The sequence below is a fragment of the Thalassophryne amazonica genome, chromosome 16, assembly GCF_902500255.1.
Source record: "Thalassophryne amazonica chromosome 16, fThaAma1.1, whole genome shotgun sequence".
In the NCBI taxonomy this organism is placed as follows: domain Eukaryota; kingdom Metazoa; phylum Chordata; class Actinopteri; order Batrachoidiformes; family Batrachoididae; genus Thalassophryne; species Thalassophryne amazonica.
The window spans coordinates 83524652-83668830 of NC_047118.1; the positions used below are offsets into that span (position 1 = coordinate 83524652).

The following is a 144179-nucleotide window of genomic DNA, read 5'->3' on the forward strand; positions in this document are numbered from 1 at the left end:
ATATAAGATCTCCAGCCTCCTGTGACCTTTAATAAGGAACTGGATATAGAAAATGAATGAATGAATGAATGATCGTATATCTTAATCTTTGTCCAAGTTCAAAGACCAGACGAAAATATAAGAAAAAAGTACACAATTCAAAAATGAATTGAAAACAGCAAGTGATGACATAAAAAAAGCAAACTTTTTTTTTTTTTAATTGTGGTTTATTTATTTGTTTCATATAGTGCCCATTGTGAATTGTGCTCTTGGCAAATGACAGGCCACAGAAACATTTACATATTAAAAACAAACAAATAATTGAGTTATTTAACATTATGTAGAAGAGGACCACTCGTTATCACGAGTGCTCCAAAGAAGTGTTAAATGAACTCAAGCTGATCAGCTCATGGAGTTGACTTACACAGTGGTGGAGATATTAACACTGCAGTGTTAAATTAATGCTGCAAAATTAATTGTGTGCTTGAGTAACAGCGATTATTTTTTAAAATCTCTCCCAACAGGTAACAGGTGAGACTGTGTTGCCATGGAAACACATCAAGCTGTCCCAGAAACCAGACTGCGTCAAAATGGACAAACTAAAGATGGACGCAAAACATGTAAAATCTCATCATCACTTTGTGAGGGAAGAACGGGCAGCAAATAAGGACAGATGGGTTGAAATTTTATTACTATATCTACAATTTGAAATATTTATGAACCTGCAGTGATCACTTGATATCACATGACATGAGTGTTTTTTAAATGTCAGCTGGTATAATAAATGCATTTTTGAACATTAAGTCTTTATTCTGCTGGATGTTTCAGAATCTGTGTTGGACTGGTAAATAATCCGTTAGGAAGACGTCCACCTGTCTTAGCGGTCACCGGCTAAGTGACGGCGTGCACCCTGGACAGGCCGTTAGTCTGTCGCAGGGTTACGAGGATAATCAAGGTGGATTTATTCATGAAGGGAGAGGGTCTCTTGTTTTAAATTTCTGGGCACCTGGATCACTGAGGATCTTAAATGGGAAGTTAACACATCTGCTGTGGTCAAAAAGGCGCATCAGAGGCTTTATTTTCTACAAGCATTGAAGAAGAACAACCTGTCAGCTGAGCTGCTCAAGGCCTTTTATCACTGCTCCATCGAGAGTGTTTTAACCTGTTGCATTACAGCACGGTTTGCAAACTGCTCTGAAAACAAGGAATCCGTCAGTCGAGTTATAAGAACGGCACAAAAAGATCATTGGTCTCCCTCTGCCCTCATTGGATGATGTTTTTAGGACTCGCTTTCTCCGTCGAGCAAGCAGTATTCTGCAGGACGGAACACACTCCTCACACCATGTGCAATACCTGTTTTCAACTATTTTTAATTTTAATTTTAGGTATACGAGGTCTGTCCATAAAGTATCGTACCTTTTTAACATTTTTTAAACTATATGGATTTGATTCATATGTTTTCACGTCAGACAAGCTTGAACCCTCGTGCGCATGCGTGAGTTTTTCCACGCCTGTCGGTGACGTCATTCGCCTGTGAGCACGCCTTGGGAAGGAGTGGTCCCGCCCCCTCGTTGGATTTTCATTGTCTGGAAATGGTGGAACAAAAGGACTTTTTTTCCATCAGAATTTTTTCAGAAGCTGTTAGAGACTGGCACCTGGAAACCATTAAAAAAATTTATCTGGCTTTCAGTGAAAATTTTAGGGGCTTCACAGAGAATAAGGACTTTTACTACAGCTTTAAGGACCCCTTTAAGGACGCTCGACGCGCCGCGCTCCGAGGTGCGATGACGAGGCACAAACCACTGGATCATTTCTAAATGGATGGCTCTGTGGATACGAGACTGTCGTGTGCTCTTTCTCTGGTTATCAGAAGAGCTGGAAATCAGCTATTTTCCGGCAGATTTCACTTTTAACAAGAGATTTTGTCGTGGAAAGCCGCGCGGAGGCTTCGCGCGTCACGACCGATTCGCTTTGGAAGCGAGACAAAGGAACACCTCCATTTCGGCGTGTCAGAGGACAAGTTGGGATATGTCCAGCTCTCCACAAGTTCTCTTATAACTCACTCGACTGGTAAGCATTGAAAGCCGAGATAGGCATGTCCCAACTTGTCCTCTGACACGCCGAAATGGAGGTGTTCCTTTGTCTCGCATCCGTTTAGAAATGGTCCGGTGGCTTGTGCCGCATCGTCGCGGCTCGTCGAGCGTCCTTAAAGCAGTCCTTAAAGCTGTAGTAACAGTCCTTATTCTCTGTGAAGCCCATAAAATTTTCACTGAAAGCCAGATAAATTTTTTGAATGGTTTCCAGGTGCCAGTCTCTAACAGCTTCTGAAAAAATTCTGATGGGAAAAAGTCCTTTTTATTCCGCCATTTCCAGACAATGAAAATCCGACGACAGGGCGGGACCACTCCTTCCCAAGGCGTGCTCACAGGCGAATGACGTCATCGACAGGCATGGAAAAACTCACGCATGCGCACGAGGGTTCAAGTTTGTCTGACGTGAAAACATATGAATCAAATCCATATAGTTTAAAAAAAATAAAATAAAAAGGTACGATACTTTATGGACAGACCTCGTATTTATTACTGCTTTAAGCTATTTAAGGGGTTTTATTAAGTTGGGTATTTTTAATGTTAATTGATGTTTTAGAGGGATATTTTTAATATTATTGAAGTATGTGTATGGGTGAGGGTGTTTGAGGATGGTCATTGTTTCTGAGGATGCACAAGCAAATTTCGTTGTGTTGATTGCTGTGCAATGACAATAAAGGTGATTCTGATTCTGAAAAAGCAAAGAAATGTTCCAGTCACACAAGGTTTAAAAGAGAAGCTTTGAGTGTACTGAGGAGCAACACCTGATGAACAAAATCTGGTGGAACGCTCAACAATTTTTTTTAAGAATCTTTTTGTTGGATTTAATCAACAAATCCATTTTTTTCTAAGTGTAACTGAGTCCTATGTTATTTCAGTGAAATGGGTTTCAGCTGGTGCAGCATGGTGGTTAGTGGTTAGCACTGTTGCCTCACAGCGAGAAGGTCACGGGTTCAAATCCCACCTGTGGCCTTTGTGTGTGGAGTTTGCATGTTCTCCCCGTGTTTGCGTGGGTTTCCTCTGGGTGCTCCGGTTTCCTCCCACCTCCAAAGACATGCGGGTTTGGTGGCTGGAATCTTTAAATTGTCTGTAGGTGTGTGTGTGGGTGTGTCTGTGTTTGTCTGTTTGTGGCACTGCGACAGACTGGCGTCCTGTCCTGGTGTACCCCGCCTCACGCTCTATGACTGCTGGGATGGGCTCCAGCCCTCCGTGACCCTTGATTGGACCAAGCGGTTGAAGATGAGTGTGTGTGTCTGAGTGTGTTTCAGCTTGTTAACGGCTTTTTCAACACAACATTCTTGATTAAAACACAAGAGATTTGTCCCTTTAATATCATGAAAGCTTCTCCGGCTTGCATGATATTATGATTCTGTGCCACAGACTTTGCAATTATGTCCTTAGCACACCGAACGGGATGCACCAGGGTGCTGTGCGGCTCATCCAGTGCACACTGGGGACGTGCCTGACGGTGTGGGAAATAACCATTGCATGTGATCAGACTGTTTCAAATGCTGTTTTGAGGCCGTCAGAACGTTTAGAACACAGTCAGACTGTGATCAGACTGCACTTTGACCACGTTTGTGCTTTTTCCACCTTAAACGCACCTCGACAGTGGAGTGCTCTGCATTCGGTCTGGCTGCTCCAATGTGTTGAAGTGTTTGGACTGCACTCAGATCAGAGGCTTTCAAATCAACCCGACTTTGACATTCATTCAACTCTTCATTCAGGCTTATTCGGCCTCTCGTGTGATGGAGGTACTAACATTATAAGGAACCTTGGACACTGATTTTTACATACTGTAAATAAAATAGCATAAAAAGTAGTGTGTACATTTTTAAGTCTGGTAGATTCATTCATTCATATCTGCATTTCAACTTGAAAAAAAATTCAGACACTGTAAATAAATATAAATATTTATTATAAATGCTGCAGCTGCCATCACCACAGTAACCACAGTGACCACAGTGACCCCAGTAAACACTGTAACCACCATAACCACCATGACCACCGTGACCACGAGGGCTCCTGGTTCATCTCATCACTGTTCATCTCACGTTCTTCCTGCTGATGATTCAACTGCCTTCTGCGGGTCTCAATTTCGTTACGAAGTGTTTCCATCTCCTGACGAGTTCTCCACCGTTCGCAGGCAATGAGCGATTTGACTCCCTTGATCTCTTTTTGCAGCTTTTCCCGGTGCTCCTCAAGATCTTTTTGCCGCTTTTCCTCATCACTTTGTTTGGGGAATTCAGGTTTCTGCCTTAACTCCTGAATCTCTTGTCGCTGTTTGTGGCTCTGCCCCTGATCCATGTTTGTCTCCTTGTTTTGGTGATGAAACCACCGTAACCTCCATAACCACCATGACCATGTGACTATGTGTGACTCACATTAGCTGAGTGACTTCAGACCGAAAAACGCTGCACAGTCACATGTCCACACAACTCCACAGAAAGGATTTTGTATGAATGAATCAGCTTTTTTCATTGGTTTTAAAGTTGCTTGTGCCTTGAAATGAGCTTGTTTGTGGTACCTGTTAATAAATTCTAAGTAAATACCCTTTTACGCCACCAAACATAGATTTCATATTTTTAGTACCAACATTTAGTCATTTAAACGTTATGTAGTGATTTTTTTCCCCTGGAGAAACCACAATAATGGCATTTCTAAGGGTGACGTTTTGGGCCGTCTTGATGACTGCAGCAATGTCCAAACCGATGAGAACCTCTACAACTTCTAAGCCACGTTATTCATTATGGTGTAAGAGTCCTGACTGCACGTTGACATCAAAACTAACAGGCTTGCCTAAAAGACGACAATTCATTCCACGTAGAGTCCAGTGAAGTTGAATTGTCGGAGGAGGCAATGCCTCATTGCCGAATCTGCGCAGTCGGCAACCGAAAGCCCCATTCTGGAACCGGTCCACTCAGAAAGTCCAGGCCTGCCTCCCTCTGTGGAACCAGAACCTTCTCCAGCCACAATCGACACAGATGCTTCAATCCTGCCGACACTCAGCACCCTCAAACCCCGACGGACCACGATCAAGCACACCACCTCCCAAATCAATCAATCAATCAATCAATTTTTTTTATATAGCGCCAAATCACAACAAACAGTTGCCCCAAGGCGCTTTATATTGTAAGGCAAAGCCATACAATAATTATGTAAAACCCCAATGGTCAAAACGACCCCCTGTGAGCAAGCACTTGGCTACAGTGGGAAGGAAAAACTCCCTTTTAACAGGAAGAAACCTCCAGCAGAACCAGGCTCAGGGAGGGGCAGTCTTCTGCTGGGACTGGTTGGGGCTGAGGGAGAGAACCAGGAAAAAGACATGCTGTGGAGGGGAGCAGAGATCGATCACTAATGATTAAATGCAGAGTGGTGCATACAGAGCAAAAAGAGAAAGAAACAGTGCATCATGGGAACCCCCCAGCAGTCTACGTCTATAGCAGCATAACTAAGGGATGGTTCAGGGTCACCTGATCCAGCCGTAACTATAAGCTTTAGCAAAAAGGAAAGTTTTAAGCCTAATCTTAAAAGTAGAGAGGGTGTCTGTCTCCCTGATCTGAATTGGGAGCTGGTTCCACAGGAGAGGAGCCTGAAAGCTGAAGGCTCTGCCTCCCATTCTACTCTTACAAACCCTAGGAACTACAAGTAAGCCTGCAGTCTGAGAGCGAAGCGCTCTATTGGGGTGATATGGTACTACGAGGTCCCTAAGATAAGATGGGACCTGATTATTCAAAACCTTATAAGTAAGAAGAAGAATTTTAAATTCTATTCTAGAATTAACAGGAAGCCAATGAAGAGAGGCCAATATAGGTGAGATATGCTCTCTCCTTCTAGTCCCCGTCAGTACTCTAGCTGCAGCATTTTGAATTAACTGAAGGCTTTTTAGGGAACTTTTAGGACAACCTGATAATAATGAATTACAATAGTCCAGCCTAGAGGAAATAAATGCATGAATTAGTTTTTCAGCATCACTCTGAGACAAGACCTTTCTGATTTTAGAGATATTGCGTAAATGCAAAAAAGCAGTCCTACATATTTGTTTAATATGCGCTTTGAATGACATATCCTGATCAAAAATGACTCCAAGATTTCTCACAGTATTACTAGAGGTCAGGGTAATGCCATCCAGAGTAAGGATCTGGTTAGACACCATGTTTCTAAGATTTGTGGGGCCAAGTACAATAACTTCAGTTTTATCTGAGTTTAAAAGCAGGAAATTAGAGGTCATCCATGTCTTTATGTCTGTAAGACAATCCTGCAGTTTAGCTAATTGGTGTGTGTCCTCTGGCTTCATGGATAGATAAAGCTGGGTATCATCTGCGTAACAATGAAAATTTAAGCAATACCGTCTAATAATACTGCCTAAGGGAAGCATATATAAAGTGAATAAAATTGGTCCTAGCACAGAACCTTGTGGAACTCCATAATTAACTTTAGTCTGTGAAGAAGATTCCCCATTTACATGAACAAATTGTAATCTATTAGACAAATATGATTCAAACCACCGCAGCGCAGTGCCTTTAATACCTATGGCATGCTCTAATCTCTGTAATAAAATTTTATGGTCAACAGTATCAAAAGCAGCACTGAGGTCTAACAGAACAAGCACAGAGATGAGTCCACTGTCCGAGGCCATAAGAAGATCATTTGTAACCTTCACTAATGCTGTTTCTGTACTATGATGAATTCTAAAACCTGACTGAAACTCTTCAAATAGACCATTCCTCTGCAGATGATCAGTTAGCTGTTTTACAACTACCCTTTCAAGAATTTTTGAGAGAAAAGGAAGGTTAGAGATTGGCCTATAATTAGCTAAGATAGCTGGGTCAAGTGATGGCTTTTTAAGTAATGGATTAATTACTGCCACCTTAAAAGCCTGTGGTACATAGCCAACTAACAAAGATAGATTGATCATATTTAAGATCGAAGCATTAAATAATGGTAGGGCTTCCTTGAGCAGCCTGGTAGGAATGGGGTCTAATAAACATGTTGATGGTTTGGATGAAGTAACTAATGAAAATAACTCAGACAGAACAATCGGAGAGAAAGAGTCTAACCAAATACCGGCATCACTGAAAGCAGCCAAAGATAACGATATGTCTTTGGGATGGTTATGAGTAATTTTTTCTCTAATAGTTAAAATTTTGTTAGCAAAGAAAGTCATGAAGTCATTACTAGTTAAAGTTAATGGAATACTCAGCTCAATAGAGCTCTGACTCTTTGTCAGCCTGGCTACAGTGCTGAAAAGAAACCTGGGGTTGTTCTTATTTTCTTCAATTAGTGATGAGTAGAAAGATGTCCTAGCTTTACGGAGGGCTTTTTTATAGAGCAACAGACTCTTTTTCCAGGCTAAGTGAAGATCTTCTAAATTAGTGAGATGCCATTTCCTCTCCAACTTACGGGTTATCTGCTTTAAGCTACGAGTTTGTGAGTTATACCACGGAGTCAGACACTTCTGATTTAAAGCTCTCTTTTTCAGAGGAGCTACAGCATCCAAAGTTGTCTTCAATGAGGATGTAAAACTATTGACGAGATACTCTATCTCCCTTACAGAGTTTAGGTAGCTACTCTGCACTGTGTTGTTATATGCATTAGAGAACATAAAGAAGGAATCATATCCTTAAACCTAGTTACAGCGCTTTCTGAAAGACTTCTAGTGTAATGAAACTTATTCCCTACTGCTGGGTAGTCCATCAGAGTAAATGTAAATGTTATTAAGAAATGATCAGACAGAAGGGAGTTTTCAGGGAATACTGTTAAGTCTTCTATTTCCATACCATAAGTCAGAACAAGATCTAAGATATGATTAAAGTGGTGGGTGGACTCATTTACTTTTTGAGCAAAGCCAATAGAGTCTAATAATAGATTAAATGCAGTGTTGAGGCTGTCATTCTCAGCATCTGTGTGGATGTTAAAATCGCCCACTATAATTATCTTATCTGAGCTAAGCACTAAGTCAGACAAAAGGTCTGAAAATTCACAGAGAAACTCACAGTAACGACCAGGTGGACGATAGATAATAACAAATAAAACTGGTTTTTGGGACTTCCAATTTGGATGGACAAGACTAAGAGACAAGCTTTCAAATGAATTAAAGCTCTGTCTGGGTTTTTGATTAATTAATAAGCTGGAATGGAAGATTGCTGCTAATCCTCCGCCCCGGCCCGTGCTACGAGCATTCTGACAGTTAGTGTGACTCGGGGGTGTTGACTCATTTAAACTAACATATTCATCCTGCTGTAACCAGGTTTCTGTTAGGCAGAATAAATCAATATGTTGATCAATTATTATATCATTTACCAACAGGGACTTAGAAGAGAGAGACCTAATGTTTAATAGACCACATTTAACTGTTTTAGTCTGTGGTGCAGTTGAAGGTGCTATATTATTTTTTCTTTTTGAATTTTTATGATTAAATAGATTTTTGCTGGTTATTGGTAGTCTGGGAGCAGGCACCGTCTCTACGGGGATGGGGTAATGAGGGGATGGCAGGGGGAGAGAAGCTGCAGAGAGGTGTGTAAGACTACAACTCTGCTTCCTGGTCCCAACCCTGGATAGTCACGGTTTGGAGGATTTAAGAAAATTGGCCAGATTTCTAGAAATGAGAGCTGCTCCATCCAAAGTGGGATGGATGCCGTCTCTCCTAACAAGACCAGGTTTTCCCCAGAAGCTTTGCCAATTATCTATGAAGCCCACCTCATTTTTTGGACACCACTCAGACAGCCAGCAATTCACGGAGAACATGCGGCTAAACATGTCACTCCCGGTCTGATTGGGGAGGGGCCCAGAGAAAACTACAGAACTACAAATGAGCCTTAACTAACAGGACTCAGTGTTTCTCAGGATGCGCCCGTGTTTGATCCTGAACAACACCCTGTGAATGCCAACACCGCATCTGTTGAACCACAGGTGGAGCCACAACACTCAGTCCTGTCCTCAGACAACCACTCAGGCACAGGCGGCAAACATGATCAAACCAGCAGCTCCAGCTCCCATCTCCCTGGCCTGCCTCCTGCAGCTGGAAATGCAGAAGTCCTGACCAGAGTCCCAGTTTGTTTCACGGTCCATTTTGGAATGGCTGACCTGGGCCCGCCGCGAGGAGACATCTGATATTCAAAAAAAAAAAAAAAAAAAGAAAAAGATAAGGTGAATTTACTCAGTTATAGGTTTTTTGTTTTGTTTTGTTTTTTTTGGCCTGTTTGGCCTTCCATACACGGGCAGATGAGCTTTAAACAATTATCCATTCTTAACACTGGTCTATTTAGTTTATGTTGAATATTATTTTTACAACTTATAAACTTGTGACAAAAGGTGTTTTTGCACTGTTGGGAAAGTGTAAGTACACGGACCCACAACAGGGGGCGCAAATGAACGGACAATGGAAAAGGTCAAATAACAACACTTTACTGTTGTGAATGTGCACAACAAATACAACAGATTACAATAATGGACAAAAGTCAATTCACAAAGGTGTCGTGTGGGCAGGCTCGAAGATAGGAGACGCCTCTCCAAAGTAGAACCGGAACCACATGGTTTCCTCCGCCACCAGACCCCGGGAATACTGGAGCCGCCAAGTCCCGAACTCCCAGGTGGCCACTGCCTCCGCGTGTCGGACCTGGTACTGCTGGCGAGGAACAAAGAACAATTAAAGGAGGGCGCGTTTGCACCCAGGAATCCGAACGGTAGGAAAGCTACCTCCACCTCTCGTTGGAAAAGTAATGAGAACAACGCACAAAATCCAAAAGGATACAATCCGTCAGCTGAGATACGTTACCTTCAAGATAGAAACGATATCTCGGCAAAGAGGTGGAGACGTCGTCCTGCTGATATACTCCTGCCGATCAGATGATTGGTAACAGCTGTTGCAGGTGATGCGTGACAGCTGTCACCCTGGCTGCTCCTGTGAGGCGGCTGCGCCCTCTGGTGCCTGGAGCCCGCACTCCAGACAGGGCGCCCTCTGGTGGTGGGCCAGCAGTACCTCCTCTTCTGGCGGCCCACACAACAGGACCCCGCCCTCAACGGGCGCCTCCTGGCGCCCGACCAGGTTTGTCCGGGTGGCGGCGGTAGAAATTGGCCAGGAGGGCCGGGTCCAGGATGAAGCTCCTCTTCACCCAGGAGCGTTCTTCAGGTCCGTACCCCTCCCAGTCCACCAAATACTGGAAGCCCCGGCCCATCCTACGGACATCTAAGAGCCGGCGCACAGTCCAAGCCGGCTCGCCATCGATGATCCGGGCAGGAGGTGGTGCCGGACCGGGAGTACAGAGGGGTGAGGTGTGATGGGGCTTGATCCGGGACACGTGGAAAACGGGATGGATCCGCAGTGAGGCCGGAAGCTGAAGCCTCACTGCGGCTGGACTGATGACCTTGATGATCTTGAACGGACCGATATACCGGTCCTGCAGTTTAGGGGAGACCACTTGAAGGGGTATGTCCTTGGTAGACAACCACACTGCCTGCCCTGGCCGGTACGTAGGGGCCGGGGTCCGCCGACGGTCTGCATGGGCCTTCGTCCTCATCCGGGCCCTCAGCAAGGCAGAACGGGCGGCACGCCACACCCGACGGCACTTACGTAGGTGGGCCTGGACCGAGGGAACACCGACCTCTCCCTCAACCACCGGAAACAAAGGAGGTTGGTACCCCAGACATACCTCGAAAGGGGAGAGGCCGGTGGCTGACGACACCTGGCTGTTATGGGCATACTCGATCCAGGCCAGATGGGTACTCCAGGCCGCCGGGTGCGCGGCTGTCACGCAACGCAGGGCCTGCTCCATCTCCTGATTGGCCCGTTCTGCTTGCCCGTTGGTCTGGGGATGATACCCGGATGAGAGACTCACCGTGGCCCCCAGTTCCCGGCAGAAGCTCCTCCAGACGTGCGAGGAGAACTGGGGACCGCGATCGGAGACGATGTCTGTTGGGATCCCATGCAGCCGGACGACGTGGTGAACCAGGAGGTCCACTGTCTCCTGGGCCGTCGGGAGCTTCGGGAGGGCCACGAAGTGGGCCGCCTTGGAGAATCGGTCCACTATCGTGAGGATGGTGGTGTTGCCCTGGGACGGCGGGAGACCCGTGACAAAATCCAGGCCGATGTGGGACCAGGGGCGATGGGGCACGGGCAGCGGCTGGAGCAGTCCCAAAGCCCTGCGATGGTCAGCCTTGCCCCTGGCGCAGGTGGTGCAGGCCTGAATATAATCCCTGTACGTCGGGCTCTAGGGACGCCCACCAGAAGCGCTGCCGGACAACTGCCACGGTTCTTCGCACCCCTGGATGACAGGAGAGCTTAGAGCCGTGACAGAAGTCCAGGACTGCAGCCCTAGCTTCTGGTGGGACGTAGAGTCTGTTCTTCGGCCCAGTTCCGGGGTCCGGGCTTCGTGCCAGGGCCTCCCGGACGGTTCTCTCTACGTCCCAGGTGAGGGTGGCCACGATAGTGGACTCCGGGATGATGGGTTCCGGTGGATCCGACAACTCCGTTTTGACTTCATTTTCATGTACCCGGGACAAGGCATCCGATCTCTGGTTTTTGGTCCCGGGACGGTAGGTGATCCGAAAGTCAAAACGGCCGAAGAACAGTGACCAGCGGGCTTGCCTGGGGTTCAGCCGCTTGGCGGTCCTGATATACTCCAGGTTCCGGTGGTCAGTGAAAACCGTGAATGGCACGGACGTTCCCTCCAACAGATGTCTCCACTCTTCAAGAGCCTCTTTCACCGCAAGGAGTTCTCGATTGCCGACGTCATAATTCCGTTCGGCCGGGGTCAACCTGCGGGAAAAATAGGCACACGGGTGAAGGACCTTATCGGTCTTCCCGCTCTGGGAAAGCACAGCTCCTATCCCTGAGTCCGAGGCGTCCACTTCAACCACTAACTGGCGACTAGGATCGGGCTGCACCAGAACGGGTGCAGACGAGAAGCGCCGTTTCAACTCCTTGAACGCGGCATCGCAACGATCCGACCAGGTGAAGGGGACTTTTGGAGAGGTCAGGGCTGTCAGGGGGCTAACTACCTGACTGTAGCCCTTAATGAACCTCCTGTAGAAATTAGCAAAGCCGAGGAACTGTTGCAGCTTCCTACGGCTAGTGGGTTGGGGCCAGTCTCTCACCGCCGCAACCTTGGCCGGATCAGGAGCGACGGAGTTGGGGGAGATGATAAACCCCAGGAAGGACAAAGATGTGCGGTGGAACTCACACTTCTCGCCCTTCACAAACAGTCGGTTCTCTAACAACCGCTGCAGGACCTGACGTACATGCCGGACATGAGTCTCAGGATCCGGAGAAAAGATGAGTATATCGTCTAGATATACGAAGACGAATCGGTGCAGGAAATCCCGCAAGACATCATTAACCAAAGCTTGGAACGTCGCGGGGGCGTTTGTGAGGCCGAACGGCATGACCAGGTACTCAAAGTGACCTAAGGGGGTGTTAAATGCCGTCTTCCACTCGTCTCCCTTCCGGATCCGAACCAGGTGATACGCATTTCTAAGATCTAGCTTAGTGAATATTCGGGCTCCATGCAGGGGCGTGAACACTGAATCCAACAGGGGCAACGGGTATCGATTACGAACCGTGATTTCGTTCAGTCCCCTATAATCAATGCATGGACGAAGTCCGCCGTCTTTTTTACCCACAAAAAAGAAACCTGCACCCATTGGGGAGGTGGAATTCCGGATCAACCCGGCGGCTAAAGAGTCCCGGATGTAGGTCTCCATTGATTCGCACTCAGGTCGTGAGAGGTTGTACAGCCTGCTGGACGGGAACTCAACGCATGGAACCAAATCAATGGCACAATCGTACGGACGGTGGGGGGGAAGGGTGAGCGCCAGATCCTTACTGAACACATCTACAAGGTCGTGGTACTCCACCGGCACCGTCCCTAGATTGGGCGGGACTCTGACCTCCTCCTTAGCCTGGGAACCGGGAGGAACCGAGGAACCTAAACATACCCGATGGCAGGTCTCGCTCCACTGAACCACTACCCCGGACGGCCAATCGATCCGGGGATTGTGTTTTAACATCCAGGGGAACCCTAAAATCACATGGGAGGTAGCAGGAGTCACAAAAACTCTATCTCCTCCCGGTGATTTCCTGACACCACCAGAGTTACAGGTGGTGTCTTATGCGTGACTGGAGGGAGTAGGGAGCCATCTAGTGCCCGGACCTGCACAGGCGAGGTAAGCGCCACCAGAGGGAGCCCTATCTCCCTGGCCCATCTGCTGTCTAACAGATTCCCTTCAGAGCCCGTGTCCACCAGTGCTGGGGCCTTCAGGGTTGAATCCTCATAAAGGATTGTAACTGGGAGTCATGTGGCAATGTGGGTGTGTCCCACGTGAATGTCTCGGCCCACCCCTAGCCCAGTTTCTAGGGGCGGGCGTTGGTGTTTAACCGCTCGGGGCAGTCTCTTACCTGATGCTCTATCGAGCCACAAACAAAACACGCTCCGCGGGCCAGCCTCCTCTGTCTATCTGGTGCCCTAAATGTGGCCCTGCTCGTGTCCATAGCTTCGTCAGCAGGGGGAGCTGTAACCACACGGAGCGCAGGGGCCATGGAGCGTGGGGAGGGCGGAACGCGGTCGGAACCGGAAGGGAGAGGGACGGCGCGTGCCCGGCCACGCCCTTCGTCTCGTTCCCGACGGCGTTCTTCTAACTGATTGTCTAATCGTATGACGAGATCAATAAGCCCATCTAAATCCCACGGTTCGTCCTTAGCCACCAGGTGCTCCTTTAGAACCAATGACAGTCCGTTTACAAAGGCGGCGCAGAGGGCAGTGCTATTCCAGCCGGACCTCGCAGCCGCGATGCGGAAGTCGACTGCATAGGCAGCTGCGCTCCGGCGCCCCTGTCTCATTGACAGCAGCACGGCTGAAGCGGTCTCTCCTCTATTTGGGTGATCGAACACTGTTCTGAACTCCCTCACAAACCCATCATATGTCTGAAGGAGCCGTGAATTCTGCTCCCAGAGCGCTGTAGCCCAAGCGCGTGCCTCACCGCGAAGCAGGTTTATTACATAAGCTATCTTGCTAGCATCAGTCGCGTACATGACAGGACGTTGTGCGAAGACGAGCGAACACTGCATAAGGAAATCCGCGCACGTCTCCACACAACCTCCGTACGGCTCTGGAGGGCTTATGTATGCTTCCGGGGAAGGTGGGAGGGGTCGTTGAACGACCTGTGGAACGTCACTGTTACGCACAGGGTCGACAGGAGGGAGAGCCGCAGCAGCGCCTCTACCTGCGCGGCGAGAGCCTCCACCCTGCGGTTAAGGAGGACGTTCTGCTCGGTTATTAAATCCAACCGAGCCGTGAAAGCGGTGAGGATCCGCTGCAACTCACCGATCATTCCTCCTGCGGACGCCTGTGCGCCCTGTTCTTCCATTGGCCGTTCAACAGCCGGTTGACGCCCCTCGGGATCCATGACGTTGGCCGAGATATCCTGTTGGGAAAGTGTAAGTACACGGACCCACAACAGGGGGCGCAAATGAACGGACAATGGAAAAGGTCAAATAACAACACTTTACTGTTGTGAATGTGCACAACAAATACAACAGATTACAATAATGGACAAAAGTCAATTCACAAAGGTGTCGTGTGGGCAGGCTCGAAGATAGGAGACGCCTCTCCAAAGTAGAACCGGAACCACACGGTTTCCTCCGCCACCAGACCCCGGGAATACTGGAGCCGCCAAGTCCCGAACTCCCAGGTGGCCACTGCCTCCGCGTGTCGGACCTGGTACTGCTGGCGAGGAACAAAGAACAATTAAAGGAGGGCGCGTTTGCACCCAGGAATCCGAACGGTAGGAAAGCTACCTCCACCTCTCGTTGGAAAAGTAATCAGAACAACGCACAAAATCCAAAAGGATACAATCCGTCAGCTGAGATACGTTACCTTCAAGATAGAAATGATATCTCGGCAAAGAGGTGGAGACGACGTCCTGCTGATATACTCCTGCCGATCAGATGATTGGTAACAGCTGTTGCAGGTGATGCGTGACAGCTGTCACCCTGGCTGCTCCTGTGAGGCGGCTGCGCCCTCTGGTGCCTGGAGCCCGCACTCCAGACAGGGCGCCCTCTGGTGGTGGGCCAGCAGTACCTCCTCTTCTGGCGGCCCACACAACAATGAACGATGGCAATAATTTTGACCAACAGTGCAGATAAATTTCTGTCAACAGAAAGTAGATTTTATTCATTACCTTGTGGTTTCCTCGCAAATCCTTAGCTAAACACAGATTACACTTCTCACAGTGGAAGTATTTCTCCCTGGGCCTGATCCTGTAGGGGTCAAAATATAGTGCAGGGTTCTCACAGCATAGGGCAGAACTTAGTATAAAAAAAAAAATTGAAATTTCTAACCCTCTGGAACACTATGTCCTGCATTTTGAAGGCCAAATTTTGTGAAGTAAAGCCAAAGATTTTTTTCTTTGTTACAGCCTTACTTAAAAGCCAAAAGTTATTTTTTATAAATTTGAAAAAGTTCATGATAAATGGAGTTACAGAGCTACTCAACCTCGACAAATTAATACTCAGAAACACTGTATGTGACAAGAAATAACATTTTTTCAAAAGACTGCCACAAGGTTTCCTCTCAGACACACAAAAATATGTTTTCCAGTCAGCTTTACATTTGTCATACACACTAAACACTATATATAAAAATAATGTAATGCTAAAATACCCTTGGCCGTATGAACATTGATTGTGTTCTTTATAATTTGCAGTTGTTCAGTTAATTAGTCAGCTCTACTGACCTCTACTGGTGGTTGGCTCTCACTACGGTATTGTATCACTTCCTGTTCCGGAGCACAGCGGTGCTTTGCTGTATCTGTTAGCTGTTTAATCTGCGTACTTTGATTGATCTAGATAACGATTTGTTTCACAGTGTAATCTTCACGTTCCTTAACTAAAGCACTCTCTCTGCTGAATCACCTCTAAATTATTCACACATTATTCACTTTGTGTGTTTTTAGGAATCCACTAGCTTAGCACGGCTACTAGCTCTTAGCCGGTTTAGCATGGCGGCTTCTCCTGTCTCTCCCGCACTTTTCTGCTCTGGGTGTGAAATGTTTATTTATTCCTCGGCCTCCTTTAGCAGTAATGGTACTTGTAATAAGTGTAGCTTATTCGTAGCTTTGGAGGCCAGGCTGGGCGAACTGGAGACTCGGCTCCGCATCTTGGAAAATCCTACAGCTAGCTAGGCCCCTGTAGTTGGTGCAGACCAAAGGTAGCTTAGCCGCCATTAGCTGCCCCCCAGCGGATCCTGAGCAGTCGGGAAAGCAGGCCGACTGGGTGACTGTGAGGAGGAAGCGTAGTTCTAAACAGAAGCCCTCTGTACACCACCAACCCGTTCACATTTCTAACCGTTTTTCCCCACTCGGCGACACACCCGCCGAGGAACAAACTCTGGTTATTGGCGACTCTATTTTGAGAAATGTGAAGTTAGCGACACCAGCAACCATAGTCAATTGTCTTCCGGGTCCCAGAGCAGGCGACACTGAAGGAAATTTGAAACTGCTGGCTAAGGCTAAGCGTAAATTTGGTAAGATTGTAATTCACGTCGGCAGTAATGACACCCGGTTACGCCAGTCGGAGGTCACTAAAATTAACATTGAATCGGTGTGTAACTTTGCAAAAACAATGTCGGACTCTGTAGTTTTCTCTGGGCCCCTCCCCAGTCGGACCGGGAGTGACATATTTAGCCGCATGTTCTCCTTGAATTGCTGGCTGTCTGAGTGGTGTCCAAAAAATGAGGTGGGCTTCATAGATAATTGGCAAAGCTTCTGAGGAAAACCTGGTCTTGTTAGGAGAGACGGCATCCATCCCACTTTGGATGGAGCAGCTCTCATTTCTAAAAATCTGGCCAATTTTCTTAAACCCTTCAAACCGTGACTATCCAGGGTTGGGACCAGGAAGCAGAGTTGTAGTCTTACACACCTCTCTGCAGCTTCTCTCCCCCTGCCATCCCCTCATTACCCCATCCCCGTAGAGACGGTGCCTGCTCCCAGACCACCAATAACCAGTAAAAATCTATTTAAGAATAAAAATACCAAAAGAAAAAATAATATAGCACCTTCAACTGCACCGCAGACTAAAACAGTTAAATGTGGTTTATTAAACATTAGGTTTCTCTCCTCTAAGTCCCTGTTAGTAAACAATATAATAATCGATCAACATATTGATTTATTCTGCCTTACAGAAACCTGGTTACAGCAGGATGAATATGTTAGTTTAAATGAGTCAACACCCACGAGTCACACTAACTGTCAGAATGCTCGTAGCACGGGCCGAGGGGGAGGATTAGCAGCAATCTTCCACTCCAGCTTATTAATTAATCAAAAACCCAGACAGAGCTTTAATTCATTTGAAAGCTTGACTCTTAGTCTTGTCCATCCAAATTGGAAGTCCCAAAAAACAGTTTTGTTATTATCTATCGTCCACCTGGTCGTTACTGTGAGTTTCTCTGTGAATTTTCAGACCTTTTGTCTGACTTAGTGCTTAGCTCAGATAAGATAATTATAGTGGGCGATTTTAACATCCACACAGATGCTGAGAATGACAGCCTCAACACTGCATTTAATCTATTGTTAGACTCGACTGGCTTCGCTCAAAATGTAAATGAGTCCACCCACCATTTTAATCATACTTTAGATCTTGTTCTGACTTATGGTATTAAAATTGAAGACTTAACATATTCCCTGAAAAACCCCTTCTGTCTGATCATTTCTTAATAACATTTACATTTACTTTGATGGACTACCCAGCAGTGGGGAATATGTTTCATTACAGTAGAAGTCTTTCAGAAAGCACTGTAACTAGGTTTAAGGATATGATTCCTTCTGATTAAGGATATGATTCTCTCCCTAAAGCTAGGACATCTTACTACTCATCACTAATTGAAGAAAATAAGAACCCCAGGTTTCTTTTCAGCACTGTAGCCAGGCTGACAAAGAGTCAGAGCTCTATTGAGCCGAGTATTCCTTTAACTTTAACTAGTAATGACTTCATGACTTTCTTTGCTAATAAATTTTAACTATTAGAGAAAAAATTACTCATAACCATCCCAAAGACATATCGTTATCTTTGGCTGCTTTCAGTGATGCTGGTATTTGGTTAGACTCTTTCTCTCTGATTGTTCTGTCTGAGTTATTTTCATTAGTTACTTCATCCAAACCATCAACATGTCTATTAGACCCCATTCCTACCAGGCTGCTCAAGGAAGTCCTACCATTATTTAATGCTTCGATCTTAAATATGATCAATCTATCTTTATTAGTTGGCTATGTACCACAGGCTTTTAAGGTGGCAGTAATTAAACCATTACTTAAAAAGCCATCACTTGACCCAGCTATCTTAGCTAATTATAGGCCAATCTTCATCCTTCCTTTTCTCTCAAAAATTCTTGAAAGGGTAGTTGTAACACAGCTAACTGATCATCTGCAGAGGAATGGTCTATTTGAAGAGTTTCAGTCAGGTTTTAGAATTCATCATAGTACAGAAACAGCATTAGTGAAGGTTACAAATGATCTTCTTATGGCCTCAGATAGTGGACTCATCTCTGTGCTTGTCCTGTTAGACCTCAGTGCTGCTTTTGATACTGTTGACCATAAAATTTTATTACAGAGACTAGAGCATGCCATAGATATTAAACGCACTGCACTGCGGTGGTTTGAATCATATTTATCTAATAGATTACAATTTGTTCATGTAAATGGGGAATCTTCTTCACAGACTAAGGTTAATTATGGAGTTCCACAAGGTTCTGTGCTAGGACCAATTTTATTCACGTTATACATGCTTCCCTTAGGCAGTATTATTAAAAGCATTGCTTAAATTTTCATTGTTACGCAGATGATACCCAGCTTTATCTATCCATGAAGCCAGAGGACACACACCAATTAGCTAAACTGCAGGATTGTCTTACAGATATAAAGACATGGATGACCTCTAATTTCCTGCTTTTAAACTCAGATAAAACTGAAGTTATTGTACTTGGCCCCACAAATCTTAGAAACATGGTGTCTAACCAGATTCTTACTCTGGATGGCATTACCCTGACCTCTAGTTAATACTGTAAGAAATCTTGGAGTCATTTTTGATTAGGATATGTCATTCAATGCGCATATTAAACAAATATGTAGGACTGCTTTTTTTGCATTTGCGCAATATCTCTAAAATTAGAAAGGTCTTGTCTCAGAGTGATGCTGAAAAATTAATTCATGCATTTATTTCCTCTAGGCTGGACTATTGTAATTCATTACTATCAGGTTGTCCTAAAAGTTCCCTGAAAAGCCTTCAGTTAATCCAAAATGCTGCAGCTATACTGACAGGGACTAGAAGGAGAGAGCATATCTCACCCATATTGGCCTCTCTTCATTGGCTTCCTGTTAATTCTAGAATAGAATTTAAAATTCTTCTTCTTACTTATAAGGTTTTGAATAATCAGGTCCCATCGTATCTTAGGGACCTCATAGTACCATATCACCCCAATAGAGCGTTTCACTCTCAGACTGCAGGCTTACTTGTAGTTCCTAGGGTTTTTAAGAGTAGAATGGGAGGCAGAGCCTTCAGCTTTCAGGCTCCTCTCCTGTGGAACCAGCTCCCAATTCAGATAAGGGAGACAGACACCCTCTCTACTTTTAAGATTAGGCTTAAAACTTTCCTTTTTGCTAAAGCTTAGAGTTAGGGCTGGATCAGGTGACCCTGAACCATCCCTTAGTTATGCTGCTATAGACTTAGACTGCTGGGAGGTTCCCATGATGCACTGCATTTAATCATTAGTGATTGATTTCTGCTCCCTTCCACAGCATGTCTTTTTCCTGGTTCTGCTGGAGGTTTCTTCCTGTTAAAAGGGAGTTTTTCCTTCCCACTGTCGCCAAGTGCTTGCTCACAGGGGGTCGTTTTGACCGTTGGGGTTTTTCTGTAATTATTGTATAGCTTTGCCTTACAATATAAAGCGCCTTGCGGCAACTGTTTGTTGCGATTTGGCGCTATATAAATAAAATTAATTTGATTTGAATTATTAAGATACTATTGTCTTACATACAATTTGTACATGTTCAATGAAACAACTCAATCAATCAATCAAAAACAATATTTACATTTTATGAGTGGAAGTTGTGCAAATCAATGAATATTGGTAGATCAACCTCTGTGCATTTGCAGGTGCCAATGAGACAAATTTAAATCCATAGAAAGTTAGCTTTGAGTTGGAACAGATGTGTATTGTCATTGTATTTCTGCACTGAAATTCTGGTGGTTCTTTCAAAACAACACATCAGCAACTAAAAACAAACAAAAAATCCACAACGAACAACTTCACAGCAGACATTCTTACAATACCCCCCCCCCCCCCAAAAAAAAGATAGCAGAAATTAGCATGAATGCTAATGTCCGCAAAGTGTCTTGTAAAGCCCCTTTCACACCGGCGCTGCTCCCAGTTGCTCCCTGTGGCGTCATGACGACGCAGGAATTTCTGCGTCAGGTGCGCGCAGCAGGGGGCAGAGAGGAGGTGAGGACGCAGCCTGCAGGTCCTCTGCACAGAGAAGTCAAAGTGCACAGTTTGGCTGCAGACAGACTGTGCACACTTCTATTTGTTGTGCTGAGCTGCAGGGCTGCGCTCTGAGTTCTGTTGGTTTATATTTCCTCCCTTGACCGCGAGATGCGCGTGCACGCGCGCATGAACCGTCCTTTAAGCAAATGTGGAGATGTCTGGAGTTGTACTTGATGTTGACATGTCCTGGACGTATGTCCTTTTTTAACTGTGATAAGAGAGTTTGAGGAGTGAAAGGAACTAACTGCCTGCAGACAATTTTTTTTCTTTTCTTTCCTCTTTTGACCGCGATATGTTCCGTCAAGCAAATGTGGAGATGTCTGGAGTTCTACTTGATGTACTTGATGTCCTGTCTCAGGACTTACTGTGATGTGAGAGTTTGAGCAGAGAACAAGGAACTAATACCTGCAGCCAGACGTTTTTTTTTCTTTTAACTGTTCACATGTGCGCGCGTGAACGAACGTCCATGAGTGGACTAGAGATGTCCAGACTTTTTACTGGATATTTCTGGCAATCATTCTGCATTTTTTTTCTTCAGCATGTAGTTTTCTGCATTAAGTACACGGTATAACAACAATCCTGTGTGATTTATACTGCGGTGTGATCTCGATGGCCTGTGAGCGGCTAAAAACAGTGACGACCAACCGGAAAAACCAGTCTTCTCTTATCTCTTCCTTTTTTTTTAATCCTTTTATTTTTAAATACAAAAAGGAGCCCAGTACCCAAAACCAGTTCCAAGAAGTAGCTCAGCCTCCACCAGCAGCCACCCGAATGAGCCAGCTGGCATCACTTTTGTCCTCTGCTCCTGATTGGACTGAACCACTTCCTCCATTGCAGGTGTTTCTCCCCCTATCATGAATACAAACATTTTAAAAACTACCTTCATTTCACATACACACACACCTAAACAAAACCCTCTCTTTAAACAAATACTAAAACACTTTTCAACTCCTAAACCTCAAACTACCAATTCCTCCCCCACCCCCATCTAATGGCCTCTCCTAAAGCCTTTAAATGGCATCCAGGCTTGTAAAACAAGTTTTGCCCGAACCCCCCTGGAGAGGGCACCAGATAGGTGAGTAAAGAGGCCTTTCCAATCATCTTCATCCCACTCATTTACCCCCATCTGACCCTGAAGTCTCTCAGTATTCTCTTTCACAGGATCTCAAAAACAAAACCACACACATTACTAAATACTCCACTTCCAAATAGAAAATCATTTATGCCAACTTTAAAATACAAAATATGAATCAAAGTGCAAATAAACAATTCCAAGTGCTATACAACTATTTACTTTACACAATTCATGAAGTAGTACTTCATCACATGCGGGAACAACGGAACACAGCAGGAATCATAAATTGGCTTTGAGTCACGCCGGGTAGCTTTGCCTCGAATTACGCCTCTTTGCCCCGACTTGCGCTGGAACCAGGACGCCGAAAAAAATTAAACAGGTTTAATTTTTTGGCGCCCGACTTGCTTCCTCCTTTGCGCCCTCGCGCTGTTGTGGCGCCGAGCTGCATCATCTCAGCACCGAGTTGCTTCCACGCAGCGTCGTCATAATGACGCACGGCGCAACCGGGAGCAACTGGGAGCACCCCCGGTGTGAAAGGGGCTTAAATGACTCCAGAGGTGTCATCAGGTTACAAAAACTGTGTTTTCAGTTTTAGAAGTGTTTATTTCTCGCTAGCTTTTACATAATCTATAACAAAGAGGTTATAATTACACACAAACAAAACAGTTTTGCAGCTAGCTACCAGCCTGTGATGTCATCAGTCTAACGTGCGAGAACTCTGACGTCCTGTGCCGTGTTGTAGGAAATAACTCATAAATAAGTTCAGAGGTGTTATTAGGTTCCAACAAGAGAAAAGACCTCTACACTGGTTGAAACACAGTGTTGGAGATCCAAATCACAGCACAGAGGACACTATCACCACAGCTCTCCACACTGCGCTGAGCCACCTGGAGCACCAGGGGAGCTATGTGAGGATGCTCTTCCTGGACTTCAGCTCAGCATTCAACCACATCATCCCGGAGATCCTGGTCCAGAAACTGATACAGCTGGGCATCTCCACCCCCATCTGCCAGTGGATCAAGGACCTCCTCACAAACTGCCCACAGTCCATGAAACCTGGCCCCCACCTTTTCTCCACCATCACACTCAGCACCGGTTCCCCTCAAGGCTGTGTACTGAGCCCCCTCCTGTTCACCCTTTACAGGCACGACTGCTCTCCGACCCATCCCACAAACACCATCATAAAGTTTGCGGATGATACCACCGTGATTGGGCTCATCACAGGGGGGGGATGAGACCGACTACAGAGACAAGGTCAATCGACTGACAGTGTGGTGTTCAGCTAACAACCTGCCGCTGAACACCACAAAAACAAAAGAAATAATCCTGGACTTCAGGAAGAACAGGACTGACCCAGCCCCGCTCTACATCCAAGGGGACTGTGTGGAAAGGGTCAGCTCCATCAGGTTCCTGGGAGTGCAGCTCTCTGACAGCCTCTCATGGACTGCCAACACCACAGTGGTGGTGAAGAAAGCCCAGCAGCGACTCCACTTCCTGAGGGTGCTCAGGAGAAACTATCGAGAGCATCCTGACGTACTGCATCACAGTGTGGTACGGGGGGTGCTCAGCAGCAGACAGGAGAGCGCTGCAGAGGGTGATCAAAATGGCCCAGGGGATCACTGGCTGCTCTCTGCCTCTCAGCCTGGAAGACATTGCCAGCTCTCGCTACCTCAGCAGAGCTGCCAGCATCAGCAAAGACACATCCCACCCCAGCAACCGCCTGTTTGACCTACTGCCCTCTGGCTGACGGTATAGGTCGATCAAAACTACAAAACTATCAAAAAAAACTATCAAAACTAGGACAAACAGACTCAGGGACAGCTTTCTCCCCAGAGCGATCACTGCTCTGAACAAAAACAAATCACTCTAATCTGCACCTTCAAGTTTCTGTGCAATATCTGTAAACCATATGCAATATAATTCCACAGTCGTATATAATTCTCATTTTACATTTTACTTGGTCCACATTTTATTTTATTTTATCTTATGTTTATATTAGTTGCACATATACTCTGAATAACTTACCATTAAATTTCACTATCTTTTATTTGGCTAAAAATTACTCGCACCACGGAAAGCACCTTTTTGGAGTTGCACTCAAATCTCTTTGCAATGCAAATTACAATGACAATAAAGGCGATTCTGATATATTTTCAGTATTAATATTATTATTTTCTAAGCCGTTAAACATAATACAACAAGAGCAATCTGAGATTTCTGACATCCGTCTATCCGGATCTAGATCACCTCCAAAATTCAGTGGAGTCTTCCATGCCCTAATATCTATCTGTGGTCAAATCTGGCGAGAATCCATGAAGTAGTTTTGATGTAATCCTTAAAAGCGTATATGAAGTGAAACTTGATCCGAATCCATATCACCTCCAAAATTTAATGGAGCCTTCCATGGTCAAATATACTGTATATCTGTGATGCAAATTAGGCGAGAATCCGCAAAGTAGTTTTGACGTAATGTTCAAAGCCTTTATAAAGTGAAACTTGATCCAGAATCTGGATCTGGATCACCTCCAAAACTTAATGGAGTCTTCCTTGCCCTAATGGCTATCTGTGGTAAAAATTTCATCGAAATCTGTGGAGTAATTTTGATATAATCTTGCTAACAGATTTATTACATCCCTGGCGGACGTAGTAATAAAGTGGTTAACACTGTTGCCTCACAGCAAGAAGGTCCTGTGATCGCATCCCGCCTGGTCCTTTTGTTGTGGAGTTTTCATGATCACGTGGGTTCTATCCCAATTCAAAATACATGCAGGTTAGATGAACTGCTGATCCTGAATTGACTGTGAGTGAGCGAGTGTGTCATCGTGTCTGTGCGTCTATAGGTGTTGACCCTGCAACAGACTGGTGGCCTATCCAAGATGTACCCCACCTCTTGCCCAATGACTGCTGGGATGTGGTCAACCCCCGTTACCCTTAACTGGAATAAGTGGGTTTAGAAAAAGGATGGTTAATATTAATAATTTATGTTGGTCAGTTGGCACTGTATGTAAATAAAATGTATGATTCCTCACCTGCAGATTCCACAGGACTGGCAGTGGTACTGTTTCTTATTCTTGTCAAACAAGTGGCATATATCACAGTAACACTCCCCAAACTGCACATGACAATGCTGACAGGTCTGCTGCGTCTACGAGAGCCAGAGCCAACATTTAGTGTTCACCAACAGTGCAGTGGAACATAACAGCTGACGCGGGTTACCTGCTGCACTGTGTGACACTTGGAGCACTGCACCTCTTGGACTTTGAAGCGATCCATCTGGTGGTTCTCCTCTACATTGTGGCACAGCCGACAAACATACAGTTTACCGCAGCAAGGCGCCTGTAGTTAATGAAGGAGATATGGCAGCGGACACACTGAGTCATGTGGCTTGTTTTCAGAATAGATGGCTGACAGGGAAATAACCGTATTATATATACTGATAATGTTTAAAACCAACCAGCCCATTTTTATTCCCACAGATAAACTGTCTACACGAGTCTCCCACTGTCTGATAAGCACAGAACGATGACAGGCTGCCTGAATGTGTGACATCCCTTCTGATATGGCCTTCTTACCAGCAAACTGGCCACAGATTTCCACCAAAAATGAGTAAGTTTGTCCTCGCCATCGTCGTCTGTTTAACTCCTGTTTATTGAGACAGTACAAGTACAAAGCCAGAGAAGCCAGTTGAAAGAGTAAAGGTCCATTTTGAAGACACTTACAAACTTTTTTCATACTACAATTAAAGTACCTTTAAACAAGTAAATGTCATTCAGTCACTATTAATCTGTCGGTTTTACAGTTCTGCACAAAGTGGAACTGAAGAGACATAAAAAACAGTTTTATTTTTTAAAATGATGATAAATTAATTCAAACATAGGCAACACAGTGGCTTAGTGGTTAGCACGGTTGCCTCACAGCAAGAGGGTCACGGGATCATGTCCTGCCTGGGCCTTTCTTTGTGGAGTTTGCATGTTCTCCCCATGTTTGTGTGGGTTCCCTCCAGATGCTCCAGCTTCCTCCCACTTCCAGAGACATGGTAAATGGACTGCATTTATGAGTATATAGCGCTTTTCTATCTGCATCAGACACTCAAAGCACTTTTACAATAATGCCTCACATTCACCCTGATGTCAGGGTGCTGCCATACAAGGCGCTCACTACACACCGGGAGCAATAGAGGATTAAGGACCGTGTCCAAGGGCCCGTAGTGATTTTCCAGTCAGGCGGGGATTTGAACCCAGGATCTTCTCTCAAGCCCAACACCTTAACCACTAGACCATCACCTCTCCTGAAAGACATGCCAGTTAAGTGGATTGGAAACTTTAAATTAATCATAGGTGCGTGTATGAATGTGTCTGTCTGTCTGTCTATATGCTGCCCTGCGATAGACTGGCATTCTGTCCAAGGTAGGTGTACCCCCCCACCCCATGAACTTTAGATAATGACCAAAAGAATGCAGAAATCACATTACACCCATTTTCGCATCTCTTCACTGGCTTCCTGTCAGTGAAGAGATGCGAAAATGGGTGTAACCTTAAATCCCATCAGATTTTAAGGTTCTGCTATTAACCTATAAAATTATTTACAGACTAGCACCTCCCTACTTAGCTGACCTAATCAAACCCTACATACCGACCCGGGCTCTGCATTCTCAGGGCGCAGGACTACTTTGTGGGTTGCGGCTCGAGGGTGAATAAAAAGTCTGCAGGCCATAGAGCCTTCTCTTATCATGCACCTGTTTTGTGGATTGATCTCCCTGCCTCAATAAAACAGTCAGATTATGTAGAGACTTTCAAGTCCAGACTTAAGATGCACTTATTCTCCCTCTCGTATGGCTAACATACTGACATAATATGGAACTATGCTTCCTGTCCTTTTTAAATTCATTGTATTGGCAATGGAATAGGTCTCAACCTAATTCTGGGTTTGTTAGTAAGGCTTAAGGCTACCAGCCGGCGATCACCTTAGTATTTTCTCTGCTTTCCTGTTGATTTAATGCTGATGAATTATATCTTAGGTGTAGTTTTTCTGACCAACTGATTCTGCTCTTTTTCTCTCTGTCTGAGGTACTGATGACGTCGCATGGGACTGAAAACTGCAGACCACAAGGTGCTGGACTGACTGTGACGTGCCATGCCCTGAAGCTGATGCAGCAAACTGCAATCTGCATTTGGAATGGGCTCTGCCATGCTGCCTGTGGAATGAATGTGTGCGTGGACTTATCACTGTTGCATCTTTTGTCATGTTATGTTCTGTTTTGTAAAACTTTGCAAATACCTTGTAACTGTTAGAATGGCCTAAGCAGAGGGTCATCCCGTTGAGTATGGTCTGCTTGAGGTTTCTTCCTCATCATAAGAGGGACTTTTTTCCCTTACCACTGTAGCCTGTGTGCTTTCTCTAGGGGTTGGTAAGAGTAGACCTTACTTATGTGAAGCACCTTGAGGCAGCTTTGTTGTGATTTGGTGCTATATAAACAAAATAAACTATAATTGAAAGAATAAGGTTTCGGATACAAGGGGTGCAAAGCAGATTCCCCCAACAGGAGGGGGAAGCTCCTTGTCCTGGAGTGTAGGCCCTCCAGGACAGGGAGATTTCCCCTCCTGTGAGAAGCTAGATTATCTGGAAGGGACTTGGAGCGGAGTTGCATCGAAAGGAGCCAGCTGAGCATGGTTCAGGCTTCAGTTGAGGATGCCCCTGGTCATCTCCCTAGGGAGGTCCAACTAGGAGGAGAGCCCTGGGAATACTCAGAACACCCTGGAGAGATTGAATTTCCCACTTGTCTTGGGAACACCTCAGGATACCCTGGAAGCCTAAGAGGACTTGGCCGAAGATATAGGGATGTGTGGGATGAGCTGCTTGGCCTATTGCCACTGTGACCCAGACAAGCAGCAGAAAATGAATGAATGAAAAAGTCTAAGACACATTCAGTGACCTGGAAATGTTCATGTATATATCCACTGACTTGTCTAAAGAAAAATGACTGCAAATGATGATTTGCATTAATATTATTACTGATATTTAGCTTGTTAGTTTACGTTTTACCCCTGAAAATTGGATGTCTGTAAATCCTAAATTATATATTTTTGTTAAATCATCTGAATTAAAAATTGTCACTGTCCAAATAGTTACGTAACTGACTATATAGCTAGGAAAAAAAGAACCACGAACACGTGATAACACTATTTTCAGAAGATAACCGCTTTGCACTTTAACGTCTATCGGAGGTATTTTTGAAAGGTTAGCTAGAGTCTTAGCCTCAGCTCAGTCTGCAATGCTAACAGTACCTGTTGCTAACATTCATTAATCAAAACCGCGCATCCACAGTGAATCAACATCAGCGCCTCCATTACAAGCACAAGGCGAGAATTCACGAAACAATTAAAACGAGTCAACTCACTTTTAATAAACAGCTGCGCACATAATGCTTACATCCAGCAAAGATTTGCACAGGGCAGACATTCCTCAAAGCAGTCGCCATGTTGGAAAGTACTTTGGAAATGATCAGAAATGACCGAAGTGTGCCGAATCGTTTCAGTGTTCAGGTTATACGGTTAATCTGTTCTGTCAATCTGTTCTAATTTCTTCGAGTGTTTTTGAACCATCTTCAACAAACTGAAATATATGATTTCCAATATCCACATTTATTCCGTTGTATTAAAAAAGGGCCAGTGTGACAAAAGATTCATCTGGAATTTAACGTTTTGTTTTACCTTTTTGTGCCATTGCATTATAATACAATAAATGCATTTTGTTACTTTTTTTTATATAGTTTTCAAATATTATATTATAAAAGGGCCAGTGCAACAAAAGATTAATCTGGCATTTACGTTTATGTTTTACCTTTTTGTGTCAATGCATGATAATACAATAAATGTATTTTGTTACTTTTTTATATAGTTTTCAATTATTGTATTATAAAAGGGCCAGTACAACAAAAGATTTATCTGGCATTTATGTTTAATGTTTTACCTTTTTGTGCCATTGCATTATAAGATATATTATATATATATATAGTTTTCAATTATTGTATGAAAAAATTGTATCATAAAAGTGTATCAACAATTAACAATAATTCCTACAGTATGCCATGAATACAATTGTTTGCCGATTTATATCTGACCCATTTTCAGGCAGGAAAAAAGCAGTTTAAATTGGTCAAAGGAATTCTCTCCTGCCTCACGTTACTGTATCCTTTTATTTATTAAAATGATGCAAAACACATTGATGCCTACACTTCGATTATTCTTTTAATATTACAAAATGCATGTAGTATTTAAGTATTTGTAATGCAGAAAAATTAATTTAATTTATAAGCTAAACTGTCTACTAATACACAGTGGCAATTATGTACCCATGCTGAAGCTCAGTATGTGGCTCTTGTGATTTTGCACACTGACAAAACGTATTCATTAAAATGTATAAAAATAATAATTTACAATGTCTGTTGAGATAATTCTTAATTTTTTTTTGTAAAGTACCTTTTTAATTGATATTACTTATCAGTGGTACTTTTGAGGTTTAACCTAGCTAAATTCAACCACTGCTGTAAAAACTGTCCAATTTTGGGGGAGTCTGGTAGGGCCAAAGCAGCAGACAATTTGTCTGGCATTGGTCATTTATACTTATTGGAGTGTAACAGTTCATTTAAACTGGTTTCATGTAGTACCTTCAATGTTTAATCCAGCCCATATTTAAGGACCCCTTTGAGAGGGTCTGGCGACCCTTATGCAGAGGACAATCCGTCTGGCAAAGGTCATTCTGAGTTTTGTGTGAACTACCTTTTCAATTGACATTACTTTTTGGTGGTACTTTTAAGGTTTAACCTAGCTAAATTCAACCACTTCTGTAAAAACTGTTAAATTTTGGGGGTGTCTGGCAGGGCCAATGCTGGTGCAATTCTGATGATAAATGGTACAGCTAGAATATAAATTTGACATATCAGATGGAAGGTTGAAAATAAATAAGTGACACACCTACAAATTATAAATTGTGCAACACACTAAGCTGTTGTCTTGGGGTGGTTAACGGTCACTGAATGAGGGTATTTATTTTTTGGGCCTAATTTTAACCACACTATTTTTTTTTAAATGTTCTGGTGATACATACCTGCTGATGTTTCTAGATCAGTGAGGGTAGCGATATGCTCAGAGTTCATCATGGGCTTATCCACAGGACCTACACTTAGTAAGGTTGATTTGCCAAATTTTCATTTGAACATTAAGTAGCAATGTGTATATATATATGCCAGTATTAACCACATAGTTTTCAAATAAAGTATCTCCTTGAAAACTGCATGAACAATTTTAAATCATCCTCTAATTCGTGTCCTCTAATATTGTCTGTTCTAAATCCTCAACCATTCCTTAAACATTTTTGTCTCCTTCACCCTGATCATTAAGCTTAAAATATTGTCTAATATGTGGCTCATGTGGCTGTCACAGTTGGAAATGTTCAAGAGGAAGTGTAGAGCAAAAATATAAAATAAATCCTATATCATATCAAGTGGGCCCATCTTCAATCTTTTATTCATGATGTAGTTCACCTATGTGATACAAGAGGTGTATGCCTTATTGATGGGTATCAGTGTTTCAGTGGGGCATAAATAACCTAGGCCCTTTCCTTCCCACTGTCGCCAAGTGCTTGTTCACAGGGGGTCGTTTTGACCATTGGGGTTTTTACGTAATTATTGTATGGCCTTGCCTTACAATATAAAGCGCCTTGGGGCAACTGTTTGTTGTGATTTGGCGCTATATAAATAAAATTGATGATGATGTTGATATTAATAATATGTTCATTAAAATTGCAGCTTTCAAATTCTAACCTCCTGAAACATAGAAATAACCATATGCAGCCCAGGCCTACTACATGTATTCTGCAACCTATCAGATTTCTTACTGAACAAAGCCAGCAGAGACCACTGCTGTAAAACTGTCCAATTTTGGGGGTGTTTGGCAGGGCCAAAGCAGCAGACAATTTGTCTGGCATTAGTCATTTTATATTTAGTGGAATGTAATTGTTCATTTAAACTTGGTTTCATGTGGTACCTTCAATGTTTAATCCAGCCCATATTTATGGACCCCTTCGAGGGGGTCTGGCGACCCTTATGCAGAGGACAATCCGTCTGGCAACGGTCATTCTGAGTTTTGTGTGAACTACCTTTTCAAGTGACATTACTTTTTGGTAGTATTTTTAAGGTTTAACCTAGCTAAAATCAACCACTGCTGTAAAAACTGTTCAATTTTGGGGGTATTTGGCAGGACCAATGCAGCAGACAATTTGTCTAGCATTGGTCATTTTATACTTAGTGGAGTGTAATTGTTCATTTAAACTTGGTTTTGTGTGGTACCTTCAATGTTTAATCCAGCCCATATTTAGGAACCCCTTCAAGGGGATCTGGCGACCCTTACGCAGAGGACAATATGTCTGGCAAGGCCTATTCAAAAGTCTGTGAAGTATGCGCATTTTGAAAAACTTGGTTTTATGTGGTACCCACAATGTTTGACCCAGCACATTTTTTTGCCCCTTCTTCAGGGTCCCAGAGGCCAAAAGCAGCAGGGGCGTCCCGCCAGACATTAATACCTGTATATGTTTGGTTACACAGTGCATGATCCTGTACTCAGATATTGGTACCTTGTTCGTTTGACCAAAATGCTCTGGGCTGCCTGTCTACTCTGAAAGGACTGGAACAACTCCAATGCCCCAACAAGCAACTTTGTTTTGCTTATGTAATATCCCATAGATATGTCTGGTTTTTGCCTTTCAGGAACATCATCTTTGGAACCTCTGTTGCCATCTGTGTGCTGAGTGCTCAGAATCCAGCTTTGCAATTAGGGTTCTCAACTCAGAACAACATATGTCCAAACAACTTCATAGTGTCTTGTAGTGGTCATGGATGAAGTCAATTGTCTTCAGTTTTACAACCCAAGGTGGAAATAAAACTCTTCTCCAATTGAGAAGGCTGTATCTACATCATGAAAACCCCCACCACGGAGCCTTTTTGGAAAACAAGGTTCCTATGAACATCTTGTTATGATCCAAGTTCTATAAGTTCATCCTATTCATTCACAACTTTTAAGGATAACCTTGAAATAAACCAGATCAGACAAAATAGCGCCCAAGTCTAAAAACTCTACCTTAACATCCAAATGCAACTTACAGTGGATCCAGAAAGTATTCACAGTGCTTCACGTTTCCACATTTCATGTTACAGCTTTATTCCAAAGTGGATGAAATTCATTTTTTTCCTTCAAAATACTACACACAATGTCCCATAATGACAATATGATTTTTTTTTTAGATGTTTTACAAATTTATTAAAAATAATAATAAAAAAAACTAAGAAATCACATGCACATAAGCATTCACAGCCTTTGCTGTGAAGCTCTGAAAAGGAAATAAGGAAGAAATGGAGGCAATAAGGCACCATCTCTACAGTGAAGCACGGTCGTGGCAGCATCATGCTGTGGGGATGTTTTTCAGCAGCAGGAACTGGGAGCCTAGTCAGGATTGAGGGAAAGTAGAATGCAGCAATGTACAGAGACATCCTGGATGAAAACCTGCTCCAGAGCGCTCTGGACCTCAGACTGGGGCGACAGTTCATCTTTCAGCAGGACAATGATCCTAAGCACACAGCCAAGATATCAAAGGAGTGGCTTCAGGACAACTCTGTGATATCCTCTCTGGAGAGATCTGAAAACGTCTGTGCACCAACACTCTCCAATGGGCAAAACTGACGAAAGATAGGTGCAACAAGCTTGTGGCATCATATTCAAGAAGACTTGAGGCTGTAATTGCTGTCAAAGGTGCATCAACAAAGTTTTGAGCAAAGTCTGTGAATACTTAAGTACATGTGATTTCTTAGTTTTTTATGTTTAGCAAATTTGCAAAAAACTTTTCACGTTGTTATTATGGGGTGTTGTGAATCAGAATTTTGAGGGAAAAAAAATTTACTCCATTTTTGAATAAGGCCACTTGTTAATAAAGGACAAAAGAAATAGCATCCATCTTGTCATATTGAGTATTTGACACAAAATCTTTAGTGTATAAAAAAAAACCTGTACAAAAGTGTATTTTGTGCAAAACCTCGAGCACTTGTGACAGTAGAATTTGTAGCTCATAGAAGTAGTCACGCTTGTGTATCAGGACATTTGACCTCCTCAACTGTACATTTCCACAAAGGACTGAGGACTGAAGTCAAAGGTGCGCCCCCACCCCCCCACCCTCCTGATTGGCTAACGGGTTCCCTGACCTCTGAACTGGTCCGGCCCCCTGCCTCTACAGGTACAAATCATTTTTGCTCCACACTCCAAACTTGTCATTTGTGAATAGTAGAGAAGCTTGAATCTTCGACTGGACTGGGTTGCTTGACGTGAGGATGTTTCGCTTCAAATCACAGAAGCTTCCTCAGATAAAATTCTTGCTCTGGTGGTCTGACTTCTGTCTTGACTCTTGTAGAGAAGAATAATCAAGAAGTCACAAAAGCTGGAGTTTTAAACCTAACCAGACCCCTCCTACCGAAAGGCAGACTGCTATAGGCTAGTGACTAAACAATAGTTCTAATTAGCACCTATTGTGCTGTAGTTAGCACCCTCCTAATGACAGGGCAGCTGTCCCTCCTGATGATGGGACGGACCCTCTCCTAATGGCTCCCTTGACGACTCTGCTGATGACGTGAATGACTCATTACCATGAACAAAAGACTGAAACCAGAGCAAGAATTTTAGCTGAGGAAGCTTCTGTGATTTGAAGCGAAACGTCCTCGCTTCAAGCAACCCAGTCCAGTCGAAGATTCAAGCTTCTCTACTATGGAAACGACCTGGACAATTGAGAGCCTACACAGAAACACTGTCATTTGTGAGTGAAACAAAACATTCAAGACTCACAGCAGCAGATTGAAACAGTTTTGTCTTTAATGACTTGGGTTTATACTACAAAAATTTCCAAGAAAAATTTGTACAGGTGTGCAGCTTTCATTGCATGGATTTACATACTGATTTGCAGACGTGCACGTTGTCCATGAGTTCACATTTTTTGATGCGGGTGTGTGAATTTGTTTTCCATTATATTTACTGCAGCCACGGTAGCACAACTGTGAGCGTAACATTTTTTAATTTGTGATGCACAGTGCAGGATTTGTGTACCTGCAGTGAGTAATATGAGGAGGCATAACTATTGTGTTTGTGACAGACAGAAAAAAAAAAGACTTCAAATTAACAGAAAAGTGACTGACAGCTGCAAATTGGCTCACAGGTGCTCAGGTGTTGGGACTGTAAACAGAAGTAGTGAAAAGTGATCCCCTGCACTCCAAGTGGTGTTACTGCAGTACAACTACACTCAGCTGGTGTTTACTGTGGGGACACATGAACTGTGAACCTTGTAGGTCTTTTGTGGAGACACTTTTATGCAGCGCAGTGCTGCAATGTTGGATATGTTGTGTTCAAGGACAGCAAAAAACACAGTCCAGTTAGAGAAAGCCATACAGATAAAATTAACAACCTGCTTTTTATTATTATTAACCATTTGCAACAAGGAAATAAACCATATACGGCACGTTCTAATCATAATAAATGGAAAACTGTTAGGAGATATTAAGTAAAATACAGATAGCTCATATCTACATTTAGAATGGAACAAATGGTTTGAGGACAGATGATGACCAAGGGCTGTTTCACCTTAACAAGTTTCCTCAGTTCTTAAAAAGACATGTACACGATCTGACGTTGGGATCTGACGTTTACAGGTGTGGCTTCACTGTACATGGGCGGTCCACTCTGTGCTGCTGTGTCGGACCAGACAGAGGTGAACAGGTGACAGTAGGTGTTCCGCTGGTGGCTTACTTCCTGCGCCTGCTGCTCGACGAGTTGTTGGATGACTGTCTGCTGCCACTCCTACCACCCCAACCAGAGGAGGACAAACATTAGCTGCTGCTCCTACAGGCTCAAAGGAACCCTCAGCACTAGAGCTGGGTATTGATTCAAATTTAAGAATAGATTCGATTCCGATTCTTAAGATTTAGAATCGATTAGATATCAATTTGGGTGAGTGTAATTAAAACCATTTTTTGAGCTGTTACATGATTATTTAGTTATGCAACATATTAATACTACTTCACAAAATTTGGCCGTAAAAATGTAGGCGAAAGTGTTTTAGAGAAAGGCCACATTATGAGGAACGAAAAAAAAAAAACAATTGTGTAAATTAAACAGGAGACAATTCTCTCTTCTTGTTTGCAACAGTCTTGGTAGTCATGGTTGACATCTTTAAATGGCTCTGAGAGATTGATGAATAAACTGTGGACGCGCTGCTTCTAAATCAGAACCAGCGCATCCACAATCAATTTAGAGAAATGATCTAAATGATTTTTCCGGTACACACCCTTGGAAACAGCGCAACAGCCCAACTACAGTGTAATTTTTTTTCAGGCATGCTGTTATGACGCTGGTGAGAAGCGCATATACAGTGAGGAAAATAAGTATTTGAACACCCTGCGATTTTGCAAGTTCTCCCACTTCGAAATCATGGAAGGGTCTGACATTTTTATCTTAGGTGCATGTCCACTGTGAGAGACATAATCTAAAAAAAACAAAAAAAAAAACAAAAAAAAAACAAAACAAAAAAAACAAATCCGGAAATCACAATGTATGATTTTTTAAATAATTTATTTGCATGTTACTGCTGCAAATAAGTATTTCAACACCTGCCAATCAGCAGAAATTCTGGCGCTCAAAGACCTGTTAGTCCGCCTCTAAAAAGTCCACCTCCACTCCACTTATTATTCCAAATTAGAAGCACCTATTTGAGGTCGTTAGCTGCATAAAGACACCTGTCCACCCCACACAATCAGTAAGACTCCAACTACTAACATGGCTAAGACAAAAGAGCTGTCCAAAGACACCAGTGACAAAATTGTAGACCTCCACAAGGCTGGAAAGTGCTACGGGGCAATTGCCAAGCAGCTTGGTGAAAAACGATCTACTGTTGGAGCAATTATTCGAAAATGGAAGAAGCTAAACATGACTGTCAATCTCCCTCGGACTGGGGCTCCATGCAAGATCCCACCTTGTGGCGTATCAATGATCCTAAGAAAGGTGAGGAATCAGCCCAGAACTGCACGGGAGGAGCTGGTCAATGACCTGAAGAGAGCAGGCACCACTGTTTCCAAGGTTACTGTGGGTAATACACTAAGACGTCATGGGTTAAAATCATGCATGGCACGGAAGGTTCCCCTGCTTAAATCAGCACACGTCCAGGCCCATCTTAAGTTTGCCCGTGACCATTTGGATGATCCAGAGGGAGAAATTTATGTGGTCAGATGAGACCAAAATAGAACTTTCGGGTCTTAATTCCACTCACTGTGTTTGGAGGAAGAAGAATGCTGAGCACCATCCCAAAAACACCATCCCTACTGTGAAGCATGGGGGTGGAAGCATCATGCTTTGGGGGTGTTTTTCTGCACATGGGACAGGACGACTGCACTGTATTAAGGAGAGGATGACCATGTATTGTGAGATTTTGGCAAACAGCCTCCTTCCCTCAGTTAGAGCATTGAAGATGGGTCATGGATGGGTCTTCCAACATGACAATGACCTGAAGCGCACAGCCAGGATAAATCAAATCAAATCAATTTTATTTATATAGCACCAAATCACAACAAACAGTTGCCCCAAGGCACTTTATATTGTAAGGCAAAAGCCATACAATAATTACGGAAAAACCCCAACGGTCAAAACGACCCCCTGTGAGCAAGCACTTGGCGACAGTGGGAAGGAAAAACTCCCTTTTAACAGAAGAAACCTCCAGCAGAACCAGGCTCAGGGAGGGGCAGTCTTCTGCTGGGACTGGTTTGGGCTGAGGGAGAGAACCAGGAAAAAGACATGCTGTGGAGGGGAGCAGAGATCAATCACTAATAATTAAATGCAGAGTGGTGCATACAGAGCAAAAACCATCAATCAATCAATCAATTTTTTTATATAGCGCCAAATCACAACAAACAGTTGCCCCAAGGCACTTTATATTGTAAGGCAAGGCCATACAATAATTATGTAAAACCCCAACGGTCAAAACGACCCCCTGTGAGCAAGCACTTGGCTACAGTGGGAAGGAAAAACTCCCTTTTAACAGGAAGAAACCTCCAGCAGAACCAGGCTCAGGGAGGGGCAGTCTTCTGCTGGGACTGGTTGGGGCTGAGGGAGAGAACCAGGAAAAAGACATGCTGTGGAGGGGAGCAGAGATCGATCACTAATGATTAAATGCAGAGTGGTGCATACAGAGCAAAAAGAGAAAGAAACAGTGCATCATGGGAACCCCCCAGCAGTCTACGTCTATAGCAGCATAACTAAGGGATGGTTCAGGGTCACCTGATCCAGCCCTAACTATAAGCTTTAGCAAAAAGGAAAGTTTTAAGCCTAATCTTAAAAGTAGAGAGGGTGTCTGTCTCCCTGATCTGAATTGGGAGCTGGTTCCACAGGAGAGGAGCCTGAAAGCTGAAGGCTCTGCCTCCCATTCTACTCTTACAAATCCTAGGAACTACAAGTAAGCCTGCAGTCTGAGAGCGAAGCGCTCTATTGGGGTGATATGGTACTACGAGGTCCCTAAGATAAGATGGGACCTGATTATTCAAAACCTTATAAGTAAGAAGAAGAATTTTAAATTCTATTCTAGAATTAACAGGAAGCCAATGAAGAGAGGCAATATGGGTGAGATATGCTCTCTCCTTCTAGTCCCCGTCAGTACTCTAGCTGCAGCATTTTGAATTAACTGAAGGCTTTTTAGGGAACTTTTAGGACAACCTGATAATAATGAATTACAATAGTCCAGCCTAGAGGAAATAAATGCATGAATTAGTTTTTCAGCATCACTCTGAGACAAGACCTTTCTGATTTTAGAGATATTGCGTAAATGCAAAAAAGCAGTCCTACATATTTGTTTAATATGCGCTTTGAATGACATATCCTGATCAAAAATGACTCCAAGATTTCTCACAGTATTACTAGAGGTCAGGGTAATGCCATCCAGAGTAAGGATCTGGTTAGACACCATGTTTCTAAGATTTGTGGGGCCAAGTACAATAACTTCAGTTTTATCTGAGTTTAAAAGCAGGAAATTAGAGGTCATCCATGTCTTTATATCTGTAAGACAATCCTGCAGTTAGCTAATTGGTGTGTGTCCTCTGGCTTCATGGATAGATAAAGCTGGGTATCATCTGCGTAACAATGAAAATTTAAGCAATACCGTCTAATAATACTGCCTAAGGGAAGCATATATAAAGTGAATAAAATTGGTCCTAGCACAGAACCTTGTGGAACTCCATAATTAACTTTAGTCTGTGAAGAAGATTCCCCATTTACATGAACACATTGTAATCTATTAGAAAAATATGATTCAAACCACCGCAGCGCAGTGCCTTTAATACCTATGGCATGCTCTAATCTCTGTAATAAATTTTATGGTCAACAGTATCAAAAGCAGCACTGAGGTCTAACAGAACAAGCACAGAGATGAGTCCACTGTCCGAGGCCATAAGAAGATCATTTGTAACCTTCACTAATGCTGTTTCTGTACTATGATGAATTCTAAAACCTGACTGAAACTCTTCAAATAGACCATTCCTCTGCAGATGATCAGTTAGCTGTTTTACAACTACCCTTTCAAGAATTTTTGAGAGAAAAGGAAGGTTGGAGATTGGCCTATAATTAGCTAAGATAGCTGGGTCAAGTGATGGCTTTTAAGTAATGGTTTAATTACTGCCACCTTAAAAGCCTGTGGTACATAGCCAACTAACAAAGATAGATTGATCATATCCAAGATCGAAGCATTAAACAATGGTAGGGCTTCCTTGAGCAGCCTGGTAGGAATGGGGTCTAATAAACATGTTGATGGTTTGGATGAAGTAACTAATGAAAATAACTCAGACAGAACAATCGGAGAGAAAGAGTCTAACCAATACCGGCATCACTGAAAGCAGCCAAAGATAACGATACGTCTTTGGGATGGTTATGAGTAATTTTTTCTCTAATAGTTAAAATTTTGTTAGCAAAGAAAGTCATGAAGTCATTACTAGTTAAAGTTAATGGAATACTCAGCTCAATAGAGCTCTGACTCTTTGTCAGCCTGGCTACAGTGCTGAAAAGAAACCTGGGGTTGTTCTTATTTTCTTCAATTAGTGATGAGTAGAAAGATGTCCTAGCTTTACGGAGGGCTTTTTATAGAGCAACAGACTCTTTTTCCAGGCTAAGTGAAGATCTTCTAAATTAGTGAGACGCCATTTCCTCTCCAACTTACGGGTTATCTGCTTTAAGCTACGAGTTTGTGAGTTATACCACGGAGTCAGACACTTCTGATTTAAAGCTCTCTTTTTCAGAGGAGCTACAGCATCCAAAGTTGTCTTCAATGAGGATGTAAAAACTACTGACGAGATACTCTATCTCCCTTACAGAGTTTAGGTAGCTACTCTGCACTGTGTTGTTATATGGCATTAGAGAACATAAAGAAGGAATCATATCCTTAACCTAGTTACAGCGCTTTCTGAAAGACTTCTAGTGTAATGAAACTTATTCCCTACTGCTGGGTAGTCCATCAGAGTAAATGTAAATGTTATTAAGAAATGATCAGACAAAAGGGAGTTTTCAGGGAATACTGTTAAGTCTTCTATTTCCATACCATAAGTCAGAACAAGATCTAAGATATGATTAAAGTGGTGGGTGGACTCATTTACTTTTTGAGCAAAGCCAATAGAGTCTAATATAGATTAAATGCAGTGTTGAGGCTGTCATTCTCAGCATCTGTGTGGATGTTAAAATCGCCCACTATAATTATCTTATCTGAGCTAAGCACTAAGTCAGACAAAAGGTCTGAAAATTCACAGAGAAACTCACAGTAACGACCAGGTGGACGATAGATAATAACAAATAAAACTGGGTTTTTGGGACTTCCAATTTGGATGGACAAGACTAAGAGACAAGCTTTCAAATGAATTAAAGCTCTGTCTGGGTTTTTGATTAATTAATAAGCTGGAATGGAAGATTGCTGCTAATCCTCCGCCCCGGCCCGTGCTACGAGCATTCTGACAGTTAGTGTGACTCGGGGGTGTTGACTCATTTAAACTAACATATTCATCCTGCTGTAACCAGGTTTCTGTTAGGCAGAATAAATCAATATGTTGATCAATTATTATATCATTTACCAACAGGGACTTAGAAGAGAGAGACCTAATGTTTAATAGACCACATTTAACTGTTTTAGTCTGTGGTGCAGTTGAAGGTGCTATATTATTTTTTCTTTTTGAATTTTTATGCTTAAATAGATTTTTGCTGGTTATTGGTAGTCTGGGAGCAGGCACCGTCTCTACGGGGATGGGGAATGAGGGGATGGCAGGGGGAGAGAAACTGCAGAGAGGTGTGTAAGACTACAACTCTGCTTCCTGGTCCCAACCCTGGATAGTCACGGTTTGGAGGATTTAAGAAAATTGGCCAGATTTCTAGAAATGAGAGCTGCTCCATCCAAAGTGGGATGGATGCCGTCTCTCCTAACAAGACCAGGTTTTCCCCAGAAGCTTTGCCAATTATCTATGAAGCCCACCTCATTTTTTGGACACCACTCAGACAGCCAGCAATTCAAGGAGAACATGCGGCTAAACATGTCACTCCCGGTCCGATTGGGGAGGGGCCCAGAGAAAACTACAGAGTCCGACATTGTTTTTGCAAAGTTACACACCGATTAATGTTAATTTTAGTGACCTCCGATTGGCGTAACCGGGTGTCATTACTGCCGACGTGAATTACAATCTTACCAAATTTACGCTTAGCCTTAGCCAGCAGTTTCAAATTTCCTTCAATGTCGCCTGCTCTGGCCCCCAGAAGACAATTGACTATGGTTGCTGGTGTCGCTAACTTCACATTTCTCAAAACAGAGTCACCAATAACCAGAGTTTGATCCTCGGCGGGTGTGTCGTCGAGTGGGGAAAAACGGTTAGAAATGTGAACGGGTTGGCGGTGTACACGGGGCTTCTGTTTAGGGCTACGCTTCCTCCTCACAGTCACCCAGTCAGCCTGCTTTCCCGGCTGCTCGGGATCTGCCAGGGGGGAACTAACGGCGGCTAAGCTACCTTGGTCCGCACCGACTACAGGGGCCTGGCTAGCTGTAGAATTTTCCACGGTGCAGAGCCGAGTCTCCAATTCGCCCAGCCTGGCCTCCAAAGCTACGAATAAGCTACACTTATTACAAGTACCGTTACTGCTAAAGGAGGCCGAGGAATAACTAAACATTTCACACCCAGAGCAGAAAAGTGCGGGAGAAGACAGGAGAAGCCGCCATGCTAAATCGGCTAAGAGCTAGTAGCTACGCTAAGCTAGCGGATTCCTAAAAAACACGCAAAGTGAATAATGTGTAAATAATTTAGAGGTGATTCAGCAGAAGGAGTGCTTTAGTTAAGGCACGTAAAGATTACACTGGGAAACAAATCGTAATCTAGATAACTAGATCAATCTAACTGCGCAGATTAAACAGCTAACAGATACAGAAAAACACCGCTGTGCTCCGGAACAGGAAGTGATACAATACCGCAGTGAGAGCCAACCACCAGTAGAGGCAAGCAAAGATGCTCCAAAAAGAGAAAGATAACCAAGAAGTGGCTCCGTAAGAAGCATATCAAGGTTCTGGAGTGGCCGAGCCAGTCTCCAGACCTAAACCAAATAAAAAAAATCTTTGGAGGGAGCTCAAACTCTGTGTTTCTCAGCAACAACCCAGTAACCTGGCTGATCTAGAGAAGATCTGTGTGGAGGAATGGGCCAAAATCCCTGCTGCAGTGTGTACAAACCTGGTGAAAAACTACAGGAAACATTTGACCTCTGTAATTGCAAACAAAGCCTACTGTACCAATATTAACATTGATTTTCACAGGTGTTCAAATACTTATTGCAGCAGTAAAACTGGCAAGGAACTGATTATTTACAGGTATTATACCAAAGCATTCCATTACTTATGCAACTCATCATCTTGGCTTTTATATTTGGAATTACTTTATATCAAGTTGTAAAAATGTGCTCTCAGTTTGAGTTTAAGGAAGGTAATTGTAGAAAATTTTATTCTGTGTATTTTTGTATTATATATGGCACAAATAAATTAGTGTGTGACATAGTACATGTTCAAATACTTTTGAAGGGCTCTGTAAATCCTATGTATTTGGAGTGTCTGGAAAGAAATATGCAAAAAATACAAAAAACATACAAATAAAATGAATCCTGTATATTTATTATTGTATGTGTATATGACACACACTAAGTACATATAGAGCACAGCCTACATTAACTACAATAATGATCACAGATAAATTGTTTAGCCTTTTTTTTTAATGCTGAGTACCTTTACTATAATATATATGCCTACAAAGTTAGAAGTTCTTACACAGATAAAGTAAGTTGCTTGTAAAAATAAGACACCCCAAGTTAAGTAGGAGGTAGGTTTTATATGAATTGTATTCAGTGTATTTACACCTACAGTGAGTGCATTTTCTGTATTTTTTCACTGGGACCATTAAAGTATATGTATATTTTGTCTGTACAAGTAAGCTACTCCCACGTTATATTTATCTTTATTTCATGAGTATGTGTTTTATCCAACTTTAGGAAACTGCATTTATTAAATAATTTTCATATGTCCCGTCAAGATGAGTTCTACTGTGCATGCGCTTTATCACCTCACACGTCCGAATTTAGCAACAAAATGTATTAATTGTTTCAACAAAATGCAGTTTTGAGAAGTGTCACTGTAATTTACCAACATATATAGTAGGCATGGGATGACATACAGCTGTATGCAAAAGTTTGGCAACCCCTGATTATTTCCATGATTTTCCTTTATAAATTATTGGTTGTCTGGATCAGAAATTTCAGTTAAATATATCATACAGCAGACGAACACACTGATATTTGAGAAGTGAAATGAAGTTTCTAGTATTCACAGAAAGTGTGCAATAATTATTTAAACAAAATTAGGCAGGTGCATAAATTTGGGCACCCTTGTCATTTTATTGATCTGAATACATTTAGCACTAATATTGGAACACAAAATTGGTTTGGTAAGCTCACTGACCCTTGACCTCCTTACACAGGTGAATCCAATCATGAGGGTATTTAAGGTGACGATTTGCAAATGTTTCCCCTCTTTGCATCTCTTCTAACGAAGTGGCAACATGGGAGCCTCTAAACAACTCTCAAATGACCTGAAAACAAAGATTGTCCAACATCATGGTTTAGAGCAGATGTGGGCACTGATTAACTGATTCCACCTGCTCAAGTGATATTAATCAGTGAAATCACCTGGTGGAGTCAGTGGCTGCAAAGAAAACCTGAACCCCCTTGGAACAAGTTGCCCACCCCTGGTTTAGGGGAAGGATACAAAAAGCTATCTCAGAGATTTCAGCTGTCAGTTTCCACTGTGAGGAACATAGTGAGGAAATGGAAGACCACAGGCACAGTATTACTTAAGGCCTGAAGTGGCAGGCCAAGAAAAATCTCAGATAAGATGAAGCGAAGGATGATCAGAAACAGTCATAGTCAACCCACAGAGCTGCTCCAAAGACCTACAACATGATTTTGCTGCAGATAGTGTCTCTGTGCATCATTTTGTGAAAATACAGTGCACTTTCCACAAGGAGATGCTGTAATGCAGAGGAAGCCTTTTCTGCATACACACCACAAACAGAGTCAATTGAGGTATGCTAAAGCACATTTGGATAAGCCAGCTTCATTTTGGAATAAGGTGCTGTGAACTGATGAAACTAAAACTGAGTTATTTGGACATAACAAGGAGCGTATGCAGTGGTGAAAAAGAACACAGCATTCCAAGAAAAACGCTTGCTACCTACAGTAAAATTTGGAGGTGGTTCCATCATGTTGTGGGGCTGTGTGGCCAGTGCAGGTACTGGGAATCTCTTTTTTTTATCAAATATTTATTAAATTATATTATCTTTGAGGCAAAAAGAAAAAACATTGTAATAAGTCAAATCTATTACAATAGCCAATGGTAATACTATGTTCATCAATTATCAAAATTCTTGTTAAAATTGAGGATTACATGGATTCCAGTCAATATCAGCAGAGTCTTGAGAACAATGTTCATGAATCAGTGACAAAGGTGAAGTTGTGCCGGGACTGGATCTTTCAACAAGACAACAACCCAAAACATTGCTCAAAATCTACTAAGGCACTTATGCAGAGGAACAAGTACAATGTTCTGGAATGTCCATCTCAGTCCCCAGACCTGAATATTATTGAAAATCTGTGGTGTGATTTTAAGCGGGCTTTCCATGCTTGCAAACCAACAAACCTGAGATGTTTTGTAAAGAAGAATGGTCCAAAATATTTTCAACCAGACGAGCACAGACGAGAGGAAATGTTAATTCTCAGGGCAGGGTGTCATAAACTAAAACATCTTGATACAGAAAACAGTTGTTATATTAACATGTAAAACCTGAGATAATGCTTCTTTACAGCATGAATATGAGTGTGTGTGGTAGATGACATGACACGAAGCATCATCTTAGCGTGGACACTCACCTGCGGCTGGGTGATGAAGCTCCAGCTCTCATGTATCTTGGAGGAGAATAACTGAGTGAGCGAGAATCTCTCAGAGAGTCAGCTGTCACCCTCCGAGGCCCGGGAGTGCTGGAAGAAAAAACTGTTAGTCAGCCTCAAAACTACCAAAGTGATAATGCAATTCATTTTTATACAGCCCTTTCTGGAATAAATAAACAACAGTATAATAGGAATTATTTTTACTCCACTGTAGTTGTTTAAGGGGTTACAGAAAAATAAAAATAAGCTATTCTGTCTGCCAAAGACAACCACTGTGCCCATGGGTAGTGACGAGCAGGGGTGCGGAAAGGGGAGAACAAGGAGAAGGATTCTAGGGGCTCCTGACTGACAGAGGCCAGAGAGGCCCGGAATACAATTATAATACTGACAAAATAATCTATGGGGTGGCCCAGTAAGATTTCTTTTCATGGGGCCCCAAATTCCTGGCGGCACACCTGGTGATGAGACAACAGTAACCATTACAACTACAGCCAGGAAAATCTTAGAAAACGGCATCTGTTTCTCTAACCCAGTTTACATCCACGGTGAACTGGAACTGACCTCATCCTGCATAATTTATTTATTTTTTAAAATTCTGTACCACTAATGAGTGAGCCATTGTAAATGCCGCCCCCCACTTCTGATGGTGGCATGTCTAATTCTAAGATTAAAGGCAGGGATGTCATTCCAATATATACAGTTGTATGTAAAGGTTTGGGCACCCCTGATAATTTGGATGATTTTCCTTTAAAAATTATTGGTTGTCTGGATCAGAAATTTCAGTTACATATAACATAGCAGACAAACACACTGATATCTGAGAAGTGAAATGAAGTTTCTAGTATTTACACAAAGTGTGCAATAATTATTTCAACAAAACTGGGCAGGTGCATGAATTTGGGCACCCTTGTTATTTTATTGATCTGAATACATTTAGCGGTAATTATTGGAACACAAAATTGGTTTGGTAAGCTCATTGACCCTTGACCTCCTTACACAGATGAATCCAATCATGAGAAAGGGTATTTAAGGTGGCAAATGTTTCCCCTCTTTGCATCCCTTCTAATGAGTGGCAACATGGAAGCCTCTAAACAACTCTCAAATGACCTGAAAACAAAGACTGTTCAACAACATGGTTTAGGGGAAGGACACAAGAAGGTATCACAGAGATTTCAGTTGTCAGTTTCCACTGTGAGGAACATAGTGAGGAAATGGAAGACCACAGGCATAGTACTAGTTAAGGCCCAAAGTGGCAGGCCAAGAAAAATCTCAGATAAGCTGAAGCGAAGGATGTGAGAACAGTCATAGTCAACCCACAGACCTGCTCCAAAGTTCTACAACATGAGCTTGCTGCAGACAGTGTCTCTGTGCATCGGTCAACTATACAGAGTACTTTGCACAAGGAGATGCTGTAATGCAGAAGAAGCCTTTTCTGCATCACACCACACAGAGTCGCTTGAGGTATGCTAAAGCACATTTTGGAATAAGGTGCTATCTTATCTTTATATTATCTTTCTATATTATCTTTATTATCTATTTATCTTTACCACTGTATAATATAAACTGTCTATCAAAACCCTGCAAACAGGATTTGTGGAATCAGCTGCAAACACTACAGCACGACATGTCCACATTAACCCCCACCACCACCCACCAGTAAAGGACAATGCACCTTAAAGATCTGACTTTTTCAGATTTTTTACTTACCTCTTTTTCTGAGCTTTCTTTTCATTCTCAGATGATGAAGATGATGAGCTGTGAAGTCTGGCCTTCCTGTAGAAACAACAACAATAAAAACAATAAAAAATGAACTTTTTGATGCATTTTCTCAAAAGGCAAGTAGCCACTGACATTTAAACAAAAAATAAAAAAAAATGAAGGTTCCAACATACATACATACATACATACATACATACATACATACATACTAGTGTTGGGACCCGCGATCCTCGCATGAGCGCTTGGCTGTTTTATCGAGCAAACCTGAGCAATTAACAGCCTTAATGGCTCAGTCACACGGCACACGACGTTTCCTGAACGAAGGGAAAAAGTAAAAAAAGTCAGAATTTGTTGAGAAAAGGTGGACAAAAAAGCTTTATCACCGAACAGCCTGTGAAGCAAGAGCGCAAAAATGACAAAAGAGGAACTTAACAAAACCGAACCTAATGATCTCGACGCTTTAAACGAAACGTGCCTGGAGCCACAACTGGAGCAGTGTGTGTCTGCATCTCTGAGTTCCAGGACTCAGCACTGGGACGGAGCTCATAGCACCTGAGTCCTGGAGAAACTGCAAACAGAAGCTGTGGAGATCTGTGTGCACGTCGGTGGACCACCTGCTCTGGTTCCTCCTCCAGAACAAAAGAGGGATCATCTCCATCATTAGAATCCTCACTGTCTAATGACACGCTGTGCGCTGCGTCTGGCTCCAATTAAAAAAACAAAAACAAAAACTCTGGTGTGCTGTGGTCACTGCTGTATCACTGTATTACATTACTAAGACATATTGATTTATAACAGAAAACTGTCAAAAGGGGGAATAAATATAAGTGTAAAGATGATTGAATATATCAGAGCAGTAAATTGATCAGTGCACGTGAATGCCATGCACTGACTCTCCGTGTGCGGTATTTCCACCAGCTGCAGCTGATCCACAACATGAATTCTTCCTTCCAGAACAGCTCTTTATATAATCATCTTAATCAGCTATCTGTTGTCACATGAACATGAGGGCTGGATTGTCATTCCTACACTCATATTGTTATATTTAATAAAAAATAATAAGCGCATGCAGGAGCTGCTGCTAATGCTGCCTTCAGTACCAGTCGGAAATTACGCAACTTTTTTTGTTTCAAATTCAGCAGTTGCTTGTGGCAAAATATTAATCATATCCACACAAAAGATTAGTTCTGGCCTATATAAGGTGCCTCAGCCCACTAAAGCTGACCCCCCACCCAGATAAAAAAAAAAAATCCACGCAAGCAGGCTGAGTCTGCTCTGTAATTTCCGATGGTACATGAACGCAGCCTCAGCAGCAGCGCTCACAAACCGGCTTCTGCACTGTGTGAAAACATTCAGCTGCTCGAACAAAGTCAAACTAAACAGTAATGTGACAAAAACTAAAACAAAAAAGTCAAGAACGACAGCAAAACAAAATACGGACAAATTGAGGTTTTCCTTGCCCTTTGTTCAAATTTTTCAACAGTTTAAAAATCCTGACAAAGCGCCAGCTGCAGGAATGAATCTGCATGAAGGTTAAATGATGCCAACCAAAGTCAACAAAAGTCCCTATTTCTTGTTAAATTAGGGCTTCGTTGCCCTTCGTTAAGTGCCGTATGACTGGGCCATAAGTCCTTTAAGACAGCATGAATTAACAACATTTAAGAAAAATAATCCTATAAAAAGTCATGTTTCTCCACTCCAGATGGAGTGGAGCAACATCCCAGCTGGATGGAGTCTATTTTCTTAAAATTTCCCATGCAGGTGAATGGGGAGCAGAGGAGCTATGCAGCAACCAGCCTCACAACCGCAGACCACGTGTAACCACACCATCCCAGTACCTCCACATACAGCATGTTTACCTCCAAGATCGTCTGAGACCAGCCACCCTGACAGCTGCTGCAACAATTGGTTTGCAGAACCAAAGAATTTCTGCACAAACTGTCAGAATGTCTGCACAAACGTCTCAGGAAAGCTCATCTGCATGCTTGTCCTCCTCATCAGGGTCAGGGCCTGACTGCAGTTCGTCGACATAACCGACTTAGGTGGACAAATCCTCACATTTGATGACGTCTGGTTGCTGACCAACTCTATGTGAAGGAGATGTGTTGGTAAGTGGTGGTCACACCAGATACTGACTGGTTTTTTGACCCCCCCGAAAAAAACAAAACCGCGCATTTCAGAGTGGCCTTTCATTGTGGCCACCCACACCTGTGCAATAATGATGCCCAATAATCAGCATCTTGATATGCCACACCTGTGAGGTGGGATGGATTATCTCGGCAAAGGACAATTGCTCACGGACACAGATTTTGACAGATTTGTGAACAATATTTGAGAGAAATAGGTTTTTGTTGTGTAGGGTGCAGGACTACTTTATGTCCCTAGGGTGAATAAAAAGTCTGCGGGTCACAGAGCTTTCTCTTATCATGCACCTGTTTTGTGGAATGATCTCACTGCTCCAATAAAACCGTCAGATTCTGTGAAGATTCTGTGAAGACTTTCAAGTCCAGACTTGAGATGCATTTATTCTTCCTTTCATATGGCTAGCATACTGGCATAGTATGTTACTATGCTTCCTACCCGTTTAAATCCATTTTATTAGTAAACAGAGCAGGTCTCAGCCTCAATTCTATCAAAAGTCTGGGTCTGTTAGTGAAGCTTAGGGCTAGTGGCCAGCGACCACCTTAGTATTTCTTCCGCTTTCCTGTTGCTTAATGCTGATGAATTATATCTTAAGTGTAGTTTTTCTGGCTGACTGATACCGTTTCCTTTTTCTTTCTGTCCAAGATATGGCTGGATCCACGTGCTGGATTGGATTTCTGTGGCAGATGCGGGATGGACTCTACCATAGGAACAGATCCAACGAGTGATGCGATGAATTCCTCCTCCCCAACCTCCTCCCCCAACTGGACACCTGCATGGACTCTTGTTGTGTTGTGTTCTGTATTGTAAACGTTTCTGGTAGAATGGACTAAGCAGATGGCTTTGAGATTGGCCTGCTTGAGGTTTCTTCCTTAATATCGGAGGGAGTTTTTCCTTACCACTGTCGCCTGTGTGTTTGCTCTAAGGGTTGTTAAGGTTAGACCTTACTTGAGTGAAGCGCTTTGAGGCAGCTTTGTTGTGATTTGGGACTATATAAATTAAACACATTGAAATTGAAATGATTGTGTATATAGAAAATGTTTTAGAACTTTGAGATCAGCTCATGAAAAATGGCAGCAAAAACAAAAGTGTTGTGTTCGGTGTCAATAATTGTTCTGCAGGCCTTGCAGTACTTCACATCGCTCAGCATTTCCCTCTGTTGCTTACCGTTTCTCTTGCTCCGTCTCAGAATCAGAACTATCTGAAGAAGAGGATGATGATGAGGAAGAAGATGATGAGGAAGAAGAGGAGGAGGAAGAGGACGAGGAGCTAGAGCTGTTGCTTTTCTTGTTTGTATTTGCCTTGTTTCTGTTCACAGAGCCACCTCTGCTCACTGCATGCTGTGATGTTTGACGGGCTGTTGGTGACACCTGCTTTTCAGCTGGACTTGGCAAGGACTGATGGGTTTGTTGCTGGCTGGTAAACAGTGACTTTCCAAACGTTGTATCAGAGCGTGTGCATTCTGACTGGGAGGCTCGACCGCCTGAAGATGAAGAGTCTCTCAATGGGGCCTTTGAAAAAGCGGAATGGCTTTTCTCTTCTCCGTTCACTCCTTTGTCACAGTCTTGCACTAATAAAGGTTTCTTGGGTTTAGTTTCCCGCAGAGGTGAAGGTGAGGATGAAGATGAGCTGGAAGAGGAAGAAGAGGATTGGCAGAGTGCGGGAGCACATTCCTTTTCTTGCACATTTTTCCTTTCAGATGCCTTCTGCTTGCTTGTCACACCATCCTTTTCTTGTGCCTTTTCTGGAGAAAAGGAGCGATTTTTCCTCTTTTGGTACTGTGGTGAAGGAACACGACGTGACCTGTGGAAGAAAAATGGAAAAGTATGTAAAGTGGCTTTACTGTCACATATATACAGTGAAATTTGTTCTCTGCATTTAACCCATTCTAACTGCAAATAGACACAATCCAACCACCAGGAGCAGTGAGCAACCACAGTGTGGTGCCCGAGCACCAATTCCTGGTGTAGAGACTCCGCCTTGGTCAGGGGCAGAGAAAGGAGCAGACCCTAAATAAGCATTTTTTTTTTTTTTTTTTGATTGTGAGAGGAAACAGAGTGCCCGAAGGAAACCCATAGAGACACGGGAAGAACATGCAATAAAGCCCCTTTCACACTGGTGTATTCGTAGAGCTGCATATTGTGGCATATCGTCTATGCTGAGTTGAGCAGCTATCCACCCACTTTTAGCAACTCTAGATCAAGTTTTTTTCTCCCCACACAGCAGTATGTTGAGGGCTACGCGTGTAGGACGGAAGAAATTAAACATGTTTAATTTTCTTCGGCGTAGATGGACACTGTCTTAAGGAGGTCTGCGCAGCACAGCGTTACTGCATGCAAGTCTGTGTAACACGGCGCTCCTGTACACAATGAAAAACTGAGTGCGTGCACCCAGAGGAATCAACTAGATAACATGATCACACAGCCCACAGTGCCCGTGTGTTCAGAACAGGGAATCGAACCTCAACTCAGAAATCCAGAAACAGCTGGTCGGCCGCTTGCTCTCCCTCTCACTCGCTCTCCCTCTCTCTCCTGTCGCGCACGCTCGTGCTCTCTCTCTCTCTGTGTCTGATCAAACCTGTGCCTTAAAAATAAAAGCGCACTCGCTGCATGTCGGTCCGCTCATCAAACGCCCTGATCGATCAGGTCTGATCAAACCTGAAAAGAGCTGCGACTCTTTAAAATAAAAGCGCACTTGCTACATGTCGGTGCGCTTATCAGACGACCTGATCGATGAGGTCTGATCAAATCAGCGGACCTGATCGGAGCAACTGGAGCTTTTTAAAGAGTCACAGCTCTTCATTCACAGCAGCCTTTACCATAGCCAGACTCGGCAGCATTTGTACACAATGAAAAAGATCCACCAGGACAAAATAATAATAAAGAAAAAAAGAAAAGAAAAAAAAGTTAAATGACTGTTAATGAGCGGCACTACACCGTACAGTAGAGAACAGAGCGCACTTCCACAGAGGCAGAAAATAGCAGCTTTGGCTACATACATGGCAGTAATTCAACTGTAAAACCTCATGATACAGTCCAGTTTTCCAAGCGCAACGATGTGTTCTGCACAGCCGGCAGAAGTGAACTGGTTTTAAATAATGGCAAGGTACACACAACTGTGTGCGCACATTAAAAAGCGGACACACGCAACACACGGAACTGATCAGGTCCGCTGTTCAGGAAGCAGCCACTCTGCATTTTCAACATTAAAGAGACAGTACTCCATTCATTCAGAGTAGTGTTTCCCACAGCCAGTCCACTCATCAGCATTCTGTACACAATGAAAATGGCCCACCAAGAAAACCAATGAAAATAAAAAGGTAAAATAATGTTAAATTACTCTGTTTCTGACAGGCACCACATCATGCAGTACCGACCCGATCCACTGGGTGGAAACTGGGCTGTCGGCAAATGCTGGTTAATCATCAAGGTGTGATAGCTGCATTAATTTATTAGACATATGCCAGTGTGCACTAGAGTTTTTAATATGGTTGGCATACGCAGGCTAAATCATCAAGGTGTGACAGGGCCTTAAGTTGGTGTTCATCAGGGATATGTTCTAGCTCCTACTCTGTTCAATGCTTGCACGGCCTGGGTGTTTGATACGATTGTGGAAACCAGTACCTCAGGTGTTTTTGTTGGCGACCTTGTGACTGAAGCTGGAATATATGTGGAATTAATGAATACCTGACTGCAGCATTTGTGAGGTTGTCAGTCATCTGAACATGTGGTTTTACAATTGCCCTGGATCAAAATCAAGATTCACGCTTTTTGTGACTTCTTCAGAATTTTATCTATATGTGATGAAAATGCTGAACTTGTATAGACATTCACTTATCTCAGCAGTGACATTCAGGTCTTTTGCAACAGCGATGGCCAGGAAGAGTTTATGAATGGCGGGGGATCTCTCCTAGGAAGCTTTGAAAATCTACATGCTCTGAATTGCAAACCAGATACCAAAACAGAGGAAGTTATTTCAGCTTCTGAAACATGATTAGATTGGTATTATTAGAATGGTATCTGCTTTGCAAAGTGTCAATGAACACAAAGTGAAAAATGCCATAACATCTTAGGACTTCAAGGATAATAAGGTGAAATTTAATCTACTAATATATATTACTCAGAAATGGGCCATTCTACACGAGTACTTTAAGTACATTTTGATACCATAACTTTTGTTGTTTCATGAAAATAACTTTTTCAATTTATGACTGTTGCTTTGTGAGTCTGTTGCTCCACTCTCCTATCCAGCTGGTGCCAGTAATACACAAACGCTTGCAGTTGCGTGTGTTCGCTTTTTAATGTGTGCACACAGTTGGCTGTACCTTGCCACTAGTTAAAACCAGTTCACTTCTGCCGGCTGTGCAGAACACATCGTTGCGCTTGGAAAACAGTGGACTGTATCATGAGGGATTTACAGTTGAATTACTGCCATGTATGTAGCCAAAGCTGCTATTTTCTGCCTCTGTGGAAGTGCGCTCTGTTCTCTACTGCACGGTGTGGTGTGGCTCATTAACAGAGTCATTTAACATTATGCGCTCTGTTCTCTACTGCATGGTGTGGTGCACATCAGAAACAGAGTCATTTAACATTATTTTTTTTTGTTTTGTTTTGGTGGATCATTTTCATTGTGTACAGATGCTTCTGAGTCTGGCTGTGGTAAAGGCTGCTGTGAATGAAGCGCTGTGCCTCAAAACTTTTAAAGCTCCAGTTGCTCCGATAAGGTTCGCTGATTTGATCAGACCTGATCGATCAGGCTGTGTGATGAGTGCACCAACATGCAGCGATGGCGCTTTTATTTTAAAGTCAGCAAACTTAAAGTCAGGAAAAGCTTGGGACTCTGACAAGGGCGGGCGCATCTCCTCCACTCTCCCTTATCTCTGCTTTCTGCTTTAACCTTCAAGTCCCTACTTCATCAGACTGTGAATTCCTTAAATTATATTGAATACTGGATCTATTGGACTACTACTGGATTAACCATGGAATTGATCAGCTGGTCTCTGAACGCTACTGACAACATTTTTCTACAATAAGGTCAGGACCGGGGGATCCTACCTGCCCAGATGGAACGTATCCTGCGGGCTATGTTCTCGACTCCTGGGGGTCTTGGCATATTGCATGCTTGGCGCCTTTCTCCGTTGAGGACGTCGAGGATTTATTCATTTTTGGTCTTATGGTAGCAAGGCTGGTACTTTTTGGCTTATGTGCTGCCCTACCGGAAAATTGGCAAGACAGCGGCATCAAGAACCACGGTCCCTCGCTTGTCCGTCATAATTAACAAGGTTGGCAAGGCAGTGTATTCTCAGACTGCAATGACTCTTGAACTCAGATGCAAACTGGATGACATCTTGGAGCAGATACATGCCTTGCAGTTGAAGTTGAAGGTTTCGGAGGCCGGTGAATATTCTTAATTCATAATTGGGATTTGGTTGTTCAAGTGGAACTGTTAAAAGTGTTTTTCACTGCTCAACCACAACACTCCAGGCTTATCAAGCCTGAAGGACAAACTGCCCGACTGTTTTCCTCCAGAGGAATGTCTTCAGGCCTTGGTGAGATTATTCGGCTCCTTTATCTCAACCCACAAAGACAATAAACTGACAGACTTAGACATGGACAAAGACATTTATTCCCTTTACCTCCCTTCCTGCCCCTCCATCACACACCCCATCCTGGCCACCGCTCACGCTACCCCTTTCCCCTCAGGGGGCTATGCGGTTTTTAGCTGCGGCAGGTCCCCGTTCCCGCAAGCTAGCGGTGGCGCGACTCCAGTTGCAGCAGCCTTCACCCACTTTGCCTCAATTCGGATGCTTAAAATTTAGTACACATAAACAATGGCAAATGTATATGTGTTGTCTTTCATTTTGATGAGTGCCATTATTACGGTAAACAAGTAATAATTGTGGATTAATTGCTGTATCTTGTCTGAGGTAATTGGAGTGTAAACGTAATTGCCCTTTTTTGGGATCCATAAGGTTGTCTGAAATTACAGCGCTTATTCGGGTTTGATCAGACACACACACACACAGAGAAAGAGAGAGAGACTTGCTGTTTCTGTTGTGTTTCTGGATTTCTGAGTTGAGGTTCGATTCCCTGTTCTGAGCACACACACGTTTATCAGTTACATCAGCTGTTCTGAGCACAGAGAGGCGCTGTGGGCTGTGTGATCCTGTTCTCCAGCTGAATCATTCTGGATGCACACACTCAGTTTTAGGATGTGTACAGGAGTGCCGTGTTGCACAGAGTTGCATGCAGTAACGCTGTGATGCACAAACCTGCTTAAAACTGCGTATTTTCTGTGTCCAGTGCTCTACGCTGAAGAAAATTAAACAGGTTTAATTTCTTCCTTCCTTCCTACGTGCATAGCCCTCAACATACTGCTGTGCAGGGAGCAAAAACTCGACGTAGAGCTGCTAAAAGTGGGCGTAGAGCTGCTCAACTCGGCGTAGACCATAGGTGTCAAACTGGTTCCAGAAAGGGCCAAGAGGGTGCAGGTTTTCTTTGTAACCACCAGCTCCACCAGGTGATTTCAGTGATTAGCATCAGTTTGAGGAGACTGGATGAGTTCATCATTGAAATCATCAATGAACAGTTGCATTACTGCCACAATCAGGGCATTTGATGAGCGCACCGACTTGCAGCGAGTGTGCTTTTATTTAAAAGCCAGAGGTTTGATCAGCGAGACAGAGAGAGAGAGAGACAGAGAGAGAGAGAGAGACCTGTTGTTTCTGTTGCGTTTCTGGATTTCTGAGCTGAGCCAAAGAAAATTAAACATGTTTAATTTCTTCCTTCCTACCTGCGTAGCCATCAACATACTGCTGTGTAGGGAGAAAAAACTCGATGTAGAGCTGCTAAAAGTGGGTGTAGAACTGCTCAACTCGGCGTAGACGATACGCCACAATGAGCAGCTCTACGAATACGCCAATGTGTAAGGGGCTTTAGCAAGGATATCTTCTGTTGTAACGGTATTGGCTTGCTGTCTTACCCTGACAATGAGTCAGGATAAGGACTCATTGTCGTTACCCTGACATCCACCGACATGTGGGCTGGTGGATGTCAGAAAATATTTTTTACATTTGTGAGTGGTACTGTTCTAAGTGCTGTGATGTTGAATACAGCAGGTTCAAGACTTGGTGACATAACAGGCCTCTTGGTTTTTTAAGATGCCCAAAATTCCACTATGTAATACAAACACCATGATATCAGGTCAAGGGGACTTTTATTCTTCAGACACATACCAAACTGTGCAGTCCCAACCAGATTTCCTATCAACTTGGGTGAATTTCAAACAACCCAAACAAAACTATAAAAATGGTTGCAGCCAAAACATCGTTCATTCTTCGGCTGCTCCCGTTAGGGGTAAACACAGCAGGTCAGCTCCACAACAAATGCACCACCTTAACTAAGATGGCAAAATCTGAAATTTATTCATCCAAAAATCACAAAATTTAAAAGATCCCAAGAACTTCTGGAAGGTTGGGAGATCTGCTTCTGGTGCTGCATTTCCTAGCGAGTGGTCCCATTTCCTGGTCAAAGATTCTACAAATCTGACTGATAAACATGTTATGTTAGATTACTTTAATGAACATTTCATCAAGTTTTTTTCTATTTTGCAGATTATTCTTCTTCAAAATCATAAAATTATTCAATTATTCAGGTAACTTTTGATATTATAAATATCTGAAACCAAAGAGTGTTTTTGTGTTCACCCTGTACTTGAAAAGTTGGTCTGTGATCAGCTGAAGGACTTTCTTGAATCAACCAATATTTTAAATACTTTTCAGTCTGGTTTAGGGCAGCAACATGGTACTGTTACTGCTATTCTAAAAGATGTAAATGATGTATTTGAGGCATTGAATTCTAAAAGGTTTTGTGTTGCACTGTTTCTTGATCTTTCAAAGGCATTTGATACTGTGGATCACAGTCTCTTGTTAGAAATTCTTTACAAACACGGTGTCTCTACACATGCAGGCTATTGGTTTGCAGACTCTTTGGCAAGTAGGACTCTGTGCTCAGATAACTGGTGTTAAATCCACCTTCCTTGAGGTCACAAAAGGTGTTCCTCAAAGCTCAGTTTTAGGACCGATTTTGTTCACAATTAATAGTACTGACCTGTGTGCAAACCTATCAAATGCCTTCTATCATCTTTATGCTGATGACACTGTAATCTATTGTTGTTCAAACTCAGGGACACAGGTATTTGAATTTTTGTAGTCTGTTTTTGATGTGCCATCTGGAGAAATTCAAACTAGTCTTGAATGAAGAAAAATCCAAAATAATGTTTTTGTTAAAGTCACGTGTTCCGTTGGAGAATCTACCATCAATTAAAAGTGCTCAAGATAATATTCTCGAACTGGTCAGCAGTTACAAGTATTTGAGATTAACTACTGACACACAGCTTTCTTTTAAAGTTCATCTTAAACACTTGCTATCCAATTTAAGGGTGAAGCTAGGTTTCCTTTATACAAATAAGTCATGTTTTTCCTTAAGTGCTCAGAAGGTCCTGATAACTGCTACTTTCCTGTCCTTATTTGGACTACGGTGATGTTGTGTATGTGTGTGCTTCAAGCAGTTGTCTACAGTCCCTGACCGTGCTGTATCATTGTGCCTTGAGATTCATCCCTGGTTGTACCTGCCTCACCCACCACTGTGAGTTGTATGCCAAATCTGGCATGCCCTCTTTGACTGTAAGGCGATATACACATTGCATGACTCTGGTTTTCAAGACTCTTATTGGACTGGTTCCGACCTATTTATCCAGTTTACTTCAGGGATCTGAAAGCCGTTTTGCTCTGCACTCGAACGATAGCATCATGGTGGAATGGAACAGAGAAGGATCTGCTACAGTTTGCCATAGTTTTTCTTCTTCCTAAGAAAAACCTCCTCACTCTAGCACACAGAGATACAGACTGATACCAATCGACCATACTGATAGATCAATAGATAGACACCCATGTATCTTTTAACCCAAACACTCATTTTACCTATTGAGTGGGCTGTGCCTCCTCAAGCTTCTGGATCTGGACCGGTTGTGCCTCTTTGGACTCCTGGATCTGGAACAACTGCGCCTCCGCGGGCTCCAATATCTGGACCGGTTGAGTCTCTTTGGGCTCCTGGATCTGGACCGGCTGTGCCTTCTCAGGTTCCTGGATCTAGACCGGATGCGCCTCTCTGGGCTCCAAAATCTGGACCTGCTGTGCCTTCTCGGGCTCATGGATCTTGGAGGGCTGTGTCTCTTTGGGCTCCGTGATCTGGACCGGCTGTGCCTCCTGAAGTTCCTGGATCTGGACCGGCTGCTTCTTCTCAGGGCCCTGGATCGGGACCGGCTTTGCCTCCTCAGACTTTTGACTCTGGATTGGCCCTGCTTCCTCAGACTCTTAGATCTCGACCTGCTGCTCTTTCTCAGGCTACTGTACCCGGACTGGCTGTATTTCTTTGTGCCCTGGTCATACCCTCTTGCACTTACTGTCCGTCTCTCCTTCTCTCTCTCCCGGTCTGACCAGGCTTGAGGAGGAGTATCTCTCTTTGACCGAAACAAGGGTTCCTGGTACTGCCTTGGTGGAGTGCGACGAGCCAAGTTGGTGTCAGATGTTTTCTGTGGGGGAGTTCCTGACCTCCTGGCTGAGGGACTACAACTTGAAACCCTCTGGGATGCCTCCCTCTCACCCACTTTGGCCTCCATTTTCACATTCTCGACATTAGCTCCTTGAGGAGAGTACCTACTACCATCTCTCTTCCCATCCACTCTGCTGTACGAGAGAGACGGTGGGCTGGGGCTGTCAATTTGTGTCGGGCTATATCGCTCCTGTCCTCTCATTGGCAGGTAACTTTCAGTAATCTGGTTGGGAGGTCGTTCGCTTTCTGATGAAGATGTATCTCCATCACCTCCTTCCCTCAAAAGTCCTCTATGTGCATCATTATCTGTGACAGAGGTAAGACTTTCCTTTCTGCCACTGGTTAAATACTTCTGAACTGCAGCTCCAATGTCAGACCCAGATTTCTTCACTTCTCTCTCATCTTCAGATGAAGAGGATGATGAAGATGACTCTGATGAGGACGAAGAAGATGATGAGGATGAAGAGCTATCACTGTCACTTTCACTGCTACTGCTGTCAATTCTTTTCTCTGCCTTTTTCATACTTTCATCACATTTTTCATTTCTTGGAGAACTTGGCTTTTCCTGTCTCATCTCTTGTCTTTCATTCCTTCCTTTCTCTGCACATCTTAACCCATCTTGTCGAATTTCAGCTGAGGTCTGGACAGGATCATCTCTCCTTCTGTCATGTGTCTGTTGATGAGGAGAAACGACTCTCTCCTGTACAGTCTGTTCTGTGTTCCGGCTGTCATTCTGTAACCTTGGGTGTTGACCTTGCTCTCCTCTGTACATTCTGTCTTCACTTCCATCTCTTTTTGTCATCTCCTTTTGAGGAGGAGGTGAGGGCGATGAGGCGTAATGTCTAATTTCTTCGTCCCATTTTGCCCTATCATTCACCTGCACAGTGCTGGTAAAACGTCTGTTCTCCTGTCTAAGTGGAGAAGGAGAAAGGGATGACAAGGAACCACATCTTATTTGAGGGGCATGGTCCTTGCCTTTGTCTTTTTCCATCTTTTCTCCACTCCTTAAAGAGCTTCCTTTCTGCACCTCCTTGCTTACAGAATGCCTCCCCTTCTCTCTCTCCACCTCTCTGCTTCTGGACCGCCTCCCCTTCTGTCTCTCCACCTCTCTGCTCCTGGACTGCCTCCCCTTGTCCCTGTCCACCTCTCTGCTTACGGAACGCCTCCCCTTCTCCCTGTCCACCTCCCTGCTTACGGAACGCCTCCTCTTCTCTCTCTCCACCTCCCTGCTTACGGAACGCCTCCCCTTCTCTCTCTCCACCTCCCTGCTTACGGAACGCCTCCCCTTCTCTCTCTCCACCTCCCTGCTTACGGAACGCCTCCCCTTCTCTCTCTCCACCTCCCTGCTTACGGAACGCCTCCCCTTCTCTCTCTCCACCTCCCTGCTTACGGAACGCCTCCCCTTCTCCCTGTCCACCTCTCTGCTCCTGGAGCGCCTCCCCTTCTCCCTGTCCACCTCTCTGCTCCTGGAGCGCCTCCCCTTCTCCCTGTCCACCTCTCTGCTCCTGGAGCGCCTCCCCTTCTCCCGGTCCACCTCTCTGCTCCTGGACCGCCTCCCCCTCTCCACCTCTCTGCTCCTGGACCGCCTCCCCCTCTCCACCTCTCTGCTCCTGGACCGTCCTCCCCCTCTCCACCTCTCTGCTCCTGGACCGCCTCCCCCTCTCCACCTCTCTGCTCCTGGACCGCCTCCCCCTCTCCACCTCTCTGCTTCTGGACCGCCTCCCCCTCTCCACCTCTCTGCTTCTGGACCGCCTCCCCCTCTCCACCTCTCTGCTTCTGGACCGCCTCCCCCTCTCCACCTCTCTGCTTCTGGACCGCCTCCCCCTCTCCCTTTCCACCTCTCTGCTTCTGGACCGCCTCCCCCTGTCCCTTTCCACCTCTCTGCTTCTGGACCGCCTCCCCCTCTTCCTGTCCACCTCTCTGCTTCTGGACCGCCTCCCCTTCTCCCTGTCCACCTCTCTGCTACTGGACTGCCTCCCCTTCTCCCTGTCCACCTCTCTGCTTCTGGACCGCCTCCCCTTCTCCCTGTCCACCTCTCTGCTTCTGGACCGCCTCCCCTTCTCCCTGTCCACCTCTCTGCTTCTGGAACATCTCCCCTTCTCCCTATCCATATCCCTACTTCTTGAACGTCTCCCCTTCTCCTGAGTAATCTCTTTGCTTCCTGAACGCCTCCCCTTTTCCCTCTCCTCTTTGCTTCTAGAATCCCTACCCCTATCTTTTTGACTTTCCGTCCTCTGTGAAAACCTCTCCTCCCTCTCAATTCCCTTGCTGGTCCAATGTCGCCCCTTGTTGCTTTCCATCTCCTTGTTTCTTGAATCGCTGTCTCGCTCACGTGTCACTTCATTGCTTCGGGAGATGCTTTCCTTTTCAATCTCTCTGCTCCTTTTCCCTGTCTGTGGCGTTGGAGAAGGAGATGAAGAGTCATGCCTTCTCTTAGAGGTTTTGTCTGTCTCAATGTTGATCTTGGGACTTTGAGGCCGCACAGACTGTTGGATCAAAGGCACAGTGCATTAAGAAAAGAAATCAGGAAATTGCTGAGCTGTTTGTATATTACCATGTTGTTAGATTCAATGATACTGAGATTTCCAACAAGTTGTTGTAGTTTTGGCTACATACCCTTCCATATTTCTGCTGATGTGGGCTATGTTCACTGTACATTTGCGTCCTATCAGGTGATCTCCCCTTTCTTCCTTCTTCACCTGCCTTTGTCGTTTGGAGCTGTTCTCCTGACCTCAATGGTGCTGGAGACTCACTGGTAAAATATACAATTTTGAAAGCGTAAGAGAATGGATTGTTGGATATAAAAGGATTATTTATCTGTTAAGACATTTTTGGTTGGGGTCATTTTTGTAGGGCACACTTCTCAGACGTTTTCAGTCCAAGGGCCACTTAACAATGAAAACTACAATAATGACAACAAAATCTCATGGACCCCCTAACTCCCCAAACATCCAAAAACAATCAATTTAAGTATGAGTTAGTAATGAAACTGCATAGATGCTGCTATCAGGCTTTTGAGGTTGTTTTTACACCTATCTGAGAATCACTTTTCAGTTAGACTATTACAATTTAAAATTTGATTCATCCATCCATCCATTTTCTTCCGCTTTATCCGGAGTCGGGTCGCGGGAGCAGCAGCTCAAGCAAAGCCGCCCAGACCTCCCGATCCACACACACCTCCTCCAGCTCCTCCGGGGGAACCCCAAGGTGTTCCCAAGCCAGCCGAGAGATGTAGTCGCTCCAGCGTGTCCTGGGTCTTCCCCGGGGCCTCCTCCCAATGGGACGTGCCCGGAACACCTCTCCAGCGAGGCGTCCAGGGGGCATCCGGAAAAGATGCCCGAGCCACCTCAACTGACTCCTTTCGACGTGGAGGAGCAGCGGCTCGACTCCGAGCTCCTCACCCTATCTCTAAGGGAGTGCCCAGCCACCCTGCGGAGGAAACTCATCTCGGCCGCTTGTACTCGTGATTTCGTTCTTTCATCCAAATCTCATGACCATAGGTGAAGATCGGAACGTAGATCGATCAGTAAATCGAGAGCTTTGCCCCCCTACTCAGCTCTCTCTTCACCACGACGGTCCGATACAGTGACCGCTCACAGACCACTAGGGGTCGGTCACAGACCTCTGTTTGAGAAAGGCTGCTGTAGGGTAATCCATGCCTTTGGTTTTAAATGTCAAAACTGTAATCAAATTTTCTGAATAAAACTGTCAGTTTTGACATGCTGAGTCTTTGCATTATTCCAAAGTGTAAATAGTCTGGACAGGACTGTGAATCACTGTTTATGGACATAAATGTATTATCAAAATGCAATCCAGCATGCATCATCAAGCATCATGGTTTTAAAAAAGTGCTATTAAACCTGCAAGAGATGGAAGGGAAACATCAAAGAGGAGCACCAAGTGACCTCCGGGACTACGTGACTTGCAGAATCGGATGCTGGGTGCAACCATCAACTTTGCAAAACTTTGTTTGCCTGTTCTATGTCATATAATAAAAAAGTTTTAGTGAAACCTTGTAGAAAAAAAATGTATGATGAGATGGCAATTATGTTGCTGATGTGGCACTGCAATCAGTGAACTTCAGGTTTGCAAAAAGCTGACAAAAATTCACTTCTTTTTATAGCCATTACTGGCATTTCTAAACCTACAACCCCAATTCCAATGAAGTTGGGACGTTGTGTAAAATGTAAATAAAAACAGAATAGAATGATTTTCGAATCCTCTTCAACCTATTCAATTGAATACACCACAAAGACAAGATATTTAATGTTCAAACTGATAAACTTTATTGTTTTTGTGCAAATATTTGCTCATTTTGAAATGGATGTCTGCAACACGTTTCAGAAAAACTGGGACAGTGGTATTTTTACCACTGTGTTACATCACCTTTTCTTCTAACATTCAATAAGCGTTTGGGAAATGAGGACACTAATTGTGAGTGTCATGATTGTGTATAAAAGCAGCATCCCCAAAAGTTTCAGCCGTTCACAAGCAAAGATGGAGCGAGGATCACCACTTTGTGAACAACTGCGTGAAAAAAATAGTCCAACAGTTTAAGAACAATGTTTCTCAATGTTCAATTGCAAGGAATTTAGGGATTCCATCATCTACCGTCCATAATATAATCAGAAGATTCACAGAATCTGGAGAACTTTCTACACGTAAGTGGAAAGGCCAAAAACCAACAATGAATGCCTGTGACCTTCGATCCCACAGGCGCAATTGTATTAAAAACCAACATCATGCGTGGGCTCAGGAACACTTCAGAAAACCAATGTCAGTTAACACAGTTCGTCGCTACATCTACAAGCACAAGTTAAAACTCTGCCAACATCCAGAAACACCGCCGCCTTCTCTGGGCCCAAGCTCATTTGAAATGGACAGACGCAAAGTGAAAAAGTGTGCTGTGGTCTGATGAGTCCACATTTCAAATTGGTTTTGGAAATCATGGACGTCGTGTCCTCCGGACAAAAGAAGAAAAAGACCATCCAGATTGTTACCAGCGCAAAGTTCAAAAGCCATCATCTCTGATGGTAGAGGGGTGTGTTAGTGCCCATGGCATGGGCAACTTATACATCTGTGATGGCACCATCAATGCTGAAAGGTACATCCAGGTTTTGGAGCAACACATGCTGCTATCCAAGCAACGTCTTTTTCAGGGACGTCCCTGCTTATTTCAGCAAGACAATGCCAAGCCACATTCTGCACGTGTTACAACAGCATGGCTTCGTAGTAAGTGTAGAAGCGCAAAATACAACAACGGAGACCCCGGACTGTTGAACAACTATAGTCATACATCAAGCAAGAATTGGAAAGAATTCCACCTTCAAAGCTTCAACAATTAGTGTCCTCAGTTCCCAAATGCTTATTGAGTGTTGTTAGAAGGAAAGGTGATGTAACACAGCGGTAAACATACCACTGTCCCAGCTTTTTTGAAACGTGTTGCGGGCATCCATTTCAAAATGAGCAAATATTTGCACAAAAACAATAAAGTTTATCGGTTTGAACATTAAATATCTTGTCTTTCTGGTGTATTTAATTGAATATAGGTTGAAGAGGATTTGCAAATCATTGTATTCTGTTTTTATTTACATTTCACATAACATCCCAACTTCACTGGAATTGGGGTTGTATAAAAATGGTAACTGATAAACTGGACCAATATGGGGACCCGGTATCCTGAAGTGAGCTCAATTCTGTATATAGCTGTTTTGTGACACAGTTTTGTTCTCACGGGCAAACCCTGGAGACTGCAGGGTCTACAGAAAAGCCTAGAGTGGGCATTGTGATATATCTCTTTCTATCTCAGACTGCAATCTGCTCAGAGTCCAATATTAAATTTGACCGCTTTATTAAATATTAAACCGCTTAGCCCTGTTGGGGGTGGGGGGTGAGCTTGAGGGACACAACAGTGCTACATGAAGCCACTGTGCTACCCTTTAACTCAATTCAATTTATTTAAACAGCACAAAATGATGGCGCAAGTCGACCTAAGACAGTTTACACAAGTAAAGTTCAACCTTACCCACACCCTGACCAAATGCATTTGCTGCAGGGCTCATGGAAAACAAGCCAATTCAAGTGTGGGAGCATGCACTGGAACTGCGCTTAACTGCATCCACAACACCACGGAATGGCCGCGGGTCGCACATGACAACCACCCAGACAGACAACTGATCCATTCTTAAATCTCTAAAATACCCATCTATCTGATGCAGCCAGGTGAAACGTGGGCCTCTAGGTGCCTAGGGCGGATACGCCTAGGTGTTTTTTAAAATTATCATTATTATTTTTAATTGTGATTATAGGAAGATACATTAAACAGACCAGACCATTTGCTTTGGCCATACTAGCAACAACAAAATACCAAAACAAAGCACAACAAAGAATTCTCACACATAACAGAAATGTTGCAGCAAAGCAGACAAATGTAGGTGGTCCATGTGCCGGTAGCCAATTTTGACCTAATCAGTACCACTTAAGGGGAATTAATAACATTTACAATCCAGCCTCAGCGTACCATGACCTACACAAAAATATATGCTGGCAACTATGGCGCAGGGTCAATGAATAAGGGTCAATAATGAAAAATGTGCCAATCATACTGAAAAACATACATTATTTGATCACAGGGTTTCCAAAAATGAATAGACTGGACTACCTTTGATTAAATGCTCTGGAGCTGTGTGGTTAAAAACAGAAATATGGTGACATATGGATTAATAAATGGAATAGTTTTGAGTATGTTGGAGGCTTAGACTACAAGGCAAAAATTAAACAAGGTCAACATTCATTGGATTCAATGACATATGACAGGTTACCTCGAAATATGAGAACTAAGCAACTAAGCATGACAGATGGCACAAACTATTCCTTTTTTAAACGAACAGTGTGTAAAAATACCATTTTTTGAAGTTACTTTGAATGTGGCATGGTTGATGGTGCCAGATGGGCAGAATATTGCAGAAACTGCTCATCAACTGGGATTGTCACACACCATGTCTAAGTTTTACAGAGAATGGTCCAATAAAGAAAAGACAGAGTGAGTGGCAGTTGTGTGGATGAAAATGCCTTGTTGATGTCAGAGGAGAATATGGAGACTGGTTGAATGGGTGACTGCATGATGCCATCATGTCAATATGCACAAACATTTCTGACGAATGTTTCCAAAACTATGACTCTATTCCATGAAGAATTAAGGCATTTCTGAAGGCAAAAGGGGTCCAACCCGGTAGTAGTGAGGTATCCCTAATAACATGACTGTGACTGCACAAGTCAGTCACTTAAATTGATAATGCCGTATGATCAGTTAAATTATTTTCCACATTTTGTGATTTTACAGCTTTATTCCAAAATGGATTGTATTCATTTTTGTTCCTAAAAATTCTAAGCATAATACCCTATTAATAACAATGTGAAATAAGGTTTTTGTTGTTGTTCTTTTTAGATTTTTGCAAATAAAAAAAAATGTACATAAATATTCATCACATGTACATAAATATTCACAGGAAAGGCACACACCCGTCTATATATAAGGTCCCACAGTTGACAGTGCATGTCAGAGCACAAACCAAGCATGAAGTCAAAGGAATTGTCTGTTGACCTCTGAGGCAGGATTGTCTCAAGGGACAAGTCTGGTGAAGGGTACAGAAACATTTCTGCTGCTTTGAAGGACCCAATGTGCACAGTGGGCTCCATCATCTGTAAATAGAAGAAGTTTGGATCCACCATGACTCTTCCTAGGGCTGGCCGCCCGTCTAAACCGAATGATCAGGGGAGAAGGACCTCAGTCAGGGAGGTGACCAAGAAGCCGATGGTCACTGTGTCCAGAGCTTCAGCATTCCTCTGTGGAGAGTGGAGAACTTTCCAGAAGAACAACCATCTCTGCAGGAATCCACCAATCAGGCCTGTATAGTAGAGTGGCCAGACAGAAGCCACTCCTTAGTAAAACGCACATGGTAGCCCTCCTGGAGTTTGCCAAAAGACACCTGAAGGACTCTCAGACCATGAGAAACAAAGTTCTCAGGTCTGATAAGACAAAGATTGAGCTCTTTGGTGTGAATGCCAGGTGTCATGTTTGGAGAAAACCAGGCACCATCCCTATAGTAAAGCATGGTGGTGGCAGCATCATGCTGTGTGGATGTTTTTCAGCAGCAGGAACTGGGAGACTAGTCAGGATTGAGGGAAAGATGAATGCAGCAATATACAGAGACATCCTGGATGAAAACCTGCTGCAGAGCACTCTGCAACTCAGACTGGGGCGACGGTTCATCTTTCAGCAGGACAATGGCCCTAAGCACACTGCCAAGATATCAAAGGAGTGGCTTCAAGAAAACAGCCCAAACCTGAATCTGACTGAACATCTCTGGAGAGATCTGAAAATGTCTGTGCACCGACGCTCCCCATCCAACCTGATGGAGCTTGAGAGGTGCTGCAAAGAGGAATGGACCAAACTGCCCAAAGATAGGTGCACCAACCTTGTGGCATTATATTCAAGAAGACTTGAGGCTGTAATGGCTGCCAAAGGTGCATAACAAAGTATTGAGCAATGCATGAAAATACTAATGTACATGGGATTTTAGTTTTTTTTTATATTTAATAAATTTGCAAAAATTTCACTCTGTAGCCTGATCAGATGAGGACAGTGGTTCAATACAAATGTGGATCAGTACTTCTCTGGGTTAATATTTCAGAAGAAAACTAAGTTATTGTGACAGGCTTGACAGTTTTGCTAGTTTTGCTTTCAAGGATGCACTTGGGAGCTTTTCAGTGTCCATCCATCCATCCATTTTCTTCCGCTTATCCTAGGTCAGGTCGGGGGGCAGCAGCTCAAGCAAAGCCGCCCAGACCTCCCGATCCACACACACCTCCCCCAGCTCCTCCGGGGGAACCCTGAGGCGTTCCCAAGCCAGCTGAGAGATGTAGTCCCTCCAGCATGAGCTGGGTATTCCCCGGGGCCTCCTCCCGATGAGACGTGCCTGGAACACCTCTCGAGCAAGGTGTCCAGGGGGCATCTGGAAAAGATGCCCGAGCCACCTCAGCTGGCTCCTTTCGACGTGGAGGAGCAGCGGCTCGACTCTGAGCTCCTCCCGAGTGACAGAGCTCCTCACCCTATCTCTAAGGGAGCGTCCAGCCACCCTGCGGAGGAAACTCATCTCGGCTGCTTGTACTGGCGATCTTGTTCTTTCGGTCATGAGCCAAATCTCATGACCACAGGTGAGGGTCGGAACGTAGATCGATCGGTAAATCGAGAGCTTTGCCCCCCTACTCAGCTCTCTCTTCACCACGACGGTCCGATATAGCGACCGCATCACTGCAGACGCTGCACTGATCCATCTTTCGATCTCACATTCCATCCATCCCTCACTCGTGACCAAGACCCCGAGATACTTAAACTCCTCCACCTGAGGAAAGGACACTCCACCGACCTGAAGAGGGCAAGGCACCTTTTTCCGGTCAAGAACCATGGCCTCGGATTTGGAAGTGCTGATCTTCATCCCGGACGCTTCACACTTGGCTGCAAATTGCCCCAGTGCATGCTGAAAGTCCTGGTTTGACGAAGCCAACAGGACCACATCACCCGCAAACAGCAGAGATGAGATTCTGTGACCCTGACTGGGGATGTTGTTGGGCAGTGGAAGGAATACTTCAAGGATCTCCTCAATCCCATTGTCACGTCTTACGAAGAGGAAGCAGAGACTGGGGACTCAGAGGCGGACTCGTCCATCACCCAGGCCGAAGTTACCGAGGTGGTCAGAAAGCTCCTTGGTGGCAAGGTTCCTGGGGTGGACAAAATCCGTCCTGAGTACCTTCAGTCTATGGATGTTGTGGGACTGTCTTGGTTGACACGTCTCTGCAACATCGCGTGACAGTCGGGGACAGTACCCCTGGACTGGCAGACCGGGGTGGTGGTCCCTTTGTTTAAGAAGGGGGACCGGAGGGTGTGTTCCAACTACAGGGGGGATCACGCTCCTCAGCCTCCCCGGTAAGGTCTATTCCAGGGTGCTGGAAAGGAGAATTCGACCGATAGTCGAACCTTGGATTTAGGAGGAGCAGTGTGGTTTTCGTACTGGTCGCGGCACACTGGACCAGCTCTACACCCTCCATCGGGTGCTCGAGGGTTCATGGGAGTTTGCCCAACCAGTCCACATGTGCTTTGTGGATCTGGAGAAGGCATGCTCCGGGAGTACGGGGTCTGGGGTCCTTTGCTAAGGGCTATCCGGTCCCTGTACGACCGCAGCAGGAGCTTGGTTAGCATTGCCGGTAGTAAGTAAGTTTTTCAACGTGTTCTTTTATAAAGAAATGCATCAATGACACGGGCCTGATTGAAATGTGAATCATTGGTTATTAAGTAATCATGTTTGTGATTTCAATTATGAAATTATTATTATTGTTATTATTATTATGACTTTTGGTATAACTGAACAGCCCTAATTTGAGGCAATATTAACTAATATTATGATCTACTACTCCTACAAAAAAACTATATTTTTGGTTTATCACGTTATAACATCAGATCTTGCTAGCTTCTTTAGGATTCTTCCTTTTTACCACAGCAGATTAGATATGGATCTGCATTTTGATTTGGGACAAGTTTTATGCCGGATGCCCTTCCTGACCCAACTCACCATTACATTAGAACTGGCAGGGATTGTGTTGAACTGGGAACCTTCTGCTTCCAAAATAAGTGCCCTAACCACTTGGCCACCAGACTAGCTAATGGTGGCAAACTGTCTAACAGATATTACCAGTAGCTGTTTTTCCTTAAAATTAAATGTCCACATTAAGGGTGCAAAGTTTTGCAATAGGTATGTAGGGAAAACTGACAAAATCCCGTCTTGTACCTACTTTTGCCTGCAAGCTTAAAAAGTAGAGCGGTTAAGGCCAACTTTTCACAAGAATTGTTCAGTTTTTGAAGAAAGCATGAAACTTTGCACAGGGATACTATGGGACCTAAGGACCATGAAAAAAAATAGATCCCAAAAAATTGCGCCCCCTGGTGGCTGCCATATTGAATTTTAAAATGGCCACTGAAATTGACCAATTTTTTATATTATTTCAATTTTTGATATGCAAAGGACAGTAATTACAGCATCTATCACTGTTTTCAATATCAGGGTGTATTTCAATGAAGTTCTGAATCTAGTCATATGGCAGCCATATTGGATTTCAAGATGGCTTCCTTGTTTTTTCCTTTTCCTTGCTTTTCTTAAAAATGACAGTAATGCAGGGAAAGAAGTTGATCAAAGTTTAGTATTTTTGGTTCTAAAATCAGTAAATATCAATGAAAGTCAACCTCAAAGGGTCTTGAGGTTCTTATACCAGTGTTATGTAATAATAAAAACACCTATATGGATGCTATGGCACTATTTTATGCTGCCAAGCTGCCCAATACATCAGAGATTACAGTTAAGACAGTGTTAAATTTCCAAAGCAAAAGTGCAACTTAAAATCCTATTTAAATTCTTTATCTCTTGTTTGCTTAATAATGCTTATCTTTAATGCATTTCACAATGTTTGGCAAGCTGCTTCATGGTATATGGGGTTCCATATGAGCATAGTAAATGGGGTGCCATATGAGGCAAATTGAGCCAGTATGGTGTTTGTCATCTATCACATGTGATGTTATAATTTTGAGTGTTTTTGTGGCTTTTTGAAAGAATTAGTACAATTTTCTGGGTATTCATGTTTTCTCTATGTGGTGCATGGACATGTTTGAACTAGATTTCTGCCTCCAGGATTTAAACATAGATCTTTATTACCAGTTACTTAATTTGAAAGGTAATTCTCTGATGTATACTCAACATATATGGCACTGTATGCTAAGTAGGATGCATGGAAAAATAGAAGAAAAATATTTTGACAATAGAGTGAAATATGACAGCCATCTTGAAATCCAGTATGACAAACATCTAGTAGATGAATTGTGAATCAAATCAAATCAATTTCATTTATATTTTCATTTCATTTATTTTAATTTTGTTCATTTACATGAACAAATTGTAGTCTATTAGATAAATATAATTCAAACCACAGCAGCGCAGTGCCTTTAATACCTATGGCATGCTCTAATCTCTGTAATAAAATTTTATGGTCAACAGTATCAAAAGCAGCACTGAAGTCTAACAGAACAAGCACAGAGAAGAGTCCACTGTCTAAGGCCATAAGAAGATCATTTGTAACCTTCACTAATGCTGTTTCTGTACTATGATGAATTCTAAACCCTGACTGAAACTCTTCAAATAGACCATTCCTCTGCAGATGATCAGTTAGCTGTTTTACAACTACCCTTTCAACAATTTTTGAGAGAAAAGGAAGGTTGGAGATTGGCCTATAATTAGCTAAGATAGCTGGATCAAGTGATGGCTTTTTTAAGTAATGGTTTAATTACTGCCACCTTAAAAGCCTGTGGTACATAGCCAACTAATAAAGATAGATTGATCATATTTAAGATCGAAGCATTAATTAATGGTAGGGCTTCCTTGAGCAGCCTGGTAGGAATGGGGTCTAATAGACATGTTGATGGTTTGGAGGAAGAACTAATGAAAATAACTCAGACAGAACAATCGGAGAGAAAGAGTCTAACCAAATACCAGCATCACTGAAAGCAGCCAAAGAGAACGATATGTCTTTGGGATGGTTATGAGTAATTTTTTCTCTAATAGTTAAAATTTTGTTAGCAAAGAAAGTCATGAAGTCATTACTAGTTAAAGTTAAAGGAATACTCGGCTCAACAGAGCTCTGACTCTGTCAGCCTGGCTACAGTGCTGAAAAGAAACCTGGGGTTGTTCTTATTTTCTTCAATTAGTGATGAGTAGTAAGATGTCCTAGCTTTACGGAGTGCTTTTTTATAGAGCAACAGACTCTTTTTCCAGGCTAAGTGAAGATCTTCTAAATTAGTGAGACGTCATTTCCTCTCCAACTTACGGGTTATCTGCTTTAAGCTGCGAGTTTGTGAGTTATACCACGGAGTCAGGCACTTCTGATTTAAGGCTCTCTTTTTCAGAGGAGCTACAGCATCCAAAGTTGTCCTCAATGAGGATATAAAACTACTGATGGGATAATCTATCTCACTCTCAGAGTTTAGGTAGCTACTCTGCCCTGTGTTGGTATATGGCATTGGAGAACATAAAGAAGGAATCATATCCTTAAATCCTTGAATGAAACTATTGCAATCACTTCATAAATAAAAAGGCCTGAAACTTGAATTTGTCACTAAAATAGCAGAGATAATTAATACTTAATTTTATTTGCAGCCATTTTGGAATCCAATATGGCCGGCATCAGGCAATTAATGTAATAGGTTAATTGGACTCCTCATTACTTATGGGTAACTTTTACAATTACGCTTCCATCTTTACAGAGGACTGATATTTTTCATAATCTTCATTTTAATGGTGGCCATCTTGGAATCCAATATAGCCTCCATCTCACAAAGTTGAAAATGAGTCCATTGGATTCCCTGACCCCAAAAACATGGATAAATATTTTGGAATTGTGCTTTTATCTGCCTTAATTTGAAAGTAAATGGCAAAAATATGTTGAAAATAATGGCCATTTTTTAATCCAATATTGCAGCCACCAGTGGGCGTTATTTTTTGGGGTCTATTTTTTTTTTTCATAATCCCTAGGTCCTATAGTATCACTGTGCCAAGTTTCATGCTTTCTTCAAAAACTGAACGATTTCTGCCTTAACCGCTCCACTAAAATGTTTCTACTACAACGCTATACAGGTCAATGATGATAAGCCCTCCTTATTCAATTCAATTCAATTTTATTTATATAGCGCCAAATCACAACAAACAGTTGCCCCAAGGCGCTTTATATTGTAAGGCAAAGCCATACAATAATTACGGAAAAACCCCAACGGTCAAAACGACCCCCTGTGAGCAAGGACTTGGCGACAGTGGGAAGGAAAAACTCCCTTTTAACAGGAAGCAAACCTCCAGCAGAACCAGGCTCAGGGAGGGGCAGTCTTCTGCTGGGACTGGTTGGTGCTGAGGGAGAGAACCAGGAAAAAGACATGCTGTGGAGGGGAGCAGAGATCAATCACTAATGATTAAATGCAGAGTGGTGCATACAGAGCAAAAAGAGAAAGAAACACTCAGTGCATCATGGGAACCCCCCAGCAGTCTAAGTCTATAGCAGCATAACTAAGGGATGGTTCAGGGTCACCTGATCCAGCCCTAACTATAACCTTTAGTAAAAAGGAAAGTTTTAAGCCTAATCTTAAAAGTAGAGAGGGTGTCTGTCTCCCTGATCCGAATTGGGAGCTGGTTCCACAGGAGAGGAGCCTGAAAGCTGAAGGCTCTGCCCCCCATTCTACTCTTAAAAACCCTAGGAACTACAAGTAAGCCTGCAGTCTGAGAGCGAAGCGCTCTATTGGGGTGATATGGTACTATGAGGTCCCTAAGATAAGATGGGACCTGATTATTCAAAACCTTATAAGTAAGAAGAAGAATTTTAAATTCTATTCTAGAATTAACAGGAAGCCAATGAAGAGAGGCCAATATGGGTGAAATATGCTCGCTCCTTCTACTCCCCGTCAGTACTCTAGCGGCAGTATTTTGAATTAACTGATACAACCTGATAATAATGAATTACAATAGTCCAGCCTAGAGGAAATAAATGCATGAATTAGTTTTTCAGCATCACTCTGAGACAAGACCTTTCTAATTTTAGAAATATTGCGCAAATGCAAAAAAGCAGTCCTACATATTTGCTTAATATGCGCACTGAATGACATATCCTGATCAAAAATGACTCCAAGATTTCTCACAGTATTACTAGAGGTCAGGGTAATGCCATCCAGAGTAAGGATCTGGTTAGACACCATGTTTCTAAGATTTGTGGGGCCAAGTACAATAACTTCAGTTTCATCTGAGTTTAAAAGCAGGAAATTAGAGGTCATCCATGTCTTTATGTCTGTAAGACAATCCTGCAGTTTAGCTAATTGGTGTGTCTCCTCTGGCTTCATGGATAGATAAAGCTGGGTATCATCTGCGTAACAATGAAAATTTAAGCAATGCTGTCTAATAATATTGCCTAAGGGAAGCATGTATAAAGTGAATAAAATTGGTCCGAGCACAGAACCTTGTGGAACTCCATAATTAACCTTAGTCTGTGAAGAAGATTCCCCATTTACATGAACAAATTGTAATCTATTAGATAAATATGATTCAAACCACCGCAGCGCAATGCCTTTAATACCTATGGCATGCTCTAATCTCTGTAATAAAAGTTTATGGTCAACAGTATCAAAAGCAGCACTGAGGTGTAACAGGACAAGCACAGAGATGAGTCATTTGTAACCTTCACTAATGCTGTTTCTGTACTATGATGAATTCTAAAACCTGACTCTTCAAATAGACCATTTCTCTGCAGATGATCAGTTAGCTGTTTTACAACTACCCTTTCAAGAATTTTTGAGAGAAAAGGACGGTTGGAGATTGGCCTATAATTAGCTAAGATAGCTGGGTCAAGTGATGGCTTTTTAAGTAATGGTTTAATTACTGCCACTTTAAAAGCCTGTGGTACATAGCCAACTAATAAAGATAGATTGAACATATTTAAGATCGAAGCATTAATTAATGGTAGGGCTTCCTTGAGCAGCCTGGTAGGAATGGGGTCTAATAGACATGTTGATGGTTTGGAGGAAGTAACTAATGAAAATAACTCAGACAGAACAATCGGAGAGAAAGAGTCTAACCAAATACCGGCATCACTTAAAGCAGCCAAAGAGAATGATATGTGTTTGGGATGGTTGTGAGTAATTGTTTCTCAAAAATTTTATTAGCAAAGAAAGTCATAAGTATGAGTATACTGTTTCCATAAAATTAAAAATTAAACTAGGTCAACACAGGCATCCTGTTTTTCTTAATTTATAACCGTTTTCACACTAGTGGTGACCATTATAGGCTCAAAATTATGCCACAATTTTTCAAGAAAATTTGCAATAATGATATATATGATGGCAATATTGGTGGTGGGGCAAACGGAGGCTGCTGCTGTCAGTGTGTGCCTGAACAGTCATGCAAAATTTCACATGAGAGAGAGAGAGAGAGAGAGAGAGAGATACCTGTCCTCATCTTCACTTTCCGATGTTTGCCTGAAAGAGAAAATTTACGGTCAACAATTACTTATGAGAGCTGTAAAACCAGATACAACACAAAAATCAAAACTGTATAATACCTTTTCCTTTTCTTCTTCTTGGATTTCTTCTTCTCTCTGCGAGGAGATGGAGACACTGACTCTGAGCTGCTAATGAAAAGAATAAAGACTCAGATCAACTCCTTACTGATAATGGCTCTGCATTTGCTGCCTTTATTTCTCACCTGTCTCTATTCTTGGTTTTCTTTTTCTTCTTCCTACTCCGCTTCCTGGGAGGAGAATCAGAACTGTCTGAATCCTCCACCAACCTGAGACAGTAAAAACAACAAACTACATGTCAGGCACAACTATAAAAGTGCATTATGAAGGACGAGCATTCATCAGTATCTGAATGAATTTATTTTGAACACAGAAAACGCGCGCGCACGCACACAAGTAAAAAAACCTACAAGAAAAATGTCAGCCAAGAACCAAAACCCCTCACAATTCATACATTAAAACTGATGACAAAATTACATCACCACATAAATCCCCCGATATTTACAGTCCAATCTAAAACAATCTATAAACAATCAAGAAAATATATATACTGTATATGAAAAAAGAAAAAAAAAAAACTCTCCTTGTGAGCCCTGCTCTGCTGTATACATTCTTAAAAGTGTTCCTTCTGTAGAAGTGTTCTATAATGGTGCAATTCTTCATCCAACCCATGCTAAAAATCCACCCCAAAAACTGAAATACAGTAAAACTCCCATATAATGAATTCAGGTGGATTAAAATTCTGTCTGTTATAACTGGAATCCGCTATATGTATAAAACGGACAACATACATGAAATGTATGTAACAGATTAGTTACAGTCAGGAGACGCTGAATGAATGATGTGTGTGTGTGTATATATTCTTCAACCGCTTAGTACAATCAAGGGTCACGGGGGGCTGGAGCCTATCCCAGCAATCATAGAGCGCGAGGCGGGGTACACCCAGGACAGGACGCCAGTCTGTTGCAGGGCACAAATAGACAAACAAACACATACAGACCCACGGACAATTTAAAGATTCCAATCCACCTAACCCACGTCTTTGGATGTGGAAGGAAACCGGAGCACCCGGACGAAACCCACGCAAACACGGGGAGAACATGCAAATTTCACACACAAAGGCCACAGGCGGGAATTGAACCCATAACCATCTAGCTGTGAGGCAACAGTGCTAACCAGTAAGCCACCGTGTTTCTCTCTCTCATTTAGGTCCTGTGTCTCAGCACGGTTTGGGGCAAAAAAAAAAAAAAAAATACACGGCAAGGAAATACGGTATCCAGTACCCACATTCCTCTAATTTGCAATTGTCAGTACTGAACTTCATTTCGTACCTCTGTTACTGTGCACGTCCATACTGCTCTGTCCGGTACATGAAAGGTCTTTTTAATAGAAATGCATTGCGATCAAACAGGAGATTTTGCGCAATGTCAGCGAAAATCTGTTATACAAAATCCATTCTATACGGTGTTTATTACATGGAAAACCACACAAAAGCATTGGGACTTTTGCTTATGTCCAGTGAATCTGAATACCCGGTTTATACAATGACACTTTTGGCGATTTTTACTGTACATACTCTTCATAGTTTTGCAAACACAGTGCTTTTTAAGTTTAACGCTCTTCTTAAATCATAACCTTCCTCTTGTTTACAAAACATTTTTTGAATATTACCTGGAAGAAAATCATTTTTGTTTTATGCATAATCTGTACCATTTTAAATTTAGTAACTATATCCCCAAATTTGCATGCATGTGACCTCAAAAACAGTGTGTTGGTGTGCTCCCTGTACCCCACATTATGCAGAATACTCATTGCCCTTTTTTGTAGTATGTATAATGGTGGCAAGTTGCTTTTATTGGTGTTACCACAGACCTTCAAACAGTAGTTTAGATACGGTAAAATAAGCCAACAGTAGATCATATACAGTGATTTAAATTCCAATACCTGTAAAGCTTTCCCCAAAACTGCCACACTCCTTGCCATCTTTGATGGAATGTAGCTTATGTGGGATTTCCAGTTGATTTTGTGGTCCAATATCACACTCAGAAATTAATTTTCATACACTCTCTCAACAAGATTTTCGATTTTGTTTTGCCCCTCTGCATCTATACCACAATTTACAAATAACATAAATTTTGTTTTATTTACACTGCATCCAGAAAGTATGCACAGCGCTTCACTTTTTCCACATTCTATGTTACAGACTCATTTCCCTCAAAATTCTGATCACAACACCCCATAATAACATGAAGTTTTTTTTTATTTGCAAATTTATTAAAAAAAAAAAAAAAAAGAAATTTTGTGGTTTTGTCCATTCCTCTTTGCAGCACCTCTCAAGCTCCATCAGGTTGGATGGGGAGCGTCGGTGAACAGATATTTTCAGATCTCTCCAGAGATGTTCATTCGGATTCAAGTCTGTGCTGGAATTGAAACGTTGGTGCACAATGATCCATAAATATGAAGAGTGATGAATGTGGTGAACAAGAATGCAGTGTTCTGTTCAGGCCAGGAGTCTGAGGACACATTTATTCTGTTCACAGTTGGAGGAGACACACATCTGTTGCACACAGACGTTAGGTGGCTCAGCAGAGGTAAATTTGTGGAACGCTCAAACCATGTTGAATATGCACAGCTTTTGGATTTGAAAGCAAGTTTAAAAGCAAATGACACAACAGTGTGACCTGCAGAACTTTCCACACATGGACACAGAACTTAAGCACCAGGACATATGATGATCACATGCAGAGCATCTTGTCAGAATTTGACAGGCGCTTTACTGACTTCGCATCCAAAGAGCCTGTTGTCAGTTTTCTCCATTTTCCATTTGAAAATACAGATGTGGACTGTATATCGTCCAAAGTGGCATCACTCTTCAACCTGGATCCTCACACTGAAAAATGATGTTGAGCTCAAATCTAGAGCAACACCTGACATGAATGTCCAAATCTGGAATCTAATGCAGACAGAGAGTGCATGAGTGCCTGCTTACGGCTGCACTCATCTCCTACTGTCCGGACTATGAGCGACCAGCTTCCTCCTCTCTGTGCCAGAAGTCCCACTAAAGTAGGGAACAACTTTTCCAATGTGTGGCCAGTCCTAGGCCTACTTGTGCTTATTCTTTTCCACCGTGCATTTACTTCAGTGATGCATTATTATTGTTAAAACATGCCAGAAAATTGTGTTATTATATTGGTGCACAATATATTGTGGCTATGCTATGAGATTCGATATGGCTTGGTAGATCTCGCTACACTGTCAACTTTAAAAGTAGATCTCAGTTCAAAAAAGGTTGGGCACACCTGCTCTAGACCATCAAGGCTCTTGATTTCGGTGGCTAATCCTACATATTCAAGGATGATGAATGCAGTAGTGCTATTTACAACATGCTAGCATCTATGTAAGAACATATGGTTAGCATTCAGTTAATTAATTGTAAAACCATTAAAATATGTAATATTAGTGATATTATACATTTCTGAACTGTGACTAATGAGTACAACACAGTACCCTACTTCTCAATGTTTCATTAATTGTTATTTACAAGAATTATCCAATAGAGAGAGCTCTAAAAATAGTGTTGAAGCTTTGTGCCAACCACTATTCTCTGCAGCAAGACTTGTTGGTGCAGATTTGATTGTTGCAAGAAATGTATATGTGCAGTTTTTCTCAATACTCAACAATGAACATGTGAAAGTTTTTAATTAAATGCATTTATATGAGAACTATGTTTATTAATCCTCATTATTAAGCAAGCAAGCTAGTTAACATATTTCGCTAACATCAGCAATCTAGCTGAGTAGCAAGTATTTATGAAGGGGCTGTGAGTACATATGCACCATATTTCAAACTGATTTGAACATGTTATTTCATTGGTCAAAACATCGGTATTCAGTTGGTTTGGGTCCGATGCTGATCTCAATTTTTGGGACTAATCTCTATGTACATTTGTATGCTTTCAGCTGACCTTGACTGGCCTGATGTAGCTAACTGTACTCTTCCATATGACTGTGCTGGCAGCTGACAAACCTTCCTGGTGGTTTCAGCTGATGCTGGATTGGTGGTGCTAGAGCTAGTACATACTGTTCTTTACAGAGATGAGATACTGAAATATCCAGCTAATTCAACATGTGGAAGAGATTGGACAGGATACAAGACCATAGCTGAACTTCCTGTATCACCAGAAGCAACCAGGGCCTGTCGTGAACTCCTCTGATGGGTCACCAAAATAAATACACTTCATCTTCAGGAGGCTATGAATGTTTCTAATTTGAGAAGAATCAGATGAAAGCTCTTGGAGTTAATATGCTAATGTAAAAACTCTGCAGTGGCGGACACGGATGGTAGCGGTCCACGAAATGGTGGCAGTCCACGAAAAACCATAATATCCTTCCCTGACTCATCATTTGGGGATATAAATAATACCACTGCATTAATCATCCTTAAAAATGTAGGATTAGACCCTAAGTGCATGGAGTTAATATGCTAATGTGAAAACTGCAGTGGCGGAGTATTATGGGTAATCTCAGTCCAGTCACGACAGGAGAAATGCATTTGAGACACTCTGATCAGGCTCTACACGGACAACAGCATTAAACTCTTTGTATATTGTGCCTAAAACTCTCATGAATATATTCTCTGGGATTACAGACGTTATTGTGTTTGTTTTATGTAAAAATGCCAGAAGAAGCTCAGGCTGCTTCTCCATTATTTTCAATTGGAATCACTGAGTTGCAATCGATTACTGTTTCCTATAACGTCCTGCTTATTATCCTACAACACTGTTTGTCATCTTTGTTCCAGAGTAATATATATATATATATATATATATATATATATATAAGATCTCTGAAATTCGGTTTGCGTTTAAGTAAAATGTAGCACAGGGAAAATTTGGAATATTTGTTTTGGCACGTTTTCAGGGTCTCTACTGCCATCTACTGGCCAGTAGTGTTCATGGCAGTATTCAAATTAAGTATTGCGATACCCCATAATGCTTTGCACACCCGAGAGTTGTTGCAGCCCCTTGCAGCGGCGAAAGAAATAAAAAGGTACATTTTGATTGTATAATGTTCATTTAGAATTGTTGTTGTGGATTCTGTTGTTTAAACCACAGCAATTATCTGGGATGCAAAACAAAAAAACACAACAACAACAACAAAAAAACCTGGTACGCAAAGGATAATGGGTAAGAGTCTGAGCGTCTGGGTGCCAGTAGACAGCAGTGTTCTATGGATTTTGACTTTTGGCTTTTGCAAATGACTTTTCTTAACATATGAATAAAATGAGATATTTTACAAAAGCACATTTATATGTAAATACCAACACACACGTCACATCACATTAATGTGTTGATTTTTACATAGAATGAATGAGTCAACCAATCAGTGTTAGCGGAGACTCATTTACCCATAATCCCTTTTGCATCTGTCTGTATTTGTTACAAAACTTCAGAATTAGTACATTATTTAAAATTAAAAGATATGTGTTATATTTTACCTTTGTACAAATGACAGAATTGACATTAATGGAGTTATTCTATCTGGATTAATTCTTTAAAATCAAAACTGCTTTATTTTCCAAGACCTCTGCCTCACAGCGACACTGTTATATTTTGTTAAAGACTAATGATGTATTTTTTGTGTGAGTGCGCAGAGTTGAGCTTTGCTGCTCCTCTAAGCTGCTTCACTGCTGCAAGCTATGTAGTAAACAGGAGCTTCCAGCAGGGGGCAGGGTGCACAAAGACAGAAGTGCTGACTCATTGTTTGGGTCTATGGTCACCTTTGATGCTACCACAAGCGATCATGGTGTTAAAACTCAAAATCAGCTTGTTAGTAGTTGCAAGTGTACTGGAGACAATACTGAAAGTTATCGGTTAGCTGTAGCTTCCGATCTATTTTTGGGTGGTTTAACGGTTTAGCTTTATAAAAGATAAGTTTTCAGTTAGCCGACTAGCTGTTATCAAAGCTAACTTTTTGGTTAGCTGTGCCCACTACTGATTATTTCATAGTGGATTAATCATTTTCTCTTCGAGTTGGCTGTTGAAAACGGCTCTAATTGCTTCCTGAATCACAGAGGACTGCTCCAGCCGCAACTTTTATCGGGCTTGCTTAACGAAGAGAAGAACACATTTGGAGCAGTCTAAAAAGGTCATTATTTGTCATGTTTATTTTGTAATGGCTTGGTAAAACAGCTGCATGAAAATTCAGTGAGGTATTATACATTCCAAATCTAAGGTGGAACTATACTCGTGTATACTAAGGTACTCCCCTCCAAAAAAAGAGAAACAAAGAAGAATGGACAAAGCCACCTCGGTGCCTGGTCTTGAGAACCAGTGATGGTAGGTTTAAAAGCTTTTTTTATCCCATGGGAACTCTCCCTACTCACCCAAGCGGCTCAAGAATATGGACAGCATGTATATACAAACAGGGCAGTAAACAACATATACAAGAAATATAATAACTACATAATATTATAAGAGTTAGTTCCTGAAACCTAAGTGTTCATACAGAAAAAGATTGAAATATACATCTACCTAGTATGTAGACTTGTTGTGAAACAAAGTTATAGCTAGTAGGCTAAGATATAAATCTGGTTATGTTATTATAGAAACAAAAGCTATGATATATGTGTTCGGTAACCCCAAACTTGGCAGGGGTCAAAATACATTTTTTAACCTACTTGCACTGGTGCTAGTAACAAAAAAATTACTTGCACAAAAAAAAGTTACTTGCACAACCAAAGGTCAGTCTTATATCAACCTTAAAACTCCTCTGATGTGTCAGACTCTTCCTCACTGGGGAGAGTTTGAGGGGAGAGCAGCAGCAGTGGCAGACAGGTTTTTTTTTTTCATGTGTGCGCACGAACAAATCATCTGTGAAGATTATTTTATCTATTAACTACACAGATGTATAATAACACAAATGGTGACTGGTTTATAACACAATTATGACAGAGTTTAAGGGGAGAGAGAGCAAGGAACCGCAGCGGCAGCCAGTTTTTTTTTCATGTGTGCGCGCAAATTAATCGTCCGTGAAGATAATTTTATTAACTACACAGATGTACAAGGTCTGTTAGAAAAGTAACAGACCTTTTTATTCTTTGCAAAAACTATATGGATTTGAATCGTGTGATTGCATCAGCCAAGCTTGAACCTTCGTGCGCATGCGTGAGTTTTTTCACTCCTGTCGGCTGCGTCATTCGCCTGTGAGCACGCCTTGTGGGAGGAGTGGTCCAGCCCCCCCAATGTTAGCTTAACAAACAGAACGGGCTATGTTGCTAGCTATGACGAACGGTGCTGCAGCCAGCTAGGTTAGCTAATTGTACCCCACTTCTCCCTGTTATTAAAAAACAATTTGTATATATAGTCACAACCATAAAGCATACAAGATATAAGTACCGCAGTGAAAGGATACTGAGGTAGAATAGCTCCCGACTAAGAAGAGCTCAGGGCTAACGGACGCAGCGACACGTAGGCCAGAGTAGTCCTTAACTGGCTCGATGGAGAGGGATCAATTAACACTGTTAGCTAGGGGTGTCGGAAAAAAATCGATTCACGTCTGAATCGCGATTCTTATTTATTACGATTCTGAATCGATCCAAAATGTCCAAGAATCGATTTTTAAAAAGCATTTTATTAAACATTTCCTTGCTTACTCACTGCGTGTACTGTCTGTCAGGCAACGGCTTCCGTACTACAGCGTTTCCGCGAGGGGCGGGGGGGTCTGGCGTATTTCAAACATTTGTGAGCTGAAGCGTAGTATGGCGGATGAAGAGCTAATTCAGCCAGCACCGTCTTTGCTGAAGGCAAATGTTTGGGCGCATTCTGGATATTATTATTTGCTGCGTAAGAAGGAGCTTGACATGACTTATGCAGTGCGCAAAATCTGCAAAATGAAAGTTAAGTACTTCGGAAACAAATCCGCAAGCCCACATACTACGTCATCACCCGGAGCTAAAAGGAGCGGAGCAGCGGTCTCTGCCGACTACTGACCAGCGCTTCACTAAACTGCCAGTTAGCTCCGAACGAGCAAAGCAGATAAGTAAATTTACATCTTTAGAATCACTTGATTAACCTTGTAAAGCTGCATTTTCTTAAACATAAACATTTTTTAAGTAATAACTATTTCTCAGAGCTCTTTTGAATCAAAAATCGATTCTGAATCGCATCGTTACCCCAAGAATCGGAATCGAATTGAATCGTGAGTTGTTGTACGATTCACATCCCTACTTTTAGCGTTAATTGATCCCTCTCTCCTGCAGCATCATACGAAAAGTGTTCACGTTCTCCTCAATTTCCTCAGCTGAATAAAACATTGATTCCACCTGCTCAAAGTGATGTTAATCAGTGAAATCACCTGGTGGAGTGGATGGTTGCAAAGAAAACCTGCATCCCTCTCAGTCCTTTCTGGAACGAGTTTGAGACCTCTGCATTAGACGATTATTGTGCCCCAACAAATTATTAATTAAATCAGTTCTCATCAGTTTACTCAATTCATCGCAGTGTGTGCCACAACTCTTGGACTGCAAACTTTCAAACTGATGTCACTGTCTTCATGTGACTACTACCAGTGCACACTGATGACACTGCCACAGGTAAGACATGGAAAAGAATGAATATAGTGAAAACTTTTTTTTTTTTTTTTTTTGCTTTTTACACTGTATCAGGGTCATACAATTAATTTATTTTAGGGTAGCATTTAATAAATTTCACAAAAAAGGGGGTGGGCTGATGCTCGGCCAGGGGTGGTCTAGTGTGTGGATACAGTGTGTGCACATACATACATATACACACACATTAAATCAGCTGTCTATTAATTTGTCCAAATCGAGGCCGAGGGGGATCATGATTGCAACAGTCAGTAGTGTTATACATTTTACTTAATGCCTGCAGACACAAAACACAGTTGTGTGCAGCAGCTCTCATCTTGGTCATGTTTCTGTAGTGTGATTCACTTTCTGAAATTCACAGACAGTAGTCTCTAGCTTTATCCCACTAGACAGATTCAACTGTGGTTGTGCGACTCACACATATTTTTGTTGCTGTCTCTCCCTTTCCAGGCGCTCTTGTTCCCTCTTCTCTTTCTCCTTCTCCTTCCGATCAGCATGGAAGGATGATCCATCCACATAGTCACTGGAGATACCAAACGCAGCTCTGAGACGGTCGTTCTTCTGCTGATTGGCTGCAGCCAGGGCATGACTCTCTGTCACCCTGAAAGGACATACCATTAACTTTTGGCTCTGCAATCCAACAAAATCTCTGACTTCCACTATGGCGTCCAGCATTTCCCCTACAGTACTGCAGGCCAGGTCAGAAATATTTTTTAATTATGCCAAAGAACAATAATAACGCTGACAAAAGAATGAAAAATAACACCAAATATTCATTAATTTGGATGTTCAGTGATGAAAGTGGGCCATGGAAAAAAAGAAAACAAAGTTTTTGGCAAGGCCTGAAGCCCCTGGTGGGTGGTGTAGGGGGTTCTCCCACAGAAAAAAAAATTTAAATCTCAGACGCATTTTCACATTTATTTACCCACCCCCCCAAAAATAAAATAAAAAATATAAATAAATAAATCATTTTTGATGGGTCAGGTCAATTTTTCCACCCCAGAGAAGAGTCTCTTCACACAACGTGTATCGTCGCGATACAAGAAAAGACTATAGTGTCTTAAAATAAAATCTGTCAGAAGAAAAGCTGCATCTACTGTTCATTAAGTCACCAATATAACTTTTAGTTCTCAGGAACACTGATTTGGGTTTAAATGATATTCCTTTTTACGTCTAAAAATGGGAAACAATAAAACTGATTTTTTCCATCCAGTGCTGACGTCAGCATTTTTGGGATACTAACAAACCCAAAATGACACAAACATTTTACACATCAACATTTGACTTCCACAAGCATGTTAAATGTTTATCATATTTTCCTCCACATTAATATTTCACGCCCACAGAAGAAATCAGAAAATGCAGATTTAGCAGTGGCAACTGAACTTTAGCAACTGAAGTGCCAGCTGTTCTTTAGTTTAAAAAAAAAAATACACTTGAGGAAATGATTCCACCACAGTAAAGGGCCTTTCACACCCGAACCATCAGCAGCAGTTAACGTGTCCGGTTGTGTCAGGCGCTTTGGGGGTGTTAACATGTTCAATGCGGCAAGGGGGCAGGGGTTGTTGCCACTCTGGGTTTTTCCACAACTCAAAAAGCTGAGCGATCGCCATCTTGGATTTGTGTCTGTAGAACCACAAAAAAGCTTTAAAAAACAGCAGTAGAACAAGTCTCCCATCATCCTGCTGAGAGAAGCTTCTTTCAGCTACTTTTTGAAGTGGCACCGAGCTGAGGGAGGACCGATGACTTGGTGGGGTATCAATCGAACCATGACAGCGTGCAGAGCCACACGGACCAGCCGGAGCTCAGGCCTCATTCCGGGGCAGAGCGAGGCAGGCAGCCGGGATGATGGAGCAGACCGACTCAATGCGAAATTCCTCACTTTTGGATGTATACAAACACCCAGTTTGACCAACGGAGCTTAGTTCTGCAGCTTACTCGAGGTGAAACTCATTTAAAAATAAAACGTGATGTTTACTGCACGGCTGAAGGTTTAATGCTTGGCTAACGTTAGCTTAGCAATTTAGCACAGTTGAGCTGAGGGAACGCTTTAATTTGAAAATGGTTCAGTCTATTTTTATTTTTACCAAATAAATCTACAGCTTTTTTGTTACTTCTGAGACCAAAGTTTTTCTGTTTTTTTTTTTTTAACATTTAGTGTTTATATATATACACACACGTGTGTGTGTGTGTGTAATTTATTTATTTAATTTGTCCCACTATCAGGTACATTTGCTGTGCAAGCAACCTAAATTCAGACGTACTTCAAAAACCTTGAGTGAGGACCTGAACACCATGAAGTCCAGTCTGAAGAAAACATCTCTGCTCTTCAAAATGGTACCAAAGTGTCTTAAAAAACTCCACCAGAGGTCAAAGCTGCAGAACAGACCTTTATCTGGTTAAATGTGTCAAGAGTCCAGCAAACCAACACCTGCTTCTACACTTCTAAATAAAACAAAGGCTCTTTAAAACAGCAACTATTTTATATATATATATTTTTAAAGCTGTTTCATTCTATATTTTAACATTAAAGGAAAAGAAAACCCACTGGTAAAATACAGCTGGGAAGATGTACTGGGCTATAAACAGGGATGAGAATGGGCAAAGGAAAAAAAAAAATCTGAAAATCAGCTGGGGCTCGGGGGTCGCCATAGGCCCCCAGCGGGGTGCAGGGGCAGCTCTCCCAGTGGAGGCCCACAGATTTTGAACATTTTAGAGGCATTTCGGGGCCACTAGAGAGACCAAATTCATGAATTTCCATTTTATGTTTTTTTGTATGTTGGGGTATGTGGAAGACTGTAATAAAAGAATCTGTCTGTGTTGACCTTCTTTCAGTGATATCCGCCAAGTGCTACAGCATATGTACTTACTATGAATGCCATAGCATTGGACAGATTATCACTGAACTTGCCAAAACTATTCTTCAAGTGTCTTTCCTTAACCTGCAATGAGCTCTGAAATATACTGGAACTTCATGCAAGTATGTGTAAATTATTTACAGAGATTAAAACAACATTTGTGAATAAAACAGTGACTTTATTAATAATTACATGTAAAATGTATGCTTACAAATTATTGTTCCATAATAAATTCCTAAATCACACCCTGTGAGTTTGCACTCTAACTACTTTTGTCAGTCACCAGCAAAACCACACAGGCACATACAGCATAGTATCATGAAAAAGCACACATCCTTTGCACCAGCTGTACCGCAGTCTATAAAATTCATCAAAATAAGAAATAAAAATAAAATTGATGCAGGCTGATTTCAGCATGCAGGCAAAAGATATCTAGTCATTTTTGAATGGTTTCTCTATTTAAGAGTAAAAACTGAAGGAAATTGATTGTAATGCACTTTTCACTTCAGTGCGTGCACAGTATAAATAACTGCACCACATTTAAACATTTCAGTGATTTTAAACATATTTTAATTGCATGAATAGAATTATTGGACACGCACCTGAGCACTGGATGTTCGGTCGCTGACCGGTGTCAGGAACCCATGACTCGGTATGGGTGCTGTGGGCTTTGGGGCTCGTTGTGCCTCTTCCGCGCTTTTCTGGAGCCGGGCAGATTAGTCCATTTAATATTAACTTTGATAAAATGTTTCTTCGTCTTGCAGTGTTCTTCCAATGTTTTGCTGATGAAATCCAAACATAATGTGCAGAGAGCTCTTTACCGGGGAGCCCAACCGTGCGGACAAATTCACCAAGTCTTGCCTTTGTCCACGTCCACCTCCTGGTCCAAACAGGTCCACTTAAACCTATTTTTTACACCACTAACGATGTCTTTAATGCGGCCTTCATCCTCTCTCTCTGTAATTTTGTCTACATTACAGATGCAGCTCCACGGACCAAAACTTGCAGAAAATCAAGATGTCCACATCCAGGTATTTTCAGTGACTTTAGATTTGCAGAGATTCTGATTGGTTGAAAGTGTGTTGTTGTAGAAAAAATAACTAATGTCATCTTTTGTTTTAGCAATGCAGTTCCATGCATATGAGGAAAGGTTTAAACACAAGGATGACTGGCCCCACTGCACCCCCACCCCTCCCCCCCCAATTTTTCTCAACAGATTTACAATGATTTCAGAAATGGCCCAGAGATCCAGAAAGTCTGAAATTTGCAGATCCGCGGAAGAGTCTCATCTATGAACAGTTATTACCAGTAGTCTGAGTTTTCTTGATGCCTTACAAAATTAAATGTCCAAATTCAGGGTACAATGTATTATAGCAGGGATGTAAGATGGACTGATACATGTACCATGCTGTCTACCCATTTTTGCCTACAAGTGTAAACGTTTGTACAACAATGATGTAAAGCAATGATGTGCCCTCCTCATCCCGTATCTTTTATTTTGTAAAACAATAAGACAATTCAACACAGGTACCCACTGCTGCTTCCTTTCTGTCAGGGTTCAAATCTCTATCATAGGCCTGGATCTCAGTAGGTTTGTTTACACTCAGAGTTTTTCCTTCCCATTGTCGCCAAGTGCTTGCTCACAGGGGGTCGTTTTGACCGTTGGGGTTTTTCTGTAATTACTGTATGGCTTTTGCCTTACAATTTAAAGCACCTTGGGGCAAATGTTTGTTGTGATTTGGCGCTATATAAATAAAATTGATTTGATTTTAATGCTGCATATTTTTAGCGTAGCAAAACAACTCCTTGACTTAAAAGTGTTTTTTTTTTTGGTTAGCAGAGCCATGGTAATGAATGTTTCTACATTGTACTTACACTGGTCTCTCCGTCGCGGCAGGAGGCTGCTCCTGCTTCTCCTGCAGCATCAAACGAAAAGTGTTCACCTTCTCCTCGATTTCCTCAGCTGAATACCTGCCCATGAAGAACACAATTATCCAACAACAGTTTACAAGAGAATGTTCAAAAAAAATAAAAATGCATAATACCTGGGAACATGACCACATATTTAAGGACTACATCATATTTAAAAAGGCTTAAGCAGTGAAAACAATTTCTACATTTTAAGTGCTTATTTCTATGTATTTTACTGTGCAATTCAGCTGTCACAGCAAGTACAAAATGTACTGATGTCTCCATCAATTTTTGCATTCTTGAATAGTAAGTGGTAATATTTCCAATTTTTCGTGATAATTTGCAGAGGAGTAGTTCCATGCATTTGACATTTACAGCTTTAAATAAAAGACAGGATTTAGTTTTTTTTCTCTATTTTATACAACTTAACAGCCTGGAGTTAGACACTATTTTTAAGCAAAAATAAATAAATAAATACGTTTTAAGTCAATGTCAGATTGGACTGTGAAAATGTGGTAAAAATACATCTCCGATGCATTTAGTTGCTAATCTAGCCTTCAGTTATGTTCCTACCATCTGGACCCTGATTCTTCTGGGAGCATGTTCCAAACCAAGCACTTCTCTTACCCTTGTTCCTCCATCATATCCTGCAGTTCAGCACACTTGACTTCCAGCTGCCTCTTTCGTTGGTGCTCCAAGATTTCAGCATTGGGCTGCCTGTTGAGCTGGCTCTCAAGTCTCTCCCTGTCTTTCTCATCCCGCTCTCCACCACGCTCATCTCGTGGACGTTTGACCCGCAGGCTTGACAGGTTGCGCTGTACATACCCATTGGTGCCACTGCCCCGCGGAGTTGTCAGGCCAATCCCATTGTACATGGCTCTGAAAATTAACACAGGTGATAACAAATGACTAAACTACAGTATAGCACGCTACATGCACGATGATGAAACCCTTAAACTGTGTATGACTAGTAAATAAAATGTCAAATGAGAAGAATTATGAAAATACTGATGTATTTTGTTTTATTTTTGGTGCCATATGCCCACAAAAATTAAGTCATAAGCATGGGGAAATTAGCATGATCCTTTCACCTGCCTCTGAAAAACACTCAGAAACCTCAAGCTGTGAGGAATATGAATTTTGCTGACATCATCTCAGGTCATAGCTGAGGGATGGGTGATATGTCCATATCCGTATTGCGATATACACTGCAGCCTCTTGCAATAATGATACATATCACGATATATATTCAGAACAGGTTACATAGACCCCAAAAGCCAAACTGCTGTTTATCCAACTCTTTACAAGCTGGAGAAAATCTATCTTCATATGCCAGCAACGTCTGTGCCATGTGAGAGGGTCTTCTCCAAAACTTATCTTCTTTTTCTTCTAAAGAGTTTAACGGCAGCTGGCATCCTTATTGTTGGATTGCTGCCACCTTCAGTCCATTAACATGCATTATTGCGACAGTGCAATAGAATTAAAATCTCTATCGTAGGCCAACTTTGTATTGTTTGTATTTCATATCATTTCTATCACTCATTACTTTATAGTAATGAGCGACAGATCATGTGGCGCTAATCATTAGTATAATAACACTCCTAAAACAAATGGGGAAAATGTCATTTTTTACAGTGTGAAATCAGTGATTTTGTGGACTTTGACAGTGAACATGTTAAAATAGTTAAAATGTGTATTTTGCAAGGATATAGTCACATGACTAGTGTTGCCAATTAGGTGGACAGATTTTCCAAAGATAATATTTTGAGGAGAGTGAGTTTTGTTTTTTTTATAGTGCATCTTGTACAAACAGCAGAACTGAAGCCCAGCACAGCGTAAGAATGGTCTGCAAAATTTACACTGTGCACAATTTCTCCAATCACGGCCATATAAGCTTATAACTTCAAACTGTCTGGGTGTCTCTGTGTCTTTCCTCACTCTTCTCCTTCTTGCACATTCACTTAGTTTTTAAGAACTGTCTGCTCCATGCAGATTTACCATAGAGTGCCATACTGTTTGTATTTCTTCGTAATTGATGTAAATAAACTCCAAGATATATTCAGTGGCAGCTTTACCATCGGAAAGCCTCGTCCACAATGACCACAGAAGACTCCAAGCTGTCAGCGATGTTAAAGGGGCCAATATACGGTATTAAGTATAGAGGTATGTCAACTTTTGATCAGAAATCAGAAACCAAATTAATTTTGTATTTAAGGATACATTTTCAGCATCTCCTGGAAGAAAAAAAAAAAATCTCAAAAGAAGTGCATATTTATATCCTTTTATATTTATATTAAAGATTCAACCTTTTATTTGCCACCTTCGGTCCATACAGTCCTTCAGTCTGTGTGGAGCGGGTGCCGGTGTTCAGGTTTCTCGGGATTGAGCTGGAGAACGACCTGACATGGCGCGCCAACACCAAGGAGCTGTTGAAGAAGGCGCAGCAGAGACTGTACTTTCTGAGAATCCTTGGGAGGAACAGTCTTCCTCAGAATCTGCTTCTCGCCTTCTATCACTGCTCCATAGAGAGTGTGCTCACATATGGACTGTGTGTTTGGTACGGCAGCTGCACATCCTCAGAGAAGGCGGCGCTACATAGGGTCGTTAGGGCAGGAGAGAAGACCATAGGCTGCCCTCCCCCCACACTGGAAGACATTTCTACGTCCAGATGCCGCAAGAAGGCAATAGATATTTCAAAGGACGTCTCACACCCTGGACATTGTCAGTTTCAGCTCATGCCATCAGGCAGGCGATACAGAACATTACAAACCAGAACAAATCGTCTAATAGTTTCTATCCAAAGGCAATCATGGCGCACAACTCTTCAAGGTGAAATAGTATGTTCAGTATGCAATACATCTGGTGGCAGTCTTTTTCACCCAGTGCAATCTGTGATCGTACTATTCCTGTCCATAAACAGTGTAATATATGTTTTATTCTTTTAGATGTTTTTTTCCTGTTCATAGCCAGTGTAATATGTTTTATTCTTTTATATGTTTTTAAACTATTTATTGCTCTTAACTCACGAGCCGAAGCACTTTTAATTTCGTTGTGACTTTGTAAAAAGTAACAATGACAATAAAGACTACTACTACTACTACGACTTATTTGAATTGTCAATGATAATGTTGAAATTACAGAATATGATATGGAAGTAGGACCTGGAATGATTATCCTTTTAACTGTAAACCAAATTATGCATTAACTCAGAACACATGGATGCAGGAGAAAAAAAAAGACAGCAATGTGATTCATCTATAATGTTCAAGACAGCAAAGTTACCCGTAGGTGTTTGGAAAACTAAGGGAGGTCTGGGGGGAAATTCTAAATTTTAATATAAGTGCCCTGTGGTGCATTCTTTGGACTAAATTTGGACCTGAAACAGCTGTTAAATTTCTCTTGTGATCTCCTACAGTATGGCACAACATGTGGCTTTTGAATGCATGTTGTGCCATCATGTAGGAGCATGTACAGAATATAACAATAGTTTACAAAAATAGCTCAATCTTCATGAAAACTTCAATTTGTTTTTGATTGGGCTCAAAGACTAGGCAATTAAAAATCATAAATCTCAACTAACATATAAATAACTTCATAACTGCTGTCAGGCTAGGTAAAGCGATATCATATAATATCATACCATAATACTGAAGCCACTCGATTACTATTATTCATTCAATAATGCACAACAATAAAATGTTACATTTGTTTCAACTATCCATCTCAGTCTGAGCCCAAACACCTCTAAGAATCTGAACCTGATTTTTTTTTATTTTTTAGATTTTATACAATATTTATAGATTTTCTTTTTCAACAGGGGTTTACCCCCCCACTGTGTGTAATTTGTTTCACGTTTTTCCATACAAGACGTATTTCTCATGGAAAGAGGCTACATAGGAACTATTTAAGCTTGTATCGAAGATTCCATCGATTCAGCAGGTGAGGTAACAGTTTAACAACCAAAAAAAAAAAAAAAAAAAAAAAAAAAAAAAGAGACATGGCCACTAGTAATGGGATGATGATACCTCAAGGAGTGTATTGACACACTACACAAACTGTCGGCACTGTATTGACTGTGTTGGTCGCTCAATAGTGACCCCTGCAGTAGTTATAACATCATTGCAGGTAAATAAAATGAAAAGATGGAAAAGCTAACGTGCTGCAAACGCAACATCAGCCTGTAAAATATTTAATCGCCAGTCCTCGATTTAAAATATGATCTCATCATTGCATAATTTCATGTGCTCAATTTGTGTGTCGAGTTAAGCTGTTCATGAGAAGAGTTTAAAATTTGCTTAAAACCTTGTTTGTGTAAATGTTAAACTGAGTTGGTTTGTACAATATAGCAAATTTGTCTAATAAAATTCAGAGTTAAAATTTGTAACTTATGTATGGAAATTTGTTAACTGTTAAAGCATACAAAATAAAAGACTAAAAATAAATTCATTTATGCATTTTTAATTGAGGAACAAAGGTTTCTGAAGTGTCTTTGCTCCAAGGCGATTTCTCCTCTTACACAGCAGTTCCCCTGCCTTAGAAAAAACTCTTTCACAGGGTACAGATGAAGATGGTGAGCATAAAAATTTCAGTGCGAGTTGATAAAGGTGTGGATATGTTTTCTGGTTATTCTTCCAGTATTGTAAAGGAGTACAAACGTATCTAATTGGAAAAATAACAGTAAACAATGCCTAAAGGAGAAAAAGACTCCAGACTTCCAGACTGGGGAAACGGCTTTGAACGATCCATAAAGTCAGTGGAACAAGGTGAGGGAAAGCAAAAATCCAACAGCAAAACTCCATCCAACAAATCCGCAACATGTCGATACAGTTTGTTTCCTTATAAACACAATTTGGGGCAGCCCAACGACAGTTCCTGTATCGGTCACATGATTTTTTCTTAAAGCGATACACGCACAGGGTTTCACTCTTGTGTGCTCGGCACAGTGTTGACGCACCAGTGTTGTTCATCCCATCACTAATGGCCACATACTAAAACGCGTGGTGGATGGTGCCATTGGTGGTAACAAACTTCAATGATTGCCGTGTTTTACTCCCTAAGCATTACATTTATCATACAACAATACCAAAATATCACAGAATTTACTTGTTTAAATAATATCAATGTTAAATTATTGCCATAATATTGGATGTAAACGATGAGAAACTGACGAGGTAGAAAATTTGTTGAACAATGCTATGAGATTTGGCGCGGGAAGCAGGCAGGAAATTGTCTGAAACACTGAAACATTGTTGCGCATTTACTATCTTCACAAGAGCGTATGGCAAAAAGCAATTCTGCGTGGAGAGTCGTCACCCCTTGCTCATACTGCCTCTGGTGTTACCGTTGCGGGCCCCGCAGAGAATTCAAGTCATTAAAAAGATACAAACCTCTCTCAGTGGCCACGGAGCTCTGCGGCTGCAGTTACCGAGACCCTGCAGTGCTGCAGATTTTTCCACAAGAAGTCTATCCTTGTGGGCTGCCACAGTGCTCTGCAGCAAAACAGAAGTGTTTCCATGCCCGTTCGTGTAGAAATGTTCGAGCAGTCTCTGGATTTGTTGCCGGAGTTGGCCGCAGCTCTGCACAACAGATGGGGGCGGTGTGAATGGTCCGCTGCGGCGCTTACTGAGCCCACAGACTCGGTAAGCACATCGGAGGCAGTGAGAGCAAGGCCTCATTTTTCGACCAATGAGAATGCGCGTTGAACTGCTGTCCGTATACCAAAATGGTGGCTTCCTTCTTCGGTAAACAAACCACTTAATGATGATCGATTTCAAAGGAATTTGGGCATTTTACGGCAAAATATTAGTTTGTTGATTTGAAGAAATAAAAAATAATGTTCCACCATTTCCAGGGCTGTGAAATGAAAACTGTGAAATCCGAGGAAAATTTGCAGGGAGTCTGGGGGGCATAGGCCCTGAGGAGCCGGGGTCTCGGGCCCCGTGGGATCCCAGAAACCAAATTAATTTTTTATCTAATGATACATTTTCAGCATCTCCTGGAACAAAAAGTCTCAAAATGAGTGCATATATAAATAACCTTGTATTCAACCTTTCATTTGGACCGCCAATGATCATGTTGAAATAACAGACTATGACGTAGAAGCAGGACCTGGAATGATTTTCCTTTTAATTGTAAACCAAATTATGCATTAACTCAGAACAATTAAACTACATGAAATTCATGAAGACTGAAAAGACTGTTACAGCATTTCAAAAACCACAGCTACAACCCCTGGCAAAAATTATGGAATCACCAGCCTCGGAAGATGTTCATTCAATTGTTTAATTTTGTAGAAAAAAAGCAGATCACAGACATGACACAAAACTAAAGTCATTTCAAATGGCAACTTTCTGGCTTTAAGAAACACTATAAGAAATCAGGAAAAAAAATTGTGGCAGTCAGTAACGGTTACTTTTTTAGACCAAGCAGAGGGAAAAAAATATGGAATCACTCAATTCTGAGGAAAAAAATCATGGAATCATGAAAAACAAAAGAACGCTCCAACACATCACTAGTATTTTGTTGCACCACCTTTGGCTTTTATAACAGCTTGCAGTCTCTGAGGCATGGACTTAATGAGTGACAAACAGTACTCTTCATCAGTCTGGATCCAGCTTTCTCTGATTGCTGTTGCCAGATCAGCTTTGCAGGTTGGAGCCTTGTCATGGACCATTTTCTTCAACTTCCACCAAAGATTTTCAATTGGATTAAGATCCGGACTATTTGCAGGCCATGACATTGACCCTATGTGTCTTTTTGCAAGGAATGTTTTCACAGTTTTTGCTCTATGGCAAGATTCATTATCATCTTGAAAAATGATTTCATCATCCCCAAACATCCTTTCAATTGATGGTATAAGAAAAGTGTCCAAAATATCAACGTAGACTTGTGCATTTATTGATGATGTAATGACAGCCATCTCCCCAGTGCCTTTACCTGACATGCAGCCCCATATCATCAATGACTGTGGAAATTTACATGTTCTCTTCAGGCAGTCATCTTTATAAATCTCATTGGAATGGCACCAAACAAAAGTTCCAGCATCATCACCTTGCCCAATGCAGATTCGAGATGCATCACTGAATATGACTTTCATCCAGTCATCCACAGTCCACGATTGCTTTTCCTTAGCCCATTGCAACCTTGTTTTTTTCTGTTTAGGTGTTAATGATGGCTTTCGTATGTAAATCCCATTTCCTTTAGGTGGTTTCTTACAGTTCGGTCACAGACGTTGACTCCAGTTTCCTCCCATTCCTTCCTCATTTGAGTTGTTGTGCATTTTCGATTTTTGAGACATATTGCTTTAAGTTTGTCTCGACGCTTTGACGTCTTCCTTGGTCTACCAGTATGTTTGCCTTTAACAACCTTCCCATGTTGTTTGTATTTGGTTCAGAGTTTAGACACAGCTGACTGTGAACAACCACCATCTTTTGCAACATTGCGTGATGATTTACCCTCTTAAGAGTTTGATAATCCTCTCCTTTGTTTCAATTGACATCTCTCGTTTTGGAGCCATGATTCATGTCAGTCCACTTGGTGCAACAGCTCTCCAAGGTGTGATCACTCCTTTTTAGATGCAGACTAACGAGCAGATCTGGTTTGATGCAAGTGTTAGTTTTGGGGATGAAAATTTACAGGGTGAGTCCATAATTTATTCCTCAGAATTGAGTGAGTCCATATTTTTTTCCCTCTGCTTGGTCTAAAAAAGTAACCGTTACTGCCACAATTTTTTTTCTTGATTTCTTATAGTGTTTCTTAAAGCCAGAAAGTTGCCATTTGAAATGACTTTAGTTTTGTGTCATGTCTGTGATCTGCTTTTTTTCTACAAAATTAAACAACTGAATGAACATCCTCCGAGGCCGGTGATTCCATAATTTTTGCCAGGGGTTGTACTAAAGCTTGGAGAATATTTTGAAAATCGTGGTAAAATATCAATAGCATACCTTACAGTAAAAAAGTCACATATTCTTGTGTAAATTCCTGTAAATCCACTCAAAGCCACAGTGTCTTTTTCCCATGAAAAACGTCTCCATTAATAAAAACTCATTTACGTTCTTGAGTAAATTCATGTAAATCAATTAAAAGCCACAGTCTTTTTTTCCCCCAATGAAAGAAAGTCTAGATTAATGAAAAACGTCACATAGTCTTGTCTAAAATCCTGTTTGAACAGCATAGTGTTTATTTTCCAGAGAGAGAAAAATTCTTACCGTGTTTTCTGAGGGCACAGTTCTTTTATCCCGTTTCTTTTATCTTTCAGGTGTGTTGATGAAGCCAGCGATAATTCCACGGATTCTTGTACTTATCAGACTTTTTCAAACAGTTTTTCTCGCCATCTTCCCTCTCTCCGATGTCGGTCCGTGACAGAGACATGCTGTACAAGTCTTCTTTTAAAAACTGAGCTCTAAAGGTTTGCGATGTCCACATGCTACATTTAGCTCAAGCTTTGTGCAGGAGACACACAGCATCGCCGCAGCAACCAACCAGTCTCACTTCACGACAACTGTCGCAACAGCCAGGCTTTTTTTCCTCCTCTAAACTCCGCGGATCCGAGGACACTGATTTGTATCTGTAACACACAGATCAGTGTCCGCAGACTGCCGCGGTCTTATAAGACTTGCACGATGTCGTAAAAAAAAAAAAAAAAGAACACTTTGCGATAGACCTTTTAAAAACTCAGTGATGATCACGATTACAGAGTAAACACTAGCACCCCCCCACTCCTCCCCATGATGAATTTCATGGACCTGCGGAGTTTTCACAGTCCTGCAAGTCTTTCAGATGGCAAGAATTTACAAAACGACGGAAAACCGTCCAAAGACGGCGAATAAGCATCCCTGCTCTATCTCTCTCTCTCGACATAAGCGATCATTGAGGAAATATAATGTCATGCTTTCACGGTCAACTCTGCTCCAAAGCTTCCCCCAACAGTAGGAATGCAGGCCTCCGTCTGTTTTTCACACTTCTTTATCTTGCAGCTCTGCTATTCCAAGAAAGTCTAACTGAGGTTGATCTGTTTGTCCTCTTGCTCTGTCGTGCCGTTTTTCTCTTCTAAGCCTTATCCCACAGTGTTTTTTTTGTTTGTTTTTTTTTTTTTTTTTGCATTTTTCCCCACTGGCTCCATCACAATTATGAACATGTAAGAACTAAAGTCCTTGGCTTGTTCTGATAGCAGCTAGCACACTGGCGCCTCATCACGGGAGCATATATGTGTTGTTGTTGTAGTTCCGTGAAGCAGTTTGTGTTTCTTGTGAGAACTGATGGACCCTGGGTCGGTGTCTCTGAAGTTGCAAGGGTGGTTTTCTGCCATGAGACTCCTGCTGGGGGCGAGAGAGCCCCCATTCTCTCCAAAACAATACATTTAACCATTACAGTTACTCCCAAACTGTAAAATTAAGGTAAAAAATGTAGCTACTTCACCTTTAACCACAACCACTAATCCTAACAATAACAAGTCTGCGCGACACTCTCCCTATTGAGGTTTAAAATCCCGCAAAATCTCAGACCTCGTCGCTCTGTGAGATATCAATAACATTGAGAAATGCACTGAGACACTCACATAACGATGCAATTTAATCTCTGCACATGGACAACAGCATTAACACTGCAAGGTAAAACTCTTTGTATAGTGTACCTAAAACTCTCATGATTATATTACCTAGGTTTTTAGATGTTGTTACTGTGTTATGTAAACGTGAGAATCTCAGGTTGTTTGTCCATTATTTTCAATGGGAATTGCTGTGAGCCGCGATCACTTCCTGTTCATGTCATTCTGGGCGAACGTGAAGTTTGTGCTTTACCACCCTGCTTATAGTCCTTTACAACACTGTTTGTGCTGTTTGCTCCAGAGTAATATATATAAAATGTCTGAAATTTGGTTTGCGTTTATGAAGTTCGACGCAGGTTGAACGTAGCACACACGGAATATTTGTTTAGCAAATTTTCAGGGTGGCAAGTGAAGCCACCCCACTGCCAACTCGCTCCAGGTGAAGTCACACCAGTCCAGGTGAAGTCACCCCCCCCCACTCCTGCTATCCATGCTTATTTTCCTAAATAATTAAGAATGAGTAATTTACAGTTAGGGAACAGCCAGTGTGAGCTATACAACTGGGCAGTGCACCCTGCTTCTCCCTTCAATGGACTTTTTACCCGACAATTACATTCCCCTACCTTAAAACATTGTCTCACTTACAAAACTTGAGTAAGAACAGTGTATTATGCCATTGGTGTGTATAAATAATTTATTACATGAACATATCAGATTTGAAATATTGTGTTACTTGAGTGGGGTGACTTCACCTGGACTGGGGTGGCTTAACCTGGGGTGAGTTCACAGTGGGGTGACTTCACTATGAACCTTACTCAGGCGTTTCTCCTACCGTGCCCCAGCTCTGTGGAACGACCTCCCGGCACACATACAGCAGTCGGATACTGTGGAGACTTTTATCACGTTTAAAGTCTCATTTGTTTTCCTCGTTTTATCATTAGTGTTATGATGTTTTTTAATTCTTGTATTCTTTTATGGTTTTGTCTTTTTATTGTGTTTATAAACTTTTAATTCAGTTTTTTTTTCTGTTTTTATTATGTTGTGTGAAGTGCCTTGAGACGATCTCAGCGTGAATTGGTGCTATATAAATTAATATATTTGAAATTTTGATCTGATGCAGTCTCTTATGAAAGGCATAACATTTTACATTTTGGTTGTGGTTTATCCATGTTATTTTGACTGCAGCGCCTCTAATGGCACGCAAGGGATTATGGGATATCTCAATGGGGCGAATATGAATAGAATTTGTAATTATTGCTTTGGCTAAGTACAAATACCCACTTCCAACAAAGTATCAGTCTCTGAAACATATGTTACTACAACTAAAGTGACCTTTATTTATTATTATTATCAATCAATCAAATTAATTAATTAATTGACAACTATACAAAAACAGCAGCGTGATTTCTCGTAACGTATGACGTGTTACGATGAATCGTGGAACAAATAGGTCTCACGGTTTCGGTTCTGACCGAAATACATAGTTTCTTTTGAGTAATTAGCACGTGCGCCAGAACAGGCCTGAAAGTAAGCTACCTGTCGAAAAACTGCCACTCATTTACACGGTACAGCTCCTAAAAGCAACTGTTTCAGGCTGTATTGTTTGACATCTGTAACAGGTAGCCCGGCGGCCGCATTTCTACAGGCCCAATTTAAACAGGACAAAACGAAAATATCAAATCTGTGCGAGCTAGCTAGCCAGCTAGCTAACGTATTCATTACGTACCGTCTTTTCTCCGACAAGCAAAGGAGAAACACCGTCAGATGGAACTTGACGCTAAAAAACACCCAGTATTGACCCGAACGTCAAAAGCCACCTTCCGTGATCAACTAACAAATCCTTGTTTTGAACGCTGATAAATCCTGAATATGGCTACCTCTACGGCTCCACTAGTAAACCAAAGCAGAAATAAAAGAGAGTGACGTAATGCGAACGTAATAACGGCGATGCGTTCAAATGTCGAGGGAAAAATCGGAAGTACTGCTTTCAAACTCTCCAACTCTCCAAGAGAATGTAAAACCTCTGGATCGCTCACTGCAACACACCAAAGAGGACCGCAGCACACGCCGTTGGCCGTCATCTTATGTAGGTCAAAATGTGCGTGGCTGCACCTAAACCATGGATTTCTATTGAATCCACTCGATGCAGCCTGTGAGCTGTTGCCAGCAGCCGCCATCTTGCTTAGCGTTATTCTGCGTCTTCAGACATTAGATTAAATAGAAATCTATGATGCACTGACTTGAGACAGTTTTTGCTTCATCCGATGTTAATGTCATGGCTTTGTTTCTCAAAGCTGCTATTGGCGGGCTGGGTTTGATGTGCAGAGTTCATGGCCACCAACAAGGTCATTGTCACAAGGTCATTGTCACAAGGTCATTGTCACAATCACTTGAAAGTCTTAATCGCTGGGATAAAGACCCTTGAAGTCTCTCCAGACTTCAGCAATGTGGTGCTGCCAGGGAAATCAAAGCAGAGGTTTGTGGAGAGGTCCCCCAACTTAGTAAAAACCCAAGAGAGATGAAAAATCTGCAGGAGGAGTGGATACAGAAGCAAATTTCTTCACCACAGGGAAGTTTGCCATTATTGCCATGGAAGGGGGTTACCTTCACTGGGGTCACTTTGAGATGATGTGACTAACCATCAACCGCAAAATAGATACTTGGATTAGATTTGCCCAGTGGCGCGTCAATGCTCCTTATAAACCTATCACAAAAGCTTGGGACAGCACATGGGTGGAGGCAAAGGAGAACTTTAGCACTATGTGATGCCTGTCCGCTATGATCGTTTTATTGTGGAACTGGGAGGAAAGGTGGAATTGGAGGAGATTAAACATGTCTTAAAACAAGTGGCAAAGAAGCTACCATTCCATGCCAAAGAGTCTTTGGCAGCCATGCACCAGGAACAGGCTGAAATGGAACAAAACAATCAGAATTCTTGGACTTGCAAAGAGATAGCACATAGCAACATGCTGGGCATCAGGAAGATAATCAGCCCCTTTGACTTGTTCCATCATGGAGGCTTTACTGGGAAATTCCACAATCCAGGGAGGGTGTGATGGACATGAAGTTCAGTGGTCAAGACATTGTTATAGTGTGATGTCTGCACCATCCAGTGAATACCAACAATGGTCAAATTCTTAAGTAACAGTGGGAGTGTTTGTCCATTATTTTCAGGTAAACTTTGCTTGGAAAAAGGCCCATTTTGATTTTCTGTTTGGAGAAAAATATACCACAGTGTTGAACTGAAGGATGTGTTCAGCAGTGACAGATGTGACATTGCTGAATTTGAAAGTCTTTGGTGTTTTTTTTAACAGCTATGCCACAAATCACCGCAAATTGATGGGGCATATTGACATGGACAGCTGGCACACAGAGTGCCTTTATGCCTTTTTAATAAACCCTCATTTTATGGGGTTTATTAAAAAATGTTTGTTTTACATCATCAGTTTACATGTTGATTATCATGAAAACATCATCCTGGAAAATATGCACATTTCCTTAAATAAATGCATTTATAAACAAAACAACTGAATGCATGTGAAAAAAAGATCTGCTGACTTAAACTTGGGTTAAAGTGATCTGAAAATGCTGTTTTTTTGCAGCGTTTGGGTGCAGTAACAAGCTGATGTACACTGAAAAAAACATTTGGAGTGATATTTACTTGAAAAACCTAGGCAAGTTTTTTCACTCAGAAATTCCAAGTAAATTTTACAAGGAGAATTCTTAAGTAAATTTTACTTGCATATATTAGTTTATCTAAAAGAATAACTCAAGTAACATTTATTAGCAATTATCAACTGAATATTTTCATTGAATTTTACTCTGTCTTTATTCATAAAAAGTAAAACTTTTCAGCTGTTTCCCTCAATTTCACAGCAGATCCAATTTGCATCTGCATATTGATTTGGCACAAATTCTACACTGGATGCCCTTCCTGATGGACCTTCACATTACATGGAGAAATGCAGCAGGGGTGGGGTTTGAACCAGAAACCTTTTGCACTGAAACCAAGTTCACTAACCACTTGTACACACCTCCGCCTTCTATGGATTATAATACTTAAATTTGTCAGACAGTGAAACAAAATAAATTCTGTTGTGAAAGTGTAGTGACACGGACCCACAACAGGGGGCGCAAATGAACGGTCAATAGATGAGCCAAAAGGTAACAATTTAATGTTGTGAAACGTGCACAACGAACATACAGACAATCTCAGAATATAATTACAGTCAAATTACAAAGGTGACGTGTGGGCAGGCTCGAGGATAGAAGACGTCTGTCCTGAGAAGAGCCGGAACCACACGATTTCCGCCGCCACCGAACCTGGTGAATACTGGAGCCGCCAAGTCCCGAATTTCCAGGTGATCACCGTCCCCGACTGTCGGATCTGGTACTGCTGGCGAAGAACAAAGACAGTCAAGTGTGGGTGTGTGTACACCCCGTAACAACAGAGGTGGGAATGCCACCTCCACCTCTCACTCAATATGTTGCAGCGGTCTCAGATGAAAAGGAGCGCCGTCTTGCACAGCCTCCGCAAAAACGACCGGTTCTCCTGCAAACACTCACAATAAACAGATTTATAAATCTCACAAAAAGGCTGAGAGTATTACCTCCAATGAAGTATGATATTTCAGCGATGAGGTGGAGATGACGTCTGGTCTTTATGGAGTGCGATGATGAAGAATGTGTGACAGCTGTCAGGAATTAATGAGTGACAGCTGTCACTCCCGGCTGTGTCCGTGGCGGCAGCGCCCTCTCGTGCCTGAAGCCCGCACGTCAGGCAGGGCGCCCTTTGGTGGTGGGCCAGCAGTACCTCCTCTTCTGGCGGCCCACACAACATTCTGTTTAGAAAAAAGATGCATCAATGGTCGTTTTATAATGAACACATTCATGAACTAATGATCCAAGATCTGCTGTGGCAACTCACATTGAAAACAAGGGCAGCCAAAGGAACTTAAAACTCAGTGCAGGGGACGTGGTCAAGCAGTTAGTGCACTTGGTTTCAGTGCAGATGGTTCCTGGTTCAAACCCTGCCCCTGCCACATTTCTCCATGTAATGTGGAGGTTTGTCAGGAAGGGTATCCAGTGTTATTTATTTATTTATTTTTTAATCAAAATGGCATTGTTTTGTCCAAGGAGATGATTATAGGTTTTGACTGAAAAAAATTGGGGCGCAACTGTAAATCGGGCTGTAATTGCAAATATCTGTCTGAATATCTGTCCAGACACCTATTCAGTTACCAGCTCTGCCCCTACATCTCTCACCTGTGATTTATGGAAGGGGAAGCAAGAGTCATGAGAACAAATGAGGTCCCAGAACAGAAACTTGGGGTACGCTACTGGACAGAATAACAGACTTAAATGTACCAGCAGCAATGGGAAAGGGACAAGATGGAACTTTTTAAAAAGTGTCTGAACAACATATTTCAAACAAGGTGTTATAAATGGACAATTCCCTCCACCACCTTTTGATACAGTTCTGAACTAGATGACCTCATGATGACATAAAAGGTCATCTGGTGTCAAGTGGATGCCTTGGAGTCAGTTGCAGGCTGTGACAAAATTTTGGCTCCCAAGCTCAAGTAACATACAGTCTCAATCATGATTTTGCATCCACTGACTCCAGAACCTAATTAACATGCAAAGCAGATCAGTGCTGCCGTGGTAATCACACTCCCTGCTGGGGCTACTCATCTTGCTTAGTTTGGGCACAAGAAGTTTGAGATATAATTGCAAATATTCAGACAGATGGATGGACAGTGCTTTTTTCCCCCCTGCCAATATTTTGTTCTGGTGCCCAGGGACAATAAACTGGATTACAGCCAGAAACAAAAGTGCTGTTTTTAAAGGTGAATGCATAATTTTTTATTTTATTCTTTTATTCTTATATTTGCTTGTTTTGTGTCACACTTGCTTTGGTAATGTAAACATATATTTCCCATGCCAATAGGCCATTTTTTAAATTGAACTGAATGAGAATTGTAATGATTTGATTTTTTTCAAGTGACCGCATCATTTTTGTTTTATTCTTTTATTCCCATATTTGCTAGTTTTTTGTCACACTTGCTTTGGCAATGTAAACGTATATGTCCCATGCCAATAGGTAATTTTTCAGTTGAACTGAATAAGAATCGTATCGATTTGATGTTGTTTTAAGTGAACGCATAATTTTTATTTTATTCTTTTATTCCCATATTTTCTTGTTTTGTGTCACGCTTTGGTAATGTAAACGTATATTTCCCATGCCAATAGACCAGTTTTCAGTTGAACTGAATGAGAATCGTATTGATTTGAGGATGTCGCTGTTGCTGGAGCTGTCCACGGTGCTGACCTGCTGTTCCTGCCCCGTGCATAGAGGTTCTGTCTCACGGTTGGATTCACTAACATAGTGAGATATATATACAAGAGTGCAAAAGTGAGTTGTGCTTTGGGGTGGAGACCTGTTTGCGACCGACGTGAAGTTAGACAGTAGACAGCAGTTCATTATTCAGACAGTAATTTACAATGAAGCAGTTCTGGTTGTATGGGCAAAAAATGTTTTAAAATGGAAATAAATGTGCCCCGTTGAATTCTACCTTTAAAAAAATCCAAAATAAAACAATAATTTGGTTTTGATGCTTAAACCAAAAATACAACAACAGAATATGGAAAGCGTAAACAGACATATACTCATTTATTAGGCTTGTGCTTTGAATTAAATCTGTCAACTCCTTACACCTCACTCTAGTCAGAACTTTACTTTAAAAAAGTGCTGGAAAAACAATTATGAAAATAACAGTTACACATAAAAAAAAACAACTAGAAATACAAGAATGACAAAAACAATTAAAAAAATAGTCAAGATGACAAGTGACTACTGCACAAATAATATTTTGAAAATTTGGATTTTAACTCATCTATGTTTAGATACGTCTACATATTTTCAAAATGGCACGAGCTGTCAACCAAACAAATCATCCAGGCCTGGGCCTAATCAACTGTAAATTTAGTAGATTTCATAACACAAAATCAGGTAAGCTTGCTGTCTGGCTAGTCCTAGTGTATGGTTGTAGACTGGTGGTATTGTGGTTAGGCCTAAGATTACAGAATGGTCATTGCCCCCCGCCCCCAGAACCCCAGGCTTGGCTCCGTCTAAGCAAATCCATCATCAATTGCAAGACAAGTAGATCTAACCAAGTAAGACTTATCTAGGCCTACTGTAGGCCTCTAGATCCCCTACCACGAAAAATACACCTGCCCAGATCAGATGATCTGACTCCATAATGTTGAGTAAGCTTATCTATCCCTTGCTTGCCCCAAGCAACCCTCATTTGACCTCCCCCCACCCATCAATAAGTCAATTTCAGGACTTTCAACAATAAGATGAGGCTAGACTAGGCCTACTGTCTGGAACCTGAATATAACTGTCCAGAATGCGCTGAATAACTGTCCACACTTAAGCAGTTATAGCTTTTACATGGGCAAGTAAATTTTGGCACCACCTGCCAAGGTTTGTCAAGTGACTTTGCCCCAACCTCCCCAACCCTCCTTTCACCCCCTCCCACCCCTCCATATGACCCCTTTCCGAGGTACTGTCTGGAAAATGAATCACTGTCCAGATACTGAATAACTGTCCACACTTAAGCAGTTATAACTTTTACATGGGCAAGTGAATTTTGGCGCTGCCTGCCCAGATTTGTCAAGTGCCCTTGCCCCATGCCCACCAACCTCCATTTCACCCCCTCCCACCCCTCCATATGACCCCTTTCAAGGATAAGCCAAACTACTGTCTGGAATTTGAATCACTGTCCAGATACTGTCAGGATTGGGGTATTGTTTTCTGGCTTTGGTTTGGTTTTGTTGAGTCTCTTGCTGGGGTTTTTCTGGTTGGGGTTTGTCTGTCCCTTTTCTCTTGTCTTTCCCTGCTGACTCTGGGTGGTGGGTGTTTCCCTCTCTCTCCGGTCACACCCTCATTCTGGTTCATTCCATGCACACACCTGTTTCTTATCAGCACCTCATCACCTGAGTGTATTTAAGCTCCTCATTTCTCCTTGTTCTTCACCAGATTGTTGTGCCCTGTGCCTACTTTCCAGCTCTGTTTTTGTATTCTCGACCTGCTAGCCTCAAGTGTGTTACGACTACCTGCCTGTATCCTCGACCACGCCTTCTGCCTTCTGTTTTTGTTACTCTTGTCGGACTGCTTCACTGTGTACCGGACCCAGTTTACTGATTTAGTAAACTGCTTTTACCTACAGAGCCAGTTGTCTGAGTCCTGCAATTGCATCCAGCCATATCCGACCTCTAGACCTAATAGATACTGAATAACTGTCCACATTTAAGCAGTAATAGCTTTTACATGGACAAGTGAATTTTGGCGCCACCCGCCCAGATTTGTCAAGTGCCCTTGCCCCATGCCCACAACCTCCATTTCACCCCATGCCCACCCCTCCATATGACTCCTTTTAATGACAAGCCAAACGACTGTCTAGAATGTGAATCACTGTCCAGATACTGAATATCTGTCCACATTTAAGCAGTAATAGCTTTTACATGGGCAAGTGAATTTTAGCGGCACCCACCCAGATTTGTCAAGTGCCCTTGCCCCATGCCCACCAACCTGCATTTCACCCCCTCCCACCCCTCCATATGACCCCTTTTAAGGATAAGCCAAACTACTGTCTGGAATTTGAATCACTGTCCAGATACTGAATAACTGTCCACAATAACGCCGCCTGCCCAGATTTGTCAAATGCCCTTGCCCAATGCCCACCAACCTCCATTTCACCCGCTCTCACCTCTCCATATGACCTGTTTCAAGGATAAGCCGAACTACTGTCTGGAATTTGTATCACTGTCCAGATACTGAATAACTGTCTACATTTAAGCAGTAATAGCTTTTACATGGGCAGGTAAATTTTGGTGCTACCTGCCCAGATCTGTTAGGCAGGTGATGCCAAAATTCACTTGCCCAGGTAAAAGTTATAACTGCATGAGTGTGGACAGTTAATCAATGCATTCTGGACAGTTATTCAGATTCTGAACAGTTATTCAATTTCTAGATAGCAGTTCGTCATATCATTAAATACAGTGAAATTGAGGGATGGGAGGGGGTGAAATGGAGGTTGGTGGGCATGTGGCAAGGGCACTTGACAAATCTGGGTGGGTGGCGCCAAAATGCACTTGCCCATGTAAAAGTTATAACTGCTGAAGTGGGGACGGTTATTCAGCGCATTCTGGACAGTTATTTGGATTTTGGCTAGCCATTTATAGGCCATTTATAGGCCTTTGTGACAAATTTGGGCAAGTAAGCCTAATGAAATTCACTTCCCCATGTTTAGGAGGCATAGATACATTACTGGGTTACAATTTTTTATGTTGTTTTTCGCTTTCTGTCATACTCGCAAATTACTGTCTGAATAATAAATTACTTTCTACTGTCCAACTTCACGCCGGTCAGATTTGCGGGTAATTTACTGAGAATAAATGTGCAGCTCATGGCGGGCTGTAATGTGGCGTAGAAAGTAGCATGTGAATTAGGATTTTGTATGATCTCAAGTGCACAATGCAATGAAATAAGTACATATGTTAAGTTACTGCACACAGGTGCAAAGCACCTCTTCATCCACATGTAATATATATGGAATACAACTCAGTTCTTGAACAACAGTATAGTTTATGCGGACTACGTTCACGCAAGGGGTGTGCTCCAAACCAAATGCGTTTGGTTTTAGTGCGCCCTGCCACACAAAAATAAAGGAGCTGTTAGCATCGTGGATTACTGGTTAGCACTGTTTCCTCATGGAAAGAAGGTCATGGGTTCGATTCCTACCTGTGGCCTTTCTGTGTGGTGTTTGCATGTTCTCCCAGTGTTTTGCATGGGTTTCCTCCCACATTTAAAGACATGCAGGTTAGGTGAACTGGAAACTTTATAATTGTCCAGGTCTCCCTTGCAAAAGAGATCTCAATCTTAATGGGAATAACCTGATTAAGTAAATATTAAATTATTTGTCTGATGTTTGATGTACTCGTATTTTAAAAACTGATTACACTTACAGTTACAGTTTCCTGTAATCCGGACAAAACCTTCTTTCAAATAATTTCTTGGAACAGGAGTTGACTTGCAGTATGCGTCATGTGCTTCATTACGTACGACCTGTGAGACAAAACTGTGCTCACACGCTGGCAAAGAAAGAAAGTCAGACAAAGAGACAGAAAATCAGCTGCTGATGGCATCTCTCGTTTGCAAGGTTAAAACTTTGGTATTGACTGATTGCCCTTGACCCCAGCCCGGCTAAAATGGGGCGAAATGGGGGTAAATAATCATGAAATGGAGACAATACACGTTCATTTCATTAAATGCATACCTCAAAATAGTGCACCCGAACACACGTAAGGCCATAAAAATCTATTATGCTATAATCAGGGGTGCACATCACTGGTACTCATTATGCTCATGTGTGCTAAAAATGATTGATGCACAGCAGACAGCACACAGAGGGAAACACTTTTCCTACAATCTGTCATTGCTTTCCTCCTATGAAGTGCTTCCCTTGTGTTTTCTGCTGCACATAATTTATTTTTCGCATGCACAAGCACCACAAGTACCAGTTATGTGCATGTCTGGCTATAATAAGCCTTTAAGTACACAAGAAAGTGCTGCCACGTAAATAACAGCTAACCTATGACATAGATCAAATCAAATCAATTTTATTTATATAGCACCAAATCACAACAAACAGTTGCCCCAAGGCGCTTCATATTGTAAGGCAAAAGCCATACAATAATTACAGAAAAACCCCAACAGTCAAAACAACCCCCTGTGAGCAAGCACTTGGCAACAGTGGGAAGGAAAAACTCCCTTTTAACAGGCAGAAACCTCCAGCAGAACCAGGCTCAGGGAGGGGCAGTCTTCTGCTGGGACTGGCTGGGGCTGAGGGGAGAGAATCAGGGAAAAGACATGCTGTGGAAGAGAGCAGAGATCAATCACTAATGATTAAATGCAGAGTGGTGCATACAGAGCAAAAAGAGAAAGAAACACTCAGTGCATCATGGGAACCCCCCAGCAGTCTAAGTCTATAGCAGCATAACTAAGAGATGGTTCAGGGTCACCTTGTTGTGTGGGCCGCTGAAGAGGAGGTACTGCTGGCCCACCACCACCAGAGGGCGCCCTGCTTGAAGTGTGGGCTTCAAGCACGTGAGGGCATCGGAGCAACAGAGAGTGACAGCTGTCACTCGTCAACAGCACCAGCTGTCACTCATTCTACCATCACCATAAAAGCCGGACTGCAACTTCACCTCCCCGCCGAGAAATCAGCTACCACTCAGGTAACCTTCTCTGCTGTGACTTACTGAGACTGAATATTGTTCTGTGTGCAGCCATTTGTCCTGTGGATACAGTCTTCTGGTGGATTGGCGTATAGTGTGGTTTTGCGACATCTTCGCCTCTCACTCCTTCCAGAGAAGCGACTGACAGGAGCTGCACGGGTGTTTCTGTTTCTGGAGGTGGAGGTTCTCCCTCCCGGAGGAACTGAGTACGGAGAGATTACTGGGTGTGTATCCACACACCCACCATTAACTGTTTCTGTTTCTGCCAGCAGTACCAGGTCTGACAGCTGGAGACGGTGGCCACCTGGGACCCAGGACTTGGCGGCTCCGGTGTTCTTCAGATCCGTTGGCGGTGGAAGCCGTGTGGGCTCTTTTCTGGACAGACGTCTTCTATCCTCGAGCCTGCCCACACGTGACCTTGTGTATGATTGACTGTACTCCTCAACTGCAATTATCTGTATTCCGTTGTGCAATTCACAACATTAAATTGTTACTTTTTGGCTTAATCCATTGTCCGTTCATTACCGCCCCCTGTTGTGGGTCCGTGTCACTACACTTTCACAACAGGATTTCTCAGCCAGCGTCATGGATCCCGAGGGGCGTCAACCATCGCTTGAACAGCCAATGGAAGAGCGAGGTGCACAGGCGCCAGCAGGAGGCGTGTTAGGTGAGCTGCAGCACATCATAACCGCTTTCACTGCTCGGTTGGATATGGTAACCGAGCAGAACGTTATTCTCAATCGGAGGATGGAGGCTGTCACTGCCCAGGTGGAAGCGCGTGCACAGGGCGCCGCTGCAGCACCTCCTCCTGCTGACCGAATGCCAGACACAGACATTCCAGTGGTCGTTGAAGCATACATAAGCCCTCCGGAGCCGTACGGAGGTTGTGTCGAGACGTGCGCAGACTTCTTAATGCAGTGTTCGCTCGTCTTTTCACAGCGTCCCGTCATGTACATGTCAGACGCTAGCCGGGTGGCTTACGTTATAAATCTGCTTCGAGGAGAGGCACGCGCCTGGGCTACGGCACTCTGGGAGCAGAATTCATGGCTCCTAACGACATATACTGGGTTTGTGAGGGAGTTCAGACAGGTGTTCGACCACCCTCAGAGGCGAGACCCGCTTCAAGCGTGCTGCTGTCGATAAGACAGGGGTGCCAGAGCGCAGCTAAGTATGCAGTCGACTTCCGCATCGCGGCAGTGCGAGCCAGCTGGAATGCTGTTGCGCTCCAGGCCGCCTTCATAAACGGACTGTCTCTGGTCTTTCAGGAGCACCTGGTGGCGAAGGACGAGCCGCGGGACTTACACGGGCTTATCGACCTGGTAATACGGTTAGACAACCGATTAACAGAACACCGACGGGAGCGAGACGAAGGGCGTGGTCAGGCACAAGCCGTCCCTCTTCCTCCTGGGTCCGAAAGGGAGCCGTCTTCCCCACGCTCCACAGCCAGGGTACTCCACGTGACGACAGCTCCCCCTGCTGCCGTTGTTAGGGAAACGAGCAGGGCCAAAATGAGATCAGATCAGAGACAAAGGAGGTTGGTCCGTGGGGAGTGTTTTCTCTGCAGCTCAAACGAGCACACGCAGAAAAACTGCCCCAAACGGTCAAAACAGCAGCACTCGTCCTTACAGACTGGGCTAAGGGTGGGTCATAATACTCACGCGGGGAAACCCCGACGATCTGCACGCATCCCAGTTACGATCCTGAGTGGGGATTTAACCCTTCACGCCCCAGCACTGGTGGACACGGGTCAGAGGGGAATCTGCTGGATAGCAGATGGGCAAAGGAGGCTGGGCTCCCTCTAGTGGCCTTACTGTCACCATTGTCGGTACGGGCACTAGATGGCACCCTTCTTCCACTAATCACACATCAGACACAGCCAGTGACATTGGTTGTGTCTGGAAATCACAGGGAGGAGATTGTGTTTTATGTAACACCTTCTACCTCCGAGTGATTTTGGGTTTCCATGGGTGTTAAAACACAATCCCCGGATTGATTGGCCTTCTGGGGTTGTGACTCAGTGGAGCAAAACCTGCCACCGGGAGTGTTTAGGATCCTCGGTTCCACCCGGTGTGACAGCTAAGGAGGAGGTTTTAGTCCCCCCAATCTGGTGGCGGTGCCAGACGAGTACCATGACCTTGCTGACGTCTTCAGCAAAGATCTGGCACTCACGCTGCCCCCCGCTCCATCCGTATGATTGTGCCATTGATTTGATACCGGGCGCTGAGCACCCATCCAGCAGGCTGTACCACCTCTCACGTCCGGAACGCGAATCAATGGAGACCTACATCCGGGACTCATTAGCTGCCGGGTTGATCCGGAACGCCACCTCCCTGATGGATGCTGGTTTCTTTTTTGTGGGCAAAAAAGACGGCGGACTCCGTCCATGCATTGACTACAGATGGTTGAACAAGATCACGGTTCACAACCGATACCCGTTACCCTCTGTTGGATTCAGTGTTCACGCCTTGCATGGAGCCCAAATTTTCACTAAACTGGATCTTAGGAATGCTTATCACCTGGTTCGGATTCCGGGAGGGAGACGAGTGGAAGAAGGCATTTAACACCCCGTTAGGTCACTTTGAGTACCTGGTCATGCCGTTCAGCCTCACCAATGTGCCCGCGACGTTCCAAGCATTGGTTAATGACGTCTTGCGGGACTTCCTGCATCGCTTTGTCTTCGTATATCTGGACAATATACTCATCTTTTCTCCGGATCCTGAGACCCATGTCAAGCATGTACGTCAGGTCCTGCAGTGGTTGTTGGAGAACCGGCTGTTTGTGAAGGGCGAGAAGTGCGAGTTCCACCGCTCTTCTTTGTCCTTCCTGGGGTTCATAATCTCCTCAACTCCGTCGCCCCTGATCCGGCCAAGGTTGCGATGGTGAGAGATTGGCCCCAACCAACAAGCCGTAGGAAACTGCAACAGTTCCTCGGCTTTGCAAATTTCTATTGGAGGTTCATTAAGGGCTACAGTCAGGTAGTTAGCCCCCTGACAGCCCTGACCTCCACTAAAGTTCCCTTCACCTGGTCAGATCGGTGCGAAGCCGCGTTTAGGGAGTTGAAACACCGGTTCTCGACTGCACCAGTCCTGGTGCAGCCTGATCCAAATCGCCAGTTCATAGTTGAAGTGGATGCCTCTGACTCAGGGATAGGAGCCGTGCTGTCCCAGAGCAGGAGTCCGATAAGGTTCTCCCCCTCTTGTTCCTATTTTTTTTTCCGCAGGTTGACCCCAGCTGAAAGGACTATGACGTCGGCAATCGGGAACGTCTGGCGGTGAAAGAGGCTCTGGAGGAGTGGAGACACCTTGGAGGGATGATGGTACCATCGCGGTTTTCACGGACCATCGGAACCTGAGTACATCCGGACCACCAAGCGTCTGAACCCCAGGCAAGCCCGCTGGTCACTGTTGTTTCGGGCGCTTTGACTTCCAGATCACATACCCCCCGGGACGAAGAATCAATGATCCGACGCCCTGTCCCGGTGCATGAAGAGAAGCCAAGGCCGAGTTGTCAACCCAACGGAAACCATCATCCCCGAGTCCACTGTCGTGGCCACCACCTGGACGTGGAAGACCGTCCGGGAGGCCCTGACACGGAACCCGACCCGGGACCGGCCCAAAAGACAGATTTACATCCCACCGAGGCCAGACTGCGGTTTTGGACTTCTGTCATGGTTCCACTCTCTCCCCACCTGGGGGTGCGAAGAACCGTGGCAGTGGTCCGGCAGCGCTTCTGGTGGGCGTCTATGGAAGCCGATGTCCGGATTACGTCCAGCCTGTACCACCTGCGCCAGGGGCAAGGCGGCCATCATATACCCAAGGTCTCCTCCAGCCTTTACCGGTGCCTCATCGCCCCTGGTCCCACATCGGCCTGGACTTCATCACGGGCCTCCCGCCGTCCCAGGCATGACCACCATCCTCACGATAGTGGACTGGTTCTCCAAGGCGGCCCACTTCGTGCCCTCCCGAAGCTCCCAACGGCCCAGGAGAATGCAGACCTCCTGGTCCACTATGTTGTGTGTCTGCATGGGATCCCGAACGACATCGTCTCTGATCGTGGTCCTCAGTTCTCCTCTCAAGTCTGGAGGAGTTTCTGGGGGAACTGGGGCCACCGTGAGTCTCTCTCCGGGTACCATCCTCAGATGAACGGACAGGTAGAGCGGCGAACCATGGACTTGGAGCAGCCCTCCTTTACGTGACCTCCGTGCACCCGACAGCCTGGCCACCATCTGACCTGGATCGAGTACGCCCACAATAGCCAAGTCTCATCTGCCTCTCCCTGTTTGTGGTTTTGGGGTACCAGCCCCCATGTTCCCGCTTGTGGGGGAGAGTCGGGGTACCCTCGGTCCAGGCCCACCTCAGAAGGTGCTGTCGGTTGTGTGTACCGCCCGTTCTGCCCTGCTCAAAGCCCGGATGAGGGCCAAGGCCCATGCAGACTGCCGGCGTTCCCCGGCCCCTGCATACCAGCCCGGCAGGAGCTTTGGCTGTCGACCAGGACATCCCTCTTCAGGTTGAGTCCCAGAAACTCAAGGACAGGTTTATTGGACCATTTCCTATCCTGAAAGTCCTCAGTCCGGCCGCAGTGAAGCTGAAGCTGCAAGCTTCACTGCAGATTCATCCTGTTTTCCATGTGTCACGCCTCAAGCCCTACCACACTTCACCACTCTGCAACCCCGGACTGTGCCGCCTCCTGCCCGATCATCGATGAGGAGCTGGCATGGACAGTGCGTCGGCTCCTGGACGTCCGTCGGAAGGGTTGGGGTTCCAGTACCTGGTGGACTGGGAGGGGTACAGAACTGAGGAACGCTCCTGGGTGAAGAGGAGCTTCATCCTGGACCCGGCCCTCCTGGCCGATTTCTACACACGACACCCTGACAAGCCTGGTCGGGCGCCAGGAGCGCCCGTTTAGGGGGGGGTCCTGTTGTGGGCCGCTGAAGAGGAGGTACTGCTGGCCCACCACCACCAGAGGGCGCCCTGCTTGAAGTGCGGGCTTCAAGCACGCGAGGGCGTCGGTAGCAACAGAGAGTGACAGCTGTCACTTGTCACAGCACCAGCTGTCACTCATTCTACCATCACCATAAAAGCCGGACTGCAACTTCACCTCCCCGCCTAGAAATCAGCTACCACTCAGGTAACCTTCTCTCTGCTGACTTACTGAGACTGAATATTGTTCTGTGTGCAGCCGTTTGTCCTGTGGATACAGTCTTCTGCTGGATTGGCGTATAGTGTGGGTTTGCGACGTCTTCGCCTCTCACACTCCTTCCAGAGAAGCGACTGACAGGAGCTGCACGGGTGTTTCTGTTTCTGGAGGTGGAGGTTCTCCCTCCCGGAGGAACTGAGTACGGAGAGATTACTGGTGTGTATCCACACACCCACTTAACTGTTTCTGTTCTGCCAGCAAGTACCAGGTCTGACAGCTGGAAACGGTGGCCACCTGGGACCCAGGACTTGGGGGCTCCGGTGTTCTTCAGATCCGTTGGCGGTGGAAGCCGTGTGGGATCCGGCTCTTTTCTGGACGACGTCTTCTATCCTCGAGCCTGCCCACACGTCACCTTGTGTATGATTGACTGTACTCCTCAACTGCAATTGTCTGTATTCCGTTGTGCAATTCACAACATTAAATTGTTACTTTTTGGCTTAATCCATTGGGTCCGTGTCACTACACTTTCCAACACCGATCCAGCCCTACTATAAGCTTTAACAAAAAGGAAAGTTTTAAGCCTAATCTTAAAAGTAGAGAGGGTTCTGTCTCCCTGATCCGAATTGGGACTGGTTCCACAGGAGAGGAGCCTGAAAGCTGAAGGCTCTGCCTCCTATTCTACTCTTAAAAACCCTAGGAACTACAAGTAAGCCTGCAGTCTGAGAGCGAAGCGCTCTATTGGGGTGATATGGTACTAGAGGTCCCTAAGATAAGATGGGACCTGATTATTCAAAACCTTATAAGTAAGAAGAAGAATTTTAAATTCTATTCTAGAATTAACAGGAAGCCAATGAAGAGAGGCCAATATGGGTGAAATATGCTCTCTCCTTCTAGTCCCCGTCAGTACTCTCTGCAGCATTTTGAATTAACTGAAGGCTTTTCAGGGAACTTTTAGGACAACCTGTAATAATGAATTACAATAGTCCAGCCTAGAGGAAATAAATGCATGAATTAGTTTTCAGCATCACTCTGAGACAAGACCTTTCTAATTTTAGAGATATGCGCAAATGCAAAAAGCAGTCCTACAATTTGTTTAATATGCGCATTGAAGGACATATCCTGATCAAAAATGACTCCAAGATTTCTCACAGTACTAGAGGTCAAGGTAATGCCATCCAGAGTAAGGATCTGGTTAGACACCATGTTTCTAAGATTTGTGGGGCCAAGTACAATAACTTCAGTTTTATCTGAATTTAAAAGCAGGAAATTAGAGGTCATCCATGTCTTTATGTCTGTAAGACATTCCTGCAGTTTAACTAATTGGTGTGTGTCCTCTGGCTTCATGGATAGATAAAGCTGGGTATCATCTGCGTAACAATGGAAATTTAAGCAATGCTTTCTAAAAATACTGCCTAAGGGAAGCATGTATAAAATGAATAAAATTGGTCCTAGCCCAGAACCTTATGGAACTCCATAATTAACCTTAGTCTGTGAAGAAGACTCCCCATTTACATGAACAAATTGTAATCTATAAGATAAATATGATTCAAACCACTGCAGCGCAGTGCCTTTAATACCTATATTTTTTTCTTTTCTGGTTTATTTTTTAGGTTATAAGTATGTTTGTGTTTTTTTGTTTATTGATTTTTGTGGGTATTTTTTTTGTGGAAACGCCCCCTCCGTCAGCCTATAAATAGGTTTGTCTGCGGGTGCGTCTCTCTCTCACCTTCTCCAGCTCACTTTGTGCCAGGGTCTGGGCGTGGCTCCTCAGCATGCACAGCTGACAGCTGTCAGGATGCAGGCCTCAAGCCTTAGGCCTGAGTTTGTCCTGTGAGTACTTTTGTATCGTTGTTTTTGGACTTTTTTTCTCTTTTGGTCCTGGTGGGACTGGCTGTCCTGTTCTCGCTTTTCTTTTGATTGGGTTTAGGAGTTTTTGCTTTTTTGTTAGTTTGGTGTTTGCAGCGGCTTCGACGGCCCTGTATGGGGTTGGCCCCTGCAGCACCTGTTGTTTCTGTTTAGCTGGCCTTCCAGGCCCCAGCTTTCTTTTGTAACTTTTGGCTTCTTTTTGGGACACAGGGAGGTAAGGGTTTTGTTGTGAAACCTTAAGAAAGAAGTCTATCTAACTGAAATAACTCAAGAAGAACGAAGAATTCCTTAATAATTAATAAAATTGACTATTTAACTCTTTCCTCTGCTGAATATGTTGTGTCCCTTTGGGGTCGTAACAAGGACAAGCACAGAGATGAGTCCACTGTCTGAGGCCATAAGACCATTCCTCTGCAGATGATCAGTTAGCTGTTTTACAACTACCCTTTCAAGAATTTTGAGAGAAAAGGAAGGTTGGAGATTGGCCTATAATTAGCTAAGATAGCTGGGTCAAGTGATGGCTTTTTAAGTAATGGTTTAATTACTGCCACCTTAAAAGCCTGTGGTACATAGCCAACTAACAAAGATAGATTGATCATATTTAAGATCGAAGCATTAAATAATGGTAGGGCTTCCTTGAGCAGCCTGGTAGGAATGGGGTCTAATAAACATGTTGATGGTTTGGATGAAGTAACTAATGAAAATAACTCAGACAGAACAATCGGAGAGAAAGAGTCTAACCAAATACCGGCATCACTGAAAGCAGCCAAAGATAACGATACGTCTTTGGGATGGTTATGAGTAATTTAGAGTTTGTTTTGTCTTAACTGAGTGCATGTAATAACATTTTTACACTTAAATATTGAGTAAATTAAAAAGTTATGAAATTACTTAAATACTTGATGATCTTGGTAAATCTTAGTAAAAATATTAAGTATATTAGTCCTTTCCAAGTATATTTAAAAATATAATTTGTCAAGCAAATCGGAATTTATTCCAATGAAATAAACTCAAATCATAAATGTAAAATTAAGATAAAATGAACTGTTAAATTCTTCGGCATTTCTTTTGATATATCCAACTCAAACAATCAATTGAATGTTTTTCAGAGATTTTATTAAGTCACTATAGCTGTTTCTTACTATGATCAATACAAAGCCAATGAATTACTTTTTAGAGTATAATAGCCACATTTCCAACAGCTTTAATCAATATTAGCTCAGGACACAGGTCATGAGACCTTATTTCGAATAACTGCAATGTTAGAGCGCAGGCCACATGACCTTGACTTAGAAGTCTGATGGGCCTTCATCTGGAGCCAGTCAGTGAGCGCCTGGTGGCTGGGCCTGCCATGGAGCCCAGTCGGGTACAGCCCGAAAAAGCAATGTGAGAGAGAATACCCCACCTCTTGTCAAATGTTTGATGGATGACGTCACAGCCAATCAGAATAGTCACCGAGCCCCACCCATAACCCCTCCCTAATCCTGCCCCTATGACATGTCACAGCCAATCAATGTGAGCCCCCTCTAACCCCTCCCCTAATCCCACCCTATGACATCACAGCCAATCAGCATGAGCCCACCTCTGGAGTCCCGCCCATCCATAATTAGTTCACACACGGGTGTCATTCCGCCCATCCATAATTAGTTCACACACGGTGTCATTCCGCCCATCCATAATTAGTTCACACACGGTGTCATTCCGCCCATCCATAATTAGTTCACACACGGTGTCATTCCGCCCATCCATAATTAGTTCACACACGGGTGTCATTCCCCCATCCATAATTAGTTCACACACGGGTGTCATTCCCCCATCCATAATTAGTTCACACACGGGTGTCATTCCCCCATCCATAATTAGTTCACACACGGGTGTCATTCCCCCATCCATAATTAGTTCACACACGGTGTCATTCCGCCCATCCATAATTAGTTCACACACGGTGTCATTCCGCCCATCCATAATTAGTTCACACACGGGTGTCATTCCGCCCATCCATAATTAGTTCACACACGGGTGTCATTCCCGCCCATCCATAATTAGTTCACACACGGGTGTCATTTCCCCCATCCATAATTAGTTCACACACGGGTGTCATTCCGCCATCCATAATTAGTTCACACACGGGTGTCATTCCGCCCATCCATAATTAGTTCACACACGGGTGTCATTCCGCCCATCCATAATTAGTTCACACGGGTGTCATTCCGCCCATCCATAATTAGTTCACACACGGGTGTCATTTCCCCCATCCATAATTAGTTCACACACGGGTGTCATTCCGCCCATCCATAATTAGTTCACACACGTGTCATTCCGCCCATCCATAATTAGTTCACACACGGGTGTCATTCCGCCCATCCATAATTAGTTCACACACGGGTGTCATTTCCCCCATCCATAATTAGTTCACACACGGGTGTCATTCCGCCCATCCATAATTAGTTCACACACGGTGTCATTCCGCCCATCCATAATTAGTTCACACACGGGTGTCATTCCGCCCATCCATAATTAGTTCACACACGGGTGTCATTTCCCCCATCCATAATTAGTTCACACATGGGTGTCATTCCGCCCATCCATAATTAGTTCACACACGGTGTCATTCCGCCCATCCATAATAGTTCACACACGGTGTCATTCCGCCCATCCATAATTAGTTCACACACGGGTGTCATTCCGCCCATCCATAATTAGTTCACATACGGTGTCATTCCGCCCATCCATAATTAGTTCACACACGGTGTCATTCCGCCCATCCATAATTAGTTCACACACGGGTGTCATTCCGCCCATCCATAATTAGTTCACACACGGGTGTCATTTCCCTCCATAATTAGTTCACACACGGGTGTCATTCCGCCCATCCATAATTAGTTCACACACGGTCATTCCGCCCATCCATAATTAGTTCACACACGGGTGTCATTCCGCCCATCCATAATTAGTTCACACACGGGTGTCATTTCCCCCATCCATAATTAGTTCACACATGGGTGTCATTCCGCCCATCCATAATTAGTTCACACACGGTGTCATTCCGCCCATCCATAATTAGTTCACACATGGGTGTCATTCCGCCCATCCATAATTAGTTCACACACGGTGTCATTCCGCCCATCCATAATTAGTTCACACACGGTGTCATTCCGCCCATCCATAATTAGTAAACACACGGGTGTCATTTCCCCCATCCATAATTAGTTCACACACGGGTGTCATTCCGCCCATCCATAATTAGTTCACACACGGGTGTCATTCCGCCCATCCATAATTAGTTCACACACGGTGTCATTTCCCCCATCCATAATTAGTTCACACATGGTGTCATTCCGCCCATCCATAATTAGTTCACACACGGGTGTCATTCCGTCCATCCATAATTAGTTCACACACGGTCATTCCGCCCATCCATAATTAGTTCACACATGGTGTCATTTTTATTACAGAGATTAGAGCATGTCATAGGTATTAAAGGCATTGCGCTGCGGTGGTTTGAATCATATTTGTCTAATAGATTACAGTTTGTTCATGTAAGTGGGGAATCTTCTTCACAGACTAAAGTTAATTATGGAGTTCCACAAGGTTCTGTGCTAGGACCAATTTTATTCACTTTATACATGCTTCCCTTAGGCAGTATTATTAGACGGTATTGCTTAAATTTTCATTGTTACGCAGATGATACCCAGCTTTATCTATCCATGAAGCCAGAGGATACACACCAATTAGCTAAACTGCAGGATTGTCTTACAGACATAAAGACATGGATGACCTCTAATTTCCTGCTTTAAACTCAGATAAACTGAAGTTATTGTACTTGGCCCCACAAATCTTAGAAGCATGGTGTCTAACCAGATCGTTACTCTGGATGGCATTTCCCTGATCTCTAGTAATACTGTGAGAAATCTTGGAGTCATTTTTGATCAGGATATGTCATTCAAAGCGCATATTAAACAAATATGTAGGACTGCCTTTTTGCATTTACGCAATATCTCTAAAATCAAAAGGTCTTGTCTCAGAGTGATGCTGAAAAACTAATTCATGCATGTATTTCCTCTAGGCTGGACTATTGTAATTCATTATTATCAGGTTGTCCTAAAAGTTCCCTAAAAAGCCTTCAGTTGGTTCAGAATGCTGCAGCTAGAGTACTGACGGGGACTAGCAGGAGAGAGCAATCACACCCGTGTTGGCCTCTCTTCATTGGCTTCCTGTTAATTCTAGAATAGAATTTAAAATTCTTCTTCTTACTATAAGGTTTTGAATAATCAGGTCCCATCTTATCTTAGGGACCTCGTAGTACCATATCACCCCATTAGAGCGCTTCACTCTCAGACTGCGGGCTTACTTGTAGTTCCTAGGGTTTGTAAGAGTAGAATGGGAGGCAGAGCCTTCAGCTTTCAGGCTCCTCTCCTGTGGAACCAGCTCCCAATTCAGATCAGGGAGACAGATACCCTCTCTACTTTTAAGATTAGGCTTAAAACTTTCCTTTTCGCTAAGGCTTATAGTTAGGGCTGGATCGGGTGACCCTGGACCATCCCTTGGTTATGTTGCTTTAGACGTAGACTGTGGGGGGGTTCCCATGATGCACTGTTTCTTTCTCTTTTTGCTCCGTATGCATCACTCTGCATTTAATCATTAGTGATCGATCTCTGCCCCCCTTCTCGGCATGTCTTTATCCTGGTTCTTTCCCTCAGCCCCAACCAGTCTCAGCAGAAGACTGCCCCTCCCTGAGCCTGGTTCTGCTGGAGGTTTCTTCCTGTTAAAAGGGAGTTTTTCCTTCCCACGGGCCAAGCTCTAGATCCCCTACCCGAAAATACACCTGCCCAGATCGATGATCTGACTCCATAATGTTGAGTAAGCTTATCTATCCCTTGCTTGCCCCAAGCAACCCTCATTTGACCTCCCCCCACCCATCAATAAGTCAATTTCAGGACTTTCAACAATAGATGAGGCTAGACTAGGCCTACTGTCTGGAACCTGAATATAACTGTCCAGAATGCGCTGAATAACTGTCCACACTTAAGCAGTTATAGCTTTTACATGGGCAAGTAAATTTTGGCACCACCTGCCAAGGTTTGTCAAGTGACTTTGCCCCAACCTCCCCAACCCTCCTTTCACCCCCTCCCACCCCTCCATATGACCCCTTTCCGAGGTACTGTCTGGAAAATGAATCACTTTCCAGATACTGAATAACTGTCCACACTTAAGCGTTATAACTTTTACATGGGCAAGTGAATTTTGGCGCTGCCTGCCCAGATTTGTCAAGTGCCCTTGCCCCATGCCCACCAACCTCCATTTCACCCCCCCTCCCACCCCTCCATATGACCCCTTTCAAGGATAAGCCAAACTACTGTCTGGAATTTGAATCACTGTCCAGATACTGTCAGGATTGGGGTATTGTTTTCTGGCTTTGGTTTGGTTTTGTTGAGTCTCTTGCTGGGGTTTTTCTGGTTGGGGTTTGTCTGTCCCTTTTTCTCTTGTCTTTCCCTGCTGACTCTGGGTGGTGGGTGTTTCCCTCTCTCTCCGGTCACACCCTCATTCTGGTTCATTCCATGCACACACCTGTTTCTTATCAGCACCTCATCACCTGAGTGTATTTAAGCTCCTCATTTCTCCTTGTTCTTCACCAGATTGTTGTGCCCTGTGCCTACTTTCCAGCTCTGTTTTTTATTCTCGACCTGCTAGCCTCAAGTGTGTTACGACTACCTGCCTGTATCCTCGACCACGCCTTCTGCCTTCTGTTTTTGTTACTCTTGTCGGACTGCTTCACTGTGTACCGGACCCAGTTTACTGATTTAGTAAACTGCTTTTACCTACAGAGCCAGTTGTCTGAGTCCTGCAATTGCATCCAGCCATCCGACCTCTAGACCTAATAGATACTGAATAACTGTCCACATTTAAGCAGTAATAGCTTTTACATGGACAAGTGAATTTTGGCGCCACCCGCCCAGATTTGTCAAGTGCCCTTGCCCCATGCCCACAACCTCCATTTCACCCCATGCCCACCCCTCCATATGACTCCTTTTAATGACAAGCCAAACGACTGTCTAGAATGTGAATCACTGTCCAGATACTGAATATCTGTCCACATTTAAGCAGTAATAGCTTTTACATGGGCAAGTGAATTTTAGCGGCACCCACCCAGATTTGTCAAGTGCCCTTGCCCCATGCCCACCAACCTGCATTTCACCCCCCTCCCACCCCTCCATATGACCCCTTTTAAGGATAAGCCAAACTACTGTCTGGAATTTGAATCACTGTCCAGATACTGAATAACTGTCCACAATAACGCCGCCTGCCCAGATTTGTCAAATGCCCTTGCCCAATGCCCACCAACCTCCATTTCACCCGCTCTCACCTCTCCATATGACCTGTTTCAAGGATAAGCCGAACTACTGTCTGGAATTTGTATCACTGTCCAGATACTGAATAACTGTCTACATTTAAGCAGTAATAGCTTTTACATGGGCAGGTAAATTTTGGTGCTACCTGCCCAGATCTGTTAGGCAGGTGATGCCAAAATTCACTTGCCCAGGTAAAAGTTATAACTGCATGAGTGTGGACAGTTAATCAGTGCATTCTGGACAGTTATTCAGATTCTGAACAGTTATTCAATTTCTAGATAGCAGTTCGTCATATCATTAAATACAGTGAAATTGAGGGATGGAGGGGTGAAATGGAGGTTGGTGGGCATGTGGCAAGGGCACTTGACAAATCTGGGTGGGTGGCGCCAAAATGCACTTGCCCATGTAAAAGTTATAACTGCTGAAGTGGGGACGGTTATTCAGCGCATTCTGGACAGTTATTTGGATTTTGGCTAGCCATTTATAGGCCATTTATAGGCCTTTGTGACAAATTTGGGCAAGTAAGCCTAATGAAATTCACTTCCCCATGTTTAGGAGGCATAGATACATTACTGGTTACAATTTTTTATGTTGTTTTTCGCTTTCTGTCATACTCGCAAATTACTGTCTGAATATAAATTACTTTCTACTGTCCAACTTCACGCCGGTCAGATTTGCGGGTAATTTACCTGAGAATAAATGTGCAAGCTCATGGCGGGCTGTAATGTGGCGTAGAAAGTAGCATGTGAATAGGATTTTGTATGATCTCAAGTGCACAATGCAATGAAATAAGTACCTATGTTAAGTTACTGCAACCAGGTGCAAAGCACCTCTTCATCCACATGTAATATATATGGAATACAACTCAGTTCTTGAACAACCAGTATAGGTTTATGCGGACTACGTTCAAGGCAACGGGGTGTGCTCCAAACCAAATGCGTTTGGTTTAGTGCGCCCTGCCACACAAAAATAAAGGAGCTGTTGCATCGTGATTACTGGTTAGCACTGTTTCCTCATGGAAAGAAGGTCATGGGTTCGATTCCTACCTGTGGCCTTTCTGTGTGGTGTTTGCATGTTATCCAGTGTTTTGCATGGGTTTCCTCCCACATTTAAAGACATGCAGGTTAGGGCACTGGAAACTTTATAATTGTCCAAGGTCTCCCTTGCAAAAGAGATCTCAATCTTAATGGGAATAACCTGATTAAGTAAATATTAAATTATTGTCTGATGTTTGATGTACTCGTATTTTAAAAACTGATTACACTTACAGTTCAGTTTCCTGTAATCGGACAAAACCTTCTTTCAAATAATTTCTTGGAACAGGAGTTGACTTGCAGTATGCGTCATGTGCTTCCTTACGTACGACTGTGAGACAAACTGGCTCACACGCTGGCAAAGAAGAAGTCCGACAAAGAGACAGAAAATCAGCTGCTGATGGCATCTCTCGTTTGCAAGGTTAAAACTTTGGTATTGACTGATTGCCCTTGACCCCAGCCGGCTAAAATGGGGCGAAATGGGGGTAAATAATCATGAAATGGAGACAATACACGTTCATTTCATTAAATGCATACCTCAAAATAGTGCACCCGAACACACGTACGGCCATAAAAATCTATTATGCTATAATCAGGGGTGCACATCACTGGTACTCATTATGCTCATGTGTGCTAAAAATGATTGATGCACAGCAGACAGCACACAGAGGGAAACACTTTTCCTACAATCTGTCATTGCTTTCCTCCTATGAAGTGCTTCCCTTGTGTTTCTGCTGCACATAATTATTTTTCGCATGCACAAGCCCACAAGTACCAGTTATGTGCATGTCTGGCTATAATAAGCCTTTAAGTACACAAGAAAGTGCTGCCACGTAAATAACAGCTAACCTATGACATAGATCAAATCAAATCAATTTTATTATATAGCACCAAATCACAACAAACAGTTGCCCCAAGGCGCTTCATATTGTAAGGCAAAGCCATACAATAATTACAGAAAAACCCAACAGTCAAAACAACCCCTGTGAGCAAGCACTTGGCAACAGTGGGAAGGAAAAACTCCCTTTTAACAGGCAGAAACCTCCAGCAGAACCAGGCTCAGGGAGGGGCAGTCTTCTGCTGGGACTGGCTGGGGCTGAGGGGAGAGAATCAGGGAAAAGACATGCTGTGGAAGAGAGCAGAGATCAATCACTAATGATTAATGCAGAGTGGTGCATACAGAGCAAAAAGAGAAAGAAACACTCAGTGCATCATGGAACCCCCAGCAGTCTAAGTCTATAGCAGCATAACTAAGAGATGGTTCAGGGTCACCTTGTTGTGTGGGCCGCTGAAGAGGAGGTACTGCTGGCCCACCACCACCAGAGGGCGCCCTGCTTGAAGTGTGGGCTTCAAGCACGTGAGGGCATCGGAGCAACAGAGAGTGACAGCTGTCACTCGTCAACAGCACCAGCTGTCACTCATTCTACCATCACCATAAAAGCCGGACTGCAACTTCACCTCCCCGCCGAGAAATCAGCTACCACTCAGGTAACCTTCTCTGCTGTGACTTACTGAGACTGAATATTGTTCTGTGTGCAGCCATTTGTCCTGTGGATACAGTCTTCTGGTGGATTGGCGTATAGTGTGGTTTTGCGACATCTTCGCCTCTCCACTCCTTCCAGAGAAGCGACTGACAGGAGCTGCACGGGTGTTTCTGTTTCTGGAGGTGGAGGTTCTCCCTCCCGGAGGAACTGAGTACGGAGAGATTACTGGGTGTGTATCCACACACCCACCATTAACTGTTTCTGTTTCTGCCAGCAGTACCAGGTCTGACAGCTGGAGACGGTGGCCACCTGGGACCCAGGACTTGGCGGCTCCGGTGTTCTTCAGATCCGTTGGCGGTGGAAGCCGTGTGGGCTCTTTTCTGGACAGACGTCTTCTATCCTCGAGCCTGCCCACACGTGACCTTGTGTATGATTGACTGTACTCCTCAACTGCAATTATCTGTATTCCGTTGTGCAATTCACAACATTAAATTGTTACTTTTTGGCTTAATCCATTGTCCGTTCATTACCGCCCCCTGTTGTGGGTCCGTGTCACTACACTTTCACAACAGGATTTCTCAGCCAGCGTCATGGATCCCGAGGGGCGTCAACCATCGCTTGAACAGCCAATGGAAGAGCGAGGTGCACAGGCGCCAGCAGGAGGCGTGTTAGGTGAGCTGCAGCACATCATAACCGCTTTCACTGCTCGGTTGGATATGGTAACCGAGCAGAACGTTATTCTCAATCGGAGGATGGAGGCTGTCACTGCCCAGGTGGAAGCGCGTGCACAGGGCGCCGCTGCAGCACCTCCTCCTGCTGACCGAATGCCAGACACAGACATTCCAGTGGTCGTTGAAGCATACATAAGCCCTCCGGAGCCGTACGGAGGTTGTGTCGAGACGTGCGCAGACTTCTTAATGCAGTGTTCGCTCGTCTTTTCACAGCGTCCCGTCATGTACATGTCAGACGCTAGCCGGGTGGCTTACGTTATAAATCTGCTTCGAGGAGAGGCACGCGCCTGGGCTACGGCACTCTGGGAGCAGAATTCATGGCTCCTAACGACATATACTGGGTTTGTGAGGGAGTTCAGACAGGTGTTCGACCACCCTCAGAGGCGAGACCGCTTCAAGCGTGCTGCTGTCGATAAGACAGGGGTGCCAGAGCGCAGCTAAGTATGCAGTCGACTTCCGCATCGCGGCAGTGCGAGCCAGCTGGAATGCTGTTGCGCTCCAGGCCGCCTTCATAAACGGACTGTCTCTGGTCTTTCAGGAGCACCTGGTGGCGAAGGACGAGCCGCGGGACTTACACGGGCTTATCGACCTGGTAATACGGTTAGACAACCGATTAACAGAACACCGACGGGAGCGAGACGAAGGGCGTGGTCAGGCACAAGCCGTCCCTCTTCCTCCTGGGTCCGAAAGGGAGCCGTCTTCCCCACGCTCCACAGCCAGGGTACTCCACGTGACGACAGCTCCCCCTGCTGCCGTTGTTAGGGAACGAGCAGGGCCAAAATGAGATCAGATCAGAGACAAAGGAGGTTGGTCCGTGGGGAGTGTTTTCTCTGCAGCTCAAACGAGCACACGCAGAAAAACTGCCCCAAACGGTCAAAACAGCAGCACTCGTCCTTACAGACTGGGCTAAGGGTGGGTCATAATACTCACGCGGGGAAACCCCGACGATCTGCACGCATCCCAGTTACGATCCTGAGTGGGGATTTAACCCTTCACGCCCCAGCACTGGTGGACACGGGGTCAGAGGGGAATCTGCTGGATAGCAGATGGGCAAAGGAGGCTGGGCTCCCTCTAGTGGCCTTACTGTCACCATTGTCGGTACGGGCACTAGATGGCACCCTTCTTCCACTAATCACACATCAGACACAGCCAGTGACATTGGTTGTGTCTGGAAATCACAGGGAGGAGATTGTGTTTTATGTAACACCTTCTACCTCCCGAGTGATTTTGGGTTTTCCATGGGTGTTAAAACACAATCCCCGGATTGATTGGCCTTCTGGGGTTGTGACGCAGTGGAGCAAAACCTGCCACCGGGAGTGTTTAGGATCCTCGGTTCCACCCGGTGTGACAGCTAAGGAGGAGGTTTTAGTCCCCCCCAATCTGGTGGCGGTGCCAGACGAGTACCATGACCTTGCTGACGTCTTCAGCAAAGATCTGGCACTCACGCTGCCCCCGCTCCATCCGTATGATTGTGCCATTGATTTGATACCGGGCGCTGAGCACCCATCCAGCAGGCTGTACCACCTCTCACGTCCGGAACGCGAATCAATGGAGACCTACATCCGGGACTCATTAGCTGCCGGGTTGATCCGGAACGCCACCTCCCTGATGGATGCTGGTTTCTTTTTTGTGGGCAAAAAAGACGGCGGACTCCGTCCATGCATTGACTACAGATGGTTGAACAAGATCACGGTTCACAACCGATACCCGTTACCTCTGTTGGATTCAGTGTTCACGCCCTTGCATGGAGCCCAAATTTTCACTAAACTGGATCTTAGGAATGCTTATCACCTGGTTCGGATCCGGGAGGGAGACGAGTGGAAGAAGGCATTTAACACCCCGTTAGGTCACTTTGAGTACCTGGTCATGCCGTTCAGCCTCACCAATGTGCCCGCGACGTTCCAAGCATTGGTTAATGACGTCTTGCGGGACTTCCTGCATCGCTTTGTCTTCGTATATCTGGACAATATACTCATCTTTTCTCCGGATCCTGAGACCCATGTCAAGCATGTACGTCAGGTCCTGCAGTGGTTGTTGGAGAACCGGCTGTTTGTGAAGGGCGAGAAGTGCGAGTTCCACCGCTCTTCTTTGTCCTTCCTGGGGTTCATAATCTCCTCCAACTCCGTCGCCCCTGATCCGGCCAAGGTTGCGATGGTGAGAGATTGGCCCCAACCAACAAGCCGTAGGAAACTGCAACAGTTCCTCGGCTTTGCAAATTTCTACAGGAGGTTCATTAAGGGCTACAGTCAGGTAGTTAGCCCCCTGACAGCCCTGACCTCCACTAAAGTTCCCTTCACCTGGTCAGATCGGTGCGAAGCCGCGTTTAGGGAGTTGACACGCCGGTTCTCGACTGCACCAGTCTTGGTGCAGCCTGATCCTAATCGCCAGTTTATAGTTGAAGTGGATGCCTCTGACTCAGGGATAGGAGCCGTGCTGTCCCAGAGCAGGGAGTCCGATAAGGTTCTCCACCCTTGTGCCTATTTTTTCCGCAGGTTGACCCCAGCTGAAAGGAACTATGACGTCGGCAATCGGGAACGTCTGGCGGTGAAAGAGGCTCTGGAGGAGTGGAGACACCTGTTGGAGGGAGTGATGGTACCATTCGCGGTTTTCACGGACCATCGGAACCTGGAGTACATCCGGACCACCAAGCGTCTGAACCCCAGGCAAGCCCGCTGGTCACTGTTGTTCGGGCGCTTTGACTTCCAGATCACATACCGCCCCGGGACGAAGAATCAATGATCCGACGCCCTGTCCCGGGTGCATGAAGAGGAAGCCAAGGCCGAGTTGTCAGACCCAACGGAAACCATCATCCCCGAGTCCACTGTCGTGGCCACCACCTGGGACGTGGAGAAGACCGTCCGGGAGGCCCTGACACGGAACCCGGACCCGGGGACCGGCCCAAAAGACAGATTGTACATCCCACCAGAGGCCAGAGCTGCGGTTTTGGACTTCTGTCATGGTTCCAAGCTCTCCTGCCACCTGGGGGTGCGAAGAACCGTGGCAGTGGTCCGGCAGCGCTTCTGGTGGGCGTCTATGGAAGCCGATGTCCGGGATTACGTCCAGGCCTGTACCACCTGCGCCAGGGGCAAGGCGGGCCATCATAGGACCCAAGGTCTCCTCCAGCCTTTACCGGTGCCTCATCGCCCCTGGTCCCACATCGGCCTGGACTTCATCACGGGCCTCCCGCCGTCCCAGGGCATGACCACCATCCTCACGATAGTGGACTGGTTCTCCAAGGCGGCCCACTTCGTGGCCCTCCCGAAGCTCCCAACGGCCCAGGAGAATGCAGACCTCCTGGTCCACTATGTTGTGTGTCTGCATGGGATCCCGAACGACATCGTCTCTGATCGTGGTCCTCAGTTCTCCTCTCAAGTCTGGAGGAGTTTCTGCAGGGAACTGGGGGCCACCGTGAGTCTCTCGTCCGGGTACCATCCTCAGATGAACGGACAGGTAGAGCGGGCGAACCAGGACTTGGAGCAGGCCCTCCTTTACGTGACCTCCGTGCACCCGACAGCCTGGAGCCACCATCTGACCTGGATCGAGTACGCCCACAATAGCCAAGTCTCATCTGCCTCTCCCTGTTTGAGGTGTGTTTGGGGTACCAGCCCCCATTGTTCCCGCTTGTGGAGGGAGAGGTCGGGGTACCCTCGGTCCAGGCCCACCTCAGAAGGTGCTGTCGGGTGTGTTGTACCGCCCGTTCTGCCCTGCTCAAAGCCCGGATGAGGGCCAAGGCCCATGCAGACTGCCGGCGTTCCCCGGCCCCTGCATACCAGCCCGGGCAGGAGCTTTGGCTGTCGACCAAGGACATCCCTCTTCAGGTTGAGTCCCAGAAACTCAAGGACAGGTTTATTGGACCATTTCCTATCCTGAAAGTCCTCAGTCCGGCCGCAGTGAAGCTGAAGCTGCAAGCTTCACTGCAGATTCATCCTGTTTTCCATGTGTCACGCCTCAAGCCCTACCACACTTCACCACTCTGCAACCCCGGACCTGTGCCGCCTCCTGCCCGGATCATCGATGAGGAGCTGGCATGGACAGTGCGTCGGCTCCTGGACGTCCGTCGGAAGGGTTGGGGGTTCCAGTACCTGGTGGACTGGGAGGGGTACAGAACTGAGGAACGCTCCTGGGTGAAGAGGAGCTTCATCCTGGACCCGGCCCTCCTGGCCGATTTCTACACACGACACCCTGACAAGCCTGGTCGGGCGCCAGGAGGCGCCCGTTGAGGGGGGGGTCCTGTTGTGTGGGCCGCTGAAGAGGAGGTACTGCTGGCCCACCACCACCAGAGGGCGCCCTGCTTGAAGTGCGGGCTTCAAGCACGCGAGGGCGTCGGAGCAACAGAGAGTGACAGCTGTCACTTGTCAACAGCACCAGCTGTCACTCATTCTACCATCACCATAAAAGCCGGACTGCAACTTCACCTCCCCGCCGAGAAATCAGCTACCACTCAGGTAACCTTCTCTGCTGTGACTTACTGAGACTGAATATTGTTCTGTGTGCAGCCGTTTGTCCTGTGGATACAGTCTTCTGCTGGATTGGCGTATAGTGTGGGTTTGCGACGTCTTCGCCTCTCACTCCTTCCAGAGAAGCGACTGACAGGAGCTGCACGGGTGTTTCTGTTTCTGGAGGTGGAGGTTCTCCCTCCCGGAGGAACTGAGTACGGAGAGATTACTGGGTGTGTATCCACACACCCACCATTAACTGTTTCTGTTTCTGCCAGCAGTACCAGGTCTGACAGCTGGAAACGGTGGCCACCTGGGACCCAGGACTTGGGGGCTCCGGTGTTCTTCAGATCCGTTGGCGGTGGAAGCCGTGTGGGATCCGGCTCTTTTCTGGACAGACGTCTTCTATCCTCGAGCCTGCCCACACGTCACCTTGTGTATGATTGACTGTACTCCTCAACTGCAATTGTCTGTATTCCGTTGTGCAATTCACAACATTAAATTGTTACTTTTTGGCTTAATCCATTGGGTCCGTGTCACTACACTTTCACAACACACCTGATCCAGCCCTAACTATAAGCTTTAACAAAAAGGAAAGTTTTAAGCCTAATCTTAAAAGTAGAGAGGGTGTCTGTCTCCCTGATCCGAATTGGGAACTGGTTCCACAGGAGAGGAGCCTGAAAGCTGAAGGCTCTGCCTCCCATTCTACTCTTAAAAACCCTAGGAACTAAAAGTAAGCCTGCAGTCTCAGAGTGAAGCGCTCTATTGGGGTGATATGGTACTATGAGGTCCCTAAGATAAGATGGGACCTGATTATTCAAATCCTTATAAGTAAGAAGAAGAATTTTAAATTCTATTCTAGAATTAACAGGAAGCCAATGAAGAGAGGCCAATATGGGTGAAATATGCTCTCTCCTTCTAGTCCCCGTCAGTACTCTCGTTGCAGCATTTTGAATTAACTGAAGGCTTTTCAGGGAACTTTTAGGACAACCTGATAATAATGAATTACAATAGTCCAGCCTAGAGGAAATAAATGCATGAATTAGTTGTTCAGCATCACTCTGAGACAAGACCTTTCTAATTTTAGAGATATTGCGCAAATGCAGAAAAGCAGTCCTACATATTTGCTTAATATGCGCATTGAAGGACATATCCAGATCAAAAATGACTCCAAGATTTCTCACAGTACTACTAGAGGTCAAGGTAATGCCATCCAGAGTAAGGATCTGGTTAGACACCATGTTTCTAAGATTTGTGGGGCCAAGTACAATAACTTCAGTTTTATCTGAATTTAAAAGCAGGAAATTAGAGGTCATCCATGTCTTTATGTCTGTAAGACATTCCTGCAGTTTAACTAATTGGTGTGTGTCCTCTGGCTTCATGGATAGATAAAGCTGGGTATCATCTGCGTAACAATGGAAATTTAAGCAATGCTTTCTAAAAATACTGCCTAAGGGAAGCATGTATAAAATGAATAAAATTGGTCCTAGCCCAGAACCTTATGAACTCCATAATTAACCTTAGTCTGTGAAGAAGACTCCCCATTTACATGAACAAATTGTAATCTATAAGATAAATATGATTCAAACCACTGCAGCGCAGTGCCTTTAATACCTATATTTTTTTCTTTTCTGGTTTATTTTTTAGGTTATAAGTATGTTTGTGTTTTTTTGTTTATTGATTTTTGTGGGTATTTTTTTTGTGGAAACGCCCCCTCCGTCAGCCTATAAATAGGTTTGTCTGCGGGTGCGTCTCTCTCTCACCTTCTCCAGCTCACTTTGTGCCAGGGTCTGGGCGTGGCTCCTCAGCATGCACAGCTGACAGCTGTCAGGATGCAGGCCTCAAGCCTTAGGCCTGAGTTTGTCCTGTGAGTACTTTTGTATCGTTGTTTTTGGACTTTTTTTTCTCTTTTGGTCCTGGTGGGACTGGCTGTCCTGTTCTCGCTTTTCTTTTGATTGGGTTTAGGAGTTTTTGCTTTTTTGTTAGTTTGGTGTTTGCAGCGGCTTCGACGGCCCTGTATGGGGTTGGCCCACTGCAGCACCTGTTGTTTCTGTTTAGCTGGCCTTCCAGGCCCCAGCTTTCTTTTGTAACTTTTGGCTTCTTTTTGGGACACAGGGAGGTAAGGGTTTTGTTGTGAAACCTTAAGAAAGAAGTCTATCTAACTGAAATAACTCAAGAAGAACGAAGAATTCCTTAATAATTAATAAAATTGACTATTTAACTCTTTCCTCTGCTGAATATGTTGTGTCCCTTTGGGGTCGTAACAAGGACAAGCACAGAGATGAGTCCACTGTCTGAGGCCATAAGACCATTCCTCTGCAGATGATCAGTTAGCTGTTTTACAACTACCCTTTCAAGAATTTTTGAGAGAAAAGGAAGGTTGGAGATTGGCCTATAATTAGCTAAGATAGCTGGGTCAAGTGATGGCTTTTTAAGTAATGGTTTAATTACTGCCACCTTAAAAGCCTGTGGTACATAGCCAACTAACAAAGATAGATTGATCATATTTAAGATCGAAGCATTAAATAATGGTAGGGCTTCCTTGAGCAGCCTGGTAGGAATGGGGTCTAATAAACATGTTGATGGTTTGGATGAAGTAACTAATGAAAATAACTCAGACAGAACAATCGGAGAGAAAGAGTCTAACCAAATACCAGCATTACTGAAAGCAGCCAAAGATAACGATACGTCTTTGGGATGGTTATGAGTAATTTAGAGTTTGTTTTGTCTTAACTGAGTGCATGTAATAACATTTTTACACTTAAATATTGAGTAAATTAAAAAGTTATGAAATTACTTAAATACTTGATGATCTTGGTAAATCTTAGTAAAAATATTAAGTATATTAGTCCTTTCCAAGTATATTTAAAAATATAATTTGTCAAGCAAATTGGAATTTATTCCAATGAAATAAACTCAAATCATAAATGTAAAATTAAGATAAAATGAACTGTTAAATTCTTCGGCATTTCTTTTGATATATCCAACTCAAACAATCAATTGAATGTTTTTCAGAGATTTTATTAAGTCACTATAGCTGTTTCTTACTATGATCAATACAAAGCCAATGAATTACTTTTTAGAGTATAATAGCCACATTTCCAACAGCTTTAATCAATATTAGCTCAGGACACAGGTCATGAGACCTTATTTCGAATAACTGCAATGTTAGAGCGCAGGCCACATGACCTTGACTTAGAAGTCTGATGGGCCTTCATCTGGAGCCAGTCAGTGAGCGCCTGGTGGCTGGGCCTGCCATGGAGCCCAGTCGGGTACAGCCCGAAAAAGCAATGTGAGAGAGAATACCCCACCTCTTGTCAAATGTTTGATGGATGACGTCACAGCCAATCAGAATAGTCACCGAGCCCCACCCATAACCCCTCCCTAATCCTGCCCCTATGACATGTCACAGCCAATCAATGTGAGCCCGCCTCTAACCCCTCCCCTAATCCCACCCCTATGACATCACAGCCAATCAGCATGAGCCCACCTCTGGAGTCCCGCCCATCCATAATTAGTTCACACACGGGTGTCATTCCGCCCATCCATAATTAGTTCACACACGGTGTCATTCCGCCCATCCATAATTAGTTCACACACGGTGTCATTCCGCCCATCCATAATTAGTTCACACACGGGTGTCATTCCGCCCATCCATAATTAGTTCACACACGGGTGTCATTCCCCCATCCATAATTAGTTCACACACGGGTGTCATTCCGCCCATCCATAATTAGTTCACACACGGGTGTCATTCCCCCATCCATAATTAGTTCACACACGGGTGTCATTCCGCCCATCCATAATTAGTTCACACACGGTGTCATTCCGCCCATCCATAATTAGTTCACACACGGGTGTCATTCCGCCCATCCATAATTAGTTCACACACGGGTGTCATTCCGCCCATCCATAATTAGTTCACACACGGGTGTCATTCCGCCCATCCATAATTAGTTCACACACGGGTGTCATTTCCCCCATCCATAATTAGTTCACACACGGGTGTCATTCCGCCCATCCATAATTAGTTCACACACGGGTATCATTCCGCCCATCCATAATTAGTTCACACACGGGTGTCATTCCGCCCATCCATAATTAGTTCACACACGGGTGTCATTCCGCCCATCCATAATTAGTTCACACACGGGTGTCATTTCCCCCATCCATAATTAGTTCACACACGGGTGTCATTCCGCCCATCCATAATTAGTTCACACACGGTGTCATTCCGCCCATCCATAATTAGTTCACACACGGGTGTCATTCCGCCCATCCATAATTAGTTCACACACGGGTGTCATTTCCCCCATCCATAATTAGTTCACACACGGGTGTCATTCCGCCCATCCATAATTAGTTCACACACGGTGTCATTCCGCCCATCCATAATTAGTTCACACACGGGTGTCATTCCGCCCATCCATAATTAGTTCACACACGGGTGTCATTTCCCCCATCCATAATTAGTTCACACATGGGTGTCATTCCGCCCATCCATAATTAGTTCACACACGGTGTCATTCCGCCCATCCATAATTAGTTCACACACGGTGTCATTCCGCCCATCCATAATTAGTTCACACACGGGTGTCATTCCGCCCATCCATAATTAGTTCACATACGGTGTCATTCCGCCCATCCATAATTAGTTCACACACGGTGTCATTCCGCCCATCCATAATTAGTTCACACACGGGTGTCATTCCGCCCATCCATAATTAGTTCACACACGGGTGTCATTTCCCCCATCCATAATTAGTTCACACACGGGTGTCATTCCGCCCATCCATAATTAGTTCACACACGGTGTCATTCCGCCCATCCATAATTAGTTCACACACGGGTGTCATTCCGCCCATCCATAATTAGTTCACACACGGGTGTCATTTCCCCCATCCATAATTAGTTCACACATGGGTGTCATTCCGCCCATCCATAATTAGTTCACACACGGTGTCATTCCGCCCATCCATAATTAGTTCACACATGGGTGTCATTCCGCCCATCCATAATTAGTTCACACACGGTGTCATTCCGCCCATCCATAATTAGTTCACACACGGTGTCATTCCGCCCATCCATAATTAGTAAACACACGGGTGTCATTTCCCCCATCCATAATTAGTTCACACACGGGTGTCATTCCGCCCATCCATAATTAGTTCACACACGGGTGTCATTCCGCCCATCCATAATTAGTTCACACACGGTGTCATTTCCCCCATCCATAATTAGTTCACACATGGTGTCATTCCGCCCATCCATAATTAGTTCACACACGGGTGTCATTCCGTCCATCCATAATTAGTTCACACACGGTGTCATTCCGCCCATCCATAATTAGTTCACACATGGTGTCATTTTTATTACAGAGATTAGAGCATGTCATAGGTATTAAAGGCATTGCGCTGCGGTGGTTTGAATCATATTTGTCTAATAGATTACAGTTTGTTCATGTAAGTGGGGAATCTTCTTCACAGACTAAAGTTAATTATGGAGTTCCACAAGGTTCTGTGCTAGGACCAATTTTATTCACTTTATACATGCTTCCCTTAGGCAGTATTATTAGACGGTATTGCTTAAATTTTCATTGTTACGCAGATGATACCCAGCTTTATCTATCCATGAAGCCAGAGGATACACACCAATTAGCTAAACTGCAGGATTGTCTTACAGACATAAAGACATGGATGACCTCTAATTTCCTGCTTTTAAACTCAGATAAAACTGAAGTTATTGTACTTGGCCCCACAAATCTTAGAAGCATGGTGTCTAACCAGATCGTTACTCTGGATGGCATTTCCCTGATCTCTAGTAATACTGTGAGAAATCTTGGAGTCATTTTTGATCAGGATATGTCATTCAAAGCGCATATTAAACAAATATGTAGGACTGCCTTTTTGCATTTACGCAATATCTCTAAAATCAGAAAGGTCTTGTCTCAGAGTGATGCTGAAAAACTAATTCATGCATGTATTTCCTCTAGGCTGGACTATTGTAATTCATTATTATCAGGTTGTCCTAAAAGTTCCCTAAAAAGCCTTCAGTTGGTTCAGAATGCTGCAGCTAGAGTACTGACGGGGACTAGCAGGAGAGAGCATATCACACCCGTGTTGGCCTCTCTTCATTGGCTTCCTGTTAATTCTAGAATAGAATTTAAAATTCTTCTTCTTACTTATAAGGTTTTGAATAATCAGGTCCCATCTTATCTTAGGGACCTCGTAGTACCATATCACCCCATTAGAGCGCTTCACTCTCAGACTGCGGGCTTACTTGTAGTTCCTAGGGTTTGTAAGAGTAGAATGGGAGGCAGAGCCTTCAGCTTTCAGGCTCCTCTCCTGTGGAACCAGCTCCCAATTCAGATCAGGGAGACAGATACCCTCTCTACTTTTAAGATTAGGCTTAAAACTTTCCTTTTCGCTAAGGCTTATAGTTAGGGCTGGATCGGGTGACCCTGGACCATCCCTTGGTTATGTTGCTTTAGACGTAGACTGTGGGGGGGTTCCCATGATGCACTGTTTCTTTCTCTTTTTGCTCCGTATGCATCACTCTGCATTTAATCATTAGTGATCGATCTCTGCCCCCCTTCTCGGCATGTCTTTATCCTGGTTCTTTCCCTCAGCCCCAACCAGTCTCAGCAGAAGACTGCCCCTCCCTGAGCCTGGTTCTGCTGGAGGTTTCTTCCTGTTAAAAGGGAGTTTTTCCTTCCCACTGTGGCCAAGTGCTTGCTCATAGGGGGTCGTTTTGACCGTTGGGGTTTTTCATAATTATTGTATGGCCTTGCCTTACAATATGGAGCGCCTTGGGGCAACTGTTTGTTGTGATTTGGCGCTATATAAGAAAAAAGTTGATTGATTGATTGATTCCGCCCATCCATAATTAGTTCACACACGGGTGTCATTCCCCCATCCATAATGAGTTCACACACGGTGTCATTCCGCCCATCCATAATTAGTTCACACACGGGTGTCATTCCGCCCATCCATAATTAGTTCACACACGGTGTCATTTCCCCCATCCATAATTAGTTCACACACGGATGTCATTCCGCCCATCCATAATTAGTTCACACACGGGTGTCATTCCGCCCATCCATAATTAGTTCACACACGGTGTCATTCCGCCCATCCATAATTAGTTCACACACGGATGTCATTCCGCCCATCCATAATTAGTTCACACACGGTGTCATTCCGCCCATCCATAATTAGTTCACACACGGGTGTCATTCCGCCCATCCATAATTAGTTCACATACGGTGTCATTCCGCCCATCCATAATTAGTTCACACACGGTGTCATTTCCCCCATCCATAATTAGTTCACACACGGTGTCATTCCGCCCATCCATAATTAGTTCACACACGGGTGTCATTCCGCCCATCCATAATTAGTTCACACACGGGTGTCATTCCGCCCATCCATAATTAGTTCACACACGGTGTCATTCCGCCCATCCATAATTAGTTCACACACGGTGTCATTCTGCCCATCCATAATTAGTTCACACACGGGTGTCATTCTGCCCATGCATAATTAGTTCACACACGGTGTCATTCTGCCCATCCATAATTAGTTCACACACGGGTGTCATTCCGCCCATCCATTATTAGTTCACACACGGTGTCATTCTGCCCATGCATAATTAGTTCACACACGGTGTCATTCTGCCCATCCATAATTAGTTCACACACGGGTGTCATTCTGCCCATCCATAATTAGTTCACACACGGTGTCATTCTGCCCATCCATAATTAGTTCACACACGGGTGTCATTCCGCCCATCCATTATTAGTTCACACACGGTGTCATTCCGCCCATCCATAATTAGTTCACACACGGTGTCATTCTGCCCATCCATAATTAGTTCACACACGGGTGTCATTCTGCCCATCCATAATTAGTTCACACACGGTGTCATTCTGCCCATCCATAATTAGTTCACACACGGGTGTCATTCCGCCCATCCATAATTAGTTCACACACGGTGTCATTCTGCCCATCCATAATTAGTTCACACACGGGTGTCATTCTGCCCATCCATAATTAGTTCACACACGGTGTCATTCCGCCCATCCATAATTAGTTCACACACGGGTGTCATTCCGCCCATCCATAATTAGTTCACACACGGTGTCATTCTGCCCATGCATAATTAGTTCACACACGGGTGTCATTCTGCCCATCCATAATTAGTTCACACACGGTGTCATTCCGCCCATCCATAATTAGTTCACACACGGTGTCATTCCGCCCATCCATAATTAGTTCACACACGGTGTCATTCTGCCCATCCATAATTAGTTCACACACGGTGTCATTCCGCCCATCCATAATTAGTTCACACACGGGTGTCATTCCGCCCATCCATAATTAGTTCACACACGGGTGTCATTCTGCCCATGCATAATTAGTTCACACACGGTGTCATTCCGCCCATCCATAATTAGTTCACACACGGGTGTCATTCTGCCCATCCATAATTAGTTCACACACGGGTGTCATTCCGCCCATCCATAATTAGTTCACACACGGGTGTCATTCTGCCCATCCATAATTAGTTCACACACGGTGTCATTCCGCCCATCCATAATTAGTTCACACACGGGTGTCATTCCGCCCATCCATAATTAGTTCACACACGGGTGTCATTCTGCCCATGCATAATTAGTTCACACACGGTGTCATTCTGCCCATCCATAATTAGTTCACACACGGGTGTCATTCTGCCCATCCATAATTAGTTCACACACGGGTGTCATTCCGCCCATCCATAATTAGTTCACACACGGTGTCATTCCGCCCATCCATAATTAGTTCACACACGGTGTCATTCCGCCCATCCATAATTAGTTCACACACGGGTGTCATTCCGCCCATCCATAATTAGTTCACACACGGGTGTCATTCCGCCCATCCATAATTAGTTCACACACGGTGTCATTCCGCCCATCCATAATTAGTTCACACACGGTGTCATTCCGCCCATCCATAATTAGTTCACACACGGTGTCATTCCGCCCATCCATAATTAGTTCACACACGGGTGTCATATCAGCCTAATTTGCATTGAATGCTAGTCTGAGCATGGATGGGCATGTCTGCCCAATTTACATCGGCTGGGGTTCACCCCTTCCATGAGTCTCTGACGCTATAATATTATATATAAAATAAAGATTTCTAAAATGTAATTATTTAATTCTTTATAAAATGTAATTATTTAATTCATTAAACAATTGTTTAGTCTGGGAGCCCCTTGGGATTAGCCCTTTAAAAAAATGGTTCTGACAGAAACGCTCATTGCAGGTGATGTGTGCGCGCGCACGTGCACACGTGTGTATGTGCGTCTGCCTTTAAAGCTGGTGCTGAGGTGGAATATCTCGCTTTTCAAACCGCGATGGCCCAACGTGTTTCAACTTTGTGCTGCATAGCCGAAACTCCGGTAAATATTACAACAGTCTCTAACAATGGGGGACCACCTAAGAAGGTAAAATTATACATAAATTGTGTAAAACCACCTCTACCACATGACCACCTGGCTGGGGTAGTGAATTTTGAGACAGGAGCCTGTCTGGGGTATATTTTCGAAGTGTATAAAGCAACCCTGAGTTTTTACATACAGCTCTGCTCTGTGTGGAGCGAATAAACATTTTAGCTCCCTGTAAGAGGGTAAGGGACATATACAACCCCTGGCAAAAATTATGGAATCACCGGCCTCGGAGGATGTTCATTCAGTTGTTTAATTTTGTAGAAAAAAAAGCAGATCACAGACATGACACAAAACTAAAGTCATTTCAAATGGCAACTTTCTGGCTTTAAGAAACACTATAAGAAATCAAGAAAAAAAGATTGTGGCAGTCAGTAACGGTTACTTTTTTAGACCAAGCAGAGGAAAAAAATATGGAATCACTCAATTCTGAGGAAAAAATTATGGAATCATCCTGTAAATTTTCATTCCCAAAACTAACACCTGCATCATATCAGATCTGCTCGTTAGTCTGCATCTAAAAAGGCGTGAACACAGCTTGGAGAGCTGTTGCACCAAGTGGACTGACATGAATCATGGCTCCAACACGAGATATGTCAATTGAAACAAAGGAGAGGATTATCAAACTCTTAAAAGAGGGTAAATCATCACGCAATGTTGCAAAAGATGTTGGTTGTTCACAGTCAGCTGTGTCTAAACTCTGGACCAAATACAAACAACATGGGAAGGTTGTTAAAGGCAAACATACTGGTAGACCAAGGAAGACATCAAAGCGTCAAGACAGAAAACTTAAAGCAATATGTCTCAAAAATCGAAAAATGTACAACAAAACAAATGAGGAACGAATGGGAGGAAACTGGAGTCAACGTCTGTGACCGAACTGTAAGAAACCGCCTAAAGGAAATGGGATTTACATACAGAAAAGCTAAACGAAAGGCATCATTAACACCTAAACAGAAAAAAACAAGGTTACAATGGGCTAAGGAAAAGCAATTGTGGACTGTGGATGACTGGATGAAAGTCATATTCAGTGATGAATCTCGAATCTGCATTCGGCAAGGTGATGATGCTGGAACTTTTGTTTGGTGCCTTTCCAATGAGATTTATAAAGATGACTGACTGAAGAGAACATGTAAATTTCCACAGTCATTGATGATATGGGGCTGCATGTCAGGTAAAGGCACTGGAGAGATGGCTGTCATTACATCATCAATAAATGCACAAGTTTATGTTGATATTTTGGACAATTGAAAGGATGTTTGGGGATGATGAAATAATTTTTCAAGATGATAATGCATCTTGCCATAGAGCAAAAACTACAAAAACATTCCTTGCAAAAAGACACATAGGGTCAATGTCATGGCATAGGGTCAATGTCAATGAGCAGATCTGATATGATGCAGGTGTTAATTTGGGGGATGAAAATTTACAGGGTGATTCCATAATTTTTTCCTCAGAATTGAGTGATTCCATATTTTTTTCCTCTGCTTGGTCTAAAAAAGTAACCGTTACTGACTGCCACATGTTATGTGTCGACGCGGGTTGAGGAGCGGACCTGCGTCTGACGGAACCCAGCGCTAAAATAACCAGAAAGCGGTTCCAATAACAAAAACAATTTATTGAGTCACCCTCTGGTGCTAAACAAAGTGTAGAAACTAAAACAGCGTCATTCTGGTGGAGTGAAGGCTGGCACGCTCTCCAGCGCCCAAAAGGATCGAAGCCCGGCGCTTCTGGACTCACTGTTACCGCCAAACACCCCCCAGGTGGACACGACAAACCGACTCTCTGTGAAGGATAGAAGAGGTGAGGTAAGTCAGCAGTTACAACCAATATCCTTCAAAAGACACACACCATCAGCAACACATTCAGGTCTGTATTTTAAGCTTTATGCAAATGAGCAGCTTCTCACAACAGGTGGAGGATCACTTGTCCGCACGCCACAGCTGTGAGAAGCGAGCTGCACAATTCTCATCACAATTCAAATCTACTGCGTAACAAAATACCAAGTTACTATCAACAAGTAGTCAAACAATTAATCACCTCTGATGTGTGCTGACAGCAAGTGTCCCTCACCCTTCGTGCTTCACAGGCACGATGTGTCAAACCCAGGCGCGGTCCTCAGCGTCTCACAAACGAACATCACAAGGTCGAGTTCCCGGCAATTCTGCTTGAATCACACATGGCTTAAATGCAGACCGCCATCCAATTATCTGCTTCAGCTGAAAGTCTTTAAGGCTGCATGTGAGCACCATCCACAGGTGCTGCACATGATGTTGATGAGGGTGAAGGACTCTTCAGCCAGCACCTTCTCCACAGACAAATCAGTTTTCATACCACCTGGAGAGCAAAGAAAAGAAAAGAACACCAAAATGTCCAGCCACACCCCCCCAACACACAACACCACAATCTTTTTTCTTGATTTCTTATAGTGTTTCTTAAAGCCAGAAAGTTGCCATTTGAAATGACTTTAGTTGTGTGTCATGTCTGTGATCTGCTTTTTTTCTACAAAATTAAACAACTGAATGAACATCCTCCGAGGCCGGTGATTCCATAATTTTTGCCAGGGGGTGTATAATCTTCATTTAGCCGGAAAACAGGGTCGAAGCAGTCGCTCTGAGAGAGCTCCACACATCCGCGTTAAAAGGGTATTTTCAAAGTTTGGTTATATTTGCGGGTCTATACTTACAAAATGTTAATAATCATCTCTTCCAAGTAGAAATTGAAGCTTCAATGGTGAGCGGAGTCTGTGGTGAGTATATTTTGTAAATTGGTTTTAAATTCATTTTTACAGCCTGTGTAATAATTATCTTGTTTTTTGTATGTTATAAATTGTTTTTTGTCTTACCTAATTATTATTTTTATATGTTATAAATTGGTTTATAATTGTTATTACAACCTGTGTAATATATATTGTCTAGCCTGATAATTATTTTATATGTTATTACAGATTATTTAAAAGTGAGTTGTGTAAATAAAATCACTATGTCTGTGTTTAGAGAAATCTATGCAGACATTACAAACCTGTTTTGGACGCGCGCCAGCCGGGAGAGGTAATTATCTCAGATTATTTATTTATTTGTGATGTTATTATAGATTATTTAAAATCGAGTTGTGTAAATAAATTGTATATCTGCTCTGTGTTTTAGAGAAATCTATGCGGACATTGCAAACCTGTTTCAGATGTGCGCCAGCTGAGGAGGTAATTATCTCAGATTATTTATTTATTTATTTGTGTATGTATTTATTTTTTAGCGTTTGAGGAGCGCATAGAATTCTTTCTCTCTCTCTCTTTCTCTGTCTTCACTTTTAGAATTCAAGCCTGAAGAAGAGGTGTTAGGTAAATTACCCTCCGTTCATAAAAACTTTCTTTCTAATGAAAAGTGAACTTGTGTAATAATTTTATTTTCTATCATACCTAATAATTATTTTACTTTTCAGTACTGATTCAGCAACCCTGAACGATGTACCTGAACAGCTTAACAGAGCTGGTAAGCAATAATATTTATTGTTTAAGTCTGTATAAGGTTACATACCCTATACTTATAAAAATTCACATACATGTCTGTGTTACAGAACCAGTGCAGACCTCTCCTTCAGTCGAACCTTCAGGGGTGCAGGCAGCCGCTGATGCCCGAGGATAGATCCCTACCTGCGTTCTTTGTTGAGTATTTGCAAAAGTGTTCTGTAGACATGACATGTAATTAAGCGATAATTTATTCATAACACGTAAAATCTGTATATTTCAGCCAGGAGACATCGAGCAGCTCCCGGAGAAGGAGCAGACCTGTTGACCTGCGCCCAAACAACCTCCGGATCCAGACCTGCATCATTCAATTAGTCGACCTCGTTTAGCACATTCATCACAGTTGAACTGGTATTAACTCACATACTGAGGGATACATGATTTTTCATTGTTTTTCAATATGTCAGAGGACAGTCAAAATAGGTCACCCGAATCAGGAGTGAACACTTATGTCACCACCTTAATTTCAGAAATAAATGATGCTTTAAATGATTCGTGTCAGCTTGGAGATCCCCTACATGAGTCACCAGAGAGAACACCCCCGCACCGTATTAATCAGGCCGAATTCCAAAACCAAATACATCTGACACAGTTAATGGAGGCGTTAAACGGTTTAGCCCAGTCCGTCGAAACTGGCTTGGATGGCGAAATACCAGGAGCTTCCTCACCAACCCCCTTCCAATCACCACGGTTTCCTCCTCGAAGGGAGAAGACGAGAGACTGGGAACGTCATCACTTCTGCGCGGTGAATTAGAATCACACCGTCAGAGCAGGGATCGTGCGGGAGGGGCACCTGTCATGAGCGGGGCAGGGAGAAATTTTGTTACAACAACCAGAAACAGGTTTAATAATGTGGAAATCCTGAAAATGTTAAATTTCCCTGCAACAGGTGATACCCCAGACTTTGCTCAGTTTTACAATGGTGTCATGACCACCTTTCAAAGCTCTCTTGAAAGAGCGCTGTCATATGCCAGGGAGGGTGACATTGTACAGGCAGAAATTAGAGGTGAAAATCTCCACAATCAGGGGGCTTTTATCAGGACATGCGATGCCGATGGTGATTTGGCTGGGTTCCAAAATCTTCTTGAGAGCCTTGTTCAATCAAACGTGAATGTGTTATCTGACAGCTCCCTCGAATTGGTTGTTCAAGTCGTGCATAATCCCACTGGTGGAGGTTATAAGCATAAAATAACCAGCCTTCTCGATGATGATGTTGATAATCAGCTATGTTTTGCAATAAATCTCATCCAATTATTAAACCGACATCTCACTACCCAGGAAGCCACCGCCAGGGCGTACGAGTTACAAAGTTCCGTTGGATTATTGACGAGCACACCCGTGTCGTGTGAGCACCTTGGAAAATTTGAACTGGCTCTCGATTGCAAAATTGTGGGGTTTTTTTAGAGCTGACGGGGAAAGAAAGCTATCCAAATTCCAGACAACGCAGATTAATCACTCCCCTGAAAAAACAGCATTTCTATTTCTTTTCAAAAACGATTATTACTGTTGTGTGTTGGGGGGGTGTGGCTGGACGTTTTGGTGTTCTTTTCTTTTCTTTGCTCTCCAGGTGGTATGCAGACTGATTTATTGTCTGTGGAGAAGGTGCTGGCAGAAGAGTCCTTCACCCTCATCAACATGATGTGCAGCACCTGTGGATGGTGCTCACGTGCAACCTTAAAGACTTTCAGCTGAAGCAGATAATGAGATGGCGTTCTGCATTTAAGTCATGTGTGATTCAAGCAGAATTGCTGGGAACTCGACCTTGTGATGTTCGTTTGTGAGACGCTGAGGACCGCGCCTGGGTTTGACAATGTGTTGCTGATAGTGTGTGCCTTTTGAAGGATATTAGTTGTAGCTGCTGACTTACCTCACCTTTTCTATCCTTCTCAGAGAGTCGGTTTGTCGTGTCCACCTGGGGGGTGTTTGGCGGTGAACGTGGGTCCAGAAGCGCCGGGCTTCGATCCTTTTGGGCGCTGGAGAGCGTGCCATCCTTCACTCCGCCAGACTGACGCCGTTTTTGTTTGCACACTTTGTTATGCA

The 144179-nt window shown here is 43.5% G+C and overlaps 1 protein-coding gene, 1 long non-coding RNA gene and 1 pseudogene across 2 annotated transcripts; 1 reads left to right on the plus strand and 2 right to left on the minus strand.

Annotated features, from left to right (window-relative positions):
* Positions 1-15250: 15250 nt before the first annotated feature.
* LOC117528067 lies at positions 15251-28113 on the minus strand. The gene is made up of 4 exons (XR_004565664.1): positions 28069-28113; positions 24888-25007; positions 24701-24816; positions 15251-15321 (listed from the first exon to the last, which is right to left on the minus strand). It is a non-coding gene; the product is annotated as an uncharacterized LOC117528067 (long non-coding RNA).
* Positions 28114-34134: 6021 nt separating this feature from the next.
* Positions 34135-98705, minus strand: srrm2 (serine/arginine repetitive matrix 2). The gene is made up of 15 exons (XM_034189535.1): positions 98510-98705; positions 87867-88118; positions 87204-87299; positions 82889-83071; positions 74049-74132; positions 73906-73974; positions 73793-73822; positions 60331-60466; positions 59481-60200; positions 59093-59209; positions 57084-58741; positions 49271-49906; positions 45950-46015; positions 44225-44332; positions 34135-34558 (listed from the first exon to the last, which is right to left on the minus strand). Exons 2-15 carry the CDS (start codon positions 88112-88114, stop codon positions 34504-34506), a joined length of 4206 nt encoding a protein of 1401 aa, XP_034045426.1. The 5' UTR covers positions 88115-88118; positions 98510-98705; the 3' UTR covers positions 34135-34503.
* Positions 98706-99113: 408 nt separating this feature from the next.
* Positions 99114-100163, plus strand: LOC117528777 (annotated as a pseudogene).
* The last annotated feature ends 44016 nt before the right edge of the window (positions 100164-144179 follow it).

Coding starts and splice junctions, on each gene's coding strand:
- srrm2 (XM_034189535.1), bottom strand. CDS start 88,114: ATGTACAATGGGATTGGCCTGACAACTCCGCGGGGCAGTGGCACCAAT. Junction 87,300..87,866: donor GATATGATGGAGGAACAAGG/GTAAGAGAAGTG, acceptor CTTCATGGGCAG/GTATTCAGCTGAGGAAATCG. Junction 73,823..73,905: donor AAGAAGAAGAAAAGGAAAAG/GTATTATACAGT, acceptor TTTCTCTTTCAG/GCAAACATCGGAAAGTGAAG.